The 144,179-nt window shown below is 46.8% G+C and overlaps 4 protein-coding genes across 9 annotated transcripts in view; 3 read left to right on the top strand and 1 right to left on the bottom strand.

Annotated features, from left to right (window-relative positions):
* Positions 1–10,355, top strand: part of FUS (FUS RNA binding protein) — an 11,252-nt gene extending 897 nt beyond the window's left edge. Inside the window, exons 2-15 of one of the 3 annotated variants that reach the window (XM_066576983.1) lie at positions 1,645–1,669; positions 4,095–4,252; positions 4,350–4,512; positions 4,608–4,876; positions 4,970–5,156; positions 6,305–6,339; positions 7,173–7,208; positions 7,293–7,399; positions 8,527–8,656; positions 8,733–8,834; positions 9,051–9,165; positions 9,247–9,344; positions 9,426–9,600; positions 10,129–10,355. In XM_066576983.1, the coding sequence (XP_066433080.1) occupies positions 1,645–1,669; positions 4,095–4,252; positions 4,350–4,512; positions 4,608–4,876; positions 4,970–5,156; positions 6,305–6,339; positions 7,173–7,208; positions 7,293–7,399; positions 8,527–8,656; positions 8,733–8,834; positions 9,051–9,165; positions 9,247–9,344; positions 9,426–9,600; positions 10,129–10,168 (1,640 nt within the window). In that variant the 3' untranslated portion in view covers positions 10,169–10,355. Of the gene's footprint in view, positions 1–1,644; positions 1,670–4,094; positions 4,253–4,349; positions 4,513–4,604; positions 4,877–4,969; positions 5,157–6,304; positions 6,340–7,172; positions 7,209–7,292; positions 7,400–8,526; positions 8,657–8,732; positions 8,835–9,050; positions 9,166–9,246; positions 9,345–9,425; positions 9,601–10,128 lie in introns of all 3 variants that reach the window. The other 2 variants (XM_066576984.1, XM_066576982.1) reach the window with 2 other exon arrangements.
* Positions 10,356–71,586: 61,231 nt separating this feature from the next.
* PRSS8 (serine protease 8) lies at positions 71,587–96,778 on the top strand. The gene is made up of 6 exons (XM_066576981.1): positions 71,587–71,874; positions 90,506–90,529; positions 91,403–91,547; positions 94,046–94,317; positions 94,398–94,564; positions 95,423–96,778. Exons 1-6 carry the CDS (start codon positions 71,835–71,837, stop codon positions 95,750–95,752), a joined length of 978 nt encoding a protein of 325 aa, XP_066433078.1. The 5' UTR covers positions 71,587–71,834; the 3' UTR covers positions 95,753–96,778.
* Positions 96,779–98,212: 1,434 nt separating this feature from the next.
* KAT8 (lysine acetyltransferase 8) lies at positions 98,213–117,212 on the bottom strand. Of its 2 annotated transcripts, none has more exons than XM_066576980.1 (11): positions 117,010–117,212; positions 112,700–112,930; positions 112,495–112,569; positions 112,232–112,407; positions 111,273–111,326; positions 111,018–111,182; positions 101,013–101,243; positions 100,837–100,930; positions 98,849–98,999; positions 98,618–98,772; positions 98,213–98,492 (listed from the first exon to the last, which is right to left on the bottom strand). In XM_066576980.1, exons 2-11 carry the CDS (start codon positions 112,923–112,925, stop codon positions 98,428–98,430), a joined length of 1,392 nt encoding a protein of 463 aa, XP_066433077.1. In that variant the 5' UTR covers positions 112,926–112,930; positions 117,010–117,212; the 3' UTR covers positions 98,213–98,427. The 2 variants fall into 2 exon arrangements, with proteins under 2 accessions (XP_066433077.1, XP_066433076.1); XM_066576979.1 differs by having other exon boundaries at positions 112,700–112,933; positions 117,010–117,211.
* Positions 117,213–117,348: 136 nt separating this feature from the next.
* LOC136577184 (nuclear factor 7, brain-like) lies at positions 117,349–137,616 on the top strand. 3 transcript variants are annotated; one of them, XM_066576975.1, is made up of 9 exons: positions 117,349–117,831; positions 126,956–127,030; positions 128,355–128,515; positions 132,431–132,886; positions 132,964–133,059; positions 133,174–133,407; positions 133,527–133,549; positions 133,654–133,784; positions 136,926–137,616. In XM_066576975.1, the coding sequence occupies exons 1-9, from the start codon at positions 117,621–117,623 to the stop codon at positions 137,462–137,464; spliced, it is 1,926 nt and encodes a 641-aa protein (XP_066433072.1). In that variant the 5' UTR covers positions 117,349–117,620; the 3' UTR covers positions 137,465–137,616. The 3 variants fall into 3 exon arrangements, with proteins under 3 accessions (XP_066433072.1, XP_066433074.1, XP_066433075.1); XM_066576977.1 differs by lacking the exon at positions 117,349–117,831 and adding an exon at positions 122,694–122,712 and having other exon boundaries at positions 126,960–127,030; XM_066576978.1 differs by lacking the exon at positions 117,349–117,831 and adding an exon at positions 124,219–124,226 and having other exon boundaries at positions 126,960–127,030.
* Positions 137,617–144,179: the final 6,563 nt, after the last annotated feature.

The following is a 144,179-nucleotide window of genomic DNA, read 5'->3' as shown; positions in this document are numbered from 1 at the left end:
TCACATCTGCGCGTGTGCAGGCGGCCCTACACCCCATTGTATCATATAGCGTTTTGGAAGGCTTCTAAACCCGCGGGGGGCTCTGTTCTGGCTGTGCGGGGGGGTCCGTTCTGGCTGTGCAGTGCGCCGGGCAGAAGTCATCCATGCCGGAACCAAGCGGACTCCATCCTGGCCCGTAGGACGCTTTCGCCCCTTTTGGGTCCGCTTATCTCCCAAAGCGGTCTGGTTGTGGTGAATGCACTGCGGCTACAATAACCATGGCGGCGCCATTACCAGATATACTCAGTTTATTGCTGTACTACTTTTATATCCCCTTCCCCCGTGCCAGCCTGGCCGTCCTGTCGCTGCGCGGGGGCGTTTGTTTTGCGCTCTCCTGTGGTTTGTATTGCTACTCTTTTGGATACATTAAACCTTCTGAGTGCTTCTTCTTATTTCCCCCGCCCCCGCACATACTGTTGAGGATCGCCTCTTCTGCACGCGAATGGAATCGAATTGCGATTTCCTCAAGTGGAGGACTAATGGCAGCATGTTAGTGCCGGTTACACACCCGCGGCTTACATTGAAATCAATGGAAGCCGTCTGATCCGCGGCCCCTCTACATTGCAGGAAGGTTGCAGATTGTCATCGCCTAGCAACGGTGCAGGAAAAACAAAAAAAATCTGTACTCATGTCTGACGGCGGCTCGCTGCAGCCATCCACAAGGCGGATGAAGGAAAGCGCGGCCGCCGTCAGGGCTGGATTCTGCTGCAGCCATCCACAAGGCGGATGAAGGAAAGCGCGGCCGCCGTCAGGGCTGGATTCTGCTGCTGCCATCCACAAGGCGGATGAAGGAAAGGGCTGGATTCTGCTGCGGGCTCCCACATGCAGAGTCCGCCCCACTTGTGTACAGGCGGTCCTGATGGCCTTTATTTTTATCCACTGTTTACCTTTCATTTATTTTTTTTCTTCCCATAGGGGACTTGAACTTATGATTGATCACACTGCAATACTTTAGTATTTATTGTCTTAAGTCCTGGCACAGGCCCATCTTAACAGGCTGAACTGCATGGCAGCCTCGGGGGCCTTCAGGAGACCGTTGGCTGCTAGGACCCCCAAACTCCAATCAGTGCATTTAAATGCCGGTGTTTATGGTGGGACTGGCTCCCGATCCGGGGTGTGTGTGGGGGTGGGACTGGCTCCCGATCCGGGGTGTGTGTGGGGGTGGGACTGGCTCCCGATCCGGGGTGTGTGTGGGGGTGGGACTGGCTCCCGATCCGGGGTGTGTGTGGGGGTGGGACTGGCTCCCGATCCGGGGTGTGTGTGGGGGTGGGACTGGCTCCCGATCCGGGGTGTGTGTGGGGGTGGGACTGGCTCCCGATCCGGGGTGTGTGTGGGGGTGGGACCGGCTCCCCATCCTGGTCACAAATTGTCACTCATATTATGCTTTGGTCCATGGGGGGCTCACAATTTAAATTAGTTCTGGATGTTGAAATTCTGTAGATGAACCCCCATAAGGAGCAAATGCCCAACCATGTGATGTGCAGTCAGTCCACATGCGCGGCGTCAGGTTTACTTGTAACTGGTTATGGGGTGCTGATGTGTTATAATGGACAGTGGCATTTTATCATTATCTCATCATTAATACTTTTTCTTTCATCTTTGCAGATTACACTCAACAAGCAACCCAAGGGTAAGATCTCCTGGGGCTGGACACGACTACCTGAGCTCTGACCACGCGCCTTCCCTCCAGTCCTTAAAGGGCCACTCTGGTGAAAACACACTTTTTGATTTCTGGTCCCCCTCATGCGATTGCTGGTCACACTCTGGAGGTCTCCTCTGTGTATTCCAGCCACTTCGCTGCAGTGTAGCCCCCCACTGTATGAAAGTGAAAAAAATCTCAGCCTCAAGATGGTGCCTGATAAGCATCAGTCTGTCAATCCCATGATGCATTAGCACAGCGCTGAGGCTATAACATTCTGCCTTTTGGTGGGGCAGTTTATTTTCACTACATATATTCAGCTAAATAAGCTACAGACCATAAGTATACAGTCAGTAGGATGAGCTGTGATCTCCTCTATTATACTTGTGTGATCATCAGTGACTGACAGAAGTGTCTGTAGCAGATCCATGTAACCGCATCACACCACCGGAGTGGCCCTTTAAAGACAACCCCTTTCTATATTCACTACAAGGCTCCATGGACACCATAAGGGGGATATACCACTGTAGCCCAACACATACCATTTTTAGCATGCTGGAAATATAGTAAAGGAATTGCTTGCTCTGCCATGGCAGCTGTATGTTTCCTGACTGCTTCTTCCTTTGAATACTTATTGTATTCATTTATATAGTGCTTCCCTATTCCATAGTGCTGTACACAAACTGTCATCACTTGCTCTTGTGGTCAACATTAATGGCACCCCTATATTAATACCATATAAAATGGCTCCTGAAATGGTGTTTAGTGACACTCGACTGTATAGACTCAATATGATACAAAACAGCACAAGACTCGTAACTGCAGGAGTAAGATACAACATTTACCCTGTTTCGCTGAAAATAAGACATAGCATGATTTTCCAGAAAATCAACATCAAAGCCCCCATGTCAAAATGTGCACCAATGGTGTGGAAAATCTGCAGCCTTTCTCCTACTTGTGAACATACTCTTGCAGGGTTTCTCTCCTGTAAAACGCAGGCAGCACTCTGCTAATTGCTGCTAGCACCAGGACTGCAGTTCAATCACTGATAGGTTTAAGTGCCGACCCCAATCAGTGGAGCTCTGCCTGCATTTTACAGGGGAGAAGTGTTACATGTGATGGCACATGATGTGGACTCCCCTGTCCCCCACCATGTCAGCGCTCACATCTGGAATTGGCCTATGAATGGTGGCTTTGATGTTTAAAAGGGCCAGTTTTATTCCATGATCCTTATTAACAACGGCAAAGACTTATGGCCCATTTAGGCCGCCTGCAGACGGGCGGGTCGGAACCGGCAGTGAGGATTCTCGCCGCGAGACCCGACCTGGGCACCTGCAGAGAGCGGCGCATACTTGCCTGATACTCGCTCCTGAGCATCATCGGGGCGAGTGGCTGTCATCATTTGTCCGACAGCTCGTTCTGTGTAAATGGGGCTTAAAGCTCTGCCTGACTAGACCAGAAGTGCAACGGTCACCAAGGACAAGTGGTCTAAACGGTCCAAGATTTCCCAAGTCCTCGGCATCCTGGCTTAACAGTGAAGAACCTCCCAGAACGTGGTGCAAAAAGGAAAACTGGCTGAAGAGCCCTATGATGGATGCATCAGAATGTGGAAGAGAAACAAAACCCAAGATGCAAAGAAGTTGAGCCCAAGTTCGGGGACCTCTGGAATGGTTTGAATCGGTACCATACGCTGCAAGGCTCTACGGATAAAGAACCTCGCTGCTTAGAGACACAACTATTGGATTTCACCAAAGCTTACACAGACCAGGCACAATCCTGAGAATGCTCTACGGACAGATGAAACTATAATACAGCTATTGGGCAGCGCAGACCAGCGTTATGTTTATAGAGGACGGAATGAGACCTCTGAAGAACAGCGCCCCCTACCTACAGTGAGACATGGAGGATCCATAATGTGGGCTGTTCTGCTGCCTCTGGAGAACGTATTACAGGAACAATTAAATCAAAACATTTTAGAATAAAATGTGTTCCCGGGTGTAAGAAACCTACAAAATGGTCAGACAGCAGAATAATGACCCAAAGCACATTTATAGGTATGCAAGAATGAGGGAGGACAACATGGACAGCTGGCAGCAAGGAGTCGCGATGTCACCAAAGAGCACGGCAAACATCCAGTGGAAGAAACTCGGATGGCTACAGAAACGTGGCGGTCCATCCCAGTATTGTGCAGAGACCTGTAATCCCGGCCAACTCCTGGAATAGGAGACCTTTTTATGCTAAATTGATCAGAGTAAATGCCGGCAGCGGCTGAACATCCAACTGTAGGTCATTCGTTCACAACACCACCATAGAGGTCAATGGGTTCTCTGCTTTATATTGTCTATAGGCCTTAAGGCTGCTGATTTTTGCTTGTTCTGTTTTTGCCAGTAATATTTTCATTTCTCCTCCTTTTTAGATACGGGGCGTACCCCTCCCAGCCGGCCCAGAGCTACTCCCAGCAAGGCAGTCAATCCTACAGCCAGCAGGGTTACGGCAGCTATGGCCAGTCGGCCGGTTCCTCTTCCTACGGTCAGGGCGGAGGCTACAGCTCATCCTATGGGCAGGAGCAAAGCTGTGAGTTTCTCATACTATCGCTTATAGTTATATCCTATCAGTTGTGTGGTTTTCTGCTTGTTTCTCAATATTTGACCTGTGGTTATTTTTCCTCCAGCTGGATACAGCTCTCAGTCGGCACCACAAGGATACGGGGCCGGTAACTACGGCAGCTCCCAAACCTCCCAGACTCCATATGGCGGCGGCCAGCAGCAGTCATCGACTCAGTCATCCTATTCTAGCTACCCCCAGCAGCCCCCTGCGAGCAGCAACTCTGGAAGGTGAGGGACAGCTCTGTCTAATGTGCCCTACTCAACTACTTCACGTCATCATACATTTGTGATTGCTAATACCCGTCATGTTCACTTTTTAGTAGTTATGGTAGCAACTCCCAGTCATCTTCCTACCAGCAACAGCAGGGAGGAAGCGGCTATGGCCAGCAGAGTGGCAGCAGTTACGGCAGCCAGCAGGGTGGCTATGGAGGAGGACAACAGTCAAGCTACGGAGGACAGCAGGGCGGTGGCGGCGGCGGCAGCAGCAGCAGCAGCAGTTATGGCGGTCAGCAGCAGAGTTCTTATGGACAGCAGTCAGGCTACAATGCTCCTCAGGGCTACAGCCAGCAGCAGTCTCAGTACAGTAGTGGATGTAAGCTGATAGGATTTCACTTTCTGCAGGGGTTAATCATTGGGTTTGCTGTTCTGATGAGGATGGTTTACATTTTTTATATATTCTTTTTAGCTGGTGGATACAACCAGGACTCTCCTTCCTTAGGTGGGGGTGGAAGCGGAGGCTACGGTGGCTCTGATCAGGGAGGCTTTGGTGGACCTGACGGTAGAGGCCGAGGGCGTGGAGGCTTCGGCGGGCGTGGAGGCTTTGATAGAGGCGGTAGAGGAGCCCGTGGCGGAAGAGGCGGTGGCGGCATGGGGTAGGTATCTGACCATGGGCAGTGTGCGTGGGCGGAGCATGGATGACTGGATGCTGATTGGCTGTCAGAGAGGTGTTAATGCATAGACAACGTATTAAGGGTTGTTATCACAGGAGTACTCGGATTTGTATACCGCTTGTGAACTAATTCCTAAGCGCTGACAACATCAGCTGTCAAGCAGTCATGGTGGAAAGGTGTAAATGTACCACAAAGGTCATGCTGAAACCTAAATGGTCAGTGCATGGTACAGGCAGGGTGACGAGCTCATGTGTTAACCATAACTCTACAACACAAATCAATAAAAAAAATGGTAAAAATGGGTTAAAAGGGAAAAAAAAACTGAACCGTGGAAGGTAATGCAACTAATGGATATAGTGGCTGTGTTAATACGATAAAACCTGGGTGTCCTATGGTGTAAGTGTTACATGTCATAGCGGTTAAATTTATAATTGATAAGACTTCTGGATTATTACTGGGTTCTCGAAAGTGCTTAAAAAAACTGGGATTAGAGCGTTGGTCAAAAGTCCGAACTGCACAATATTCTCCTCCAGTGTTCTAGTTCAGAAAGGTTTGTGTGTCTATGTCTACAGCCGAGGGGCTGGGTTTGTGTGATGGTGACGTGGGGGCACTGCCAATGGTGGGGTTAGGTGGGTGAGCTGGATGCTGGACGGGCAGCACGAGGTAAGTATGGAGGCGAAGACTGCTGCAGGGTTAGGAATACAACTGCCAAATCATGTTTGCTGTGTTGCTCTGCTTTAACAAATTCTGCATTTTATGTGCTACAGGTTTTCAAGGTGTCGTCAGCTTTCACACTAGCTTTATATCAGCACAGTATATATATGTAGCCTCTATGCGTAGCACTACAGAACTGTAGCTACCGGTGTTCACAAAACACTGACATAATGGTGAATTCTATGCAAACCTTGGTACAAAACCACAATGAGGTCTCATAGAGAAAAATGGTGTCTGCTGTGAGCTAAAGGTGGTCACTAGATGTAGAGTCGCAGAAAAGGCCGCAGAAGGCTTCATTCCTATAGAAACAAGACGCAAGTGTGTTAGTTGTACAGAGCGCGTGTACACCTAGACATTGTGTGTGACGGATCGGGAATCAGTACAAACCCTTCAATTTCTCCTAATTGTCTTCTCAGCGGTGGTGAACGGGGAGGATTCAGTAAATTTGGTGGTAAGTGAAAGAGTTGTAAAATCTCCAACACAAATTCTTGTTACTGTTCATTTTCTTTGGGATCATTCATGAGATCTGGGGTGGGCTTCATTCCACTGTTGGTGCCAGTGCACTCTTTACGTTCAGTCTATATTATACTTTTTTTATTTCTATTCTTTTGGTTTAGTGATAAACACGTTACAGGGGTAAATGTGTAATTGAAACCAACAGCAGAAAACACAGGGGTCTGGTTAATGTTTGGGTCAATGCATGTGCTAAGAGTCATGGGTCCATTAACCTTCTCAAACTGGTTAAAAAAAAAAGAAAAAAACAAGTGTAACGTGGAAAATGGTTTCATGCTAAGCGACCAAATCCATGGTGGTTAAAAATGACACAAATGACAGTGTGCTGATAACGCCGTGCATCTATGGATTATATAAAACCGAGGTAATGGAAAAAAATTATAAAATGGTTCAGTGGAAGTGTAAAAAAAAGTGTATAAAACATGAGGGTGTACTAGAAGCGTGTTCATTCATTACAGATCATGTCCAGAGGATCACATTGTGTGTTCATAGTGTGGATTATAAGTAGGGGTACAAGACTTTTGGGAGTTTGCTCTGCCTAAGTGTAAGATTGGTTTGTCTTTCTCCTCGAATAGCGGACCAGGGTCTCAAAGGCCCTAGGGTTTCCATAATGACCCGACTAGATCTGTGTGTAAAGTCCGTGTTGCCAAGCACTAAGAGTGGATAGTCTGAGCGTTCATACAGCTGTTTGTGTGTGGAGGGTGGGGAGCGTTGGCATGCATGTGCTGGTAGATCTGTAATATGTCCTGTTCTCTCTGCTCTTCTCCAAAGGACCACGTGAAGGCGGACCCCCCAGACATGACATGCGTGAGTACTTCTTGATACTATGTCTCCATTCGCTTTAACATTCATTTTGCACAGAAATGATTGCTAACAGCCTTGTTATTACAGCGGAGCAGGATAACTCTGACAACAACACCATCTTTGTGCAAGGCCTTGGTGAAAATGTGACGGTTGAGACGGTCGCTGACTACTTTAAGCAGATTGGAATAATTAAGGTGAGCGCAGCAGTGCCTAACGGTCCTTCACTGCCCCATAATCGGGTAAGAACATTCACCTGAATGTGTTGCCTGATTGGCGCTGTGTAAAAGTTCAAACGATCAGCCCATGAATGAGGAAAGCTTGTTAAGGCCTCATCTCCACGGCACAAGTGGATTTTTAATGCTTGCCAGCGATCACTGATGTAGTTTTTTTCCGTGCGGATCGTCTGCGCAGAAAAACACAAGCCCAAAGTGACTGCCTTTCCTCTCCTTCCCTGCTCGGTGTCCAAGCAACCAGAGGTATCTGCCTACAAACCTGCAATTGAATTGCAGATCACTCACTTCCATAGTGATCAATGGAGCCCATCTGCACGGAATGAGTGGTAAAATAAAGCATGCTGCGATTTCTTTCCCGCCCAAAGTACGCAAAACAAATCCGTATGCGGTTATAGCAGTGCAGGCGTTCCATGGTTTCCGAAGGGCGGTTTGAACTGCGGATCTTCTGCACGGGTGCCAAACAGGGTTTCCACAAATCAAATCTGTGGACATTGAGGCCTTATGCTCACTAGTCAGCTGTACAGCTGGGGTAACCAAGATGATGTGCAGCCAGCCCTCCAGTGACTAGTTTGAGGATGAGCAGTTGTATGAAGTATCATTTGTCCCTTAATAGTCTGAATTGACTTACCTGCTGCTATTACAAGCAGCGTCTCTACTGCAAAATGCTGGTGAAGCTCTGCTAATTGTGTCCAGTGTCAATTCAATCAATGAGTGGATGTGCCAGCCACAATTAGCAGAGGTCTGTCTGCACCTTGCAGCAAAGACACTGCATCTAACAGCAGCCTGGTAGACTAGCACCGATCTTGAAGACTCCTCGTTGACTGGTGAAAACACTGTAAAAGTACCATTATTCCTGAGGCGTGAGGGACTGTTTACGTCTCTATTAAAAATTATTTCCTTTGCAAGCAGAGACTATTTGATAAGATGTTTTTCTAGTGTCCCCTTTTAAGGCAATTCTATGTCCTGTCTGTCCTGTTTATAATGGCTGTATTTTAGGGGACTACAACAGAATATAGCTATCCTATAAAAACACACAATTCATGGAGGTTTCTCTTGGCTAGAGATAATCACACACACTTTCTAAACAGACAAACAAGAAGACCGGACAGCCCATGATCAACCTGTACACTGACCGAGAGACTGGCAAGCTGAAGGGAGAAGCGACAGTGTCCTTTGATGACCCGCCGTCTGCTAAGGCCGCCATTGATTGGTTTGACGGTGAGTGTTCTGCATGTAGTATCAGTGGGTCCTCCTCTGTGACCTGTGAGGTATTAAATCTGTGTTCTCTCTTCAGGAAAAGAGTTCTCTGGAAACCAGATCAAAGTCTCCTTTGCCACACGTAGAGCTGACTTCAACAGCCGTGGAGGTGGAAATGGCCGAGGTAGGGGACGTGGAGGTATGTAAATGCTGGCCTGTATAAGTGTATCTCAGAAATATAGGACTGTAAATGTTCTGAGTCTGAGCTTTCCCTTACATACAATTGGTGTAAACTTGAGGCTCTATGTGCTATAGTTTGGGGCACGGTTTACCCTTATAGTGGTTTTACAGGGGGGTTGTGTTTAAAAAAAAAAATCTAATGGCAAACTTGTACGATTTTTCTAATTTACTTCAGGACCGATGGGCCGTGGCGGATTTGGTGGCCCCAGTGGTAACAACAGTCGTGGGGGAGGTGGATATCCCAGTGGTGGTGGACAGCAGAGAGCTGGCGACTGGAAGTGTCCAAACCCGTAAGTTAGAAGAGCATTCACATGCTGCATGATGAATTGGTTGTAGAGCATTCTCTCATGGGACTTAACTTTTTGTTTTAGGACTTGTGAGAACATGAATTTCTCATGGAGAAACGAGTGCAATCAGTGTAAAGCGCCAAAGCCTGATGGACCCGGAGGGCCAGGCGGTGCTCACATGGGTGAGGAGTCTTAACCCTGTCCTGTAATGAAGTGCTGTCTTGTCTTCTGAGAACTTAACTTTAATGCTCTCTTGCCTTTAGGTGGAGGAGGAGGAGGAGGAGGTGGTGGTGGTGGTTTTGGTGAGGAGAGAAGGGGTGGAGGAGGCCGTGGTGGCTTTGATCGTGGTGGCTTCAGAGGGAGAGGTGGTGACAGAGGATTCCGGGGTGGTAGAGGTGGTGATCGTGGCGGTTATGGACCAGGCAAAATGGATTCCAGGTGAGTTGCCATTAAACATGGTCAAACCTGTGTTAAAGCCCTTTTTTCATGGGCTTGATTGGAGATGAATATTATCCTGATCTCTTGTAAAAGTGCAAACTATCTTCAGCTGATCGGCTTGTTTATGCAACCATAACAATGCTTGCTGGTTGGCTGCACATCTCCCTGGGTAAACGTGCAGCCGACCAAAAATGCCTTTAAGGACAAATGATCGTTCATTTCCGACAGGGGATCTTTTCCTTTGTGAACAGTATAAACAATTGCTGATTCGTGTACTTTGTCAGTTGGTGCTGATTTATTACAGCCTGACCCTTGTGTAGTGTAATAAGGTCCTAAGCAACTAGGCTCAAACACTAGAGATTTGCCCCTCTTCATACAACACTTCTACTAGGCATCACATGGCACAAGTAGTAGGAAACTGTATGATCTGTTAATCAGACCCTTGGTGTACTGGGGGGTAGTGCCCTACTCATTCTGTAAGTGATGGCTGTCCATTTTTTGCTTCTAATAACTGTTCTTGTGTTTCAGGGGTGACCACAGACAGGACAGACGTGACCGGCCATATTAGCTGTGACGAGCGCCATTTCTACAGTTGTACTGTTTTTTTATTTTCTATGTATGATGTATCCTATGGATTCCTGCAGAACTGTTCTAAATTTCTGTACACTTTGTATTACCTCTGCAGTGCACTGTGAATTTTATGTCTTTGTAAAGTCCTTGCCCATTAAACAGATGAACTTGTGTAAAACTTCTTACGTGCTGTGCCACATCTCCTCATTTCTGGGTCCGTGTTAAGGCCCATTTAGACGTAACTATTATCGCTCAAAATTCATTTGAACGATTTGCGCGATCGTTAAGCGTGCATGTGAAAAATCAGTTAGTGGTGGTTTAAGCTGACTTTTCAGTCGGCTTAAAACCTTGCTGGCTTCTCATCCTGTTTAAATGCCACCCGCACAGCGCTTCCCATAGGAGGTTGAAGCGTTGAGCGAGAAGCCTGTGAGCCGGCGGCAAGTCTTTAGTTTGAATGCTCTGCACAAGCGCTGAGGACCTTGGCAGAGATGGCGCTCATGCAGTCTTGGCAGAGATGGCGCTCATGCAGTCTTGGCAGAGATGGCGCTCATGCAGTCTTGGCAGAGATGGCGCTCATGCAGTCTTGGCAGAGATGGCGCTCATGCAGTCTTGGCAGAGATGGCGCTCATGCAGTCTTGGCAGAGATGGCGCTCATGCAGTCGTTTAAAAGACTGTCGTCCCGTGTGTGAAAGGGCCATTACTGATGACACATCGCTTTTAGTGCCAGGCTGCTCCCTCTGTAGCTAATGTAGATATACGTGGGGAATACTTGAGTATCAGTGTCGCGTCGTCACAAGCAGAAGCCATTGGAATTTGTTTATCGGCTTTGCAAATAAAAGTAGCAACAAGAAAACGGCCAAAAGGAATGGTTACAACTCCTCTCTCCTTCCTGACGGTTACTGTCCATTACTAGGTAGCATAAGGTTCTTCCTGTAGCCTAGTTGGGTTGTATGGGCAGTCCTGCTACTCCATAATGGCACATCAATACAATAAGTGCTGTAGCAAGGTTTGTAGTCTGCACAGTGTGAAGAGCATGGAGCAGATAACAGGACACGGGCTGTTACATGAGGAGAGCTGGACAGGACCGTAGAAGGGAATGGGCCAGCATCAGGAATGGTATCTGCCCCTTTGTGCAAGGAGCTAATAGGATCAGCACTTCAGAGCCCTACAAAATGACATCCAGTGAGCCTGGTCTGCGGATTCCGTGAGGGCCGGATGTCCTGTAATGGACCAGTGCTCAGTCATGCAACTTGATTGGCATTTGGCAGAGACCACCGTAACTGGTGAGTTTGCCATTGGCGTTCTGTTGTCTTTAGAAGTGAGGAGTAGATGGCAGATGCAAAAGTCTAAGGATGCCTTTTACACACTGAGATCTGATTGTGTGACTTTTTTTTTTTTTGTTCCCTTAAATCTTTTAGCGCGGTGTAGAAAAACTAGTTGCAAGGCGTGTGTACTAGGGCAGAGGTCATCCTGCAGTGTTCACATTCATTAGGGCTTGAACAATACATTAGTCAGGATGACATCGTTAATCCCTGCAACTATGCAGGTCAGCAGCACAAAACTGGTGCAGCAACATCTGAAGTGAGACGCTCGGGCCCACTCATCGCTTGTACTTGGCTGACATGTTACTGCAAGTGTTTGGATAGTGTAGCAGGAATTTCAAGTGGGGCTGATAACCTCTTGATCATCCGGGGCTTGGTTAAAGAGGTACCATATAATGTACAGGGTTAATCTGGTTAGAACAGGAGGGTTAGATATGGACCTTTGTGTAAATGGTCTGTAACTGCCAGAATGGCACCAATAAAGCTTGGAAGGCGGATGTATGTTCTGTGGGATTAACATCCTATAAACCTGCGGTTGTCTTGTGTATGCTGGGGCTGAACATGGAGGAGCAAGGAATCTATGGGGGTCAATCGGAGGTAAGAGCAGCTATGGGATAGCTCATTAAATGTTTAATAGGCTTTAGATAATGGTAACCCATAACTGCATGGCTCTGTGAAAGGGAGGCTGTCAAACACCAGTAGCTGGAATGTTACTGAGCTTCCCTAAAGCATGTGATACAATCTCTCATATGTAGTTATTGCACAAGTTAAGGTCCATTGGTTTGGATAGCACAACTTGTGATTGGATGCAAAATGAGCTAAAAGACAGTATTCAAGGCATCATTCAGAGGTTCTATCCAGACTGAACCAATGTAAGGGTTTCAGGGGTTTGTACTGCCATTACTGATCAACCTGCTTGAGTAGTGCAGAAGCATGCTTTGTCCATACTTGTAAATGGCACCGCACTGCATTGTTATAGATGCTGTAGGGGTGAAATGGCAAATGAGGGTCATTAAAGGGGTTGTCCCGTGCCAAAACGGGTTTTTTTTTCAACCCCCTCCCCGTTCAGCGCGAGACAACCCCGATGCAGGGGTTAAAAAAGATCACCGGACAGCGCTTACCTGAATCCCCGCGCTCCGGTGACTTCTTACTTACCCAGTGAAGATGGCCGCCGGCATCTTCTCCCTCCGTGGACCGCAGGGCTTCTGTGCGGTCCATTGCCGATTCCAGCCTCCTGATTGGCTGGAATCGGCACGTGATGGGGCGGAGCTACACGGAGCCCCATTGAGAAGATAAGAAGACCCGGACTGCGCAAGCGCGTCTAATTTGGCCATTAGACGGCGAAAATTAGACGGCAACCATGGAGACGGACGCCAGCAACGGAGCAGGTAAGTGAAAAACTTTTTATAACTTCTGTATGGCTCATAATTAATGCACAATGTACATTACAAAGTGCATTATTATGGCCATACAGAAGTGTATAGACCCACTTGCTGCCGCGGGACAACCCCTTTAAGTGAAAGGCATTTGAAGGGGGGCGTTAAACATGGATTATTTGGGTGGGTTGAGATGGAATGGGATATAACTACATTATGGCACTCAATGCTGGGCTGCTGCATCAAAAGGGAATGTAATAAGACGTGGCTTCTAGAAAGCATTGAGCGTGTCATCCAGTTTTGGACACCAGTACATAAAGCGATCAGCTGGCGTATACAAAAGGTGGTAGACTGTTTACCCTAGAGAAGGTAGATATGAAATCTCTATCTAAATATTCGTCACTACAAAAACTAATGCAGTGCATTTTTGTGGTGGACCCAATGGAGAATAGAGTCACGGTTTATGGGTAAAGGAAGTACAATTTTCGTTAACATTCAAAAGCATTCCTGTCCAAACCAGAGTTGTAGAAGCTGCACCAACAGGGTTTAGTAATGGAGTAAACTGGAGAGATTTAAAGGGTTTCATATCCTCTAAAATGCAGTATGTCTGTCCCTGCATACTAGGACACGTGGAAAATTAAAGCCCCTCTGAGCCTCATGTGTGGGTTTAAACTTCACATTTGTTGTGGAATCCACCCTGAAATCCTACACCCAAGTACAATGTTGGTGAATGGGGTCTTAACAAACCACTCGCTGCTGTAAGTAATCTGGCCACAGCTGCTTGGTATGCTGCCATTCCAAATAGAGAGATGTAACCATGTCTGTAGCGCCACCTTTTGGCAGCAATCCAGTAAGTCATTGTCTGACCTTTTCACATGCCTTGTAACAAGGGCTGTTAATATAAGCTGAATCCCTGAGTCATCTGCAGAAGGAAGAGCCATGGGCAGACAGACTGTTTAGGGGTTTTGCCCCTCATCAGTCTACAGTGGGTTGCTGGGTGAAACGCCTCTGATTGGGGTCAGGAGGGGTAAACTGGTGGTATTGTACCTTGACGCCACCAGAAGCTAGGGGTTTGACAGGGCTTGGACGGAGGAACGCCCCTGTTATGCCCCTAGCTCCCGATTGGCTGGCTTGAGAGGTCCTAGCAGCAGTGTCTATTGCTTTTTGCCACGGCTGCAGGGTTAGGGGTTCCTCTTCATGTGGGCCTTACATTATTAGCTGTAAATACTTCCATGTTACAGCGGTAACATGGAAGCATTAATAGTCTAAGCCTGACATGAAAATGAACTCCTAGCCCTGCAAAAATCTAGACAGACGCTGCTGTGCCCCCTTTCATGTTCCGCTCACTGTCCGATCCTGCGCCCACGGGAGTAATCCCCCTGCAGTGAGGGAGTGCCTTAGGTCCTTCGCTGCTTCATATCTGCTGCTGGCGCTCCCAGCGTTTCCAATGCACTTGGGGGACTTCAGGTGGCTGTGCGTCCCCTTCTGCTGCCTCTGCATGTGCTGCTGCTGTTGCCTACGGCGCCACCACCGCTCCCAGCCTGTGCAGTTATTCCCCGCTGCCTGTGGATGGTCTTGCACCTGCAGCGCTCAGTCTGGCCGCTATTCTCTGACAGCGCTGTATCAGGATCTCCTGGCGTGGCCACCACTTTGTGGGTAATTCTGCAACCCTTGAAATACAAGGGTTAAAACCCTCATTGGATCCCCAGCAATATACTTGGCAAAATCTGGATTTAGGTGGTGCTCTGACACCTACAGTCTTGCTGTGTGTTTTCCACTATGGGAAGCCCACAGCAGATACGCCATGTGTGAAGGCAGCCTTAATGATGACAATAAAGGACTGATGTCAGTAGGAGCACCCAAACCCTATAGTATTTACCCAGTGAGGTAATCCCATCATTCCACCCTGCACAGGATTCATATGACGGGAGCAGAGTCCACTCCATAAGCACAGTGGCTGTCAGGTGTCATTTAACAGCTGACACCCAGCTGCAACAGGCGTGATCGGAGAGAACTCCAATAGCTATGGCTGTCTGTAGTGTTGAGGGGACTTACTAATTTATTAAAATTTCCAGCGACCAGCCCACAAGGACATATACCCCTCTGTTGTCCTGCTGGTGAGCTGTAAGGAAACTGTACATAAATTTCATGTGTGAACATACCCTAGCGATCATCTGGCACGGCATTAGCGGATTGGCAAGTGTTTCCCACTGTTTTCGATGGGAAGTGTTGCATCCCACTTGCATGCACATCGCGGCTGTACGATGTGTTTTACTGTCCCATTGAAAGCAATAGGCGACGTGTTCTGAGGATCGCAAAAAGCTAGGACATGCCATCATTTCAGAGTGTGGGAAAATCTCGCTCATGTGTATGTTTACATTCAGAAGAATGGGGTTCATATTTGTGAGTTTCTCTGGCCGTCTGCAGCCGGGCTAAGAGGGATGCCTGGCCCTTCCCAATTTGTTTTTAATTTCCCAATCAGCTCCATGACAGCACCAAGTAAGATTAGCTTTCCCTGGTAGGAAAGAAAGCATACCAAGACATTTAAAACCCCCCTCCCTTCCTTCCTAAGTATTCTTCCAGTGCTGTGTGGAGGGACTGCTGAGGAGCAGAGAGGAGGCTTTTTTTTACAGCTGTACATGGAGGGATCGGGATGGCTGGTGTGTGACGACCCCTCTCTGCGGTCTGCTGTGCACTAAAGCAGCCCTCCCAGGCCAGCTTCCTTCTCACCACGGCCCCCCCCCCCCCCCCCGCGTGGGGCAGTCCTTCACCTTGTGCTCCTGTCCAGCCCGCCAGGTCTGCGCTTCCCGCTGATTGATGGTCGGCGCACGTGTGGGGGGCGGAGTTTACTGTCACATGAGGTGTCGTGATGCGGGGAGGCAAATTCAAATAAAAGGAGTCGAGAGAACTCCATAAAGTGGTGCTGAGCTCAAGAAAGGTGCATTGTGCTGCACTAAAGAGAACCTTCAGCACTCCCTATCTACATATGAGTGCTCCAGGACCTGAGAACCCTGTACAGGCTGGTACCTCCGGTGTTGTAAGTAGCCAGTGCAGCACCCTCACAAGAGTCAATGGTTTACTGCCTTATTATGTTTACTTAACAGGCGGATAAATCTGCAGCAGGGTCTGTTAAGGCGAAACCTTAAAAATGCGTTTCCTGCTGGAGAAGTTTAGCGCAGGATTACAACAAGATCCTATGTAAGATTCGCATTGCCCAGCTTGTAAAGGATGAATCAGCAGGGTTGTTGAATGACATTAAAATATTAGTGAGGAATGAGGTCCGTGCTGCTTTGGCTTCTCAGAGCGGCCCACTTTTTTCAAGGTCCCAGGCAGCAAGACAGTTATAGAGGCAAGGGGAAGTCGGGGCACCGGAGCTACCCCAAAGGGGGAAAAGGGAGAAATTTCCTCCTCAACCCCTGTCAGCCATATTTTCAGGGGCGTAAACAATGACACCATTCCAGTGGGGGCGAGACTACTGGCCTGTGCAGGAAGATGGGCCGTTTTAAGCAAGAATGCCTGGATTGCGGGGATCTTAAGAGTGGGTTACCAGCTAGAATGGACCTCTCAGCCCCCACAGGCCTTTTGACTTACCGAGCGTCAGGGGCCAAGATGCACACCCTTACTTCAGGGGATAAGAAATTTATTAAAACTCTAGGCAATTGTACCCGTACTACCAGATCAACAGGGGAAGGGTCATTATTCCCGCCTTTTCGTAGTAAAGAAGCCGAATGGAGATTCCAGACTTATTGTGAACCTAAAACCTCTGAACGGATATGTAAGGTACAGGAGGTTCAGCCGTCAAACTGAGCAGGAAAAAGCTCTTTTTACCCACTATAGTTCTTAAAGATGCATATTTCCATGTGCCCGTCCACCCTCAAAAAATGCAGTGATCTTGATAGCACCTCTGTGGTCCAAGAGAAGCTGGTTCTTGCCACTAAAGAGTTTAAGTATCAGCGACCCAATATCCTTTCCCGGTGAGACCTGCTAACCCAGGGGGCCCCTATGTTACCAGGGAGTAGGAACCCTGCATCTCAGGGCCTGGTTATTGAAAAGTCCCTCCTCCTAAAGAAGGGGTTTTCCCATAGAGTGGTAGACACCCTGTTGGCTACTAGAAAACAGACAACTAATAGGATTTATTCCAAGGTATGGAAAAAGTTCTCCTCCTGGTGTAGAGTGAGACAGCTTATAGGCTCATCTCCAGATACAAGTACGATACTAGAATTTTTACAGGATGGATTAGACTTGGGACTGTCACCTAGCACCTTTAAGGTGCAGGTCAAAACGCTTAGATGCCAGACTTTCAGAGATCAGCTAGTTTACGAGATTTTTGAGAGCAGAGATCTTCTGCTTAAAACCTAAAGGAAGGCAGAAGATCTTTATAGCGCTAATTTTATTCCACTGCTTGGGCACGTGAAGAGTCAGCTAAGATCATACGATGTCCCCTTTGTTTCTTGGTTTGGCAGAAAGAATATTATCAAATCTTACACCCTACCAATTATTCTTTACAAGATACGAATGCCTCCCATTCACCTCCCAAAAAGCTTCTTTAAGACCCTCCGCGCCACCTTTTCTGGCTTTGTTTGGAGGCAAAGGACACCAAGATTAGCATACAGTTTGATGATCAGGAGAGGATCTGAGGGCGGCATTGACCTTCCCAATCTATATGATTTCTACCAAGCCTCTCAATTGTGTTATTGGTCGGAATTGGCCCACTCCTCGAAAGACAAACTTCTCCGAGCTCTGGCGGAGGGCTGCGAGGGTGGCGCATTTATTGATGATCTCTGGCTTCCCTCGAGGAGCCATCTCAGAAGTAGAAACTTTAACCCTCTTCTTAGAGGCCCTTGTGGAGTCTGGGACGAGCTTACACAAAACTTTGCCCCCGACCCCTCGCCTATCCTCCCCTTCCGCTCCATCTGTAGGATGCTCGGTCATCCCTCAGACCCGGGCTCTGTTTCGGTTTGGAAGAGGTTCGAAGCAGTTACACTGTCCACCCTACAGTCTCAGGCCCACCTTACCCCAGATTCTATCGTTAAAACTCTGCTGCCTGTAGAAAATCTATCCTTTCTGCATAGAGCCCAGATTGTGGGAATTTTCAGAGAGTTCTTCAGATCGCACAAATCTACCAGACTCTTTGAGAAAGCACTCTCTGAGAATAAACCTAGTCTGAGGAAAATCTCCTTCATACGCAAAACTTCATCCCCCCCCCCCCCATGTCATACAAACCAGCATTTCTCACCTCATGGGAAAAGGAACTGGGTATCACGCTTTCTTCGAGTGACTCCAACCTAATTCTAAGCACCTCCTTTGGCTTATCCCCATGCATTCTCGCACAAGAATCGCATTATAAATTACAAGTCAGATGGTATTAAACTCCATAATGGCTATATGACCATAAACTTACCCCCCAGAACACTTGTTGGAGATGCAAAAACGATGTAGGCTCCTACCTACATATTTGGTGGATGTGCCCGATTCTGACACGCTTTTGGAGGAGGATAGAAAAAATCCTCCAAAAACTTCCCTGTCTCTATCTCTATCTCTTGAGGTGGCCCTCTTGTGGGGACCCACCAATTTCTTCCACCCTTTAAGGAATAAACTAATAGCTTTCCTTCTAGACGCTGCCAAAGCTATGATCCCCCGTTTCTAGCAACAAAGCTCATCACCAACGCTAAAACTATGGAAAGAAAGAGTCGACCTGCTTTATAACTTAGACGAACTTTACAGCTGGTCTAAAAATACACATGATAAATTTATTCAGGTCTGGGACCCCTGGCGGACTGTGAGACTCTCAGCAGATTGGGATTAGTGGGCGGTGGCCTTCATCCTAGCAGACACCCCAACCTCCCTCCGGTACCTTATCGTCCCTCCATATCTCCCCCCCCCCCCCCTCATCTCCTCTTCTCTTTAATTTTCTCCTCATTCTCTGCTCCTTCAATATCTTCTTTCCAAATTGTTCACATTTCTATACTAAGTGGGCTTTTTTCATATATACCAGAAGGTGTCTTTTCTTTTTTTAATGGAAAACCCCACCTGGATTATGTGCTTTACGTTTATGCTATCTACCGACCTGCGTCAAGGAGTGTCCTAGCTTAACATTACCCTGTATAGATGCTTCTTTGATCTCTCTCGGTCGTCGATTGCAGAGATGCTCTGTTTTGTCTTGTATCGTAAAAATCTCAATAAAACTGATTTTAAAAAAAAAGAAACCTAAAATACCCTGTTTGATTTCCCCTGGGGATCTGAACTTGGTATTTAGTTAATGTCAGGTCCTCCATTTGAGCCTATAGAGGACATTCCTATTAAATTCCTGACCTGGAAGACTGCGTTCTTGGTAGCCATCACCACAGCACGGAGAGATGTCAGATAGACCAGTTCCAAGAAATCTCAAGTCTCATTCCACAAGAGCAATGGCGTCTTCTTGGGCAGAACATGCTTCCACTTCCTTGGACCCAATATGCAGGGCCACAGTGTGGAAAAATCTGCACATATTAATTAGACATAACAGATTAGATGTACGGGCAAATGAGGACTTGGCCTTTGGGCATAAAGTCCTGGTGCACTAGGCCTGCCCTGAAATGGGTTTTCTCTGGTATTGCTCACCTGGTGCTGCCGTGGAGACGATCGGGAAAGGTAGATTAGCTTTACTGGTAATTCTGTTTTCGGGAAGTTTTCACGACAGCACCAGTATATCCCCCCCCCCCACCCCCACCCCAACCATTCAAGACTTTTTTTGGATTTTCCTTCTTTAGAGTTTCCCCTTCGATAGGGAGGATAGGTTTATTTTAGATATACAGTCCCACCCCTGACAGGTCTTTCATTATGAATACTGAGGAGGGTAGGAAGGGGAAGGGGAGCCTTTAAACTTGTCGGTATGCCTCCTGTCCTATCAGAGGAAGATAATCTCACCTGGTGCTGTCATGGAGATTTACCGGTGAGGCTAATCTACATTTCTGTCCTGTGTGAGCCAAGATAGATACTTTTGCTATTTGCTTATTGTTACGCTTCATTGGTAACTAATGACGTCGGTTGCAAAACTCACGAGATTTGTGTGTTGTGAGACTTAACCCCTTAGTGAACAAACCTGTTTGCACCTCAATGACCAGGCCAAATTTTGGAAATCTGACATTTCACTTTAACGCAGAATAATTTTGCAAATCCAAGTGATTCTGCCATTGTTTTACGCTACATATTGTACTTCATTTAGAATTTGTGTACCGTATATACTCGAGTATAAGCCGGGTTTTTCAGCACAAAAAAATCTGCTGAAAAAGACCCCATTGGCTTATACTCGAGTGAGGTAAAAAAAAAAAAAACTCAATACTTACCTATCAGCCGGCAGCCCCAAATCTTATTGCACTAGTTCTTCTGTTGTGGATCAAATGCTTGCGCAATCCACAATTTAAATCCGGTTGTGTAAGACCAGCCTAAGGGCTCTTTCACATGAGCGCATAAACAGCGCGTATTTTCGCCTGTTACCCATTTGGAGCGAACCTACTCGCCCACGCCCCTTTTTCGCCCGAGCGCCGCAATTTTCGAGTACTTCCGTACTCAGGCGAAAAGATTCGGGGGGCGCCGTGGGTGAGTGGGGGGTTGCAGCGGGGAGTGGGGGGGAGAAGGAGAGAGAGGGCTCCCCCCCACTCCCCGCTGCTACCCCCGCTCCGCCACGCCGCCCCCCCCCCGAATCTTTTCACCCGAGTACGGAAGTACTCGAAAATCGCGGTGCTCGATCGAGTAATTACTCGAAACGAGTATATTCGCTCATCTCTAGCGCTGAGTCTTCGCTGTAGCATTGCTAATAACATTGACTATGCACTTAGCTGTGCATTACGGGGCCGACCTCAGCAAAAGGGGTGGTGCATGAGGTCTCCATCTTTTCGCTCAAAATCACTTCACCCCGTTGTTTTCCTGTGTTCGTGTGTAAGAATATGGCACCACTAGAATTATTTCTGTGGTTGAAGGCATGCCCACTTAGTGGTCTACCAGCCACTGAAGTTCAATGTATGAAGAGCTGTGGCGTCCGGTTGCCCATGCTGTCCATGGAGTAGAGTGGAACGTTGCTGACCCAGAAAAGCGAGAAGACCTTGGTAAGTTTTGTGTACATTTTCCCCGCACATGTTATGCCATGTACTAAAGTGTGACCCCCTGGCATAAGTGACCTTGCCGATGTTGTTCAACAAAACTGTTTGCAACGATTGTAGAACAGCATGGCATGTCATGTATTTAGTAGGATAGCGGTGGTTTAATTCTTTATACAACCTTTGTGGGTGGTCAGCAGTTGCTCTAACTGCAAGCAGCATGTTTTGAGACAAGTTGTTTCTGTTACTTGTGTGCAGATTGGCGGTGTGACCCCGCTCCTTTTTTTTTCCCCCTCTAAGAAATTTTTTCTTCTCTGGGGGTTTCCCAAAAAATATCAAAAAGTAAATGGAAAGGTGCAGTTTCAGCCTGTGTGTTAGCAGACGGTGACCGGAATGTGCAAGCACGTTTTGGCAGCTCTTTAAGACCACCAGTTATTGGCCTGACTTTGGCAGACTTCATGCATATGCATTTCTTTTTGTATGGTGGATGGCCTTCTTGCCTGCAATAGTTTACACATGGAGCCAGGAGGGCATGTGTAAGTTGTAGTGTGATGTGGATGGGCCTCCCCCTTTTTCCCAAGAGGGTTCCGCCTGCAGTCATTCAGGCATTTGCCCCTTGGCATAACACCTGGGCACAGGGCAAAGATACTACCCATCACGCGCTGGTGCCCTATTTTAATTGTTTAGCTTTTCTGTGCTGGTCTTCATATTTTTTCCCCATTGAAACTTGTTTGCTTTTCTCCCCCTTTCCAGAACATCAACCAATGATCCACCTGTGCAGGAGGCTAGTGAGGTGGTTACCGCTTATTTGCCAAGACTCTACAGCAAGGTCTGTGGAAGATGCAGAGTAGGCAGGGGTAGAGGAGGGCATGGCTAAAGCTGCTCAGGTCCACTGGCAGCATAGGTAATCCTGCCAAGTTATTTTCACTGCACCCAGGTTGACCATGTTGTATTTTGGTTTCCTGCAAAACAGGGAGTCTTTAGACTGGGTGGTGCAGATATGCCACTCCTTTTGTTTAAACTTAGGGAAACTCCAGACCCATTTTGAGCTCAAGATGAAGGCGGCCATTCAGCCTCTGTGTAATGCAGTTTTGCAGCCAGAACCCAATGAAGAGTGCATCTGGCTGCTCAGGCACAGGAGCCTCAATGGTCGCGGGAGGAATATAGAATGGGGTAGCTGAAATCCCATTCCAACGGGGGGTGATGTTCAGAGTGGGTAAAGCAGCAGGTAGTTGCTCCAATATAGCCCTTTCTTAACCCCACTTTTCTCCTTGCAAGGTAATATAAATATGTCTGGGCACTTGGCAAGCTTCCCTGCCATTGAGGTGGCTGCAATAGCCATGCATTGATCCTCCTCTCCCTATAGCACCCCTGTCTCCCAGCCTGCTCCATCACCCCCCCCCCCTTCCTTTTTTACACAGGATGGTTTAAACAAGTATTGTCCAATCTATTGAGTTATTTCTCCCTAACTATAAAAAGTTGGGCGATTCATCATATAGTGCGCAAGACAATTTAATGGCTGCAGATTGAAAAGTCATGCAGGCTGTGGACTTGTATGCTCCATGCTGACGGCTGGCGGGGGTAATCAAAAACCTTGAACAGTCATGGGGGGACGGGCAATCTGTCAGGTGTTTGTAGGTATCCACTGGGTAGGGGGCAATAGCTTTAAAGTTGTACAAATAACCTAAAATGTCACAAAGCTCTTCTCCCGGATTGCATGCATTATGGTTGGGTAAACGACTCACCCCCGTCCTCCTTGATGTTCAGCAACATTCTAATCCAGACTGGGAGGACTACCCATTTCCCTCTTAGCTCCCCTTTATCTATGAAATAAAGGACACAACAACCTGCTGGCGTTTTACGTGGGTAGGCCACAGCTTTATTTAATTTCTCTTTTACTCCACTTTATACCCATCTTCCATGCCGCTTAACCGCTTTATAAAATGTAAAACTTTTAACGTAAAAACAACCAGGCGTAAGAAAGCCCCATGATGGGCCTGTACAGCCCTTCCATCCATTGCTGGCATGGAATAAAATTACCGCCTAACCCTAAGCTGTGACAACTTCCTAAACAACTTAACTTCCTCATAATAACTCTATCCCACCTCCCTTTCCTCACAGGGCGGGTGGGTGGGCGACTCCACTCTTCTTTCTCCTTCTGAGCACTGACTCCTCCTCTTCCTCTCTTCTCTTTCCTATCCCTCTAACACCTTCCCTTGGTCGCTTCCCTCCTCTCCATCTAGCTAGCCCCGCCTCCCAGTCCCCCACAGCTACGTTATACACTTTGCTGTTTTTCAGACTGGGAGGACTACCCATTTCCCTCTTAGCTCCCCTTTATCTATGAAATAAAGGACACAACAACCTGCTGGCGTTTTACGTGGGTAGGCCACAGCTTTATTTAATTTCTCTTTTACTCCACTTTATACCCATCTTCCATGCCGCTTAACCGCTTTATAAAATTTAAAACTTTTAACGTAAAAACAACCAGGCGTAAGAAAGCCCCATGATGGGCCTGTACAGCCCTTCCATCCATTGCTGGCATGGAATAAAATTACCGCCACCAAGGATGCAGCATATCCCTATGCTGCACTCCGCCCCCCACATGCCAGCCACAACGCCTCCTCTACCCCGTCCTGCAGTCCTGACAAAAACGTGTCGGTGCCAATATCACTAAGGTGAACACCGTCACCCCTAAACATGCCTATCTCTCTCTTTTCTAACTCCCAATGTCTAACTGACACCCCCCCAATTGACTGAACAAATTTAGACATCTTAAAATTAACGTTCCTCCTCGCTCTCTCTATAGCCTCCATATCCCTCGCGTCCCTCCAGAACCTTCTGGCCACAATATCTGACCAGACTATAATAACGTCGTTAAAGAATTTTTTAAAACGGTATAAATCCTCCTTCATCAACGTCAGTAATTCTCCCACTTTAACTTTCCCCAGATCATTTCCACCCGCGTGGATTACCAAGATCACTTTATCGGGTGACCGCCTGCTGATTTGCAGCACCTCTTGGAGCAGCCCGGTCCATTTCAAACCTCGTACGCCGTGCCATTGCACGCATACGTCTTTTTGTCCCAAATGGGGACCCACCGGCCTTGCTCTGGCCCTCTTTTCGGCCCAAAATATGTAGGAGTGTCCTACCACCCACACTGTCCAATTTGAACCTGTAAAACAAATCGAGAAAGAAAAAACAGGGGAAGACTGTCCCCAACATCAAACTCATAACCATTTCACAGTACTCTCAGATCCGGCCTTACATAGGACCGGTATGCCTCCGATTTCCACCTACCCACCCTTTTTACCTCCTCACTTCGCAACCCACAGGAAAACGCCGACGTGGCCGCCCCAATTCTAAACGAATGAGACCCAAAATCGTTTGGCGCCAAACCCAGGTTTTTTAAGCATGACCGCATTATCGCCGTGAACTGGTACCTTGTTACCGGAAATCCCGTTGCGTGCACCAATAGCGGGCCGCCACCACTGTGGCGTGCCATAACGTCTCTAACTAACTTTACTGGGCACCACTCTGTCCCCAGCGCACGAATCCGCAACCATTCTCCCGCTCCGTATATGTCCATTTTCGATTTTCTTATGCAAATCTTAATATCGTCGTCCCCGAGCGAAACATCCGAAAATTGCAGACCTCCCGGATTATTTTTACTCGTCGATACTAATTCGCCCAACCGCAGCGCTGCAAAAAAGGCTAAGGAAAATGTAGTTCTAAAAAGCGCCGTTTCTTCCGCGTTCGCACATACTGATCCCATTATCTTCATCATTGCGCAAAGCAGCTCGAAAGTGATCGGGCGTCTCCCATCCCGAGAAAACTTCTCTTTCTTCCAACCTTTCAGTATTTGCGTAAAAACAAAATCCTTTGTCACGTCCCGACTCCCGTGTAAGCGTAACAAAAATGCTATTGCCGAAACGTGTTTTCTCGCCGCATCTGCCAACGCTCCCCGCCCGCGCAGGTTCGCCAATGTGTCTAAAGTAACCGCTCTAGCCTGTTCCGTATCCGGAAAACCACCCCCGGCGACCTCAAACCATTGCTTCCAAATCGCATTGTAGCGCCGCCATGTGGCTTCGGATACCGACTTACGGACCAGATTCAGGAGCTCCTTTCTATTATTTGCCATAAGAAAGCAGGGCAACATACCCCCTCGACGTCCGCCGTCGGGTGAAGCTCCCTGAATTTCGACATCTGAAATCGAGAAAGAGCGTCAGCTTTGTTATTTAAATGTCCTGGTACATGGCTCGCTTTGAACTTTATGTTATGCTGTAGGCAATCCAAAATCAAATGGCGTAAAGCCGCCAACACCAATTTGCACGCTGAGGACTGTTTATTTACCGCTCTCACCACCGTCTGGTTATCCGACCAAAAACATATACTTCTATTAGCCAACACCGGGCCCCATAGTTCAATGGCGACCATGATGGGAAAAATTTCCAACAGAGCTATGTTTCTCGTCCATCCTCTCTCGACCCAGGCTTCCGGCCACATGGCGTTGCACCACCTGTTACCAAGAATCACACCAAAACCACAGGCTCCAGCTGCATCTGATACCAGTCCTAGCTCCTCACTGTCGACTTCTTCCCTTTGGCATATTACCTGCCCATTGAAAGTTTCGAGAAAAACCTTCCATATGTGCAGGTCCGCCTTCATTTCCTTTGTCACCCTGACAAAATGATGAGGCTCCTTTGCCCCTATCGTCGCCAAAGACAATCGCCTCGAAAAGGCGCGTCCCATAGGTATGACCCGACACGCGAAATTTAGCAGGCCCAGCAGCACTTGCATTTGATGCAGTGTAACTTTCCGTGATGTACCAACGGTCTCTACCATCTGCCGCAGCCGCGCAATCTTTTCCTCTGGTAGCCGAAACACCATATCCTTAGTATCGATCTCGATACCTAAGAACTCCAAAGCTGTCACTGGCCCTACTGTCTTTTCCGCGGACAGGGGAACGCCTGCTCTTTCCATCAGCCTCTGAAAAGATGCCAATAGAAAACCGCATACGCCTGACTCGGGGGGCCCTACGAACAAAAAATCGTCCAGATAGTGTAATACCGAAGGGATGCCCGTCTCGAATCGAAGTATCCAATCCAAAAATGAACTGAAAACCTCAAAATAATAGCACGAAATAGAGCATCCCATTGGCAAACACATGTCCACGAAATAGCACCCTTCCAATCTACACCCCAACAGATGAAAACAATCAGGGTGTACCGGAAGCAACCTGAAAGCTGATTCAATGTCCGCCTTTGCTAACATTGCGCCAGCTCCCGCCCGACGGACTAGATACACCGCCCGGTCGAAAGACGCATACGACACTGCCGCTTGCTCTTTCGAAATCCCGTCGTTGACCGAATCACCCGCCGGAAAAGATAAATGATGGATAAGCCGGAACTTGCCCGGTTCCTTCTTCGGGACCAGCCCCAAAGGTGAAACCCGCAAGTTCCCGAATGGGGGCTCCCGAAATGGGCCCGCCATCCGACCCAATTCTACCTCTTTCAGTAACTTCTCCATCACTAACTCTTTGTTTTCTCGAGCCGATTTTAGATTGTCGCAGAGCCTAAGGGAAAAAGTCGGGTTGTGCGGTATCCGGAAACCTTCCGTAAAACCTAACCTAATTAATCTTGCCTCCTGCGTCCTGTGGTACCGGACGAGCCACCGCTCCAGGTACCTGACGTTCACTGGGGTTCGCTCCTGCGCTGGGCACCCCTGGTGTAACTGCTGTCCTCTGTCGCCTAAAACACCGTACTGCGGAGTGTGCTCCTCCGCACACTGAGCACTCATGCCGAAACTTACACGATGCGTAGAATCGGCAATGACCTTCGTTGAAGGCCCAGCACGATCCGGAGGGTTTTGATGCCGCAGGTGCCTGCTGTCCACTGGCGCCTGCAGCGGTCCCCTGAAAAAACGGTTTTACCGGTTTTTGTGAAAGAATAAGCTGGATCCACACATCCGTTGCCTTCGTGGCCCAGCTTATGTTCCTCATTCCGGAAATACGACGACGAAAATCCTCGTCGTACCTCCACCACGCCGACCCTCCGTGCAGTTTATAAGCACTATGAATGGTGTTCATATACACCATTAGTTCAGGGCCCTTCTGTGGGCTATGTTGACAAGCTACGTGTGCCAACATTAAAAACGCCTGTAGCCAATTATCAAATGTTTTGGCTACTTTCGCTTTTTTGTCGGTCCCACGTTCCGAAAACCGTTCTTTGTCGACCGCAATATGTTCCACCGACAATAGTGACCATATGTCAACATATGTACCATTTTTAATTTTCTCCGTTACTTCTTCCGTCAAGCCCACCCCGAGCGGGGCTACCCCGCAGAAAAGTGTATCTGCGAACCTTAAGCCGTCACCAACCAGCTCTTCGCCCCTACGACTCGCCCCTTGCGAGCTCTCGGGTGCGTGAGCCAAACTTTTACCAACCTCATAACGATTTACCAGCGCTTTTAGCGCTCCCATAAACTCTTCATCACACAACTCTTCGCCCCTACGACTCGCCCCTTGCGAGCTCTCGGGTGCGTGAGCAAAACCTTTCTCAATTCCAGAACGATTTACCAGCGCTTTAAGCGCACCCATAAAATCTTCGTTATACTTATCACCTGATGTTACCGATACATCCCAAACATTTTTGTAGTGTGACTCACCCGCCTTGTTCCTCCCTGGTTCCGCCAAGAGGAAGCTCGGGCCGGGTGGCGTTGATACACGATCCCGCCTCTGGCCTGCGTGTCGTTCCGTGCCCAAATCATGGGTGACACCACGGCTCCTCTGGCTCTGCGCACTGAATGCCCTACCGGCCGAAGGTGCCATATTGTGTCTGCTACTGCGGGGAGCGTACCTATTATCTGCGGAAGAAGCCGGCGAGAGAGATGAAGTATCGCGTGAAGCCCGAGCGTCCCGCTCCCGGCCGCTGCGCCTATCGTAAACAACCGCCGCTCCTGCCCTTCTCTGTGTATCCATTAGAGGGGCCTTCCTTTTCCGACCCTCATTCTCTGGAGACGCTGACGAGCTCGTAGATACCCGCGCTCTTCTGCCTGCCCTAAACCGCTGCGCCCCTTTTTCGCTTCTGCGCCCCCCCACCCCTCCATACTTACCTTGCCCTGCTGCTTGCTCCTCCCTAGCGCGCCAACTAGCTCGCTCCCTTGACGAGCTGCCCGGTGAGCGCCCGCCTGTGTGCCGCTCGTGTCGGGCGCCCTGCCATCCACCTGCTGCCCCTGATGCCACTATTGCTTGTTGCTGCATAAAGCGCCCCCGCCCCTCCCCCCCCCCCTCCCCTCTCCAGGCGGAGGGGCTGCTGCCAACGCCCCAAGCCCCTTTCTCATGAAAACTATACTGCCTCCACTATCCCTACTCTCCCTTCTATTTATCCTCCTGACACCTCTCTTTGAAATCCGACCCCCCCCCCCCCTTCCCTCTCGCTACCCCCGCTAAGCTCTCCCTCCCCCCCGCTGCGCTCCTCCGGGCTGAACAGGGACTCGCTCCCGTAGCCCCTTGTGGCCTCCTTCCGAAGTGCAGGCCTCCCGCCGGTACTACTTCCGGCTCGCAGATCCCTCCGCCTGCTGAGGGAGACACGTGTCCCGCTCTCCCTCACCTCCGCCATGATCTCCTGCACCGCCACGGGATTCCCCTTGCCCGCGCAGGACTTACCCGACCTTGGCACCGCTCCGCCTCTCCCGGTGAGTAGACCTCCGCCTTCCGCTCCGCTCTCGTCCCCACTCCTACGCTCCCCAGGCCTGTAAGCCTCCGCCTGGCGCTGCGACCGCGCCGCTCCACTCCGGCTCGCTCCCGCTGCTCTTGGGCTGCTTCTGCCCCCTTTTTTCGTCGCTGGGCTGGGGCTTAATCTTGCCGGTGGTTGCCTCCGTCTTTGCGGCCTCCCACGAGGTTCCGTGCCGCCGCACTCCGCCGCTGGCTCCTCTTCCGGCCTCGCCTCCGGTAACGCCGCCGCCGCTGTTGCCGCCGACCGGTACTCTTCGGCCATCTTCACGAGCCACAGGGGACCCTGGCTGGCCACCGCTTCCCGAATTTGCTGCGTTAGGTGCTCCATCTTCAGACTTGCTGCAGACCTCTCCTGGTGCGACTCCACTCTTCTTTCTCCTTCTGAGCACTGACTCCTCCTCTTCCTCTCTTCTCTTTCCTATCCCTCTAACACCTTCCCTTGGTCGCTTCCCTCCTCTCCATCTAGCTAGCCCCGCCTCCCAGTCCCCCACAGCTACGTTATACACTTTGCTGTTTTTCAGAACAGATACTACACCTTCACCTGTGCATCGCGGCAAATAGAAAATGCCGATGCAATTGCAGCAAACAAGATCTGCCTGAGGCATTTCAAATCGCTTGGTCCCCAGCTACTGAACGTAGGCAGGAACCATGGAGATGTCACCAGGCTCAGGGTGCCGGGTCACTGGGATCATTAATGTCCTAACCCTATGGATAGTGGTGATAATGTACAACATTTTAAAAAGGGAAAAAAAATTAAAATTTCAGCTCCCCTCATGGAGTTGAGTGATGAGGGGTTATGGAAACACTTAGCAGGGAAGGACGGTCTTCCATGACCTTCTATGCATTTGTGTCCGCCATATTAAATTGTGGGCATGCCATGAGGGGTCAGTGCCCCGGCAAATTCAAAAAAAATAATCTGCTCCTGCCTACCATGTGTAGCCTGCAGCATAGAATTTGCAGCCATTGTAAGCAGTTCCCGGTAATGTTTGCACTGCTAAACAATGGATTATTTGACCCTTTAAATTGATTAGGCGGTACGTGCTAATGGTATTAAAAACGTTAAATGTAAGAATATAGTGTTTTTTCTGTACTCATTCTTCTAATCTGTGATTGTGAATTAATTAACTTTTCTAACTTCCCTGAATTTTTCAGCTTTCACCCAATCCTCTGTGAACGGTCCCGTTGCCACAATGGTGAAGGCATGGTCAAATTCACATTCTATGAGCTCCGAACTCTGAAACGTAGCCAAGAGCAAATACATTTCTGTGGGGTCTGTGATCGTCGTTACCAGGTCATGGGGTCATCGGTATTACATGCATAACGACAATCTGTGTACAATAATGAAAGAAATGTTCATTTCACTTCCGTCTTGAATCAAAGCTGTGAGAGGAGATGACATTACTGACAAAAGGCCTCTGCGGGTGTACCCCAAATGGGATCCCCAGCTGTGACGCATGTAGCCGTCGACCAAGCGGTGGCCATAGGCACAGAATGTATGTAGGGCCCAGGAGCAGTACAATGTTGTCAGCTGCTGTCTACAAAAGGTAGACCAGAGCTAGGTACAGTGATGGAGGGGCGGCTTGAAAAAAGGACCGTTAATCCTGATCATTGGCGATCTGATTACAGTTAAAAGCAGTTGACTTTATCCTCATTGTCAATTTTGCCGATGTTGTGCCTACAGACATAAAACTAGGGTCACTATGGATATGTTTTTGAACACAGAAGAAACGGGGGTCTCCATGGATTGGGGAAAATGAAGATGTGCAGATTTGCAATTATATATTTTTAACAGCTCTACATTTTATTTAGAATTGCAAAGTTGAAAAAGGGGTCAAATTATTCATGACTAAACCGCCTCGATACATTATGGGGTGCAGTTCATTTAATGTTGTCGTGAGTGCGCCAATGTTAGATTCTGACACCAATGCGGCTTTCAATCTGGTTTGGGTAAAGTGTTCCTCAAAGGGCTGTGCAGGTATGTAAACGGAGTACATCTGGGAGCTGAAAAGAAGTTACATTTTCGGAATGGACGATGAGAATATAGTCTAAACACATACTGTTATTATTTTTTTTTTGCATCTACATTGAATACTACATCTTATACATTAGTGTAAGTGAAGTTTTCACTACAAATTCCCCCAAATTTTTCATTTTTAATAAATAGTCAAAAATTCAACCCGACAATTTTGAGTAACCAAGTGGCATTGTAGAAGTGCTTTGACGAAAAAAAACAGACTGATAGACTTGGATATAGAAAACCGTTATGGAGTTAAGCCTATGTTCATGTGATACATGTCTGGATTCCTAAAAGGCCCTAGGCCACAATGGCGCAAGAAGGACTCCTCACTATTGGGTAAAGGCTTGTGCAGAGTTATAACACTGATAGCCCACCGTACTAATGAAGTCTGTGGAAAGGTAAGGAGGGTAATAACTATTCTTTTTAAGACACCCTTTAATTCATCACTAGCAAAATGAATGACCGTTTATTGCTGTACTGATGCATAACTTGTATTGTAACGTTATACTGTTCACTTGCTAACGACAGGCAAATCGTCAAAATGAGCTCTTGATTTTTTTTGCCACGGATACGCCTATTTATTGCCCGCTAACGAATGGCGTAAATGTTCGCTAGCTGTATGAAGGCCTAGGCGTGCGTTAGCTATGGCAGAGTGGAGGGGCGGGGAAAGGTGCGTCTGACGTCTGGGTGTAGGCCGCATCCATGCGCAGTCTTTCGGCCTGTATTCTCGTGCGACTACAGATTATAAATAAGGCGCCATTTTAGAACTTTCAATCATTTACAAACTACTTTTTAAACATGGCACGCAGGGCATCTCCACTAGGGCGGCGGGAAACTCGCCTGCTAGTACAGATTATGGATGACAGGCATTAAGGTGGGAGGCATGGGCCATACCTCCATCCACATCAACATAAAAGGAGCATTTTACGACAGGTGGTGCGGTCATTACAGCACCGTTATGGGACCGTCCACAGCATTCAACAACTACAGAAGCGATGGAGCGATCTGAAGGTGAACGATCAAGGTCATTTATGGGAGATCTGAAGGAGGATCAGGCTGGGGGAAAGAGGTAGGAGGCAGCGGGGGTTCCGGGGTGTGAGATTTTTTTAATTGGGAAGTGCTGTTCCAAGGACCACAAAATACCTAAAAAAAAGTACACTTTCCCTACATCTCCCTCACGCTTCTGCTGCATGCCAGTTGGCGACAAGTCAACACAATGCATTAAACCCACAATTTACATTGTAATTTCACCACACACACACACACACACACACACACTTTCCCCTGGCCCCCCAAAAATTGCACAATGTAACTTGACAATCGAATAGATTGCCAAATACCTTTTTGGAGGCAGAGTGATGAGACTGGATGCGCCGCTGTTACACAGATTTGGTTAGGTTGTTAAATCTCGTTTAAAATATTTTTAAAGGAATACCAGACATTGTACATAACCAAAAGAAGAGCGCATGCCTTTAAAAGGGTGGAACAGAAGTAGTGCTGGGGGGGTACATTGTTACATCCAGTCAAAGGGGGAAATAGGAAAAACACTTACTAATGTTTCTTTTTTTTCCCCCCACAGTGTTGGACGCTCTTCTCACCAGTGTGGGGCCGCAGTGGGCATTATCAGCAATCCAGGAGTGCACCGCACATGCTTTCCAGCTGCATAGTGCGGTAGATGGGCTCCTGGAGCGCCTCTCCAACCTCTGCAGTTGGATGGTTCAGCACTTCAAATCTCCCGTATGAATTTCATCATGCGGACGGTCCCTTCAGTAGCACCACCTGTTGCAGTTGCCGTTTTTTGAAATGTTGGCTGGCGGTGTGGCCCAGCCCCCCCATTTGGTCCAGCGCGTCCATAAATTTGCTTTTATAATAATAGTTTTAAAGAGCAGTTAATCGCTCTGCCATTAGTTATTAGAAATGTCTTATACATTTGTAAAACTGTCTTTTATTTGGGGGAGTCCACAAACTGGTTGGCACAATTTGCACGGGCGGATTTATCTTATACAATCCGTGTGCGCCCCCTGGGTGGGAGAGCAACAGTTTTTCCCGGCCATAGCGATGCATTAGCATTCACAGGTCATGTTAGTGATGCAAAAGTGTTGTTTGCCCAACGGGGTAATGATGCGCGAAGACACAAATAGCAGCATGCTACATGTTCTTTGGTACAGCGCTGGGGTGGCTTTCATAGAGGTCGCTGCAAGGCTCCCCAGCCGCAGCACTTCAGCAGTAGACATGACTGGGTTGCGAGATGAGTAAGAGAAAAAACATGTGATCACCTACCCGACTGCGTGCCAAGCACAGCGCCAACCTAGAAGAAAGAGCATCCAACCATGATGGAGGGGAGAGAAACAATGTCCACACTGGTGAGTTTAATGCATTTTTTGGCCTCAAGGATGCGACCTCAGGGTGCATTCACACGAGCGTGAGCGCAAGGCTCCCTGTCCACTGGCGATTGTTCATAGCGTTACCGGCGGCGACTATTCGCCCACGGGTAACGCAGTGAACACTTGTCAGAGGGTGGCTATGGAAAGCACAGCCGCAGCGCTCATGAGCGGATAATCATAGCGATTTTCCGGTCGCAGAATCTAAATGGCGTCATGCCGTAATTTGACGCGATTCTTCGTGGTGAGACGATCGGTCAGATAGGCTCACCGGGGAGAACTGACAACGGCACATCCTCCTCCCCTGCAGCGGAATATCGGTAACGATATTCTGTAACGGCCGTGTACACACAAAACCATTTGTCTATTGCAACCCTTGGGTCCCAATGGTGTGTTCACATGTCGATGTTTAAAATGCGTTCAAATGCATTAACCAGCAAAACATAGGACATGCGTGCACCATAGCTCCTTAGGTGCATGTCAGTATACACTGCTGCGAGCCCCACTTGTGACTAAACACTGTGACATTATTGCGCCGGTGTTCAGTGACAAGGGACAGTATGCATGGAGTTAATGATCCCCTGCCACAGCTGTCACACTTCTGATAGCTGTGGGAGAGGATGGCCATGTTTTTCTATTGGCTTAAATGGAACAAAGACAATTCACATCGATTGTACTGGTTTTGGGCATTTGATTTAACTACAAGGACTTCCCTGAAATAAATACCTGGTCTGTGTTAAAATTTCTCTGCTTGTTCTCTGACATTGTACTGTAGTACATTTAGCAGGTGGGGATTGCAATGCATCACCTGCTAAAAGGGCTGTATCAGATTTGTTTGAGCACTAAGCCAAGTACAGGCAGCACTCAGCCACCCATTGAATGACAACAGAGCATAGCCTGTATTTGGTTACAGCCCTTAGCCAATCACAGGCACTACTTGGCCATTCATGTACTTTAAGTAAATAATCAAGTGCAGCCTGTGATTGGTTGAGCGCTGTGACCATTCACAGACAGCGCTCAGCTGTCATTCAATTTTAGTTTCAGTGTTGCCTCGATTGGCTGCGTGCCCAGCTAATCAGATACAGGCCTTTTTCAAAGTGGGGAGCTAAAATCCCTGCCAGGTTTAATTACTGCACTAGGCTACTGGGGGCCAAGCTGATAAGTCAGTCACTCTAGAGTCACGCAAGTGCCAGACAGGTAAGTTTGTTTTTTTGTTTTACACAGAACAGGGATTCTTTTCAAGGCAAGGCCGATTTTTAAAGTCTTCCCCCCAAAAAGGACTACATTGGCTGTCTGAAGACCATTGCCTTCAATGAGGCCGCTGGCAGCAGGTCTGGCCTCAATGTAGGCATTGCGAGAACATCAGAATTCTCAGCCATAGTTGTAACAGCTTGGACAGCTGTGGCAGGACATTCCGCAGACATCCCCCTGGTCACTGAACTCTGTGACGGTGCTGTCACATTTTTCTTCGACAAGTGGACTACCCGTGGGGATTATTTTCACGTCAGGGGTGTTTTTTGTTTTTTTTTTAAACAAAGCAGGGATGATTTTTTGGGAACGGCTTCTCTTTCTAGCCCTTTACTGGAAAATCAATGCAGGGGTTGCCAACAGCCCATTGCTGTCAATGCGGACCCCGGCAGCAGCCGTGGCACCATGGAGAACGATGCAGCAGGCATCAGCTGTCACGTAGTTATGTGAACGTACATGGGTGTTTGCTTTTGTGAGAACCTATGTTCCCTCGTTTGTGTGACTGCACCCTTAAAACCGAAATCCAGTGCGGAATTCTAACGTGACTGCCTATGAACTGGAGCCTTTAGCAGAAAAAGGGGCCATGTTCTGGCCTGACTCTTCATTTGAGGATTGGGTTAACTAATTAGATTTTAAATAGCTTGTGGACGGGCAACATTCAGCAGGAGATTAGGCGTCTGCAAACCTACACGGCCGATCTAGTGCTAAAAGTGGCCATTTATGTGAATGCAGATTACTCTCTACACACACCAGAGGGTTACATTGTTGAGCACTCAATGTTTGCAGTAGGGCTTTGGGTCACAGAGGGTGCATTTCCTGCGTAATTCCCACTGTTTGTCTGCACCGATAATCCCAGGGAAATGCGGTGGTAAAAGCTCAGCTTCAAAACCCGCGCCATTTCGCCGAGGGGCTTGTAGTGGTTCGACCACTGGCATTCCACTGTGGCTTTGTCTATCCAGAGAGAGGAGCGAGATCACAGCAAAAATAAAAAAAAATTCATATTTCAACTACGCACCGCAGCGCCGGTTCTGCCTGGCTTTTCCATGATGGATTGGACGCCATGTGAGGACGAGATTTGTGCTAACTCTCAGCCACATGGCTGAATAATCCTGGGATTAGGGGCTGCAGACGGATTTGCCGCTGCGAAATTACATGCAAATTCCGCATTAAATCTGCCCCATGCGAACCCAGCCTTTTAAGATTATCAAGGCAATTTTGTACAGCTCTTGCAAGGGAACGGCCGTGCATTACTAACAATTCATGTTGCCATTTCAGGGACTGCTCTGCAGTAGACATGCTAAGGGTAGAGTTGAGCAAACCTACTCTGGCGAGCTTGATGCTCGTTCGAGTATTAGCGTACTCGATGGTGCTTGTTACTTGAACGAGCATCAATTCGTGTTCGACCCTGCCCCAGCTTTTGGCTCCTCCCCGCTGTGACGTGCCTGTTTTGGCCCCTCCCCGCCGCAACGCAGCGCGCATCATTTGAAAATTTTTGGTCTGGCAGGCAGGGGAAGGGGAAGAGAGAGAGAGAGAGAATCGAACCAAGAATTAAAAAAAAACAGGACCCGGCGTCCCACATACAAAAATGCTCGAGTCTCCTATTGTAGTCAATGGGGTTCGTTACTCGAGTAGAGCTCTCGAATTTTACGGAAAGCTCAACTCGAATAATGCGGGCCCGAACATTTGGGTGCTCGCTGGCTTTGGATTCCATCTGAAGGGGCCTGTTGCTATTGCAAGTCTGTTACTTATAAGAAAAATTGGGGGGGAAAATTCCATAGCAACAAGCTCATCAGCTTCCCTGAACATGTTCCCACTGCCAGGGAAACAGAACCATGCTTGCTCATTAAAAAAATTTGTGAATTTCTCATGCACTCGCAGACAAGAATCAGATTGCTGAACGTACAGCCTTCCTCACCCGCTCTTATGCCTGCAGAGTTGTGGGATGAGCATCCGCTACATTCTGAGGAGCATTGTTTAGTCATCAACAATAAAGCCTGTCCATGCATTCAATACAGCAGACACATCGTCCTTTGCCAGTCGAATGCAATTGTGCAAAATCTGCTGCCTACTGACAGGGTTTAAAAAGGTGTTTTCAACTAAATGCGGGTTATGTATGCAACGGAAATGGAAAAAAAACTCGAGGTATTCATTTCTCTACAAGCAAAGGGACGCATAAATTAATTAGACGGAGCAATTGCCTAATCCACCACAAAAAAACAAAACATTTTTTTGTGAGGACAACTTTCAAGTCCTTTTTTTTTATTAAAAAAAAACTTTTCACACCATTTGTATTGTGCAGTGTCATAATTTTAAAAAAAACACATCACAGTTGTCCTTGGCACTTGCAGTGATATACCATTATCCAATATCCATCTCTTAATTTTTGGGAAGTACTTTCTTACGGCACACTGATCACCAGTCTTACAGAAATTCTCATATTAGCGTTATTCCGTCACAGTGCTGGCCACACCTCTGCCCAAAGAGATACTAGGTGTGAGGCCATTCAACATTATTAACTGATCCGGGTTTGTCCGTACAGTCTCAGTAACATTTCTTGAAATGCCCCGTTTACAGGCACATCCAAACTGGTGGATGGCCCCACAAGTGCAACGCTATGCACCTGCCACTGTCTCCAATGTTGACCTGTATCAAAGTATTGGAGTGGCTTGCCACGCTGGCCTTCCTCCTATTTCCTGCAGCATTTGGGCTTCTACCGACTAGCGTTTTTTTAACGCTGCGATATCGCTGCCTTTTTAACCTTTTCCAATCCACTGTCTGACGTCTGAAGACATTCTGATTGAAGGCTGTACATCTCCAATGTCGGAAGACGTCCGGCAGGGTATTCTTTCTGTATATTACTGACCGCTCTTCTGTCGGGGGCCTCTCCAGCATGTCCCATACCGCAGTACTGGCTCTAGCCAGCAGATGGCGCCATTGTATAATCACAGAAAGAGAAAGACCCCTAGGAAACCCTGAATACAGAACTGGATTGCAAAGGGTTAAATGCAAATGTCAATTGTACTGTCTAACGTTAAAATCGCATTGCACAAAAATCGCAAACCAGAAACTTGTGATTTTTTTGTGGGATGCGATTTTACCATTAGAAAGTCCAATTGACATTTGCATAAATGAAACGCAGCGATATCACAGCGTTAAAATACCGCTAGTGGGTAGAAGCCCTACGGCAGAAATGGATGGAGACAGAGGCAATTTTGTAAAGAGTCACCGTGTCTGCACTCTTTTTTTTTTTTGCCAGTTCTTCAATCGCTGTGCAAAGCTGAAAAAAAAATGTATGTGTGACAAAAAGCGACAATCATGTGTCCTTTAGCATTGCTACACTATGTGATAGGGAACAGTCATTAACACTCGTTTTCGGGTCATTTACACTTAATTTTACATCACTACCTTTACACTTCTCGCCATATTTTCTCCCATTTTAAAACGCTGCTCGCGCGAATAAGCGAGCAAATGTCTACTACCTCTCCAGCGTAGCATTGAAACGTCCATGCAGGCGATAATGCATTGCCTCCGCCGTGCGAACGATTTTTATCTGTCGTAAACACGTGCCGTATAGGCAGACGTGGGAAATAGACCTTTTATTAAAAGGCGTGCAGTTTAGGGGTGTGGTCTGTTCGCAAAAGAGCCCGCACAAGAGTCCTGTCAGCGCTACTGTCCCTTGTGCCAGAATGAAATAACATGGCGCTAATACGAATTATCCCAGCAGTGGTGGCCAGAACAGCCCTATGGAACACCAGCGATAGGGGGTATAAAAACAAGCCCTTGAAAGAACAGCTGTGGCATTCAGTGGCCCGTGCTGTGCATGGAACAGAGTGGGCAACTGCGGGTTCACCAAAACAACTGGAACTGGGTGGGTTTGCAGTAGTACCTCTGTGAATTATTCTACAAATGTGTTCTGAAGCAACGTGTGACCTGTTAAGGCATGTAATGGGGGATTTGGGCTTTTTTTTTAATTAGCAAGCCTAGAATAGACGTAATAAAAGGTAGGTGGCTTCCTAATCACGCCTAGCATGACCTAGTTTCTCGCAATTGGAAATATGCAAGGGATCAATACGAGGCAAGAAGCCATACAAATATGGACACCTGCTTGGCTTCCTGGACGCATATATCTATATTACTGTCAAGCTCGGCCCTAACAATCAATCAGGTTAAATCAGGGAACCCAAATAACCAATCAGGTTGATTCAGACAACCCAAACAACCAATGAGGTCGCTGGAATTGCTCCATAGTACTGAGCTTGAGAGTAAGAGGCTAATATGCTTCCTGGACAGCCAGTTCGAGTTGCCTGCGTAAATAGCTTATTTGTGTGAGTTTCACATTTGCCATTCGACAATGCCTAGTACACAAGTCTTTTCCAACGTCCCTAGCCATTATTTAGTGTTGCTTTTATGCTTTTTCTCACCCTCCTCCAAAAATGATTGTGTAAAAACAACTTTTTTTCCCGTGAAACTGGACTACTCCCTGGGCTAATACTCCAAGTACCCTTCAGCCCCCCCCCCCCCCCCCTCCTTCCAAATTTTGGAGCTTTATTATCCTAGACAACAATGCCAAATTTTGTTTAAGCACCCTTTCCTAGTCTTTCACAACATGCTGGGTGATGTGGGTTGTTTAATCACATGCTATTGTGCTAGTTGTTTCTTCAGCTCAGGGTGTACCTCTCCTTCTCACGATTTTTTTAAGCCTTTGTTTAAACACTTGCCTCACTCTGTTGTAAAGCATAGAAAAATTTTAAATTGTCAACAGTATGCCAATTGACACACAAGAGAGCGTCTCGGCCCCGTTAGCAATCTATGGTCAATGATAGTTACCCACTGCCACTGCAGTAACAACAGTGGCAAAGGATTCCATCATCCCACAGCAGTTCCCATTATCGCTGAACAGTCTGCAAGTGCTGTCAACGTATTCACTGAGGAGAGGGCACACCACAGTGATGATTTTTGTAGTGGGACAAGGAATATAAGCTCTTCCCCGGAAAACATCCAAAAGGTGTCTTTGGAAATTTATTTACTCGCCTGTCCAACCACTGACGCTGACGGGGTAAGTTCCATATTGCTGCATCTCTCCCCGGCCCTGTACAGAACATCTTCCATGCAGCAGGGATTTTAAAACTCCCGCCAAAAAAAGCCTTGTGTCAGATTGGCTGGGCGGTCAGCCAATCACAGACAGTACCCAGACATTCAGTAAGTGACAGCTGAGCGCTGTCTGTGATTGGCCACAGTGCTGAACCAATCACAGGCATTGCATGGTACATCCATTGCATTCTGTGAATGGGCCAAATGGTGGCTGTGATTGACTGAGCACTGTGAGCAGTCACAGACAGCGCTCAGCTAGCAATTTTTGGAATGGCTGAGTGCTGTCTTTTATTGGCAGAGCGTAACAGGCAAAACACACACACATGCCATTTTATGGAGCAATAAAACCCTTTTTTTACTATCTTTACACCGTTGATGCTGCCGCCTCCTTGGATACCATTGCATTTATTTGGGGTTTGGTTCATGACCCCACAGGTGGCTTGGCATATACAGACTGGAACCTCTGCACTGAAGTGCATGTGTTAGGTGTGCTGCGGGATTTTCCTTTTTCTACAGGCAAAACACACACATCGCTTTCAGTCCATGGGGATTTTAATTCCCCAACAGCTGTAAAATGATGATTACAGAGCTGGGGAGACCAGCAGCAAAACTCACCGGAACTTGAAAGCGGTGGACAGGTGAGTATATAATTGTTTTAGATTTATAACAGAAGATACTGATTATTTCTAGGATTCCATTTGGAGAGGTGAGTATACATTGTTAATGTTTTACAACAGATAGAGATTATTTGTTAGGAAAAGTGTTGCAGCCGTCCTGAGGTTCCCACCTTGCTGTCAGGCCAAACCAGGGTTTAGTAGCATTCCTACCTCTCCTGGAGCTGAGAGGTGTGGTAGTGACAAGATTAATGTCAGTCAGCACCTGGAGTTAAGTAGCTCTGCTGCTATTTAAGCAGGGCTAACGGTTACTCCTGTGCTGGTCAATGATTCTCTGCAGTTCCTTGTTGGACAGCGACGGAGCAACACACTGTGGTGGAAGCTCTGCTGGATAAGCTAAGTTCTTTGCTGTTTTGTTTGGTTTTGTTCTCCTTTTGTTTTGCGCTAGGGCTCCCAGTTAGGGACTGGTCAGTGGCCCAGGTTCGAGTGTGGGCTCGCACTTTTCAGCGCGGTTAGTCTGCCGAGCAGGCAAGGTCCCCTCCCGGGTTGGGGGACGATAGGGAGAGCATTCCCCTTTAGTTTTTGTTTTCCTTTGTGCACAGTCATGCCTGTAATTTATGTTATTGTGGTTGCACGTTATTGAACGCAACAGAAAGCCTATTATTGTCAAGCCTTTCCCCAAAAACGATGATGGGTTTGCCTGCCTGCCTTTGCATCATGCCTTTCCTACACTAGACTAAATATTTTTATAACCATTTCACTTGAAAGTATGTGGAAAAGTTTAGAATTCAAATTGAAAATTAAAAAAAAAAAATAATTTTAAAAACTGCAGCACTTTAAAGTGCTTATAGGCTGCCATGAGGTAATAGTTTTTGGGCTAGTAAGCTGATAACGTTGAGCTCAGCAGTCAAGATGAAATGTGCTTGTAGGGGCATATTTCAGTCTGGCATCTTAGTTTTTTGTTTTTTTGAATGTTCACCCACAGCGGAGGAGAGCCAGGATTCTGCACCAGATGTTTCTCTACCAGGCCAAAGTACACAGGGGTGTCATGAGGTCCGTTCAACTGTGATGACCAGGACAGACTCTTTGACCAGCTCGCAAGAGGATGCTGTGGAGCGTGGGGTTGAGGACGAAGCAGGTAGCCCTGTACTGGGCCAGCAGCAGCCACAAACTAATAATGGAGGCAGTATCTTCCTGCACACAGGTTGATCAAGCCGTATTTGGCTTACTCAAGAGCAGGGAGCCATTAGACTGGGCGGCGTCTTACTGCCATTCACTGGAGGACCACTTTGGCAAAATACAACCAAGGTTTGTGCACAAGATGAAGGTGGCCATTGAGATGCTATTTGATACCGTCTCCAAGCCAGAACCCACTGAAGAGTGCTTCTGGCTACTAGTGCATTGGAGTCTCAATAGCCGCGGCAGGTTTGTTGAAAAGGGTAGTTATAATCCCATTCCAGTAACTGGTCCAGCACACGTACCCATTCCCAACCAACCATCCCCTACCCTAAGTCCTTTTTTTGAACCCCTATTTTCACCACAAAGGGATGTTGAAATGCATGTTGCGACATCCATAGTGCAAGTGACCAATGAGTCTCATAGCATTGCCCGCGCTTCCCCGTTAATCTCATGCATCCCTGCATCTCCAACTATACCTCCCTTAACCTCACCGAAAACTTCTTGCATCCTCCAGACCACCAGATTCCACACTCCACCGCAGGCCAGGACAGATTCAGCAAAGCGCTATCCACCCTCGCTACATCGGCACAAAAAATGTGTGCCCACCCCTCCAGTGGCAGCTGGGTATCAAGTGGCGCACGCGTCCACCTCACAGCAGACCATTTCAAGGCAGCCAACTGGGGATGAACCACACCTGAGTTTAGACCACAGTCAGATGCTTGCTTTCAGGAGGCAATCTGAATTTGCCAGGGTCCACAGATCTCTCCCCAGTAACATCAAGGTCCATACAATGCAACCAAAGTCACAGCATTTCGTATTTTCATGAACAGGTTCATAGTTCATATTTGTTGGTGCCACCACAAAACCCTTATTCCTTACCCACCACTGAAACCCTTCCACAAATAGAGAATTTGATGGGCTGTGGAGCACCTACACCCATGGCTTGCCTGAGGAGGCTACCAAATGCACGTTTCTCCCCCTACACGCAAGCGCATACCAGCCCAGCCATCGTCAAACAATGTCCAAGGTCAGTTGGGTTAGGGGGGTGGTGAATAATGTCCATTGAAATTCTTAGTTTATTCAGTTGTTTTTAGAAAACTTGAAACATTTTACAAAAAAAACTTTAGAAAAACTTTTCGCAGTTTAAACTTTTTAGTTGTTATTCTTAAAGAAAAGAGAAATTCTGTTCAGTAAATGTTGGTATTATAACTCTATGACTGGAACTTTTTTTCACAATTGTCCAATTTGCAGACCTATCACAACAGAATGTTCTCACTAACCAAGCCTTGCTGCAGGTGTCAAAGCCAATAACCCTTTATTAAACCGCTTAGTGACCTTGACTGTTTGCACCTTAATGACCAGACCGTATTTTGGTAATCTGACATCCGTGACTTTACTATGGAATAACAACGTAATAGTTTTGCATATCCTATTGTTATTTTTTTTCCACCACATATTTAACACCGTTTTAGTAGTAGAAGTAGGTTATGTTAAAAAGATTTTACGAAAAACGCAATATTTTGGAAAATTTTTAAAAACATATCACTTTAACATTTTCTAAGACAATATTTTAAATATATGCAAACTTAATGAACCAATTTTTACAACGTTTTTTTTTCAGTCCATCTGCTTGTCGACGCACATTTGGAAAACTAATGTTTATTTCTAACTCGTTTAGGACACGTGCAAATTTAATATTGAAATAACCCCTTAATGATGCGGCCCCTTTTTTTTCCATTTTCGTTTTTTCCTCCCCCCTTTAAAAAAATCGTAACTCCTTTATTTATTCATCGACGTCGCTGTATGAGGGCTTGTTTTTGGCGGGACGAGTTGTATTTTTCAATGGTGCTGTTTAAGTACCATATAATGTACTGAAAAACTTTTACAAAATTCTAATTGGAGTAAAATAAAAAAACCACATTCCGCCATCCTTCAGTGCGTTTTGTTCCTACGGCGCACAAACGGTAACAAAAACAACATGATAACTTTATTCTATGGGTCAGTATGATTGTTACGATACCAAACTTGTATAGTTTTTTTTGTACTGTACTACTCTTTACTCTTTTTTTTTTTCCAAAGACATTTAATTTTTTTAAATTATTTTCTGCGGTCATATTGTGCGCGCAATAACTTTTTATTTCTGATATTTATTATTTGACGTAGTTCAACGAGGGCTCATTTTTTTGCTGGATGTCCTATAGTTTCCGTTCGTACCAATTCGGAATACATATGACTTTTTGATCGCTTTTTATTGCGTTTTTCTGGGAGACAGGGTAACTGAAAAAGTGCATTTGTGGATTTTTTTTTTTGAGGACCTTCACCGTACGGGGTAAATAACGTGCTACTTTGATAGATCAGACTTTTACGGACGCGGCAATACCAAATATGTATTTTTATTTTTTATGATTTCGATTTTTAATTACAGATATGGCAAAAGGGGGTGATTTAAACTTTTATTACTTTTTTTTTTACTACAATTGAACTTTATTGATTTTTTTTTTTTTTACTTTTAAGCCCCCCTGGGGGACTATAACATGCGATGCTTTGATCGCTCCTGCAGTATGACGTAATGCTATTCCAACCGCCGAAAGAACTCTTTGACAGAACCAGTGAGCGCACCCTAAACAGGCGTGCCAGCCACATGTAGACAGTAAAAAAAATATTGTTATTTGTATTGCGCCAACTTAATCCGCAGCGCTTTCAGATATTTTTTTTAATTTATTTATTACCCCCACCAAGCTGGGTACTCATTTTACTGACGTCAGAAGGATGGAAGGCTGAGTCACCTTGAGCCAGCTACCTGAACCTTGCAGGGATTGAACTTGCAACCTTCAGGTCGTGAGCAAGAGCTTACACTCTGCGACACACGAGGCTCTAAGTAAGGAAGCTAACATCCATCTGTCTCCATCACAGGACACAAAAGCACTGATTGGTTAGAGGCATACTGCCCTCATATAGCAGGAGTGAGAGGCAGGGCTTACCATTAGTTTGTCATTATTGTTTACTTGTTTAACCCATTAGTGACCAGCCTTACATGTTTTCACGTCCTTAAAAAACACACTGGCCCTGTAGAATAAAGCCCCGGGGTTGGGGAGTGTGACAGCTCTCTGCTATCGGATACCAGAGGTAGAAGGTGGCAACAACGGGCCGAAAGTCTCGCAATTCATATTGTAGAGGCGAATAGTACTGCGAGTGTGAGGCGCAGAGGGCGCCGGTTTGGGGTTCAGCCACTTCTTTAGGAGCGACAATCTGCAGCTCATTTTCAAGCGCTGTATGAGGGATTACGGCGGAACCCTGAGCAGTTCTAGTGTGAGGGATTACAGCGGTACCCTGAACAGTTCTAGTGTGAGGGATTACAGCGGTACCCTGAGCAGTTCTCGTATGAGGGATTACGGCGGTACCCTGAGCAGTTCTCGTATGAGGGATTACGGCGGTACCCTGAGCAGTTCTCGTATGAGGGATTACGGCGGTACCCTGAACAGTTCTCATATGAGGGATTACGGCGGTACCCTGAGCAGTTCTCCTAATTTTGTCATCTAACACTGCTGCAATTTTACACTATTTTAGTGGAAGTTCGACCTGCACTTGCGTGAATAGACACGAACATGCGCGACTGTGTATCAGTAATAGAAAGGCTCTTGCTAGCCTTGCGGTAAGTGAATAAGGAAACGTTTGTTTGGGATACTTGTGTGTAGGATGTGTTCAGAGTAATTAAACCCTGAGGATAGTTTATTTGTATTTCACCTTTGGTTTTCCTGTTTGGTTTATTTTTACAGCATTGACCCCCTTTTCTTTTAGGGGGGTGGGCCCAGTGGGCCCAGCCCTTAGGCTCCAGATTGATGCATTTATCCCCTTTTACTGTACTGACGTGACTGATTACAGCTTGGCTGCATTGACTAAAGTTACCTTGTTAGAAACTCGTGCATCCCGTTGCAGATGCCCTTTGGCAAATGTTGTGCTTGCAATCCCACCTCATTTAGGGCTAATGCCCACGGCTGGATTTCTGACATGTTTAACGTGGTGGAAATCCGCGGTGTTGTCCTGCAGCAATTAGGTTCTATTGAACCAAATAGTTTAATGTTGACACTGTGAAATTTACTCTAGAAAAGACGGCTAAGGGGCGATCAAATAACCATGTATAAGTACATGAGGGGACAATACAAGGATCTCTCCCATGATCTGTTTATACCCAGGACTGTGACGGTAACAAGAGGGCATCCGCTACGTTTAGAGGAAAGCAGGTTTCATCACCAACATAGAAAGGGATTCTTTACTGTAAGAGCAGTTAGACTGTGGAACTCTCTGCCTGAGGAAGTGGTGATGGCAAAATCCATAGAGGAGTTTAAAAGGGGACTTAATGTCTTTCTAGAGAGGAAGGATTATACAGGATATAAATATTAGGTTAATTGTTAATCCGGGTATACAGGCAGGTGGGAACTATTAGGGGGATTAGTCTGATTGCCATTAGGGAGTCGGGAAGGAATTTTTCCCCCAAAAGGGCTAATTGGCTTCTGCTCTTGGGGTTTTTTGCCTTCCTCTGGATCAACACAGGAGGATAAACAGGCTGGACTAGATGGACATTGTCTTCATTCGGCCTAACGAACTATGTTACTATGTAAATTCCACCACGCCATTTCATTGTGTCAAAGGAAACGCAGCATGCTCTATTTGCCGCGGGAATAATTTCAGCCGTCTTCCATTGTAGTCAATGGAATCCGGTCATCACGCAATACTTCCCTTGTGAGCACAGTGGAATTATCACGTGAAAACACGTCTCTGCCCACCGAAGACTGCGTCATCGGGCAATGCCAGCGTGTCATGCGCTGTACACCAGCTCAACAGACGGAATTGACGCAGCGCATCTGAGAAGTAAGTATGAGGCTTTGGGGGGCTCCTTGGTGGACTCCTCTGCGATAATCCGCTGACGGAGTCTGCCAAGCCCGTGGGCATGAGGCCTTTCTTAACACATGTCTAACACTCCTGCAGGAGAAGCTGATGGAAATGTCTGTGCTAGTTTCCTGTTTGCACCAAATCTTGCAAAATGTGGAATGCGCCTTTGGTATACTTGCAAATAGGTGGCGCGTTTTACACTGTGCTATGCAGCTGGTGCCGGGAAATGTGTGCGCGGTAATTAGAGTTTGCGTAGTGTTGCATAATTTTTTTCAGCAGAATAACCCTGTTTGGAATGCAGGTGAAGCTCACCCTACAAATCTTCAAGGAGAACTTCTGGATGAGTCGAGGCTGCATGGTAGACCAGCTGAAATTTCTATGCGTTTCCTGCTGGCTTGATGAGTGCAATCCCATGGATAATAGCAACCAAGGAAATTTTTTTGAAAAAAAGATAGGAAGTTTAAAAAAGAACTGAAAATTAAGTTGCATCGCCCACCATGAATCATATCCATGAGGGGAGGTGAAATGAAGTACCTAAGGCCCACTGAATTATCTATGGACCTCACCACTGCTTCTATGCATGTGTCTGCCAACGAAATAGCAGACACATGCAAATTGCTGAGATTGTCAAGTAATCCAAAAATTTCTCTGCTGCTGTCCACCAAAAGCTGCCAAGGGCCTGCAGAATTCACTGGGGCCCAACGCCATGTGCTCCATGGTGACGTGATCGTCGTTTTCCATTAGAAATTAGTAGAAAATGGCGATCATGGCAAATTAGGAAAAAGTTAAAGTTTAACCTTGACTAACTTCACAATGGCTATATGTTTGAACACAGGACAAACTGGCAAAACATTAAATTGTGAACTTTTAATAAAACAAACCCATTTTTAATCTCTTCCCGCTCCAGGAGGTACATTTACGTCCTGGAGAGTCGGGGTATGTATGAAGAGAGGTCGCGGGGCGTAGTCTTGCGGTTGCATTCGTTTTATCAGAATATTGCAATTTTTTTTATATCATTAACCCTCTCTTTTCCTTCATTTTGCAGGAGATAGACCGCCTTCACACTCTAGTGCTCCATATGGACAAACTAGCTGATATACCCGGCTTCGCCCGAGTTAATTTGGTCCTGGTGTTTATCTGGTGTTCATACGGAAAAGCTTATGAAGTCGTGGTTACTTTAGAGATACTGAGGAAAAACATATGTTCACCATTTTGCATAGTTCTTTGCGGCACCCAGGAAATACCACGGGGAGGTAACCATGCGATGTTTCCTTCATATAAAATGACATCAGGAAGTGAGAGAATTAGATTACATATGTAAAATTTGGACACTAATTCTTTTGCGCTTAGAATTGAATAATCGAGTTGGGACCCATTAGCTTTTCCTATTTATGACATAATCAATGCTCGTGCCAAAATTTCCCGTTTCTATGACACCGGAAAGTGAAAAAATTACATTCCGCACGTAAAATTTTGACGCCAATTCTTTTGCGCTAGAATTGAATAATCGATTTGGGACCCATTAGCGTTTCCTATTTATGACATAATCAATGCTTGTGCCAAAATTCACGTTTCTATGACACCAGAAAGTGAAAAAATTACATTCCGCACGTAAAATTTTGACGCCAATTCTTTTGCGCTAGAATTTAATAATCGAGTTGGGACCCATTAGCTTTTCCTGTGTATGACATAATCAATGCTCGTGCCAAATTTCCCGTTTCTATGACACCGGAAAGTGTTAAAATAACATTCCGCACGTAAAATTTTGACGCCAATTCTTTTGCGCATAGAATTGAATAATGGAGTTGGGACCCATTAGCGTTTCCTATTTATGACATAATCAATGCTTGTGCCAAATTTCACGTTTCTATGACACCAGAAAGTGAAAAAATTACATTCCGTACGTAAAATTTGGACGCTAATTCTTTTGCGCATAAAATTGAATAATGGAGTTGGGACCCATTAGCTTTTCCTATTTATGACATAATCAATGCTCGTGCCAAATTTCCTGCTTCTATGACACCGGAAAGTGAAAAAATTACCTTCCGCACGTAAAATTTGGACGCTAATTCTTTTGCGCTAGAATTGAATAATGGAGTTGGGACCCATTAGCCTTTCCTATTTATGACATAATCAATGCTCCTGCCAAATTTCGAGTTTCTATGACACCGGAAAGTGAAAAAATTACATTCCGTACGTAAAATTTGGACGCTAATTCTTTTGTGCATAGAATTGAATAATCGAGTTGGGACCCGTTAGCTTTTCTTATTTATGACATAATCAATGCTCGTGCCAAACTTCCTGTTTCTATGACACCGGAAAGGGAAGAAATTACATTCCGCACGTAAAATTTTGACGCCAATTCTTTTGCGCATAGAATTGAATAATCGCGTTAGGACCCATTAACTTTTCCTATTTATGACATAATCAATGCTCGTGCCAAACTTCCTGTTTCTATGACACCGGAAAGTGAGAAAATTAGATTCCGTACGTAAAATTTGGACGCTAATTCTTTTGCGCATAGAATTGAATAATCGAGTTGGGACCCGTTAGCTTTTCCTATTTATGTCATAATCAATGCTCCTGCCAAATTTTAAGTTTCTAAGGCATTGGGAAGTGACAGATTTAGATTATGTACGACGCCAATTCTTTTGCGCTAGGATTGAATAATCGAGTTGGGACCCAATTACTTTTCCTATTTTGGAGATAATCTATGCTCGTGCCAAAATTCATGTTTCTACGATATCGGGAAGTTGGAGAACTTTTGGCGAGTCAGTCAGTGAGTCAGTGAGGGCTTTCGTCTTATATATATATATATATATATATATATATATATATATATATATATATATATATACTAGCTGATATACCCGGCTTCGCCCGAGTTAATTTGGTACTGGTGTTTATCTGGTGTTCACACGGAAAATCTTATGAAGTCGTGGTTACTTTAGAGATACTGAGGAAAAACATATGTTCACCATTTTGCATAGTTCTCTACGTTACCCAGGAAACACCACGTGGAGGTAACCATGCGATGTTTCCTTCATATAAAATGGCATCAGGAAGTGAGAGAATTAGATTACGTACATAAAATTTGGACACTAATTCTTTTGCGCTTAGAATTGAATAATCCAGTTGGGACCCATTAGCTTTTCCTATTTATGACATAATCAATGCTCGTGCCAAATTTCCCGTTTCTATGACACCGGAATGTGAGAAAATTAGATTCCGTACGTAAAATTTGGACGCTAATTCTTTTGCGCATAGAATTAAATAATGGAGTTGGGACCCATTAGCTTTTACTATTTATGACATAATCAATGCTTGTGCCAAATTTCCTGTTTCTATGACACTGGAAAGTGAAGAATTTACATTCCGCACGTAAAATTTCGACGCCAATTCTTTTGCGCTAGAATTGAATAATGGAGTTGGGACCTTTTAACTTTTCCTATTTATGACATAATCAATGCTCGTGCCAAATTTCATGTTTCTATGACAACGGAAAGTGAGAAAATTAGATTCCGTACGTAAAATTTGGATGCTAATTCTATTGCGCATAGAATTGAATAATAGAGTTGGGCCCCATTAGCTTTACCTATTTATGATATAATCAATGCTCGTGCCAAATTTCCTGTTTCTATGACACCGGAAAGTGAAGAAATTACATTCCGCACGTAAAATTTGGACGCTAATTCTTTTGCGCATAGAATTGAATAATCGAGTTGGGACCCATTAGCTTTTCGTTTTTATGACATAATCAATTCTCCTGCCAAATTTCACGTTTCTATGACATTGGGAAGTGAGAGATTTAGATTATGTACGTAAAATTTTGACGCCAATTCTTTTGCGCATAGAATTGAATAATCGAGTTGGGACCCATTAGCTTTTCCTATTTATGACATAATCAATGCTCCTGCCAAATTTCCCGTTTCTATGACATTGGGAAGTGAGTGATTTAGATTATGTACGTTAAATTTCGACGCCAATTCTTTTGCGCTAGAATTGAATAATCGAGTTGGGACCCAATTTCTTTTCCTATTTTGGAGATAATCTATGCTTGCGCCAAATTTCATGTTTCTACGACATCGGGAAGTTGGAGAACTTTTGGCGAGTCAGTGAGTGAGTCAGTGAGGGCTTTCAGCTTTATATATATATATAGATAAGGAGATTCCTCCCATGTATCCTGTACAAACCTGTCAAACACAATAGAACCCCCCTCTCCTGTTGGGACTCCTAGTCTTTCCTCTTCGGCCTCCTCCCCAAGTATCAGCTCTGTTTCGTCACACATGACAGGTCAGGGATCTCCACTGAGTGACAATGAATGGGATTGGAAGCCACATATTAACCCTTTGCAATCCAATTTTAGATTCAGGGTTTCCTAGGGGTTTTTCTCTTTCTGCCATTATACAAGAACGCCATCTGTTGGCCAGAGTCAGTACTGCAGTATTGTACATGCTGTAGAGGCCCCCGACAACATACCGGCCAGTAATATACAGTAAGAATACCCTGCCGGACGTCTTCTAACATCAGAAGCTGTACAGCCTTCAATTAGAATGTCTTTAGATGTCAGACAGTGGATTGGAAAGGGTTAAAGCTAAATGCCCATTAAATGTGAATTGGACTCGCTTAGAGATGAGCGAGCACCAAAATGCTCGGGAGCTCGTTACTCGAGACGAATTTTTCGCGATGCTCGAGGGTTCGTTTCGAGTAACGAACCCCATTGAAGTCAATGGGCAACCCAAGCATTTTTGTATATCGCCGATGCTCGCTAAGGTTTTCATTTGTGAAAATCGGGGCAATTCAAGAAAGTGATGGGAACGACACAGCAACGGATAGGGCAGGCGAGGGGCTACATGTTGGGCTGCATCTCAAGTTCCCAGGTCCCACTATTAAGCCACAATAGCAGCAAGAGTGGGCCCCCCCCCCCAACAACTTTTACATCTGAAAAGCCCTCATTAGCAATGCATACCTTAGCTAAGCACCACACTACCTCCAACAAAGCACAATCACTGCCTGCATGACACTCCGCTGCCACTTCTCCTGGGTTACATGCTGCCAAATTCTCCCCCCCCCCCCACGACCCAGTGTCCACAGCGCACACCAAACTGTCCCTGCCCAGCCTTCAGCTGCCCTCATGCCACGCCACCCTCATGTCTATTTATAAGTGCGTCTGCCACAGGAAAAGCAGGCACACACTGCAGAGGGTTGGCACGGTTAGGCAGCGACCCTCTTTAAAAGGGGCGGGGCGATAGCCCACAATGCTGTACAGAAGCAATGAGAAATCCAATCCTGTGCCACCTCCATCTGGAGCTGCATACGTGGGCATAGCAATGGGGAACCTATGTGCCACACACTATACATTCTGTCAAGGTGTCTGCATGCCCCAGTCAGACCGCGTTTTTTTATATATAGTCACAGGCAGGTACAACTCCGCAATGGGAATTCCGTGTGCACCCACAGCATGGGTGGCTCCCTGGAACCCACCGGCGGTACATAAATATATCCCATTGCAGTGCCCATCACAGCTGATGTAATGTCGTGCTTAATGCAGGTGGGCTTCGGCCCACACTGCATGCCCCAGTCAGACTGGGGTTCTTTAGAAGTGGAAACAGATGCATTTACAACTCCCTGTGGACCCACAGCATGGGTGGGTGCCAGGAAGCCACCGGCGGTACATAAATATATCCCATTGCATTGCCCAACACAGCTGAGGTAGTAATGTCATGTTTAATGCAGGTGGCCTTCGGCCCACACTGCATGCCCCAGTCAGACTGGGGTTCTTTAGAAGTGGACACATGTAGTTACAACTCCGTGTGGACCCACAGCATGGGTGGCTCCCTGGAACCCACCGGCGGTACATAAATGTATCCCATTGCAGTGCCCAACACAGCTGATGTAACGTCAAATGTAATGCAGGTGGGCTAAAAATTAATTTGATTACACTGTAGGCGAGGGCCCCCAAAAATTGGTGTACCAACAGTACTAATGTACCTCTGAAAAATTGCCCATGCCCAACCAAGAGGGCAGGTGAAACCCATTAATTGCTTTGGTTAATGTGGCTTAATTGGTAACTAGGCCTGGAGGCAGCCCAGTTAAAATAAAAATTGGTTGAGGTGAAAGTTTCAACGCTTTAATGAGCATTGAAACGTATAAAAATTGTTTAGAAAAATGATATGACTGAGCCTTGTGGGCCTAAGAAAAATTGCACGTTCGGCGTGATTATGTGAGGTTTCAGGAGGAGGAGCAGGAGGAGGAGGAGGAATATTATACACAGATAGATGAAGCAAAAAGGTCCCCATTTTGGATGGTGATAGAGAACGATGCTTCCATCCGCGGGTGCAGCCGACGTATTGCTTAGGTATCGCTGCTGTCCGCTGGTGGAGAAGAGAAGTCTGGGGAAATCCAGGCTTTGTTCATCTTGATGAGTGTAAGCCTGTCGGCACTGTCGGTTGACAGGTGGGTACGCTTATCCGTGATGATTCCCCCAGCCACACTAAACACACTCTCTGACAAGACGCTAGCCGCAGGACAAGCAAGCACCTCCAGGGCATACAGCGCGAGTTCAGGCCACGTGTCCAGCTTCAAGACCCAGTAGTTGTAGGGGGCAGAGGCGTCACCGAGGACGTTCGTGCGATCGGCTACGTACTCCCTCGCCATCCTTTTACAGTGCTCCCGCCGACTCAGCCTTGACTGGGGACCGGTGACAGTCTTGCTGGGGAGCCATAAAGCTGTCAAAGGCCTTAGAGAGTGTTCCCCTGCCTGCGCTGTACATACTGCCTGATCTCTGCGCCTCCCCTGCTACCTGGGCTGCGGAAATGCGCCTTCGGCCACTAGCGCTGTCGGATGGGAAGTTTACCATCAGTTTGTCCACCAGCGCCCTGTGGTATAGCATCATTCTCGAACCCCTTTCCTCTTCGGGAATGAGAGTGGAAAGGCTCTCCTTATACCGTGGGTCGAGCAGTGTGTACACCCAGTAATCCGTAGTGGCCAGAATGCGTGTAACGCGAGGGTCACGAGAAAGGCATCCTAACATGAAGTCAGCCATGTGTGCCAGGGTACCTGTACGCAACACATGGCTGTCCTCACTAGGAAGATCACTTTCAGGATCCTCCTCCTCCTCCGGCCATACACGCTGAAAGGATGACAGGCAAGCTGCGTCTGTACCCTCAGCAGTGGGCCAAGCTGTCTCTTCCCCCTCCTCCTCATGCTCCTCCCCCTCCTCCTCCTCCTCCTCCTCTGGCCATACACGCTGAAAGGATGACAGGCAAGCAGCATCTGTCCCCTCAGCAGTGGGCCAAGCTGTCTCTTCCCCCTCCTCCTCATGCTCCTCCCCCTCCTCCTCAACGCGCTGAGATATAGACATGAGGTTGCTCTGACTATCCAGCGACATACTGTCTTCCCCCGCCTCCGTTTCTGATTCCAAAGCGTCTGCCTTTATGCTTTGCAGGGAACTTCTCAAGAGGCATAGCAGAGGAATGGTGACGCTAATGATTGCAGCATCCCCGCTCACCATCTGGGTAGACTCCTCAAAGTTTCCAAGGACCTGGCAGATGGCTGCCAACCAGGCCCACTCTTCTGTAAATAATTGAGGAGGCTGACTCCCACTGCGCCGCCCATGTTGGAGTTGGTATTCCACTATAGCTCTACGCTGCTCATAGAGTCTGGCCAACATGTGGAGCGTAGAGTTCCACTGTGTGGGCACGTCGCACAGCAGTCGGTGCACTGGCAGATTAAACCGATGTTGCAGTGTCCGCAGGGTGGCAGCGTGCGTGTGGGATTTGCGGAAATGTGCGCAGAGCTGGCGCACCTTTCCGAGCAGGTATGACAAGTGGGGGTAGCTTTTCAGAAAGCGCTGAACCACCAAATTAAAGACATGGGCCAGGCATGGCACGTGCGTGAGGCTGCCGAGCTGCAGAGCCGCCACCAGGTTACGGCCGTTGTCACACACGACCATGCCCGGTTGGAGGCTCAGCGGCGCAAGCCAGCGGTCCGTCTGCTCTGTCAGACCCTGCAGCAGTTCGTGGGCCGTGTGGCTCCTCTCTCCTAAGCTGAGTAGTTTCAGCACGGCCTGCTGACGCTTGCCCACCGCTGTGCTGCCACGCCGCGTGACACCGACTGCTGGCGACGTGCTGCTGCTGCTGACACATCTTGATTGCGAGACAGAGGTTGCGTAGGAGGAGGAGGAGGGTGGTTTAGTGGAGGAAGCATACACCCCCGCAGATACCACCACCGAGCTGGGGCACGCAATTCTGGGGGTGGGTAGGACGTGAGCGGTCCCAGGCTCTGACTCTGTCCCAGCCTCCACTAAATTCACCCAATGTGCCGTCAGGGAGATATAGTGGCCCTGCCCGCCTGTGCTTGTCCACGTGTCCGTTAAGTGGACCTTGGCAGTAACCGCGTTGGTGAGTGCGCGTACAATGTTGCGGGAGACGTGGTTGTGCAGGCTTGGGACGGCACATCGGGAAAAGTAGTGCCGACTGGGAACCGAGTAGCGCGGGGCAGCCGCCGCCATCATGCTTTTGAAAGCCTCCGTTTCCACAAGCCTATACGGCAGCATCTCTAGGCTGATCCATTTTGCAATGTGCACGTTTACGCTTGAGCGTGCGGGTGCGTGGCGTCGTACTTGCACTTGCGCTCAAACAGTGGCGCTAGCGACGTCTGGACGCTACGCTGAGAGACATTGCTGGATGGGGCTGAGGACAGCGGAGGTGAGGGTGTGGGTGCAGGCCAGGAGACGGTAGTGCCTGTGTCCTCAGAGGGGGGTTGGATCTCAGTGGCAGGTTGGGGCACAGGGGGAGAGGCAGTGGTGCAAACCGGAGGCGGTGAACGGGCATCGTCCCACCTTGTGGGGTGCTTGGCCATCATATGCCTGCGCATGCTGGTGGTGGTGCCTCCCCAGCTGATCTTGGCGCGACAAAGGTTGCACACCACTGTTCGTCGGTCGTCAGGTGTCTCTGTGAAAAACTGCCACACCGTAGAGCACCTTGACCTCTGCAGGGTGGCATGGCGCGAGGGGGCGCTTTGGGAACCAGTTGGTGGATTATTCGGTCTGGCCCTGCCTCTACCCCTGGACACCGCACTGGCTCGGCCTGTGCCCACACCCTCACTTGGGCCTCCGCGTCCTCGCCCGCGTCCACGTCCTCTAGGCCTACCCCTACCCCTCAGCATGGTGTATTACCAGTAGTGCAGAAACAGAACGCTGTAATTAAATGTGCCGCTTATTGGCCTGTGCTTGGAGGCTGACTTCATTTACGGAACGCCAGGAAATAATTTGGCACACGCCTGCTGTAACACTTAGCTGGCTGCGTCTTTATTTGTAGAACTACTACACTCAGCACACACGGACCCAGAACACTGAGCAGCACAGTGACAGGCAGGCCAAATAGATTTTTTGCCCAATATTTTTTTGAAAAGGACCACTGCGTATATTCAATCAATATAATATATGTCTTCTGGCCCTGGAGTGTGTGACAGAACTGCAGAGTGTCGCACTGTTATTAACTGCAACAGAGCGGTGATTTCTGAGCCAGGAAATAATTTGGCGCACGCCTGCTGTAACACAGCTGCCTGCGTATTTATTTGTAGAACTACTACACCCAGCACACAAGGACCCAGAACACTGAGCAGCACAGTGACAGGCAGGCCAAATAGATTTTTTGCCCAATATTTTTTTGGAAAGGACCACTGCGTATATTCAATCAATAATATGTCTTCTGGCCCTGCCTACACAATTCTGTCCCTGGAGTATTACTGCAGGGCGCAATGCTCTGCACGGCCGATATACCAAAAAAGAAAAATGTGCAACACTGCAAAAAGCAGCCTCCACAGTACTGCACACGGTTAGATGTGGCCCTAAGAAGGACCGTTGGGGTTCTTGAAGCCTACAATAACTCCTAACACTCTCCCTGCCTAACCACCACTTCTGTCCCTGTAGTATTACTGCAGGGCGCAATGCTCTGCACGGCCGATATACCAAAAGAAAAAAAATGTGCAACACTGCAAAAAGCAGCCTCCACAGTACTGCACACGGTTAGATGTGGCCCTAAGAAGGACCGTTGGGGTCTTGAAGCCTACAATAACTCCTAACGCTCTCCCTGCCTCCACACTTCTGTCCCTGGAGTATTACTGCAGGGCGCAATGCTCTGCATGGCCAATATACCAAAAAAAAAAAAATGTGCAACACTGCAAAAAGCAGCCTCCACAGTACTGCACACGGTTAGATGTGGCCCTAAGAAGGACCGTTTGGGTTCTTGAAGCCTACACTAACTCCTAACGCTCTCCCTATAGCAGCTCCGGCACCAACAGCACTGTCCCCCAGCTATGTCACAACGCATCTGAGGCGAGCCACGGGAAGGGCCAATTTTTATACTCGGGTGACACCTGATCTCGCCAGCCACTCACTGCAGGGGGGTGGTATAGGGCTTGAACGTCGCAGGGGGAAGTTGTAATGCCTTCCCTGTCTTTCAATTGGCCAGAAAAGCACGCTAACGTCTCAGAGATGAAAGTGAAAGTAACCCGAACATCGCGTGGTACTCGTTACGAGTAACGAGCATCCCGAACACGCTAATACTCCAACGAGTATCAAGCTCGGATGAGTACGTTCGCTCATCTCTAGACTCGCTCTTTCAGCGTTTTGAAGCGTCTCATAGGCACATTGTAGGGCTCATGCAGAAGAAAGTTCAGCAAGGGACATAGATTAAACTGTGTTGTGGAGCCTCAGACTCACTTTATTGGAGGCTCATAGCCAAGTTATACAAGCGCAGTCCACCCGATTTGCTGGCACCTTGACCCACACTGATAACCTGGAGCATAGGCACCAGAGAAATAATCTCCACATACGGGGCCACACTGAGGAAATAGTAACCATCCAGCTAAAGACTTGGGCTCGATCCTTTTTTGGCTCATAGGCATACACAGTTCGCTGGGTCTCAAATCACCTGACCCGGAACACCCTGGGGATATCATATGTCGCATTCACTTTTTTTTTTAATGTTTTTATTAACCAAATCGGGGTACACATCCAACATTGCAATGGCATTACAGACATTATTAACAGTTTCACTGTCCAGAATCTGGACAGCGATATATCACAGTATCACATAAACCATCCATAACTGTCTGTTAGCAGACAAAAATAAGGATATCATCCTAACTTATATTTTCTATATTGTATAATTAAATAACAGAAGGAAAAAAAACAAAAGCAAAATCTAGACCTGTTATAACTGCAAATCATATATCGTCTCTTTTTTCTGTTTAATATTAACTGGCAGAACGAGTCTGTTTTCAAAAACTATTATTATTTCACCTATTTGTCTAAAACAGACTCTCGACCTATGCATTGGAGACCTACCAAAGAGTACGGAAGCCCCCCATGGCAACGCCACGATCACCTAAACACCCTAGACAGGGAAATCCCCCCAATGCCACCTGGTCCTGGAACCAGCAAGTATGGTGAAGACAATTTCTCAGTTGTTCTCTTACCCTCTGCAGCAGCAGCCGGATAAGGCTCCCCCAAGTTAAAAAGCGACATCTTAGCCCAATCCATTTGAAACAGAAATGCTAATTTGTCCAGGAACAGTTTAAATGGAGGGCCTGTTGTCTGTATCCACACCTGTAGAATAGCCTTTAGTCCCGCTGCCGCCACAAAATACAAGAGCTTGCGAACTCCTCTTGAACAACGATATACCTTAGGGTCCAGATACCTAAAAATCGCCCACATTGGGCCCCTGTGGACAGAGGTTTCTCAGGTGTGAGTTGGTATTCTATGAATATGGAAACAAACATGGTCAGTGGTAAGCTAGAGCCATAGACCCAAAATCAGCCCCCACTACATAGTCTTGATCAATTCTAATAAAGGCTTAGTTCAGTCAACTACTGACATTCTATATAGCTTCCGATCCTACTATCAAACTAGCGAGTGAGGAAGCCTCCGCTTTAGATACAGATTTTTTTGGAACAGATCCTTGAGGTAATTCAAGACCTAAAGATAGGAAAAAGTCCGGGACTGGGTGGCTTTACACCTAGATTTTAAAAAATACTAGCTTACCCGTCGCGGGTTGCTGCGAAGACAGACATACATACGTTTTTATATATCTAGATAACAACCAATCACAGCGCAGCTTTCATGTTACCTCAGTGGTATAATAAATAACAACCAATTGCAGCGCAGCTTACATTTTACCTCAGTGGTATAATAAATAACAACCAATCGCAGCGCAGCTTAGATGTTACCTCAGCTTTATATTATATAACAACCAATCACAGCGCAGTTTTCATGTTACCTCAGCAGTATAATATATTACAACCAATCACAGCGCAGCTTTCGTGTTACCTCAGCAGAAAGAGAAATAACAACCAATCACAGCGCAACTTTTATTCTGTCTCAGCAATATAAAAAATAGCAACCAATCACAGTGCAGCATTCATTTTACCTCAGCGGTATAATATATAGCAACCAATCACAGCACAGCTTTCATGCAACCTCCGTAGTATAAGAAGTAGCAACCAATCACAGCACAGCTTTCATGTTGCCTCAGCAGTATAATATATAGCAGCCAATCACAGCACAGCTTTTATGTTACCTCAGCAGTATAAGAAATAGCAACCAATGACAGCACAGCTTTCATTTTACCTCAGCATTCTCAATATCCAGCAATTGTCTTGCGAAACGTTGGGCGGATGCATCATTTTGTAGTTGAACACGCATCCCGTTGCTCGTAATGCCTTTTGCTTTCGTGCTTGAGATGGAAATTGAACGATCTTTGTCTGGGGGGCATAACTGTCGACGATGCTCGCACGCGCGCCACCTATCCTAGGGTAGTTGTACTATGCCAGTAATCTTCCCAGGAGTGTACTGAACAACTTCCCAAAGTTTCATGGCGATCGGATGAATGGTGTAGTAGCGCATACAGGACAGACAGACATACATTCATTTTTATATATATAGAGGACATCAGGAAGTGAGAGAATTAGATTCCGTACGTAAAATTTGGACGCTAATTCTTTGGCGCTTAGAATTGAATAATTGAGTTGGGGCCCATTAGCTTTTCCTATTTATGACATAATCAATGCTCGTGCCAAATTTCTTGTTTCTACGACATCGGGAAGTGAGAGAATTAGTGGCAATGATGGAAATCGAACGATCTACGTGGGGGGGGTGTAACTGTCGACACTCGCACGCGCGCCATTTATCATAGAATAGTTGTACTATGCCTATAATCTTCCCAGGAGTGTACTCAACAACTTCCCAAAGTTTCATGGCGATCGAATGAATGGTGTAGTAGCGCATAAAGGACAAACGGACAGACAGACACGCAGACATACATTCAATTTTATATATATATATAGATGTGGAGACCTATTGACTCCCCTCCTACTTAAGTCCTGTAATGCTGTCTATAGAAATTGTTCATTTCCATCCCAGGCAGTTCAGATCATAATAACAGTATTACACAAGTCGGGAAAAGATCCCTCGGCCCGTAGTAATTTCTTTACTTCACATTGATATGCAACTATTCTCAAAGATACTGGCATCCCATTTACAGCCTGTCATTCCATCCTTAATCCATAGAGAATAAAGTTGTATTTTTGTCAGGTCGCGAGGCTAGAGATAACACTATTAGGTCTGTGTCCCTTATTTTGTGGACTCACTGCTTTGGGAATCACCTGCGTCTGTTAGCGGTTGACGACGAAAAGGCGTTTGACAAGGTTCACTGAAGGTTCCTGGAGGCGATCCTACAACAGATTGGCTTGGGACCAAGGGTCCTGAATTGGATAATGGCTCTATATCATAATCCATCGGCATGGGTCCGGGTGTATAGAGCTTTATCTTCCCCCTCAAAAATAAAAATTGATACTACACAGGGCTGCCCCTTATCACCCTTTCTTTATGTCCTGGTAATGGAGTGTCTAGCAAGTGCCCTCAGAAAAAATCCAGATAGACGGGGTTTCGGGACGGAAATCTTTGAACATAAACTAGAATTGTTTACCATTGATCTCCTAATCTATATGACGAACCCCAGGATTGCTGTTCTGGCGATTTTACAGGATATTGAAACATTTAGCAGGGTTAGCAACTTCAAGGTTAACGTCCAGAAGTCTAAAATTCTTAATGTAACCATTCCGACAGCTGAGGTTTTAAGTCTCGTATAATCATTTACCATTCGGTGGCGGGATGACTGTATCAAATGCCTAGGCATTTACCTGGCAGCTAATCCAGATTAGCTATTTGAGTTGAACTTCAAGCCTGGGATTTCCACGCTTGAGACAGATTTGAAGAGGTGGCAACCTCTTACTCTCATGGTTTGGGAGAGTCAATGTCCTGAAAGTGGACTCTCTCCCTAAACTCGCCCTCTCAAATTGACTAGGATTTACATGTCTTGTATTCGTAAAATTGTAAAAGTGAGTTTACCAAACTTTTCCTCATACCACAAACCATGTACCATGTTTTCCTGAAAATAAGCCCTACACTGATTTTTGGCTATGTTGATCCAGAGTAAGGCAAAAAAAAAAAGAAAACAATGAGGTAGAAGACAATTTACCCTAAAGGAAAAAAAATCCTTCCTGACTCCAATCTGGCAATCGGAATAATCCCCGGATCAACAACCTTTTTCAAGTTCTTAATTATTATATCATATAAAATTGTATTGCTCAAGAAAGACATGCAGGCCCCTCTTGAACTCTTATCAAATTTGTCATGACCGCGTCCTTAGGCAGAGAGTTAATAATTAGAGATGAGCGAGCGTACTCGGAAAAGCACTACTCGCTCGAGTAATTTGCTTTATCCGAGTATCGCTGTGCTCGTCCCTGAAGATTCGGGTGCCGCTGCGGCTGACAGGTGAGTCGCAGCGGGGAGCAGGGGAGAGCGGGCGGGAGAGAGGGAGAGAAAGATCTCCCCTCCGTTCCTCCCCGCTCTCCCCTGCAGCTCCCCGCTCCGTGCCGGCACCCGAATCTTCAGGGACGAGCACAGCGATACTCGGATAAAGCAAATTACTCGAGCGAGTAGTGCTTTTCCGAGTACGCTCGCTCATCTCTATTAATAATCTTTATTTGTATAGCGCCAACATATTCCACAGCGCTTACAAAATGGGGGAATCTTTTTTGTTTCATAATGAGCCAAATATTTTCTATTGGTGGAATGTCTGAACTACAGGCGGACGATCTTCTGTGAAGCCCTGTTGTTGTGAAATATGCAAGGCCTTCCCTGAAAGAGACGTTGATGGGATGGAGCATATGCTGTTCTAAAACCTTATATACTGCTCAGCATTAAAAAATGCCTTTCAAGATGTGTAAGCTGCCCAAGCCATAGGCACTAATGCAACCCCATACCATCAGAGATCCAGGCCATGGTTTCCGAGAAGAATTTCTTTTTTTGATTCCTCTGACCACAGAACAGTTTTCCATTTTGCCTCAGTCAATTTTAAATGAGCTTTGGCCCAGAGAAGACGCCAGCATTTCTGGATTGTGTTGATACATGGCTGCTTCTTTGCATAATACATCTTTAACTTGCATTTGTGGATTGCATGGCGAACTGTGCTCGCAGACAATGATTTCTGGAAGTATTCCTGAGTCTATGCAGTGATTTGCATTACAGAATCATGCCTGTTTTTCATGCAGTGGCGCCTAAAGGGTTGGTGGATCTCAAGCATTCAACATTGATCGTCAGTATTGTCCCTTAGGCACATGAATTTCTCCAGATTCTCTTAATCTTTTTTTTTAACTCTTTTTTATTGACTTTTTCATCGTAGCAAAAGCATAGAGAAAAAAACAAAAACATTTCAACATTGTCATACAGTATATTTGATTTATATTCAAAGATATTGTCTGTGTCTCAAATGTATTGGTAAAACCTTTTCCAAACACATTCACATGTTGTCTCCATTACAGATTATAAGTATTCATGTGTGTGATATGATCACTACATGTGCTATCATCAAAATTAGATGAGTAAGGCCTCCCTCACACAGATATTTGCAGAAATGCTGCGTTTTTCGACGCAGAGTTTACTGCGGTTCCAGAACGGTTTCAGCGGCGCTGGCATGCATTATGCCAGTGTTTTTGTGGCGTTTTCAGCAGGCGAGCTCTGATTGTCTGTGATTGGTGCATCGAGCACCGGCTCTGATTGGTTCTCGGTGTTGGCTCAGCCAATCACAGCAATGTCTTGCTGGAGGTGGGGTTCTCACACCTAGCTCCCAGCAATAGATGATGTGTCAGTACATGGGAAGCCTGGAGCTGCGCCGGAGACCAGCGCGAGGGACCCTGACGGCACCTGAGTATTGTTTTTTTTCCCATCTAGTGTAGCTAGGGCTGATTTTCAGGGTAGGGTTTATATTTCAAGGCCCCCCCCCCCCATTTCCCCCTGGAAATCGGAGTGCGGTTAACGCTGCCAAAAATGCAGTACCCAGTTGTGCAGCGTTTTTAGCAGTGCTAGAAACACTGCCCATTAATTTCAATGGGTGACACACAGCTGAAAACGGCCAAAGATAGAACATGCATCGTTGTCAAAGCGCAGCGTTTTGACACGTGTGTGAACAGCCCCATTGAAATTAATGGGGACGTTGTACACGGTTTAGCACTATGCTGAAAAGGCAACACTAAACGTTGTATAAAAACATCTGTGTGAGAGAGGCCTTAGTGTAAATCATGTGAACACCATCTCTTCTGGGTGTTTGTATCGTATAAATCAATTGTCATTTCTATATGCCTATACCCGTGTATAATAACAAATGGAACTCATCAACAATTAAACCAAACATTTGGTTACATAAAAGGCGGAAATTACTGGTGTGTCTTCCCACGTCTTCCTTATTTTCAATACCTAATCAAGATTTACATTAGTTTGAACTCACAAGTTATCTATGGCGTATCTGTTTGTTATTTTTAGTCTCCGCAGGCGATTTCTCTTACTCTTTTGAGGATATTATGTGCTGTAGATGGTGAGATATTCAAAGTTTTCAGTTTTACATTTAGGAAATTTTTTCTGAAACTGTGCCACAACTTTTAGGTGTGATTTTTCACAGATTGGTGACCTCTGTCATTCTGAGAGACTCTGCCTCTCTAACACACTCTATTTATACAGTCATATGATTTAGTAGAACCCTCCAGCTGTTTTTCATTAGTTCCACTTATTTTTCAAGCCTTTTGTTAACCCTGTCCCAACTTTTGTGAGATATGTTGCTGCCATCAATTTCTAAATAAGGAGTTATTTTGTTTTTTTAGAATGAAGTGAAACAAATTTCTCCCTTTCACCCTCTGATATGTGTTCTATTGTAAATAAAATATGGTTATATGAGATGTCCAATCATGACCATCTTCTTTTCTTAATATTCATTTACATTTTACAGTGTCTAAACTTTTTTGGAATTGGGGTTAGAGATGAGCGAACGTATTCATTTAGGGCTATTTCGCAATCGAGCATCGCTTTTTTCGAGTAACTGCCTACTCGGGTGAAAAGATTCGGGGGGCGGCGTGGTGGAGCGGAGGGTAGCACTAGGGAACAGGGGGGAGCTCTCTCTCCCCCCCCCACTCCCCTCTGCAACCCCCTGCTCACCCCCGGCGTCCCACGAGTTTTTTCACCCGAGTAGGCAGTTACTCGAAAAAAGCGATGCTCGATTGCGCAATAGCCCTAAAAGAGTACTTTCGCTCATCTCTAATTGGGGTAGTAAAAGCTTAAAATCACATGAACATTGTCGCTTTTTAACGAGCCTTAAAAAAAAAAAATTAAAAAAAAAAAACTACAACAAAGAGTGTGAAAGAAGCTTTATTGAGATTCCATGACACTCTCTTTATCAGAAATACTACTCCCCTTTTTTCTTTCCTTTTGAGTCATAGGATTTTCGTTTGCAAACGCAGTGGGCTACGATTGGCGTGTGTGAATGGTTTTGGCATGCAAAATGTGTAAACAAATAAAAGCTCCTAAGGAAAAACCACATGAATGTTGTGACTTTTTTATGAGGCTTCATAAAACTACCTCCCTAAACAAATCCTAATAAAACCACGTGCCATAAAAAGACAAATCTAACCACACCATATTTTTCTACAGTGTGTCCAAGCCCCATAATCTACATTTTCACACTTCTTGTGCAGTATACGAATTTGTTTAAAACTGTTTAATTGATGATTTGCTTGAATTAGTCAGGGCTGTATCTGCTGTGCATTGCAGAGACTGCGTCAGGCTGCATTCCCACGAACGTATATCGGCTCGGTTTTCACACCGAGCCGATATACGTCGTCCTCATCTGCGGGGGGGGGGGGATGGAAGAGCCAGGAGCAGGAACTGAGCTCCCGCCTCCTCTCCGCCCCTCTGCACTATTTGCAATGGGGAGAGTCGGAACGGGGGTGGGGCTAATGCGCATAACTTAGCCCCGCCCCGTCCTGCCTCCTTTCATTGCAAATAGTGCAGAGGGGCGGAGAGGGGGTGGGAGCTCAGTTAATGCTCCTGGCTCTTCCATCCTCCCCCCCCCCCCCCCCCCCCTGCACATGAGGACAACGTATATCGGCTCGGCGTGAAAACCAAGCCGATATACGTTTGTGGGAATGCAGCCTCAATGAATAGATGAAGACATGTCGATGCACATGGGGGAGAGCCCGGCCCAGCTCAACAAGTAAACTGCCTATTGGACTATTTAAAACTAATTAGCATACTTCTATATTCAGGATCTTCATCAGCTGCTGTAGCTGAAAAGTCTTTAACGCCAAACAATAGTCGTGCATCTCATCGATGAAAACCCCAACCTAGCCACAGAGCACGACGAGAGAACAATTAGGGATTTTCCACTCTTAACTTATGACATTGGCCTCCAAAAAAACAATCTTCACAGACCAAAACACCCATAAACAGCCCTATGTAACCCCTAATCAGGTTGTCCAGGACTTACTATTGATGACCTGTTCTCAGGATAGGTTACCAATAGTTCATCTATAGGGTTCCCGCACTTGGGATCTCTGCCGATCAGCAGTTCGTTGGGCCCGCAGCCAGTGCTGGAAGCAGATAGCACTGTCCATATTGTGTTATTACTGCTGGCACAGCTTCCGTGGAATTCAATGGGAGCAGTGCCTGTAGTACCGAACCAAGTTGCTGAAATACAGACTACATTATCTGCTTCCAGCACTGTCCACACTGATAGCAGGCCTGGCATACTGCTGGTCAGCAGGAATGCTGAGCGATGGAACCACGTCAATCCACTATTGATGACCTATCCTGAGAATAGGTAGCGTTGCCACCAACCTGGACAGTAATTTACTCTAGAGGCCAGTGCCAGTATTTAATTTTTACTGGCCACATTAATGGCCGGTAAAAAATAATTACCTGGTGTGCACACCTCTGGCCAGACAGCAACCCCATCATCAACCGCTATAACTTATTCTGAAGTTCTGGTTGAGTCGCTGCTGCATCACTCAGAGAAGATCCTCACTTCTCTCCCCGGTGTCTGCGCCGTGTACAGTCCATGCAGGAAAGCAGATGCCAGGGGAAGGAGGGAGATCTGCTCTGGGCGCTGCAGTGATGTTTCGACTGGAGCTTCAGAGTGAGTTATAACACTTTGTTATGTGGTTGTAACCCAGTTGGAAGTTCAGGGGTGGGGAGGGCACATAGAGGAGGCACTATTACCGCTGGGGCCACTGAGAGGGTAGTCTATTACTACTGGGGCAAGTGAGAGAGGGCACTTTTACTGCTGGGGTGCCCGAGAGGAGGCACTATTACTAGTGAGGAGACTGAGAGGAGTCTTGGACATCCCATTTAATGTATGGCCACCTGAAGAGTAAATGGCAAGATGATCTCCACAAAGGATCTCCCATATGAAAGTTAATGATGCATATGTGCGCCAATGAGCACGTCATCAATAGCACTTCCATAGAAACTAAACAGCTATGTGAAAAATAACATCACTTTTACGCTTCCCCTCTTCGAGGTCCCAGTGGAAAAGGGCACACAACTTCCCTGCACTCATGACCCTAAGAGCCCTGTAGCACTTCTTGCCCCCTGCTTGGCTCTTTGGTACCCATTAAATGGCCCCCACCAGTTCAGCTATGCTATAATATGTTCATACTTTGATCTTACTGTCCTGGTGGTGAAATCAGAAAAAGCCAAACTGACTTGAGTATTAATTATCAATATCTAACGAATATTAACAAGGCAAATACCAAAGAAATGGAAATAATAGTGCCGGACCCCAAGGACGGTCCATTGTCCGGAGATCAGTGATGTCATCAGGTCACCTCCTCTTCCAAAAGTTCTCACACCTCAGGAATCTGCTCAGCAGCCAGGAGTTATGTAACCAGGTGTGGCAGTTTCTGGACTAAGATTCCTACTTTTGCAATTACATGAAAAAGTCATTTGAATATGATAGTGATACTACGACGGGGACTTGGGAGGGGCCCTGGGAACAGGCATCAGCAAGACAAACAACCAGCCTGGGACAAACCAGTGTCACAACATCTCCCAGCTTGTGCATGACTTATACTGCTGGGCTACACCATGCTCATACTTTACTACCTATGTGTCAGTCTACAGTTCAGACATTTCCTTCATGAACCAGGAAGCTCAGGATGAACAGTTTTATAGATGTGCGAGTGCAGCAGTGCATTGCAGGAGATAAAATGAACTCATGATGTGACATAACAACCTTGATGCGTAATGAGATGTGACTGCTGTGTGTTTGGTTATGTGGCACATGATAAACCCAATGACATCTCCGGCTGCCGGGTGACATACGTGGCCGGCATGTGGAGGACCAGGATAATATTACCACAAGGAGATTCGTGGCCGGATCCTGTTTCCCGCTGCTTTGTGTACCTTGCTTCTGCAGATTAGGTGTCACTTTGCTTTGTGATTGAGCCAAAGAACACAGAGGCCATTGTGAAGAGCCAAAGCTACACAGCCGCTCTGCGCCCAACAGAAACTTCGGCCTGTGATCCTTCACATCTACCGCAGATCCAGCGGCTCATGACCTTGAACGAGTCACTGATAACTTTGTTTTATTTGTGTATGTGCTAGTATTCTCCGTTATCAGCATTTTATTAGGGGCGCTGTTGCATTGGTGCCTATGGAGGGAGTTAGTGGCAAAGAAGTGTTACTACAAGTGACAGAAGTACTTGGGAACACCAATAAGGCTTGGTGGACATAAGTTTCATAAATGGTGGAAACCTCATTTTTAACCACAAGGCAAGTGTGACTATGGTATTCTTGTATCTTGTCGCCACTAGACGTGTGGGTGGTGACAAGATACAGGCTGCTTGACAGGCCAGCCACAACCCCCTCTCAGGTCCTGGCACTCACTAACAGTGCCTTACCTGGCGCTCCAGCGGCTCTCCTGGGGCAGACTCCCAACAGTGGGCTGTGGCCCTGGACAGTGAGGGATCGGCGGCGGCAGAGCGGCTTCCCCGGCAGCTCTGCACTGGCCAGCGGCGGACACTGAGGAAGCGGGGGACCTGTGGCGGCGCCAGCACAGCGCTGGGTGACAGTGAGTCAGGGAGGGAGGGGGACACAGAGGCTGTAGGGGAGCGTGGACACTGCAATTAAACTTTGGGGACAGCGCTGGATGACAGTGTGGCTGGCATGGAGGGTTAGGGTAATGGTTGGTTTCAGTGTTGGGGCTAATACTGAAACCAGCCCTAAGCGTAACCTTCCATCCCAGCATGAAGTCAATCCCCACGCTGCTAGGACCTTCAAGGCTTCACCCAATCGGAAGCTAGGGGTGTGACAGGGGCGTTCCTGCTGTCAAACCCCTATCTTCCGGTGGCATCAAGATACAATAATACCTGTGACTTTTCTGTGCATTATATAAGATAGCAATATTCACAAGAGGCAGCATATTCCATTTTAGTCAATGCTCTTGTTCAATGAGGCTTTTCCGCTAAAATAAGCTACAAAGCGTTGCTGCCATTCTCACAGTCTATTACCTAATAAAAATGTTATCTGCAGCAACCACTAGGAGGAGCTCCCTGAACAGATGTATACAGTCACTACTAGGGGGAGCTCACTACATACAGGTGTATATAGCTATCAGTTGGGGGAGCTCATTTATAGGGGCGTAAGTATAGGGGGTGCAGAGGGTGTGGTTGCACCTGTTCCCAGGAGCCCTAGGGGGCCCATAAAGTCTCTTCTCCCCAAATTGCAAACCAATACTATCAATGAAGCTTTATAGTTGGGGGCCCAGTTCCAGATTTTGCACTGGGGCCCGTCAGCTTCAAGTTATGCCTTTGATACAAATACATACATCCACTACTAGGGATAGCTCACTGTATACAAATATATACAGCCACTACTAGTGGGAGCTCACTACATACACGTATGTACAGCCACCACTAGCAGAAGTTGATAGATATATAAAGCCACTGCTACAGAGAGCAACCTGTATACAAATATATATAGCCACCCCTAGAAGGAGCTTACTACACACAAATTTATACATCCACTGCTAGAGGGACAGTCATCATAGTACTACTGTATGCAAATATAAAGATCCACCACTAGAGGTGCACTCGTGTATGTACACATATATACAGCCACCACTAGGGGAAACTTATTACATACAGCACTTCTATTCAAGTCAATAATAAATCTGTCTCCAGTGAGCTCCCCCTAGTGGTGGCTGCAGGCAGCAAATGTTTTATCATGTATTTGCAGGTTTGTGAAAGAAACCAGGGGTTTTACAGCTCGGTGTCATAAATCACACATTGCAGAAGTCGGAATTCCCTATGGAATACTCTTTGTCATCCGATGAATGCAGCATTTCCTGTTATTTTGCTCTGTGGAGAAAGAACATCTCATCCCGGTACAACTCTGAATGTGTCATGAGGCTAATTACACAGATGAACAAGTCCTTAAAGGGGCCTTATTTATAAAAACTAATGAAGAGCAGTGACAGATCTTCTCAGCCAATCAGAGGGTTTATAAACCCTACAGAATTATCACAGCTGGAACATGAGGATTACAGGGACCCATCATCTGGGGAGATTCAGATTCTGGAATGTGTGCAATCCCACCCTTCAACCCCTAGAAGGACACCATTGCATGCTAGCTCCGCCCTCCAGACTCCTTAACCTTCAAACTCTTCATGCAGCAAGGAAATGTCATGTGACTGAGACATCTTCACAGACGGAGAGGAGTCAAGGATTTCTTTCATTAATCTCAGGCGGAAGGACCTAAAACCGATTCAACTGATAACCGCATCATAATGGATGCAAAATCCAGGACTGCAAATTTTACGCATGTCATCATTCAAGAAGCTGACGGAATACCTGGAAGAAACGTGTGACGGCGACGTGTGAACGCGCCTAAATAATGGGGACAACGGTTATTACACATATTCTTAAAGCTGCAGCTTTTCGTAAAAACGACCTCAAGGTGTTTTTCGCTGCAGTTCTTCTGACTGTGAGAGCAGTTTCCGTCCGACCTTGTGACCCGTGGAACAGGCGACGCAGCAATGGAGGGATTTTATGGCTGTTTGGAATCTGAGAGGAATAATCCAAGAGTTAATAATAAACCTACAATAGAGTGAAACAAGCAAAGGAAACACTGCCGAGTCTTAACGGGGGCCGCAGGGACCTGCGGTGTGAACAGTGCGCCCCGCCGAGTGCCGGACAACGCAAACCTAAGGAGGAAACACAAAGCTCCAGGAATCAATAAGGAGGATGTCATTCACTCACCCAACTTTCCCAGTCACCTGAATGACATGGCAACTAGTGATGCATCCGCTGCTCCCATGTTACTGCATAACCAGGGAGGAGTTTGGGTGACAACCTGGTAAGAGCGACCATGTTGGATCTCATCCAGCTTTCCCAGAATGGCGAAGGACTCCGGGACATTCAGCAGGGATTCCCACGCTGCTTTCTGTCCCTTTATGGCGATTCTTTTATTATGCATTGGAGGGCAAGATAGGTCACTTTGTTTATTGACTCCCAACGACTCCTGGTTCAGCAGCCGCGGCTCTTTAGTCTGCAAACAGTGAAATTGCAGGTTATCTGTAAAACGTGACGAGCGAAACCGGATAAGAGGAGAAGAGAAAAACCCATTGTCTGAAGTGCGAGCATCCGGAGTAGTTATACGGGACGGCGGTCGCCTGTAATCGCTGTTTTTGAGCAATTACTTGGGCAACTATCAGCCCAAGAAAAAGTATCCTAAGGCCGGCTTCACGCGGGCGTAAGCGTATTTACACGGATCACAAGTGTCAATCAACGCAGTGTCTCTCTGTTGCGAAACACAGGCGGTGCTCCGCTGATTGCAGCTGGCACCTGGACATATCGTAGTGAGTGAATTTCCGAGTCCAAGTGCTGATGCAATATTCACTCCTCCGCTACAACGAACCTTCGGCGTTCATACACATGAACGCATGCGTATTTGCGCGAGCATAAGCGTAGCTTTTTAGGAACGAACTATGCTTTTTAGCGCGGTATATTTTGCTGTTCCGATTTAAAGGGCTAATTAATGTGTTCCAGACAGATGTGTTCCTTTCCAGCAGAATTACGCAAAGTATTATGCCCCTCCTTATGTATCACGCGTGCATATGCGTACCCCCATTGACTTCTTTAGGGGGCTGTGGTGCGCAAATATGCAGAAAAGTGGAGCATGCTGAGTTTTTTTTATGCGCAACTGAAATGCGTACAGAAATGTGAATGAACCAGTTGTCTGTGTTTCGCGCATGCGCATGTACTTCTGTGTGAATCTATTCCTACACTGACCAAAATCGCACTCGCCCACGTGAGTGCAGCCGCAGGCAACATCATTGATACTGTTCATCACAGTGAGCGGCACGTCCCGTTTACATGGAGAACGACCATTAAGGTGCCTTCACACTTGCGAATGCAATATTGCTGCGTTTTTTTAACGCAAATGTCAATGGGACTTTCTAATGCTAAAAACGCATAGCACAAAAATCGCAAAGCACAAACTTGTCGCACCAAATTTGGAGGCTACCTGCAGATTTTGCTGCAGCTCTGGCTGCGTCCTGTGGCATAAAGGTCCCTCAAGGGGTTGTCTGGGGTTAGAAAAACAGGGATGCTTTTTTTCCAAACATAGCGCCACCCTTGTCCATGGGGTTGTGTCTGGTATTGCAGCTCACCTCTAGTGAAGTGAATTGGAGCTGAGCTGCAATACCAGATACAACCTATGGACAGTGGTGGCGCTCTGTTTGGAAGAAAGCAGCCATGTTTTTCTTACCTGGACAACCTCTTTAATACAACTGTTCCTCCCCATACAGATGACATCCTGCACACATGGGGGAATCCTGCCAGCCAGCGAGTAATTATTCACCTGCATAAACTATACAAACAATCGATAAATGACCATTCACTTGTTTGTCAACTGATCGCTGCCATGTTTAGGATTGGAGCACTCGTACCCGATCATTGGTCTTTCTGTCCAGTATCAGCCTTGCCCACAGAGCTGATCATCAGCCTCCACTATATGGGCATGCATGATGAGCTCGGTGTATAGTGAGGCGGGTGGGGCCGGGGAGGAGCGCTCAGAACAGGTTGTTCAGCTTCTCAGGTGAAACTCCACTCAAACACCTGTTCACATACCAGAGGCAGCAGAGCTGACATCCCAGACTCACCTGCGCAGACCCTGGACATCGACCTTCACCTATTGGGATACCACTTACCGAGCCAGGGTGCCTGGATGTAAGCGGACCCTGCGCCCCTCCTGATTTGAGGACTTCCTTCACTGGATCCTTAGGAACAGTCTTGGGATACTTGGCAGCTGCAGCCCTTGTAGACAGGGGGTGGACTGTAGTGCAACTATGGAGCAGCGTCTCTGCCGCGTGATACTACTGCTGGGAGGTAAGTGGTGCGCGTCCGGCCCGACCGTAAGGGTCTATACTACCGGGTCTTGTCATTAGAGCCACAGCTGGGCTAGGACGTCTGATCCAGGGCACCGATGTACCCATTCTAGACTGCTATGGGACTGTCCAGGTCAATGATACATCGACCTTGTACTCCACCTGCTAAGGAGCAACAAAGGGAGGGAAACTCCAGAGGTTATAATATCCAGGGGCTAGATCTCTGTACATTATATATAACCAGCACTGTCTGATCCGTCCTGATAATAGCCAATGCGTAACAGGTTGGCATATAACACGAGAATGCTTGGTCTGGGTGCGAATGTGTGTAAGTGGGTAACTGGTTAGTGATAGAAGCAGAGGGGGGTTATAAATGGTACCTACTCTGATTGAGTCACCGTTATTAGCGAGGTACCACAGGGGGCAGTACTGGAGGGGTTACTAGTGGGGGTACCACAGGGGGAAGTATTGCAGGGCTGACTGTTATTAGTGGGGGGACTGCAGGGGACAGCATTGGAGGGCTGACTGTTACTAGTGGGGGGACCGCAGGGGACAGCATTGGAGGGCTGACTGTTACTAGTGGGGGGACCACAGGGGACAGCATTGGAGGGCTGACTGTTACTAGTGGGGGGACCACAGGGGACAGCACTGGGAGGGCTGACTGTTACTAGTGGGGGGACCACAGGGGACAGCACTGGGAGGGCTGACTGTTACTAGTGGGGGGACCGCAGGGGACAGCACTGGGAGGGCTGACTGTTACTAGTGGGGGGACCGCAGGGGACAGCACTGGGAGGGCTGACTGTTACTAGTGGGGGGACCACAGGGGACAGCACTGGGAGGGCTGACTGTTACTAGTGGGGGGACCGCAGGGGACAGCACTGGGAGGGCTGACTGTTACTAGTGGGGGGACCACAGGGGTCGGTTTTGGTCCATATTCTTTTTAACATATTAATCTGGTAGGATTGTGCAGTATAATATCAGTATTTGCAGATGATATAAAACTATGTAAAGAAATTAACATGAGAGGATGCAAGGAGATTGCAAAAGAATCTGGATAAGTTGGGAGGAGAAAAGTGACAACTGAGGTGTAACACTGATAAATGTGCGGTTCTGCACACGGGCAGGAAATCCATGTCACCATTACACACTAAATGGGAAACCACTGGGGACACCGACAGGGAGAAGGACTTGGGGGTTTTAGTAACTGTAAGCTTAACTGGAGCAACCAGTGTCAGGCAGCTGCTGCTAAAGCAAGTAGGATCATGGGGGGCATCAGAAGAGGTCTAGGGGCGCATGACAAGAACATTTGTTCTACAAGTCACTGGTCAGACCACACATGGAATATTGTGGACAGTCTTAGTCCTTGGTACTCAAGAAGGACATATCAGAGCTTGAGTGGGTACAAAGGCGGCAACTAAAGTAATAAACAGGATGGGCGGACTACAATACCCAGAGAGGTTTGCTAAATTGGGGTTATTTAGTTTAGAAAAAAGATGGCTGAGCGGCGACCTAATAACTATGTATAATATATTAAGGGTCAGTACAGGGATCTCTCCCATCTATTATACCCAGGACTGTGACTGTAAAAAGGGGGCGCTCTCTACACCTAGAGGAAAGAAGTTTTCTTCACTGACATAGAAGGGGGGCTGTTTACTGTAAGAGCAGTGAGACTAGGGAACTCTCTGCCTGAGGATGCGGTGATGGGGAACTCTATAAAAGAATATGAGGGGCCCAGATGTCTTTTCTTGAGCGTTATAATATTACATGTTATAATCACTAATAACTTCAGAAGGGTCGGGGATTATTCCGATTACCAGATTGGAGTCGGGAAGAAATCTTTCCTTAAATGGGGAAAATTGGCTTCTACCTCCATTGGCTGTTTTTTGTTTTTGTCTTGCTCTGCATCGACATTGGGGGTGGGGGGGGGGGGGGTGGAGGGGTTAATGGGCTGACCTGGATGGACATAGAGCTTTTTCAAGCCTAACATACTATGTTACAGTGGACATGTGTGCACTAAGCCTTATGCCTGAGTGCAGCTATGGAGTATAATAACTCAGGATCAGTACAGGAAAAGTAATGTATGTGCACAGTGACTCCACCAGCAGAATAGTGAGTACAGCTCTGGAGTATAATACAGGATGTAACTCGGGATCAGTACAAGATAAGCTCCTGGATTTCTCTGCACATCTCAATAAAGCCCCATTTACACGGGACGACTATCTATTACAGTGATTCCCAATCAGGAGGCTGCCAGGGGTGCTGCGGCTCTCTGGCTGGAAATCGTGTCGGAAGGCAGGGGTGTGACAGGGCTTCGATAGGAAGGCCCTGTCACACCCCTGCCTCCCGATTGGCTGTCATTAGGTGTGCTCAGCCGTGCCCCCTGCAGCTCAGTTACTTACCAGCCTGGTGCCAGCGTGTCCTCTTGCTGACGCGCATGGTCATCTCGTCGGTGATGTATTATGTTGCCACCGGAAGCTAAGGGTAGAGACATAATACAGCTTTGAGGAAAATTTAACGGCCCCAGCTTTTGATTGGCTGGGGGCATGCTCAATCCTGAGAGCCGGCGGCCGGAGCGCATATTAACTTATTCCACAGGACTTCTGCTCGATTCACAACCTGATTGGTTGTTTGGGTTTGCTGAATCACAATTCCAGCAACCTAATTGGTTGTTTAGGTTGGCTGATTCACAGTGATTGGTTGTTTGGATTGGCCGATTCACCAAACAACCAATCAGCTTGCGAATCGAGCAGGAGTCTTGTGGGAGCGGTGGATATCAGGTGGGCAGCAGGAGGATCAAGTGCACGGCGCCAGCGACACTGGCAGCGGTGGAGCACCAAGGGCAGCAGGCTGAGCGCTGGGGGTGAGTCAGACTAAGGGGAGTAGGCAGAGGGCTGGGGTCAGCGCTGTAGTGGTGACAGCAGCACACAAAGCCCCGGGGGTGCGTGACAGCTACACTTGCCAGCGCGTAGCTCACTGCAGACCTCGGCCAGCCAAGGGAGTCACACTGCATGGCTTTTTGCCTGCCCTGGAGGTAAACCTCCAGCCCAGGCAAAAAGCGTCAAGATACACCAGTACCTGTTATTACTGAGGAGAGGGGTAGTAATATTTTTGCTGTTGCTACTGGGGCTGCAATAGGGGGGCTGCTGTTACTATTGGGGTCACCTATTACTTCCTAGGGCCACAATAGGGGGCCGCTGTTACTGCTGGGGCCGCAATAGGGGTCACCTATTACTGCCGGGACCACAATAATTACTACCGGGGCCACCAATATAGGGGGTCGCTATTACTACTGCGGCCACCAACATGGGAGGGGGGAGTTGGGAGACACTATTACTACATGGGGCGTTCTAGTTATGGAATCTATAGTAGCTGTAGCAGCAAAGTGGATAAGATTGTGAAAATCATCCACACGATGTGGAAACGATCTGCACAAAACCCGTGTGGAAACTGACATGAGGTGCGGGATTTAATTCTGCAGCATGTTAACCTTAAATACAATGTATATCAGTAGCCCACTCAGCGCCTTTTTTTTTTTTCTTAATATAAGCAGCCCTGTCCTTTTTATAGGGATGGAGGTAAAAATTAAATGTTGTAATAAGCCACACCCTAGCCACGCCCTGACCACACTATGACCACGCCCCATAACCACACCCCCTTTTGGTAGGGGTGCTGCGCTGTAAACATTTTTTACCAAGGGTGCCCCAAGGCTAAAAAAGTTGGGAAACACTGATCCATCATATACCCGCGGGGGCATGGGGAACAACTCCTAACGATAATCATCTTGCTTAAAAGGGCCTTTAAATAAAGGTACTTTTTATGTGGACAGATGAATAATCGCTCGACAGGACAAATTCCGACAGTTATTGGTTGTAATCGCGGCCGGCGACTGGTTTGTGAGCCGCTCGCTGTTCTCCAGTTTAGTTTCAGCTTGCCTTACGATAAATGGTCGCTGGTCGATTAGACACTTGATGTAAAGTCACAGGAAGTATTCGAATTACTTGCAAGCAAATTTGCATGTAGATCACCCTCCCCACCCCCCACAAATGACATCTCCGCAAACAATCATTGCTCTGTGCAAGGACTGCTGTTCGTACGCCTCAATGACTTCTGGCGACTCTGAAGAGTTTCCGCTCCGCGTTCAGCTGCCGTGACTCTGTACATGTTGTCTTGGTGCGTCTCTAACCCGGAGCACATTGAGCCGCCCACAAACCGCGTACAGAGCTGCGATCAGAGCTCTAGCAGTGTCCAACGGTCGGGCCTTGTATCTCCCTACTGGCTCATATTTGATGGAAACACCGTATGCGCTTTTAGGCCCCCTGCACACGGGCGAAAATTCTGCGGCGGAATTTCCGCACATGGCCGCTGCCATAGGACTGCATTAGAAAACGCAAATCCTAGGCTGACGGCCGCGTGAAATCACACGCGGAAAACAAATGGCGGCGTGTTCTATTTCTCTGCGGATCTCGCAGAGGCCCGCACAGAAATGTCAGTGGTGTCGGGCCGGCTCCGCTCTGCGCAGCCAGCGCATAGCAGGAAACAGAAGACGCCGGGAGCGGGTGAGCCGCAGGTGTCTACAGCGGCACGGGTCCGCATCCCGCTGCGAGAATTCTTGCAGCAGGATCCAACCCAGCCGCCTTTTGGTGCATAAATGTGCAGGAAAATGGAAGATTCTGCTTTTTTTTTGTGCGTTTGGAATGCACAGGAAAAGTATGCGCATGTGAACGGACCATTGTTTTTCAATGGGTTCTATTCAATGCACTTTGCGCACGCAAATATGCCTGTGTGAAGTTGGCGTGCAACATCTGCATGTGCAGAAAATAGAGGCAATTGTTTTCAATGGGTTCAATCTCACTTTCGCTCTTGCACGTGCATGTCGCCTGCGCAAAAAAACCCAAGACGCAGCATGTGCTATTTTAGTGCACATTCGCATACCAAAGGCGTCATAGGTCTCTGCGCGATTGCACAATTTCTCAGGGAAATGAACACACGGGTCTAATTAGGCTAAATGGCCTTTTAACCTGGGGCACGATTGTGTCCAGTGCCTATGTGAACGGTTCCGGTCAGCGCGAAAAGTACAGTAAAATGTGCTGATATGCACACAATAGTGCAACATTTTTGCGCCGTGAACATCGACTATTGTGTGTTTTGCGTATACAGCCGTGGGAGGCTGTCTTAAGACTTTAAGGAGCAGCAAGAATTATGAATGCAGCTCTAGTTGTGACTACAGCAAAGCCCCTTTTACACGGGACGACTATTGGGCATTTTACTGCCCTCCCAGCGATGACCGTTCTTGTGCTTTTACACAGGAGGATCGTCGCTAGTGATTGGTGGCGGAGCGGCCGGGGATCATTCCAGCCCATCCACCTCGAGTTACTCATGGATAAGTGATGCAGCGGTGGGCCAGATCTGATCAACCATTTAGCGTTCATATGGCACAATCATCGTGCAAACCGCTAGATCTAATGAGCGATTTACGTAATTGTGCCGCGTTAAGGGCGCATGAAGCACGACGTTCACAGAGGTAGTGACACATGTGGACAGAACGGGCACAGAATCCTCGCCCGTGTGAATACACCCTGATCTGTTGTTGTGACGTTGGGTTCTCTGTCATACAAATAAGTTTGTTCTAAGTAATGACTGAGTCATGCGATTGCACAACTGCTGCCCTTCAAGGAGCTTCTAAGGAGCTTTGTTTAGGCTCTTACCTATAGCTTTATAGCAGATCAGATGCATACAGGGGGCGCCGCTGAGCTGCTGTATCTAAGCCTGTGTGATACACATGCCGGTGTTTTGGCCACACTTCGTCTGTGTGTTAGTTATACCCGTTTCTGAGAAAGCTGAGTGCTGGTTACTTTGGCTGCTGTTATAGCCCCTTGGGTTGGCTGCCAACTTTTTTAATGCTCAGACTGGCCAGCAGGTGAACACATGGATCTCCCGGTGGGCCCCGAGTCAGGAGTGGCCCCACAAGAGCAGCATATGGTAGAGTACACTCGCTGTAGTATATACAGATGGACAGCGTACCAGCTAGTCTACAAGTCCATATAATAAAGAGGCTGGGTCATTCCAGGACAGGTCACCCATGGGGTATCGCCCAACCATCTCTGATTTTTATGAAACTGCATGTTTGTTCATTGCTAGAATGTGTATTTAAAAAAAAAAAAAGCTCAATTTTCAGACCCTTCGGGGGGTCGGGGAGTCATTGTAATTTTTCAAAGGTCACTGAGAATCATAAGTTATGCTAATTCATCTCTCGGACACTATTGGGTGTAGGAAGATGTGCGTGGTGTGATCCTCCTCCTAGTAACATGCAGATTTATAATATTTTTAAAGAACAAAAAAAAATGTTTTTGGAACAGAGAGCCACTGCAGGAAAAAAAAAAGCTGAAAAAAGTGTGTATAATAATTTCATATATGTAATATATTCTTTGTAGTTTTAAGACTTTGGGGGGGATTGTGATGGGTAAGAGAATCCCCTTCTAAGAATAATGCTTGACCAATGAGCTCACAGGGTTGTGGGGTATACCAATGTAGATTAGAAAGAGGGGATCATCAGGTCTCAACCGAGGCCAGTATTGTGAGTAATTATTGCAAGGACCTGTTCAAACAGAACATACTGTGGAAGACAAAAGGGGGGAATGGGAAGGGTTAAGAGAGGATGGGTGAGGGAAGGGAAACGAGGGAGGGTGAGGGGAGATTACCAATGTAGATTAGTACTTGTACAGGGTGGTCTACATCCAGGTAGACGTGTATGTGTTCTACCACATTTTTCAGACTACAAGATGCCCCCAGGTTTAAGACAACAACAAATATAAAATATTTTTCCTATTAATTAATTATACTTCTATTAACCCCTTTAGGACCATGCATGGTAAATAATTCATCCTTTAATCATGTCCGATAGCAAAAATACGGTGTGCGATTAAAACATCTGTTCCTGCAATCAAGCAGAAGCAGGTCGGGTTGTTAGCTGTTGGTCACAGCAGAGAACCCAGAGGAGAAGGGAGAAGCTGTTTTTAACTGTTTCTACCTTCTCCTTTCCCGGGTATATAGCGCTCAATGGGTGCTATGTACTAAGAAGTGAAAGTGTTTCTTCCACTACGCAACCCACCGATCATGCGACCACTGAGCTCCCCCTGTTACAGTAGTGCTGCAGGGTCCTAGCAAACCCTGATCAGCTCTGTTAGTGATTATTGTGTTTTCCCCTATAACTAGAGATCTTATGGCTGCCCCAGCTACAGTGCAAAAGTGTGTAATTAAGAAAAAAAAATGTGACTGGCCCTCAGAGGTCTTGCATGATGTCAAGGGCGACATAGATGGTAAAAAAAAAAGTTACAAAAAGTTTGGTATCGTGTTAGCCAGTAGAGCAAAATGTGATGATTCTCAGCAAGAGAAACCAGGTAATCTTGTAGATATACCTTTTAATGGCTAACAAAAATACATGACGCTACAGTGAGCTTTCAGACCTACTTATGGCTCTTTCTCGGGCGTAATGAAATGGATCTGAAGAGATATACATATGTATACACACATACTTATGACAAGGCACAGACATGGATGTGATTAATTTGCACTTAAAAGAATACCACAACAGGATGAGCAGAGAAATAGATACTTAAATAGTCCACTGATAAAGATGTAAAGGTTTTGTTGTCCCTAAATTAGGGTTAGGGGGTCATCAGGTCAGAGTGTTATCTGTGCTATAGATTTCTCATACTTCTCATTCGCGCATGAATCCTCTTAATGAATTTATCCCTCTGTTGAAAGGGTCAAAAGTTATTATAAATTTTCACTCCCAAATTCTTCTATAGCTTTGTGACTTGAAATTGCTTTTTAATATGGTAATTTTCATGTGTTCTATGTTGTGTCGTGACTAGAAAAGTGCTCGGCCACAGGGAATCCTGTCCTTGTCTCTTTAATTGTTTGGCGATGAGATCTCATTCTCGCTTTCAGTTTTTGTCCTGTTTCTCCAACAAAAAGTCCCCTAACAGAACATTTACTGCACAGCATCAGGTACACAACATCGGACGTTGAACATGTAAATGTCCCAGGGATTTTATAGTCCTGCTGTGTATTGGGGGATTTGTATTCTGTCCGTGGTCCATACGTGTGAGCAGGTTTTACAGTTCCTTTTTGTGTGTCAGAGGGCAATGCACTCCTGACTATAAAGTTCCTCAAGTTAGGAGGTTGCCTGTAACACAGAAGCGGAGGGTCCGGGAATATGGTTTCAGACGGTCATCCTTGTGTAGGGTATGAAACTTTTTCAACGGGATTAAATGCTTTAAGATGATTCATGTGTGAATGGGAAGTATGAGAAATCTGTAACACAGGTAAGTCTGGCCTGGTGACCACCTAACACTAATTCATCAATTTATCATTGGACTATTTAAGTATGTTTTTACTTCTCTACTCATCTTGCTGTAGTATGCTTTTAGGTGCAAATTAATCACACCATGTCTGGGACTTGTCGTGTGTGTGTGTGTGTGTGTGTGTTGCCTCTTTGGATCTATTTCATTATGCTTGAGGAAGAATCCTGAGGGGTTTGAAACCTCCCTATAACATCATGTATCTTTGTTAGCCTTTAAAAGGTATCATATATACAAGATTACTTGGTTTCTCTTGCTGAGAACAATCACATTAAGTTAAAAAAAAAAAGTACAGAATAAAATTTAAAAAATGACCCAAAGCCAACGAAACAGTAGCCGTATGCGCCCTACAATCTGAAACCATACATATTCTACATCAAAACGTCTGAAACAAAATGAGGAACCCGCTCCCATACTTTATTTTAGCGTAAATATACTAATGAAGAAAAGTCAGTGCCACTCTTTTTTTTTTTTCTTCTTGAAATATATATTTTTAACTGTGTCAAGGGGAAAAAAATGCGGCAAAAAATAATTTCCCCATGACATCATGACAGCATACGCTGGAGGTTGCTCACCTGCTGACCTGAAGGGACAGGAAGAGGCAGAATATAAAAAGCACCTCCCCTCCACCAACACCAGTGTTTTTCCTGTCCCTTCAGGACAGCAGCGGCAGAACTCCAGCAACGCTGTCCCATGCCGGAGGAGGACTTACCGGCGAAGCGGCGGCGTGGAACTTTCGGGCAGCCCCGGCAAACCCAGTGGGAAGGACCCCATCTGGGAGCTTTCCGGGGACTGCGTGGGCCGGGGCCCAAGTACGGGTTGCCGGCACCACTGCGGCCGTCATTTCGGGCGGCGGCCGCCATCTCCGGTGGGCCGGGGTCCAAGTACGGGCTGCCGGCACCACTGCGGCCGTCATTACGGCGGCGGCCGCCATCTCCGGGTCCAGGGCCGACAGGAGCGCTCCAGGGGGCGTGGCTTCGGATACAGCGCGGTGACGTCAGACGCTCCGCAAAGGGGGCGTGGCCTGGCGCGGCCGGCGCCAAATTCAAAAATCTGCTGCCCCTGCATCAGCTGGTGGTGTTTCTCCACGCTAAGGAACGATCCTAAGCACAGGAAGCGTTCCTGCAAGGCGCAAGATGTCGACCAGAGAGGACCCAGAGACCCTCCTAACTGTAAGTGGTCCAGTGGACCAACCTACACCTGCACTACATACACTTCCCGACTAACAGAGTTTCCCTTGTCTTACAGGACAGGGATACTCAAAAACCGAGGGAGGCTAGACGCAGGAGTAAAAAATGTCCAGTATGTCTAACCAAACTTGACGACTCCTGCACCAAAACGTTATGCGCTACCTGCTCCGCGAAAATTATGTAGGAGGAAAAAACTTCCCTTATGGCCGAAATTCGGTCAGTTGTCCGAGAAGAAGTGCAGTCCTCCCTCTCAGACCTCCAACCTGGGCCTTCCGGGGTTACACGCAGGTCGGTTCCGGCGGTGTCTGAGTCTGACTCCGACATAGCGGAAAATGTGGATTTTGACGGGGAAGTGACGCAGGAGGACAAGAAATATCTTTTCTCTACCGCGGACATGGATCAACTGCTAAAAGCAGTACACAGGACCATGCAGGTGGAGGAAGATGTGCAGCAACCCCGCACAGTCCAGGAGGATATGTTCGCGGGGTTACTCCCGCAACAAAAATCTTCATTCCCCGTAAACGCCACACTCAAGCAGCTGATTCTAAATGAGTGGGAGAGCGTGGATCAGGCTCCGCTAATCCCCAGGGAATTTAAAGAACGCCTGTTATTTCCGGGAGATGAAGTGTCCTTTTTGGACGAGATACCTAAAGTCGATACTGCAATTGCCATGGTATCCAGAAAGTCCGGATTGCCCTTTGAGGATACGTCCCACTTAAAGGACCCGTTGGACCATAAGGTGGACACATCCATGCGTAAAGCCTGGTCTACTTCCGGTCTCATCATGAAAGCTAACATCGCGGCCACTTCCGTGGCTCGTTCCATGGCAATCTGGTTGGACCAATTCGCAGCCCTAGTGGACCAAAAAGCCCCTAGGGAGGAGTTCGCAAGCGGCATCCCTCTGCTGCGAATGGCAACAGGGTTCCTGGCAGATGCTTCGATGGAAACAGTCCGCCTCGGAGCCCGCATGGCAGCCCTATCGAACACCGCCAGAAGGGCAGTGTGGGTGAAAGAGTGGTCAGGGGACGCAGCGTCCAAAAATAGGCTATGTACCCTACCGTTCCGGGGCGGGCGTATATTCGGACCAGACCTGGATCGTCTGCTGGAGAAAGCAGCTGACAAGAGTCACGGACTGCCTGCCACCAGACCACCCAAGAGACCCTTCACCCCTCATCCCTCGTCTACGTACGCCGGGAAGGGAAAGACCGGAAGATGGTCTTATCCAAAGGGCGGAAGGGGTAAGACTTTAACTTTTGTCCCTCAGCCCATACTTTCGGGCCCGGTAGGGGGTAGACTGACTCGCTGTGCCAATAGCTGGCGTAGTATTACAACTAATGAGTGGGTACTGCACCTAGTGGCGGAGGGGTACAGGATCGAGCTACTATCCCGCCCCCCGGACAGGTTTATGATAACCCCAACCCAGTCTCCAGGCCTAGAACAGGCTCTGTTGGAGGGCGTACGGAACCTGCAGGGTCTCGGCGCAATTATCCCAGTCCCTAAGAAGGAACAGGGAAAAGGTTTCTATTCCCCCCTCTTTCTGGTTCCCAAACCAGACGGCTCCCACCGCACCATTATCAATTTAAAACAACTGAATAAATTCATTGAATATAGGAGATTCAAAATGGAAACCATTAGAACTGCAACTCCTTTAATTGCCAGGGATAACGTAATGGCTACAATAGACCTTAAAGATGCCTATTTTCATATCCCTATTTACGCCAACTCACAAAAATTTCTGAGGTTTGCGCTGAGGGTGGAGGGGGAAATCCGCCACTTCCAGTTCGTCTGCCTACCATTTGGAATCTCCTCGGCTCCGCGAATTTTTTCCAAGGTCATGATGGAAATGGTGGCCTTCTTACGAAATCAGGGTGTCATGATCATCCCCTACTTAGACGACTTCCTGTTGGTGGCAGATTCCCCGTCTACTCTGAGATCACACTTGGAGTCCACATTGCAATTATTTAAGGAGCTTGGCTGGATTGTTAACGAGTCAAAATCCAACATGGAGCCAGAAACCAGGAAGAAATTCCTGGGTGTCATCCTGGATTCCAGTCTACAAAATTCGTCCCTTCCTCCCCTAAGAAAACATCTTATCATAGAGGAATGTTCCAACCTATATAAAAAACATAGGGTAACGATAAGAGACGCAATGCGGATCCTGGGACTAATGACTTCGTGCATCGGCGTGGTCCCCTGGGCCCAATTCCACAGTCGCGGACTCCAGTCACTAATTCTCCAGAATTGGGACAAGTTGCAGGCTTCGCTTGATCAGACAATCCCTATTTCTGCGGAAGCCAGAGCTTCACTCCGTTGGTGGGTGTCGTCGGACAACCTGTCTCAGGCATCCGATTGGAATTTGGACCCGGCCGTAATAATCACGACCGATGCCAGCGCCAAAGGGTGGGGGGCCCACTTTGAAGGCGGTTATGTACAGGGGGCCTGGGACGTTCACGAGAAAGCTAGCTCATCGAACTTTAGGGAGCTTAAAGCTGTATGGAAATCCCTGCGTAGCCTGCAAACACGATTAGTGGCGAAACATGTGAGGATCTTCTCAGACAATATGACAACAGTATCACTCATTCGCCACCAGGGTACCACCAGGAATCCTCCACTACAACGACTGGCGGGGCGGATCCTTCAATGGGCGGAAGGCACAACAAAGTCCCTATCGGCCTTTCATATAAGAGGAGCCGAGAACTCAGCCGCGGACTTTTTAAGCAGAAGGAAAGTGGACCCAGGAGAGTGGGAACTCCATCCAGAGGTGTTCAGCCTTCTTGTGGAGAAGTGGGGGGTACCAGAAGTAGACCTCTTTGCGTCAAGCGCAAACACCAAATGCCGGCTTTTCTTTTCCAGAGGCGCAGAGAAGCAGGCCCTGGGCACGGACGCTCTCTCTCACCCCTGGGATTGGGACCTAGCGTATGCCTTTCCCCCTCTACCACTAATCCCGCTTCTGCTAAGGAAATTACTGCAGTCAACCCTAACATTAATTTTTGTAGCACCATATTGGCCCAAAAGACCGTGGTTCCCCCTCCTGAGATCCCTGTCAGTGGGAGAGCCCTTCCACCTTCCAACAAGACCGGACCTACTGTCGCAGGGCCCTCTTCTTTACCCGGAAGTTCACAAGTTCAGGCTTACGGCCTGGAGCTTGAGCGGGTAAAGTTCCTAGGAAAGGGTCTTTCCCCTAAGGTTATTTCCACCATTAGCGAGAGCCTTAAACCCTCGACACACAAAATCTACTCCAAAGTCTGGAAAAAATTTTCGGAGTGGTTAGGCCAGGACATCCAGCAGCTGGATCAGCCAGACGTCCGGAAAATCTTAGATTTTCTCCAGGCGGGCCTGGATAAAGGTTTGAGTCCGAATACGCTCAAAGTCCAAATTGCGGCCTTGGGGGCATTCTTCGATCTCGCGCTAGCGGAGCACAGGTGGATTAGGAGATTTCTTAGAGGGGCGAGCAGATTACATCCATTCACACGGGCCACGGCACCACCCTGGGATCTAACCATAGTCCTTCAGGCCTTATGCGACCCCCCCCCCATTTGAACCGATTACGGATCTATCCATCGCCTGGCTGACATACAAGGTAGCCCTGCTTGTGGCAGTTACGTCAGCCAGACGCGTGGGGGAAATCCAGGCCCTCTCACGAAGGGCCCCATATATGACTATCCACCCGGACAAAATAGTTTTTTCTTTAGACCCATCCTTCCAGCCTAAAGTATTGTCCGATTTCCACAGGGGCCAACCAATAGTTATTCCAGCCTTTTGCCAAAATTTCAAAAATGCAAAAGTACAAAAGCTCCATAATATAGACGTCAAAAGAGCGGTACTAGCGTACCTCGAGGCAACAGAAAGTTTCAGGAAGTCTGACAAACTTTTCGTTCAATTTCAGGGGCAGGCCAAAGGAAAGGCCGCTTCTAAAGATGCGATCGCCAGGTGGCTCAGGAGAGCCATCCAGGAGGCTTACAAGGCCAAGGGCATCCCCCCTCCAGAAGGATTGAAGGCCCACTCAACGAGAGCGGTGGCATCCTCTTGGGCGGAGAGAGCGCACGCATCGATTGAGCAAATCTGTAACGCAGCCACATGGACTTCAGGCCATACTTTCATCAAACATTATAGGCTGGACTTTAAATATAGTCAGGACGCATCCTTCGGTAGGAAGGTGCTCCAAGCCGTAATCCCTCCCTAAAAAGCCCATGCCACTTATTTGGTATTCCTCCAGCGTATGCTGTCATGATGTCATGGGGAAAACGGGAATTTTTTCTTACCGATAATTCCCTTTCTGGAAGACATCATGACAGCATACGGGCTTTTTTCCCCCCCTTACCAACATGGTTACCCTAGTTTGTCCAACACATGAGGTAATGTGTATGCTTTAACTTTGTTTTCTGAGGTGTGTGATGTCAATAAAAACACACCTTCTGGTTAAGTAACTGGTCACTGTGGTCATTTGGAACGCACTGGTGTTGGTGGAGGGGAGGTGCTTTTTATATTCTGCCTCTTCCTGTCCCTTCAGGTCAGCAGGTGAGCAACCTCCAGCGTATGCTGTCATGATGTCTTCCAGAAAGGGAATTATCGGTAAGAAAAAATTCCCGTTTTTGGTAGCTGAAGGAAGAAAAATAGGGCAGTAAAACCGCCACATGGGTAAAATCCCTAAAAAGTGTCTGGTACTTAATGTACAAAACAGCCTGGTTCTTAAGGGGTTAACTATTTGCATGTATGTTTGGCAGCACCTATTGGTATTAACTAGAGATAAGTGTGCATACTCACTAAGGACAATTGCTCGATTGAGCATTGTCCTTAGCGAGTCTCTCCCCGCTCGGCAGAGAAGGTTTGGGTGCCGGCGCGGGTGACAGGTGAGTTGCGGCAGTCAGCAGGGGGGAGGGAGAGAGATCTTCGCTCCCGAGCGGGCAGGTTTTCGCTAAGGGCAATGCTCAATCGAGCAATTGCCCTTAGCGAGTGTTCTTGCTCATCACTAGTACTAACTCCATCTCCACCAAAATGTATTGAAAATCAGTCGTGGGGAATGCGACTTTATGCCAATCAGCGCATACTACTCAACCAATACCAAGTAGGAATTTATACGAGTGAGGAGAACGTGCGACCCTGATGGCATTTAATCAGCGGCTCACAGATATTGAGAACGGACTGCATAAAAGGGGACATAGGGATTGGATGTTTAAAAAGCTTCACGTTGGCTTAGAGGCGCATCGCAAGCCGACCTCTTGGGTAAGGCGTCAAAAAAAAACAAAAAAAAAAACTTTGGGCAATCTTATCTCCCAGTGTCTTATCAGAAGGCATCTCCTGAGGTTCCACAGTAAGGTTTTATAATTGTGGCACTAACGCAGGGCTGTCAGACTTATGATCACCCAAGGCAGGTGACCGCTTCCCTTTAAATTGTGCACCACATCCATACGAGATACGCCGGTCGCACTAATCTGAAGCTGAGGATTACGACTGGTGAACATTTATCTTATATTGAGGAAAAGCCGGCTAGTATCCGGTGTAGAAAAGCATCCTGTTGAAATCCCGTGCGGTAATATTAGCAGTTTCCGCTTTTATGGCGTAGATAAAGCATTAAAACCTATTAGTGGTGGAAACTGGAGATCTCTATTGTTCAGAAATGAAGCCATTCGGATTTTTTAATTCGATGTCCGGTTCCCTGCAGGGATGATCCTTTCCAATCCACTGACTGACGTTTTAAGACATTTTAAGATAAGGCTGTACAGCTCCGATGTATGAAGACATCCGTCGGGGTTCTCTTACTGTATATTGCCAGCCTCTCTGCGGTCGGAGCCTATCCAATGTGTCACCTCGTGCAGTACTGGCTTTAACCAGCAGATAGCGCTGTTGTATAACGGCAGAAAAAGAGTAAGCCCCCTAGGAGAACCAGAATACAAATTTGGATTGGAAAGGGATGAACATACTGGAACATTTTAGTTTAGTTTTTAGTCAGTACCTGCAGCTGGGTCGCCAAGACCAGTTACTCAATCTGGGCTTGGCATATATACCCTGGACCGTCTGCAAAGGCACACAAACGGCAGATTTTTGAAGACGTTCACACGTTTTTGAGCGCTGGTGGGTACACGTAACAAACACCTAGGTTCGTGTGAAAGAGCCCTAAGGTGCACAGATACTATAACCACATTTACTGTCGCTAGAATGTGTCTTCTAGTCAGAAACCTGTTACATACAGATATTACACAAATATCAAACATTGCCCACAGTACCAGATTTATCACCCGCCAGTATAATAAATTATACATTATTCTATTGTCAGTAAGAGATCAAAAAATTTTTTTTCGCAAACTACAAAGAACGTTTTCTTGAAATTTTGCACTAATAAACTTGTGTGTGTGTGTGTGTGTATATATAATATAAATTTTTGAGTGTCTCAGCTCCCAAAAATTTTCATATTTTTCTTTGTTCCAATTGTACTTTACTGTGGATTGGAATTGGTGTTAAAAAACCTGTTCAATCTACATATTATCAGGAGGAGACTGACCCCGCGCACATCTTCCTACCCCAAATAGTGGAGGATGAATGATCAAAAATTCTAGTTTTCTGTGACCTTTGGGGAAAGCCCCCATTCCCCCTGTGTTTCTTGACCTCCTAACTCAATAGGTCTGTAAATTTTTAAAATATATTCTAGTACTGAACAAATGTGCAAAGTTCGGTAAAAATGTGAGGTGGTTTGGTGTTGCACCTTAAAGGGGTTGTCCCGCGCCGAAAAAGGTTTTTTTTGTTTTTTTTTTTTCAACAGCCCCCCCCGTTCGGCGCGAGACAACCCCGATGCAGGGGTTAAAAAAGAACACCGCACAGCGCTTACCTGAATCCCCGTGCTCCGGTGACTTCTTACTTACCTGCTGAAGATGGCCGCCGGGATCTTCTCCCTCGGTGGACCGCAGGGCTTCTGTGCGGTCCATTGCCGATTCCAGCCTCCTGATTGGCTGGAATCGGCACGTGACGGGGCGGAGCTACCAGGAGCCGGTCTCCGGCACGAGCGGCCCCATTCAGAAAACAAGAAGACCGGACTGCGCAAGCGCGTCTAATCCGGCGATTAGACGCTGAAAATTAGACGGCTCCATGGAGACGAGGACGCTAGCAACGGAACAGGTAAGTGAATAACTTCTGTATGGCTCATAATTAATGCACAATGTACATTACAAAGTGCATTAATATGGCCATACAGAAGTGTATAGACCCACTTGCTGCCGCGGGACAACCCCTTTAACCCATTCCAATCCAATGTCGGGCCTGCCCCGACATCATAATTTCCCTCCACAGCTCCGATGTCGGGGCAGGCCCGACACTGCAGTGCAGGAGTGCACCTGCACCCGATCATCAGACACATCGGGTGCAGATACACATCTGCACTGGTCCTCATCGAGTTTTTAACCCTTTCTGCCTTCTCCTTTACACATTACATAGCGCTCAATTAGCACTATGTAATGCATGGAGATTCCGGCCGTCGATCATGTGACCGCCGGTGTCACCTGGCCCCCAGTGGTCACATGAACGCCGAGCCAGGAGCCTGCACCGTGGGGGGGCCTGCTTACCTGTCCGGCGTCTTCCGCATTCTCACTTGTCTTCCGGCTCGGCGATCATGTGACCGCTGGGTGCCACCTGACCCCAGCGGTCACATGATCGCCGAGCCAGGAGGCAGAGGGAGAAAGCGGAAGACGCCAGATAGGTAAGCAGGCCCCCCCACAGTGCAGTGAGCACCTGCACCCTCCTGAACTCTGTCAGTTCAGGAGGGTGCAGGGAAATGTATTTTTTCTCATCCATCTCACCAGCTCCAATTTATTTGGAGCTGGGGAGAATGGATGAGAAAAAATAATTGGATTGGAAAGGGTTAAATTAGTGTTGTGGCGTGATTAGATGAATGGCACAAAACATGGTCTAAGAGGGGCGCATTATTGGGATGTGAGAAGCTGGATGGTCGTATCCATGAAATGTTCCCCACCAGCCGTTCTGACCAGACTGTTAGGAGGTGTTGGGACCAAGTTCTGTTTAAACTGTTTTATTGGTATTGGATAACATAGTCCTACAACGTATGGTGCAAAGATTTATCTCACTACCCACGAATACAACGCCCATATAGATTGTGCACAGCACCTCGGGTACCCATATATGATGAAATGTCAATCCAGTAATTGTCAGCTGTTTAGGGAGGAAACCCTTAAGGATCCCCCAGTTGCTCATATAACAGATATTAACACAATAGCAACTGCTATCTTATGTTTGTCAGTATAGCACAAAACATTTGGTAATCAATCTTGTAAAGGAAAAATGGAAGAGATAGGAGACTCAGAGAGGGGAAAAAAGGTGAAAGAAAAAGAATAAACCAAGTTATGGTACGCATTGGGCAGGTCCCAGGTCCTGGCGCCAGCAGACTCCTCTCTGCAGGCTGTGCGCACACGCTGTTCTCTGTGGCAGTGATGATGATTACAGGTGATGACAAGTTTCCTTTAAATTGTAATTAAAAATGTACCTTCAGGCATGTCCTGGTGATATGTCAAACTTTGATTTTTCAGGTGTTAAGATCCCCACTGATCACGAATACAAATGGTGAGAGGTTTTTATCCTATCGCTGTGCCCGTCTTGGCAGCCACCAGTAGTGGTGTTCGGACTCTGTAGACTCTCCATGGAGCCCGTACACCGCTAAGCAGTGGTGGAGACGGAAGAACAGGACCTGTGCTCTGATGAGTGCTTCTACCTGTTCGTTCTAGTGATCAGTGGGGGTCTTGGCTTCGCGTGTCGCTGTCGTGTCAAACGTGTAAACCTAATTTTGCAATGGGGGTTAAATAAGTTTGATTGCAACTGTACATGCGTTTAGGGGTCTAGGAAAGTTGGATGATGACCAATATGGTTGTCACTCGATTCCCCTACAGGAGTTCCATGCAATGATGCATATCGGGCATCTAAGAAAAGCTGGGTGCAGAGCAGCCGCAGTGGTTGTGCCCCAGCTTCACTAGCCCCCGGAATGACGCAGATGTGCCGTAGATGTTCTACCCCTTCTCCTTCCTTGTGTTCACGTTCCGCCAGATCTTATCATTGTAACCGTTTCTCTCTTCTCTTTCAGCCGTGCACTTGGCGTACAGTCAAAGTAAGTAACTCTTCGCTGTAATTATGCGATATACGAGATAATGACCCCCATAAATCATAGTCATCTGCAGCTTTACTGCTATGTAAAACAGAACTTCCAGGCACGGATAGGAGCCACAGCTGCTGCAGAATATCGTTTGTCGAAGGTTGTTTCTGGTCTCAAGTTCTGCTGCATTCTGATAGACTTTGGGTTTCAGTTTAAGAGCTCTGCTTGCTGGGATTGAATGAGAACATTCTTGATTACAGCCAGAGCTGATAAACCTGCCCTAACCTTCTTACAGCTGAGGATTTGTTCCTGTGCAGACAATCCTCTGTGAGATGAACACTTCAACAGCACAAGGCCTCATGTCCATGGGCACGCATGGATCCCCAGTGCAGAATCCCACAGCGTGGGATGCGTCCAGACGCGCCGCACGCATGCGCCATGCTTTTATTTATTTATTTTTGATCTCCTACTGTCCCGCGGATCCACAGCACAGCCACTGGGAAACCGCAGAAAATGAAGCATGCTGCAATTTTTATCTCGCTCATGCAATCCGCACACTGGGATAAAATGACATCCGCAGGTATTTAATTACCTCCGGCTGCCCAATGAATGTCTATGGGCATATTGAACTGCGGGCATATTGAATGATTGATGATCATCCGCAATTTTGCCCATAGATATGAGGCCCAAATCTCTCTCCTGGTCTGATGCTTTGTTACAGTGTATCAGTCTGGAGAATAGAGTGCACAGGCTCTAGTTACTGATGACGTTGTTTGTAGTGGACAACCCAATGCAAAAACCAGACTGCTGTTCGGGGTGTTGGCACAGTTTGGGGCAGGGTGCCTGTTTAGTGTGTGCATTTAACACATAACTTTAATTTTCCCGCAGTTGCCAATCGCATTGTTGGAGGACAGGACGGAGACATTGGGACTGCTCCGTGGCTGGTCAGCATACGGTATAATTTGATGCACGCTTGCGGAGGGTCCTTACTAACTGCCGAGTATGTCCTGACCGCCGCACACTGCGTCCCTCCGTAAGTGTATAATGTACTGGAGCCGGATACCTGCCGCCCTTCTTATAGCGCTAACCTAAGCACTCGTGCGACACTGACCCTGAGTTACATTTAAGGGCTCATTCACATGAGTGCAAATATACAGTGAATAGAACTCATTGATTTCATTAGGTTCAGTCACAACATGGTGAATTTTTCATGCGTCTTTCGGTCTCGTGAAAAAAAGCAACCTGTCCTATCTTGGTGCGTATGACACTCCATAATAGCCAATTACAATCCTTCACCCTAGCGCTTTTTTTGACTGAACCAGTTTTGCTAAAAACGGTGCAAAGCTCCTCGGTTCAAATCTCAAGGACAACATCAACTTTGAAAAATTCCATACAGATGTTACCCTTGGTCAGATTTGAACCTCCAACCCTGCAAGGCAGCAGTGCTAACAACTGAGCCACCATACTTGGGGTCCTAATGACTAAGAGCCCTTTTACACAGGCGATCGTCCTACATTCAGCAAGAATCTGAATTCTCCTTTAGTTTGAATGCAGCCCCAACTGATATACGAATGAGAATTCGTTTGCTTCTTGTTCGTCTTTCAGTTCCAGAAAACTGAATGTATCGGCCGTGTAAACAGGCAGTCCTTCATCTATGAACGACTGCCTGTTTACTGTGAATGTGGGCGGGTGGCTGGAACGATCTCTGGCCGGCTCCACCTCCAGTCACTGAGCATGATAGTTCCTGTGTAAAATCTCAGGAAGAACCATCACTGTGCTTGGCAGGTCATCTGTGTAAAAGGGCACTAAGCCAGCATGCTTGTTCCGCCTTCCTTCATGGTGGTTCAGTTGTTGGCACTGCTGCCTTGCCGTGCTGGCCACCACCACCTTATTGTAGATATACCCCTTCAGACTTCAATCTCGTCTAGAGGTGCATCCGCACTTCATTAGAGACTGTACAAAACTACTATGATTTGTACATTGCATCCCCCACAATGCAACACCGTGGTGAAAGCTCCTATTAACCAGTAGGAGTGAGTGGAGAAAATGATTTCCTCCTGCCGCTTATGTACACAGTGGAGTCACATTATTATGACCCCCTCCTACTTTCAATGTCGGCAGTGCATAGCCCATGAAGGAACAGAGGTTTGGTGGGTATATAAGGGGTGCGCTAGGCCGTTTGCTCACATATCACTTGTCACGGATAAATGGGGGGATACGGCGGAGTAGCTCACCACGAAGATGAACAGGAGGGCTACCAGACGGGTCTACAAGAATAGTTCAGCAAACCCTACGACGTATGGGGCTCCGAAGAAGATGGATGGTCGCTGCACCCATGTAACAAAGGTGCGTCGGAAGAAAAAGCTTCAATTTGCACAACCGTATTGGAATTGGACCACTGTTGATTGGTAAAGGGTGGCCTTCTCTGATGAGTCATGCTTTCTGCTTCATCAAACGGATGGACATTGGTGTATCATGCAATCATTGCTGGGAGAACACAAGCCGGTGGTGGCAGCATTATGGTCTAGGGAACTTTTCTGCGATATTCTCTGGGCCGCTCATCCATATGGAAGGCGCTCTGAACCAATATGGTAATGAATCCCTCCTTGAAGATCATGTACGCCCATACATGATGATTGTCTTCCTCGGGGCAGATGGGAACTTCCAGCAAGACAATGCGACACGTCACACGGCTAGAAATGTCCAACAGTAGATGAAAGACCACAACCGGGACTTCAAAGAATTTCCGTGGCCCCTTAATTCCCAGACCTGAACCCAATTGAGCATCTGTGGGACCACCTCAATCATGTTCGCTCTAATAATCCCCCCCCCCCCCCCAAATGCACCTTCTAGCAACTGTGTGATGTACAGTCAGCATGGCTCCAGATACCCGAGACCACCTAACAGCCAGTCTAGCTGCTGTCCGTACGGCACTTGCGGTCGCTCTAGACATTAGCTGGTGGCCCTAATAATGTGACTCCTTTCTGTATAATGGACCAAAACAAATGTTTAACCCTTTCTAATCCACTGTCTGATGTTTTAAGACATTCTGATTTAGGGCTGTACAGCTCCGATGTTGGAAGACGTCCGTCAGTGTTCTCTTACTAAATATTGCCAGCCTCTCTGCTGTTGGAGCCTATCCAACGTGTCACCTCATGCAGTACTGGCTTTAGCCAGCATATAGCGCCGTTGTATAACGGCAAAAAAAGAGTAAGCACCCTAGGAAAACCAGGTTACAAATTGGATTGGAAAGGGTTAAATTAATGGTTTTCATTTTTTTCCCCTCAAATTTCTGTTCTGTACTAATCCCTTGATTCTCCTTGTACGATTGGAGGGGCATTGGATAAAGGGGTGAGAGCTTGTTGAGGGGCAGAGTGGCTAATTTTAAGATATTTGCACATCGTGTCATGAGAAGCAAGGACTGCTACCAACTGTGACACTGTGCTCTTGGTTAGTGAAGGTTGTCAATGTAACAGATATCCAGCTGTTGTACGCTGGGCGCTGACTCTCATTTCTGTTGTGTTTTCCCAGAGACCATTCGACTAGTGATTATGATGTCCTTGCTGGGTCAACCTCTCTGGCCAATTCAGACAGCGGTGCTCAGTCAGTCCTGGTGGACCAGGTATTTCGGTACCCGGGGTACTCGGTAGACTCTCAGTCCGGGGATATCGCTGTGCTTAAACTGAAGAGCTTAGTGGCTTTTAGTGCCACTGTCCAGTCCATCCGCCTGCCAGACCCTAATGTCCAATTCCCGCCTGGTATGAGTTGCAAGATTGCTGGCTGGGGCCATATTCATTTCTCAGGTGAATGCCAGCACAGTATTGCTTCATCTCCTTCAAGAACGCATGGTGCAGGTTATTAAGGATGTTTCTTGTCTTTGTAGTTCCTCTTACAGGTGCCCAAAACCTCCAGATCGGGTCAGTGACAATCATCAGCAGAAAGACCTGTAACTGTCTGTATCACATCAACCCTGGGCCGCACACACTGTCGTCCATATCGCAAGACATGATGTGCGCCGGGTCAGTCGATGGATCGGTTGATGCCTGTCAGGTATGTGTGACCCTTGGCGTTCAGACGGTACCGATTAGCGCTGGTTTCTATCAAACTAAGGCCTGCTCACAAGGGCGGACTGGATTCTGCATGCGGGACCCCAGCAGCGGATTCCGTCTGAGTCCAGCCCGCGACCCTTCTTGAACTGTGTTGCATTAGTTTTTTTTCCTTGGATTTCCCTCGCCGTCGTTAAGCAATGACACGGGTACTTCGACGGAGGCTGTTCGCGGCAAAATAGACCATCCTGCAATTTTTTTTTTTCCTGCTCACGGAATACACAATTTGCATCAGTGAGTGTGAAGGGGGAAAAAATCTAAAGTTCATGCCTTTCAATGCCTGCATTTTGCCGCGGGTCATCAGCACTGACGCCGATCATGGATTCCACAATTGGAATCTGTATGAGACCCGCATCTCCCCCAAAAGGGTGACTGTGGATGGATAACAGCCAACTGTTCAACTTTTAGCACTGATGAAAACCATGTTTTGGCATATGTCTATGCGAAGTTGCAGGAGGTCGGCCAAATTTCTATCTGTGGGATAATAAAATATCGCATAATCCACATGGCTGCACAGGAACACTGGTTTCTCCAATAGAGCGCTTTGTCGGCCATTAATCATGCTCTGCAGTATAATTGTAGCACCTGGGCTGTTGTCACTGGAGGTCCCCCAAATGTAGAGAATATTACATTAAGGGGGAGGAATTAGCGCTGCTGACGAAGAAGATGCTAGGAGAGTAAAGCATGGAGGATGAATACATCATTAGTTATCTATCGTCCTGGAATGGAGCCCATTACTGCTTGTCACGCGACCTCTTATCTGTCGTTTTGCTTGCCTGCTCATCATTACGTTGTTTTTCAGGGTGACTCTGGAGGGCCGCTCTACTGCTACACAAACAGCAACTGGTACCAGGCCGGAGTGATCAGCTGGGGTGATGAGTGTGGAACACCAAACAGGCCAGGCGTCTACATGGCGATCCCTGCTTACGTTGACTGGATTAGAAGTGTTGTCCCAGGTGTTCAGGTGGACTATTTTACCGTGGACCAAACCCCACAGCCGGACAATGACAATGGCTGCGAAGCAGCGGATGGCCAGCTCTACGCCTACCCCAACAGTGCATCAATGGTTCTAATTACGCTGGGCATGCTGCCGCTGTACTGGCTGACCGCCTACTTTCTGACTGACCCCTAGACTGGCTTTTGAGATCTTCAATCCCCTCCCCCGGCATCCATTATCTCAATGTATGGCTGAATACAAACTATTTGACTGATGACTGGCGCTCATTCAACAGGTGCTGCCTGCAATAACCATATCTTCTAGCGGTTGATTTTGAACATCCATTTCTTAATAAATGATGTTCGCCGTTGTCTGATACCCGCCCCACTCTGGAGAAGGCAAGCTCTGGCCCTCTGCACCATCTACATCCTGTTATGTTGCTAAGGGGCATTTAGGAGTGAAGGATATGACAGCATTGCAGAGAGGCATGTTTGTAAGCCTGGAAGTCTGCTCCTCAGGGGTGGGGCTTGGCCTCCTTTTAAGGCGGCTCCTGTGATGTGTCTTGTACTGGTTGTAAATAAATGATTTTCATGGTGAATTAGGAAATCATTTATTCTTTCTACAAATCAGTATGAAGTTTTATTAGGGGTGGGAGGGCCTTTCCTGTGGATAGAAGATAAATGTCCAACTGTTCAGAACCCCCAGCCATCTGAAGACCGGTGCCCCCAAATGCCCTATAGTAGGGTGGCAGTGTGCATGCTGAAGCATCTGTCCACTTATTTTGATGGGATGGATGGATGGATGTAATCTGACTCATTTACAGGGTGCATTCAGGTGTGGCAAACTGGGGGCCCCAGCTGTTGGCCCTTCAGTGACTGAATCTTTATCCTCTATGCAGGGGATAGGATATTTTGAGTGAAAGTGGCTTTAAGCTGCATTCTGGGAGGACAGCTTCATCTCAGGAAGGAAGTACAGGTTTAAAAAAACTCATGCCATGTTTTTGAGAAAGCTAGTTACATGTTGACTGCCCCCACCTGATGGTGTTCCTTCAAAAAGGCTTTTTTTGTTTCTTTTCTGGTGCAGAAACAGCCCTGCCATCACTGGTGGCTCATAATGCCCTGTAAAATGTAGATTACCATATAACAAAATCTTCGCTGCTGAAATAAAATTTATCTGGGCACCATTTACTGTGCTGTTTAATAAATTTATTTTTAAAACCCTGATTGTCCCAGATCAATGTCTCTAGAAGCTTCTTCAGGGGAAAGAGTGGTCGGAGGGGAGGTACACTACAACTCCCACCATTGGCTGTCCTCTGGAAACTTGATTTCTTCACTAATATCTCAATGTTGTAGGAACTGCTTGTTAGCTTGGCGTTTAGCCAGGAAGCCCATAAGGAGAGTCCCAACATTAACTCTTCAGTGTATATACGGGTAGTACGGTATTAATAGATGGTGTTACAACAAACCCAGAGAAAATGGATCACGAATTCTTGACTGTTGCCCGCATTCATTGCGACAAGTAAAAGGAGCAGCTCAATCCGCAGGGGGAAAAAAACCCAAAACATTTCACTGTGGATTTTTAGCGTAGTTTCCATAGCATATGGTTTTTGCACACACCTTTTCACTTCGGTGGAGACATCTGCACCATTCATGTATTCTACTGCATGCTATAAAATTCTAGGCCATTGACAGAAACCGTTGGGTGGCTGCACATGGATTTATTCAATAAGGGTGTATTTACACTAGTTTCCCATGAGAGTTCACTCCGATGGCGATATGGATGAACTCGCACAGGAAAATAACCCATTTATTTCAATAAGGTATATTACATGAGGTTTTTTTTTGTTTGTTTTGTTTCCTCCCTGCTTGATTTTTGTGCGGGTGACGCACTTAATTTTTTATTATAGAAATGTGTATGCAGCAATTTGTGTTTTTTTTTTTTTGCAAAAACACATTGCAATCCCAATGTGATATTGCTCCAAGTCTCGCAGACAGATATCGAACTTGCAAGTGTAAATACGGCCTGACTAGGATTCCCCGCAAAACTCTAAGACTAGCCTCCGATATGCCGCAAATTAGTCAGATCCAGGTTGGAGTAATCAGAGCTGCATCTGTTAGGAAATTCTGTATGAATTAAGTGTCAGGTCCATCACTAATTTTTCCGTCATGGATCTTGCAGTTTAATGCCAGCCTCAGTTCTACTATGGAGTTTCATGCAGCTGATCCTGTCAATGGTGCAAACCTGTATGCAGCAGCCCAATACAGTTTCCACACCAAGAACCAACACGGCAATTTTTTTTTTTTTTTTCTACAACAAATTTCAAAATCCGCACTGTATGAACTTCGGTGTGGATCTTCATAACATGCAATAGAATACTAGAACGGTGCAAATTTGAGGTAGAGGCCATGGGCACAGTTCTGCCGCGTGAATGAGGTCTTCTAGTCCCCTAGCTCCTCTATGATCTACCAGCACAGCCCTCATATCAGCAGTCAGCATCCACAGAACATTACACTTTATCCTGATGTTTCATCCGGTGGATTTCGAGGTGTTGAGTGCATCAGCAAGGTATAGTCCTACACAGCAGGACTTCATCCACCCCCTAACCTCACCATCCTTTGCCCTGCGGGGAGCAATGCTTTCATGTCAGACCAATCATACAAAAAAAATAGTTTTATTATGTAAAACCTACCATCCATGAACAGAAATTAACTTCTGGCCCCTCTACATACAAGTCCATCCACAAGGGTCCCATGTCCAATTACTCTGCACCTCCACTGAGGAAGAACAGAACGTTCCTTCACACCGATGATATCCTCCAGATCATGAGAAACAGTCCGCACGCCCCACCATGATGTTCATCTTGCATTGCCTTATTTCTTGGATGCCTTTATTAGCTTGTGTTTTGGGGGAGCCCACTTCAGGTTCAGTGAATCCACTGCAGAGGAAAGGAGAATATATACACAATGCACTTTATACAGGCCTGATCAATGGCTATTATCTAGTTACAAATGTATGAGGTTCCAGCAGAGGGCGTAGTAACAACTGAGCACAAGATCCTACCTGTAATAGGGGGCTTCTTATACTGCGCACTCTTCAGGTGTTCCTCCACCAGTTTGGGGGTGACACAGATGACATGTTGCCCCTTCCAGTATTTTACCATGTTCAACGACTGCAGTGTGCCGATGATATCGTTCTGTGTGATACTCGTCATCCGACTGGAGGGGGAAGAACGACCATGAGGGTTACGAGTATACAGCAGGGGATGTGATGGGAGATAGCAGCCAGACTCACCTCAGGTCCTTGATGGAGAGTGTCCCTCGGAAGTCTCGGAGGATCTCCAGGAGCACCCAGGACCAGTAACTGCGGTAGCTCAGCTTCCCCAGGTCTGACAAAGGCTTCTCCGGCGAGCCCACTGTGTTCTCCAGTTTTGAGAGTTCATAACCTGAGTTACAGGACATAAGCATGTGATTGGGACTAGATGCCGTATAGCTCCTGGGAGATAAGGAAAGACTTCTCTTGCCGCCTGTCCCCGACACTCTATATATTGTCCAGGTATGAAGCTCTAACCCCTTAGGGACCAGCCTATTTTGCACTAAAACCATGCAATTATTATTTTTCTATTCATTCTTACATTCCAGGAGTCATACAAGCTTATTCCGAGCCCAGGTCACAGATTTCCATTAAAATCCAGGACACATGCAGTGCCATTTCAGCAGACTGATGCACCACATTAAAGGCAATGTGTTCCATCATAGACAGAGTCATGCCAGCAGAGGGTCTCATGTTGCTGGACTAAGGCCAATTTCAGACGAGTATTTTGGGCACTCTATACTACAGACTTGTTCCTGCCTTATGCCGGTGAGCCCCCCCCTACCTCTGTCAATAACTTTCAAGCTGTGGTTACTACTGACCGTGGCAGGTAAAGATTTAGGCAGTCAGAACTGGAAGTTACTCGGGTACCATGATTAGGGCCAAACTTATAACCTGAAACTTGAGAGCATGAGCATGGAACTAAAGTGTCCACAAGGAGGGGGCGGTGCTTTACAGCCTAAATGACCAGTTTATGTAACTTTAATGCTGCCGACCAACCCCCTCTGTAAACTGTTTAACAGCAGGAAAATCAGCACACCGCTGTCTATGTGTTGATAACATTCAGAGCTGCTGTACAGAGGTCTTATCACAAAAAGGTTCAGGATCTCCTCACTCTCTAGTCTGCACTGCAGGAGTTAAGGTCCCGCTCCTGCGGTCCTATACAAGACGAGAGAAGGAGAAGCTCCCAGACATGCAGGGATCCACCAGCCTTAAAGAAAAAGGCAGAAGGGGGATTGGAGTAGACCGTGTTGTAGCGTTTCTAGTATGTGAATGTATGCATTTGTGTCGGAGTAAATCTGCCTGTACATATACATGGCTGACATTGCATATGCCACTTTATGTAACTTTTCAGAATGTCCCTGATATCAGATTCTCAAAAGTATGATTAACATGTTTATTCACTACGCTATGCCATTAGGGCCCAGGATTCCATCTAAAAGACTGAAAATGCCATTAAAGTCTACAATTCCATTGGAGGATCCGTGTGAATGAGTCTAACGGAACCACAGATTTTAACAAGTGATTTTTAGTAGACTAAATGGTGGAGCCGACTACGCTGTTCTGCCTTCCAAAACTAAAAGGAAAATAGAAGCCACATCAAATGCTGCCTCCATTAGACTAATTAAAATCTAAGGTTCCATCTGGGGTTCTGTCTGAATGCAGCTTTCGTGATTCAGGTGAGACGGAAAGGCTTGGCCTACAGTGAGAACCTGGCCCTATATGGAGCAGAACATATAAATACAGCCTTGCCCGCTATGAAAACATGGCAGCCTAGGCCAAGGCAATTTGGTGAGCATCGTAAATAGTCATATGGCTGATCAGTAAGAGGTTCATCATTTCGACTCACCAGATCAGCAAAAGTAAAGCAGACCAACAAATGGAGTGAAAGAAAGCATCTAACGGCTAGTGCTTGTCTGGAACCAGCAAAGCCACTCAATGCTTTGTGTGAGGAATGGCAAGAGACGCTTTGTGTGCCCACCAGAAATAATACTAACACCAGACTACGACCCATAATCATGGCACCACTAGTTTTACACGGACATTTACAGTCCGGTTTCCACTTGATTTCATCCTACTTTGTAGAAGGTGACTCAGGTCGGAGCTTCTGGTTTAGACAATTCCCACTCCATTCTAGATGAGATAACACTCAAGAGCCCCTAGAAGCACTTAACTAAGGAGGCACTCACTGAAGGCGATGAGGAACTTCCCGTAGCCGCGCCGCTGGTATGGGGGTAGGGTCAGGATACAAGCCACGTTGTTCCCGTCTGGAGACTCTTTCTCCTGAAATTACATATTCCCTATCAGTTATTCCTGATGTCATAAGTCGGAGCAGAAGTTTTCAATTAATTTTTCCTGAAATCACCTTGGAGAAATACCCCACGATGTGCGCTCCTTGCCGGTCGACTTCTGTCAATATATAGAAGACGAATGGCTCCACATCAAAGTACAGCGTCTTGTGGTCCAGAAAGAGCTTGGCGAGGAGACAGAGGTTCTGGCAGTAGATTTTATGGTCCTTCCCATCCACCTCGTAGACGGAGATGTTGTTCTTTCTGTAGATCTCTTTCCCTGGAGGCTGCCGCCACTGACAGAGGCCCTGGAGAGGCACAAACAGAATGGAAGGTGGAAGGCTCATTTATTTTATACGTGTGAAGATCGGCATATCTTAAGACCTTTAGATGGAATGATCATTGTTCTAAAACATCGTTATAACTAGCAAAACTGAGTGGTCATCATTGGGTCTAGATGCAGCCAATGAAAAACAATAATTGTCCGCTTTTTTGCTTATGTTCTGAAGGCATAAAAACCATTGTTAACTCGTTCACTTATCGTTGGGTTTAACCCCTTCCAGCTCCAGGATGTACATTTACATCCCGGAGCGTCGGGGTATGAAGAGAGGTGGTGGGGCGACCTCTCTTCATACAGCGCGGGCATCAGCTGTTTACTACAGCTGACACCTGCGGGCAATAGCCACGATTGGCTGTTCGGCCGATCGCGGCTATTAACCCTTTAAATGCCGCTGTCAAACGATGTTTGGGGGTGCTGCACAGCCGCCCCGTGTTGAGATCGGGGGGAGCCCTGCAGGTGTCATGGCAGCCGGGGGCCTTCTGAAAGGCCCCAGGGCTGCCTTGAGAGACTGCCTATCAAGCCATCCCCGTGGGGTGGCTTGATAGGCTGCCTGTCAAATTGCAGTTTGACGTCATACTGCAGGAGAGATCAAAGCATTGCATATTGTTGTCCCCCAGGGGGACTTGAATGTAAAGTTAAAAAAAAAAAGATCAATAAAGGTTTTTTTAGTAAGTTTAAATCACCCCCTTTTGCCATTTTTATAATTTAAAAAATTTAAATAATAAAATAAAAATACATATTTGGTATCGCTGCGTCCGTAAAAGTTTGATCTATCAAAGTAGCACATTATTTATCCGACACGGTGAACGTCATCCGAAAAAATAAATAAAGAATGCCAGAAATGCACTTTTTCAGTCACCCCGTCTCCCAGAAAAAACACAATAAACAGCGATCAAAAAGTCGTATGTATTCCAAAATTAGTACTAAACGGAAACTTCAGGACATCCCGCAAAAAATGAACCATCGCTAAACTACGTCGGTGGAAAATTAAAAAAGTTATCGCGCGCACAGGATGACTGCAGAAAATAACTGAAAAAAATTAAGTCTTCGAAAAAAATACTATAGTAAAAAAAAAAATAATTTGATATTAGATAGATAGATAGATAGATAGACATACAGACAGACAGACAGACACACAACTTTGGTATGGTAGTAATTGTACCGACCCGTAGAATAAAGTCATGTCGTTTTTGTTGCAGTTTGTGCGCCGTAGAAACAAGACGCACTGAAACATGCCGGAATGTCGGGTTTTTTTCCATTTTACTCCACTTAGAATTTTTTAAAAGTTTTTCAGTACATTATATGGTACATTACAAAGCACCATTGAAAACTACAACTCGTCCCGCAAAAAACAACCTGCAGACAGCGACGTCAAGGGATAAATAAAAGGAGTTACGGTTTTTTTTAAAGGGGGGAGGAAAAAACGAAAATGGGAAGAAAAAAAGAAGGCCGCTTCATGAAGGGGTTAAACAGCGTTAGTTCAACCAGCGGCGGGAACGGGCGCCATTTCGGGGGCTCCAGGCTGGAGGAGACTTTCAGAGGTGATCTCGCCATCCTGAGAGCACCCCTGGAGCTGCAAACCGCACCGCTGACACCAGCAGAGCAGGAGCTGCAGAACGACACCTTCCGCGGGCCTCTAGCTGGAGTTACAGAATCGGGGCCTACCTCGTCGGGCGCATCCCCGGGCTAGAGTTGGGAGCACGGCCGACCGGAAGTGGAGGCCGGCCGCGGACGACTGCAGGGAGCTCCTACCGGGAGGCAGCTGAGGGGGAGGCACGGCTGCTGGAGAGAGAAGGCCAGCTGAGAAGGTGGTGGAGGCGCCGGAGGGGAGGTGAGAAAGCCCTGAATCTGCCTGCAGGCACTGTGAGGGCCGAGACTGCCACAGATTGAGGAGGGGGGGGGGGGGGGGGGGAGCTCCATCTGCACTGAGGGCCTCTGTCGGGAGTGCTGTCCAGGAGGCTCCTGAGGCCAGAGAGGGGGTCATCCTCTACTCCCAGGGACTGACATTTATTGTGAGCAGCAAGCCACACATATACAGCCTGCACAGCAGAGATGCAGCAGAGCTGGGACTGTTGAAAGCCTGTGCAGCTCACCAGACTCCACAGTACAACACTGGGGCATATTCTGTGGGCCAGAGAAAGAAGCACAAGCCCACATTTGCAGCCTTTACTTTGTTTCATGACCCACAGAATCTGCTTCACTTGCATTTACCCATTGACTCTTGACCTGCTCTCTACTGACACCTAGTGGTGGTGTGGCGCCAGTTCACTGATATTACTGCACTGCATCATGACTATTCCTCAACAGTTATGCACTAACCACTAAACTACATGTGAACTCCCCCTGCGATACATTACAAGCTCGAGCCGACGGATATCTCCAACTGTACCCCTCCGGCAAGATGGCACCCATTAAACAAAATAAAATAGCCAACAAGCTGCAACAGTATGCCCGACCCAGCGGCTCAGCGGACACCCGATCTAACGAGCCCTGCAGCCCACAAGGCACATCCCCTGCGGGGGCTGCCCCAGCTTCACCTCCTGTGTCCGGCCCGACTATTGCTGATGTGTTGAAAGCAATTACGGAGTCCCGCTCTGCCCTCACCGAGAAAATCGATGCCTTGCAATCAGACTTTAGTCTGCTGAGAGCGGATGTTCAAACGCTGTGGGAACGCACGACCGAGGTTGAGACCAGAGTATCTGACCTTGAGGATATCACTACACCGCTCTCGGACAGGGTGTAGACTTTAAGCTCCAGTTTTGCAGCACAGCAGAGAAAAATTGACGACATGGAGAACCGGTTGCGTCGGTGTAATCTCAGGTTCGTGGGACTGCCGGAGGGAGCAGAGGGCAAAAACCCCTGCGATTTCTTGGAATCGCTCCTCAAACAGACATACGGCCCAGATTCCCTTTCGCCTCTGCTCTGTGTGGAAAGAGCCCATCGTATTCCATCTAGGGTCCCGCCACCTGGAGGACCCCCTCGCACCTTCATAGCTAAGTTACTTAACTATAGGGACAGGGACAAAGTCTTGGCGCTCAACCGCATGAAAGATCCGCTGAAGGTCGGAGGGCAAACAGTCCGTATCTTCCCAGACTTCTCTTTGGAGGTGCAGCAGAGGCGGCAAAAGTTTGCAGAGGCAAAGAAGGCTCTGCGCGCTAAACAGCTTGTCTACGCCATGTTGTACCCTGCTAGGCTAAAAGTGATCAAGGACAATCGCTCCCATTTCTTCGAGAGTCCTGGAGATGTCCTAAATTGGCTCGAGCAAAATTGAATCCTGTTTGTGAGACATTACAAAATTGATGCCGTGGCTGGCCTACTCTTTCTTCTCTGTGGCAACAACTGAAGGAGATTCCTCTCCTCTTCCCTACCGCTCCCTGCCCTCTCTGGTTTCCTTTCCCCTTCTTTGCTTCCTTTCCCCCCTTTTCGCCTCCTCTCCCCTACCCACCTCCTTAGCCCTTTGGGCCAGCCACTTATGATAAAATCGTCTTTGGTATGTGATGTGGATTCTGTTAACTATGCTAATTTTTTTTTTTCCTCTGACTTTCCCGGCGGCCTGATAATGTTACTCTCTGTGGCCCTCCCTGGTGGACCCCAACTCGTGGCCAATGGCCTGGTGGGGGCTCCCCCCTCCTTGGGCAACCAGCCCACATATCAGTATCCCAGGTTATAGCCGGGTATATGCAAGCTGTGGAGATACAGCCCAATGACGCAATTGTGTCTCATGCTCTTTCGCAGGGGGACCATGTGACTATATTTGTTCTCTCAGTCCTCTCTGTTTTAAGTTTCTCTTTTAGTTCGCTGGGGCAGGCCTAATGCCCCTCATAAAGTTTGGTATTCGGGGATCCAAACCTGTCCTAAGTTTGGGGGGATGGGTAGGGTGGGAAGGGGTTTTTGTTATGGTTCATATATCTAAGATAACCACTTTACTTTATTGCACTTTTTTTTGGCGCGACTCTTCTTTCGGTGCTATGCGGGTGTCCTGTGCAAACAATGTCCAACTCTATGGCAATGGCTAGCATGCATCTTAAGCTGATCTCCTGGAATGTTAGGGGTTTGAATTCCAAATTTAAGAGAGCTCTAACTTTCAATTTTCTAAAAATCCATTCTCCCCACATCATACTACTTCAGGAGACACATCTACAGGGCTCAAAGATACTGGCTCTTAAGAGGGCCAATATAGGCGCTGCATACCACGCTACTTATTCCAACTATGCCAGGGGAGTCAGCATCCTGGTAACTAAAGCAGCCCAATTTGTATTCCGACAAATCCACATTGATCCTGGGGGTCGGTTTTTGATCCTTCAGGGAACCTTCCATAGCCGGCTCCTCACAATAATCAATATCTATCTGCCGCCCCCCGCTGATGTTAAAATCCTCTCTGATGTGATGGCCCAGGTGGTTTTGCTCGAACCTGCTCCAATAATATTTATGGGGGACTTCAATCTGATTTTGGACCCGGTGCGGGACCGGTTCACTCCAGCTGCCTCGGCATCAACCAGATTGCTGACATGGGCTGACTCCTACTTGCTACAGGAAATATGGCGCCTGCGACACCCGCATGACACTGCCTATTCATGTCATTCCCTAACACATAATGCTTTTTCCCGCATCGACCTGTGTTTTGGCTCCCCGGACTGTCTTCCTATGGTGCGGGATGTTTCCTATCTGCCCTGGGGCATATCGGACCATTCCCCACTCCAGCTGGTCCTTGACCTTGGTGTGGAGAGCTCTCGTCCCTTGTGGAGACTCAGCCCTCTATGGCTGGCGCAGGGAGAGGTACAGGAGTACACTGAGCAGGAAGCAGGGATGTACTGGGAGGTCAATGAGGGGACTGCTTCGGAGCTAACTGTGTGGGATGCCTTTAAGGCTTTTACTAGGGGGTCTTTCACATCCGCCATCGCTGAGTATAGAAGATCTCTGCAGGCTGCCCGATTGGACCTGGAACGCCGCCTTGTTGCGGCGGAGGCCAGACACATAGCACATCCTTCCCCAGAGGCCTACCTGGACTTAAATAACCTACGGCGGAAATACAGGTTACTGCTCACTGAATATACCAAAAAGAAGTTTCTTTACACTCGTCACCAGGTCTTTGACCAGGGAGATAAGAACGGTCATCTGTTGGCCTATTTGGCTAGGGAGGATCAGACATTGCCGCCAATCACGGAGGTGCGCGATGCTTCGGGGACCCTGGTGGATGATCCCAAACTGATCAATCTAACGTTTGCCCACTTCTATAGTAATCTTTATACCTCCAAACTTAGCTGCTCGGATGAACAGCTAATAGCTTACCTTGATGATATCCCCTTCCCAGCGCTGAGCCCAAGTAGTGCCACTTATTTGGATGGGGACTTGAGTATAGAGGAGGTAATGGACGCTATCAAGTCACTTCCCAATAGGAAATCGCCAGGGTTGGATGGACTCCCTGGGGAATGGTATAAAAAGAATGTGGATTTCCTAGCTCCCCGGCTTCTAATGCTATATAATTCTATTCTGCGAGATGGTGCCCTGCCGGACACCATGCGCAAGGCCATAATTGTCATGATTCCTAAAGCTGGAAAAGATCCTGTAGATTGTGGTTCCTATAGGCCCATCTCACTTCTTAACAACGACGTTAAAATTCTGGCAAAAATACTTGCGACGCGCATAAATTCCATTCTTAAAGAGATCATACACCCTGACCAATCTGGCTTCATGCCTGGCAAAAGTACAGACATGAATCTAAGGCGGCTTTTTGACCATCTGACATATGAACACTCTAACTGTGGGAAACGCACCCTGGTATTTATAGACCAGGCAAAGGCCTTCGACTCAGTAGAGTGGAGGTACTTGTGGGCAGTGATGCAACGGTTTGGATTTGGGCCAGTATTTATTAGATGGGTAAAGATCCTATATGACTCCCCAGTGGCCAGTATTAAAACCAATGTCCATATCTCGGCCCAGTTTCCCCTCAGTAGAGGCACACGACAGGGTTGCCCCTTGTCCCCTGCCCTGTTTGCCCTTGCTATAGAGCCACTTGCAATCCGGGTCCGGACCTCGCCGGTAATAAAAGGATTTAAATTTCACAACTATGAAGAGCGCATAGCACTATACGCTGATGACACCCTCCTCTTCCTCCAGGATCCGGAGTCTTCGCTTGACTCTGCACTCACCATTTTTGACATATTTGGCCTGCATTCTGGTATTCGGGTCAACTGGGACAAAACCCACTTAATTGCGATAGACTCTGCAGCGGCTGAGCTCCCTTTGCCCGCTCCACTGAGCTGGACAACTCAGACAACCTATTTAGGTATAAGAGTGTCAGTGAGGGTTTCTGCCTTCTCTGACCTTAACCTAGCTCCCCTCCTGAAATGGGCTGAGGGAATGGCAACACGATGGGCCTCTCTCCCGCTCACTCTGGTGGGCAGGGTCAATTTGATAAAGATGAAGCTGCTACCAAAAGTTTTGTACGTACTCCATAACTCCCCTGTCCTGGTCCCAATCAGATTCTTCGCTACGCTTCGTGGGATTGTACTGCGTATCCTGTGGAAAGCCTCCACCCCCAGGATTAAATTGGAGACCCTGTGCCTCCCGGTGAGCTGGGGAGGATTAGCCTTACCCCATTTTTACTATTACTACCTGGCTAGCCAGCTGGTGTATGCTGGGTGGTGGCTGACCTCATCGGATTACAATCCGGCGGTCAGGCTGGAGCGCAGGGTGGCGGACCCCACCCTGGGATTGAGGGGTCTGCTGATGCGTGGCCGCTCCTCTTCTATTGCCCCCTTACCTGCCCCCATGCTGGTAACACTTAAAATATGGCACAAGGCATTGCGGCTGACCCCTGTAGTGGAAGTCACAGGGTCCCCACATACTCCTTTGTGGGATAATCCACACTTGCCGCACCTGCAGCGCTTTACAGAGTCTGCATTCTGGAGAGCTCAGGGTATTAATGTACTATCTGACATAGTCACGGAGGGCGCCTTCTGCACCTTTCTTCAGCTGCAGATAGTCTACAACCTGCCTGAGCACTCCTATTTCAGATATTACCAGCTACGACATGTGATCAGGGCTCAGTTTCAGGGCCTGTCCATACCGCTGTCCCTGACTCGGCTGGAGGGATTTGCACAGATGTGCAACATGGTAAGACCATTGTCCAGCTTCTATGCCCACTTGGTGCAGTGTCTTGCCCCGTTAAGAGAGAGAGCCACCCAAAAATGGATCATCGACATTCCTGATCTGCTGGAGGGGGATGGTGAGGACATATTGGCGAGCTCTGGTCCTCCCTTGATTAGTGCTAGAGATAGGCTCATCCAGGTAAAGTTCCTACACCGGATATACTACACCCCATCTAGGCTACATGTAATGGGTCTACTCCCCTCGGCGACCTGCCCCCGATGTTTAATTGCCGACGGGACTATCATGCACATGTTTTGGGACTGCTGTGTCATGCGAGACTACTGGGGGGATGTCCTCATATTTATGGAGTCTCATCTGGGGGCCCCGAGGATCATGCACCCTGGGGTGTGCCTCTTTGGGCTTGTTGGGGACCTGCCAGTGGCAGCGGCAACCCGCACCTTATATAAGCTACTGTTTTTCTATGCTAAAAAGGTGATTTTGTTGAATTGGAAACACCCTGGTAGGCCGACCAGGAACGCATGGATCCAGGTGGTGAACTCTGTGCTTCCAATGTACAAACTGACTTATATGGCGAGAGGATGTCCTGAGAAGTTTGACAAGATTTGGGGGAGCTGGGTGAGCAGTCCTGCAACGGCAGTAGAGATGCCTGTCTAGATACTAGGAAGGGATAAAATAAGGTACACCCGCTTGAACCAATCTACTGTTTAGGCTAATCCTTTTTTTTTTTGAGTCGCGCAGGTTAGTTGTTTAAGGGATTAAGGGGGAGGGTTAAAATTCTTTCTGGGGGGGGGGGGGTGTTCTCTCTAATCTTTCTTATGTCCCTTTGTTTATTTTGTCCTGGGGGGTGGGGGTTCCTCCCGTTCTCTTTTTATTACCGTTCTCTCTCTCCTGATATTTTGGGACTCCGAGGCTTGGAGCCCTAACCTGGTTTGGATTTGTTTTATTATGAGTAGTTGATAAATAAAAGCAAAAATGAACAGCCAAATACTTTCTTATGAGAAATGCACACGAATATGCGAGACACACAGTGTTCTTACTTTTGTCTCCTTTTTTTTCTCAATTCTCATATACTGTGATGTATCAACAAGATGTGCATTCTCTTTGGTGTCCGCTGTTTTTGTATATGTATCTATTTTGGCTAAATAAATGTTCCTTTAAAAAAAAAAACAGCGTTAGTTCAGTCCCTCTCATTCACTTAGAGAACGAACGTGAACGACTGAACACTTTCTTGTTTGTACGACCCAACGATGCATCTACCTGTCTAAACAGGAGCCACCAGGGACGTCACTCAAATGAGAAATCGGCTCGTCTAAAAGGACCCTTTTTCATTATAGCTAATTACCAGATTTAGAATACTTAAAGGGGTTGTCTCGCGGCAGCAAGTGGGGTTATACACTTCTGTATGGCCATATTAATGCACTTTGTAATATACATCGTGCATTAAATATGAGCCATACAGAAGTTATTCACTTACCTGCTCCGTTGCTAGCGTCCCTGTCTCCATGGCTCCGTCTAATTTCGGGGTCTTCTTGCTTTTTTAGACGCGCTTGCACAGAAGGGTCTTCTCCCTTCTGGTCGGTCCGGGCATGAGCAGCGTTCTGGCCCCGCCCCCTTCTACGCGTCATCGCGTAGCTCCGCCTCGTCACGTGTGCCGATTCCAGCCAATCAGGAGGCTGGAATCGGCAATGGACCGCACAGAGCCCACGCTGCACCATGGGAGAAGACCCGCGGTGCATCGTGGGTGAAGATCCCGGCGGCCATCTTGGAGAAGGAAGAAGTAGGAAGAAGTCGCAGAGAGGGGATTCGGGTAAGTAATATTTTTTTTTCTATTTTAACATATCCCTTGGGTTTGTCCTGCGCCGAACGGGGGGCCTATGCAAAAACAAACAAAAAAAAAAAAAAAAAACCTTTCGGCGCAAGACAACCCCTTTATATGAAAATCCCTCTTGAAAGGCCTCGGCATCCTATTCAGCAAAGCAGCTGCTGGGCAAAAGTCGTATCGGACTGCACAGACACTACGGGGGCCGCTTCTCTTCAGTGGGCCATAGCCCAACACCATTATTGGTGGAGTTCTGGAGATGATACTATTGTAATTTGCCTTTTAGATCTCCGATAACTTTTCTTGCCTCTGCCCTTTTTCCATTGGGTCTTGGCCAGGAGTTGGCACACTGCAGAGAATCCATCCCCCGGAGCAAATAGCTGCCTTCAGCTTCTCATCATGCCCAATCCCAGCGCACTATGCCTCAAGCCCATCAGGTACAATATCTGCAGCATCTAAACAGCTGAAATACGGATTTCACCCAGCAGCTGCTTCGCTGAATAGGATGCGGCGGCCTTTCAAGAAGGATTTTCACGTGTCCTGAATGTGATAATTAAGTATAATCAAAACAGTGTCTTAAAATTGTTCCCTTACATTGACTTAAAAAGGAGTCTCTCACCGGAAAATCACCGCTGAACGACCCCAAAGGGTGCGCTGGTCAGAGGCCGTATCGTACCTCCTCTTTAGAGGCGTGCAGCCGCCAAGTAGCTTTAAGCGTTTACGTTTCCTGTTACCGTATGCAGATCAGCTGCAATGCGTCCACTTATCATGTGCAGGTTATGCAAGAAGAAAGGCATTGCTGTTTCTTACCAGATGGTAGCGATAACTCTTCTCGAACTTCATATACTTCAGACAATACTCGCACACCCACAGCTTTGGCTGCTTCCCATAATCCTCTGGGAATGGAGAGAAGTACCAAGCATCGATTTCATAGTTTCCAATGTGGATCTTGTCCACGTATTTAACCTTTGTGATCTGGAGATTAAAGGGTAAAAAAAAAAAGGCGTTAGAAAGAGAACAAAGGTGTAGTGAGGCATATACACCATGACCTGCGGCGTCACTCACCGCCTCGTGCTCCTTCTCCAGCGCCGCTGTGGTGGGATCCATCTCTGCATAAGTCTGGAAAAGATATGGAGACTGGGATTAGTAAAGACCCAACCTGGCAGACATGGCAGTGTGCAGAGAGTCATGTGACCAGCACCTAAGGGATCAATCACATGACCATGTTTTCGGAGCATTTAGGCGCGTGATACGTGGTGAAGAGTCAATGAAAGTAAATGGATTTTAATTGATCCATTCATATTAGCGTGCAACACTGCGTGTCGATACACGAGAAAAATATTGCAGCCTGCTTAATTTCTCTACGTAACACGCAGCGTGAGCTCTATTCTTCTCAGTGGGCAGCATGTGCAACGCTGTCCATACTCAATACATTGTGTAGGGGGGACGATACATACGCAACCCCACTACAAAAGAGAGGGAATTAAGAAAAAGACTGCGCCTGTGTGAGATATACGTGGCAATGCGTAGTGCACATCCTGCTGTGTGCGGCCGTGCCGGCATCACACAGACTGGTAAAATGCGATTGTGTGAATGAGCCCCACCAAGAATACCAAGGGAAATCCAGCCATCTTCAGTCAGCCGCACGCCTTCATGTTTACACGGAGAGATGAGCAAGAATTTTTTATGCTTGCGTAACTGGGCGATCAGACGACAGATGAGCCTTTGCCGGCTGATCATTTGCACTTTTACACGGCCTGATAATCGGACAAATGAAGGTCCAAGTAACGTTCTTACCCGGTCATCGGGCCGTGTAAAAGACTCCATAACGTCTTACATCTGCTCATCACTGTCCAACAATCGGGCAAAACAACACCTGAATGAACGTTTGTGCCCGATTACGGGACGGGAGACACGGGGCCGCCCCCGTTGTCACAATTATCACCCGTTTTAAATGTGAGGATGGTACATTTCAAATAACGCAAAACCACCAGAGTTTGGTTGCCCATTGATGAACACTTCACCTTCTGCACGTGGTTGATTTCATCGTGTTTCCTCTTCTGGTTTCGGGTGATTTTCCTCTCTGGCTGCTCGGACAGTTCATTCAAGTATTGATCGGTGTTCTTCTGAACTGCGTCCTTGGCAGTCTTGGTTAACGCAAGGCGATTTTTATCCACCCACTCGTCCAAACGCCGGTTAACTAGAGAGAAAGATGGGGGAGTAGAACAAAAGGTCCCATGGTGGTCCGGCACCCAAGAATACGATGGTGAAGCCTACGGATACTTACAGCCCACGTAGTGCACATAGAACTCTTCTCTTCCTTCCTGCTCATTCAGCCGCGACTGGATCACCTCTGCCGAGTCTGAAAGTGAGACGAGCGCCATTACAACACTTTATATAGACTAAGAGGTGGCAAGAAGCCTTCCTTCTCCCCTCAGGAACGTCTGCGCTCCACACTAGTACCCCATAACCATTATGGACGGTGGTCTTACGCCAGGTGTTGTCTGCCCTCCGGCACAGGTAAGTCTCTCCGATCTCCACCGTCACCTCCGGGTCTCTCCCTCCTGTGGGCGCAGTTTCTCCTCCGGACACAACCTCGTCGTCCTCCTCGTCTTTAATGCTTCCTTGCTCCAAGCCATCCTCGTGGGGTGGGTACGGATGGTGCTGGTTCTCCCCCGCCGGCACAGACTTGTGCTCCTCCGGAATGGAATCATCCATGGCTACTACTGAGAACATACAATACAGGCATGAACATGAATATACAGACCTGGTATATAATAGTAGCATACATACAGGTGTGCACAGGTCACCTGATGGCCGAACAGACAGTATCCCATAATGCACCGCTCTGCTGCATTGCATGGTGAAAGATGCAGTTTATTTTGCTCCTGCACCACAACACAGAATAGAAATAGTAGGAAAAACAGGGAGATTTCCTGTTCTGCAGCCTGGGAGAACTCTGAATGCTGCTCTGGGTGTGACTGGAGTACAAGACAATGCCCTCTAATTGTAATGTACATAGGATAAGAATAGGTCAGTAACATAAGATAAAGCTCCCCATGTGTACATGAGTTTCAGATTTCTGCCACAGCTTTGCAAACAATCGGCCGCGGAACCGCATGCAGATATAGTCCTTTTCAATGGATTTTTTGCATGCGGAATCCCTAATGTGGATTCTTCGCCATTTCCCTGATGGAATCCACATCAAGAAGTGACCTGCTACCTCCTTCCGCACAGATGTGAATCCATCCAGGCCATACAGACCACGCTGCGGACTCCCACTCGATGTGATGGGATGCAGATTAACCTTGTGTGACCCAACCGTATAGGAAGGCTGCGGGTGACACCGCTGCCCGCTTCCCCCACCGCTGACCGCTTCCCCCGGCAGTGTGCCGGTCATTACTGCAGGTTATAAGATCTGACGCCTGCTGGTTACTTGTATAGGCACAAGCTGAAGCTGAACAAGTAGAGCAGCAGTGTAAAGAATGGGGAAACGGGATGTACCATCCCCCATAAGGCTGGTACAAGAGGTAGAATTTAAGACTATCTTACACTCAAATACAGCAAAACTGGAGTCAGCGACTAGAACGGTGCCCCAGGGAGACTCACGGTGACGAAAGTGGATCATTACAGACAAAAAAAATTAATTAATTTTAAAAAAATCCCATCAGCACAGCCGATTCAGTGCAATGTGGCCAATGAGTATACTGGGCAGCAGAGACGATACATGTGCTCAGAGCTCCACCTAGAGGCAGCCTGGTTTATTACAGGCAGGTACTGAGCTATCAGGTTGGATGGCACAAACCTCGCCTTGGAGCATCTAAGTATGTAAAGGCCGGGCTCACACGAGCAGAATGTGATAGCGTATTCATCGTGCGATGTACATGTGTGTAACACGCGGTGAATGCAGTCAATGACATGACGTTGATTTGCACGGATCCATTCACACTCCTGCACGCGAGTTGGACTTTTTATTAGTACCATTTGTTGATCTGTGCAGCATTTTCATCACTTTCTATTCCGGTTTTTGTAGGGTGAGAGGCTAAATTAGCTATTTTTGCCACGTTTCATTTTTTTTCCATGCCGTGCACCCTGCAGACTAAATCATGGCCTACCTTCCCCCTCTGGGTCATTATGAACGCAGGGATGCCACATGTGTAATTTAGTAGCACGCTCGGACAAGAATGCAGTTACTGGAGAAGAGCGAGGATCACGCGAGTAACTGACTTATCCGAGCGTGCTCGCTCATCTTTAGCTACGACGCGCTGAGTGTCATAGCCTAATTCAGCTGGCAGATCCGAAGGCTATATTCAAGCCTCCGGGTGCCACAGAGACGCATCAGGACCCCCTGATCACATTGCAGGAGATCCGATGGTGACAGAGGAAGCCCCCTCACTCTGTCAGCACTTTACATGCTGCGGTCGCACAGACCGTGGCATGTAAAGGGTTAAACAGCAGCGATTGGAGGTTTTCTCTGTTCTCCGCTGTAGAAGCTGCTGCCCAGCTAGCCTCTGACAGCTGATCACCAGCTCTCCCTGCCACGGGGACCATCGGACAAGCCAATGGTCTCCATGGCAACATGTAAACAGTGCAGGAGTTCAAAAAAAGAAGCGGGTAGTTGTCAGCAGATCGGTTATATCTTCCCGCTTCTTTTTTTAAAGTCCTGCACTGGTTCTCTGTGGGACTGTGCAGGCGGTGTGTGTGCAGAACACGATGCCACCGCTTATAGCATTGTGCTCTGCAGCTCCCATAGTGAAACATTGCCTAGAAATCTTCCAGGCTATATCACTATGGGCAGTGGAACCACTCACGGAAAATTTCCAGGACTGCCACTGATGGGGTTAAAGGGGTCCTCCAGGAGGACAAATTAACAGATACGTGAGGCACATCCTAGGACGGCTGAAGGCATCTCTAAACCAGGAGGAAGGGAGCAGCGGGTTTCGCATATGCAGCAAGGATGGCTACCATTCTGTTGAACAACCCCTTTGACTCCTCTGCTACATACTTGCAGCTCTCCTCCGGCTCCTGTAATGCTGCCTCCTCTGCCCGTCCCTCCACCAAGAACCCAGTGCCCATCTATTCTCCGTCCCACACGTCGTATCATAAGGCTAGGGACATGGCAGCCTCGCAAATCCCCAAGTGACAACTGCAGATCTGTACGGCCCTGTGGACGATGCAGGATGAGCGCCAGCAGCCATGCCTGTCCCTCCCTGTAGGGGGCTGGAGCTTACACACTGCCTGCGACACACTGCGTGCTGCTGCGCAGGGTACAGGCCTCGCCTCTCCTGGGCCTCACAATACAGAATCACCTCCAGAAGTACAGCGCCTCATAGAGGTGATCTGTGGGGTCTGGAATCACGGGACACAAAGTTCAGACTCCGGACAACCATTTCTACAATCAAGATGGCAGATAAGAGTTGGATTTGGATCTTCAACTACATTGTGGCTTTCAGTCTCCGATTCCCTCAGAACTTCCAGAAATGGTATTCAGACAGAACCACAGATTTTAGGGAGCCAAATGGCGCCCCCCTCGGTCTCTACCGGACGTGGTTTCCATCCGTTTATGGCATTATAATGTGGGCAGGTGAGCGGCGCAGGGAATGGCGCGGTGTAAAGCGGATGTGTGTATAGGAGGGCGTTCACATCAGGTCTTAGCCAACGGGCGCATGTAGATTTATACAAGACGGCGTAGTGAAGCACAGCGGCCCCCGAGGACAGAGTGGTCAGACACAGGCCGGCGGCACACAGACAATTCGGATTCCACATAGGGGGTCCATGACGGAATCCGGCACTGACCCCGCCCGTCGGCCCTGCGCACCTCCTCTTTCTGTATTGTGGATGACCACGGACGCTCGGACCGCGGATGGGCTGAGGGTTGGATGGCTTCCATTCACTTCAATGGAAGCCGTTCCGCAGAAAAATAGAACACGCTGCGATTTTATATCTGCGCGTGAAAAATCGCGTTCGCTATCTGCTCATCTGAGCGCAAATGTTCTATGTTTTAGGTAGGTGCACAATACTGCGGACCGTCCGCGCCGCCGATAATCGGTTTAAGACTTTTTTTTCCCCAGGGGGGTGGGGAGTTAGAGAAGCACGGAGCACAAACGTGTAGCATGTGGGGGAAAAAACTGCACCAGTACGCCCGCCGTGTACCTTCTGTTAATTAGTCATTAAGATATAAAGCGTCACATCTCCGCATGTTTGATGGGTACGGGTTTTTTTTCTCAAATCATTAAAATAAGAAAAAAACTAAAACTTTTGATCCTTTACAAAACTTTGCTTAAAATAAAGACGGTCAAAGTCGGATGCGTTTTTACATAAACGCTCGGCGAACCGTACGGACACGTATGGCGATACGTGGAAAAGGGGTTCCCCAGTTCCTACTCTCCCTGCGCTATACTTATATGCAAGTAGTATACTCACCGCGGCGGTGGCGGACCGCCGGGGGTCTGACGTCCCGTAAACCTGTCACATGGGCATCTAATGCAGACCGCAGGTTTACAGGAAGTCACTGATGACATCACCGCCGGCCTCCCATTGACTGCAGCGGTCACACCGGGTAAAGGACCCCTGGCAGAAAACCGAAGCAGTGGCGAGCGGGGAAGTACATTATTTTATCTACTACATACCCCGTCCCCCCTCACCCCACTGCTGGGGGTCTCAGAAAACCCCTTTAGGCCTCTGTTCACATCTACGTTAGAGAATTCTATTACGGCGGTGGGTGGAGGGCATTCAGAAAACACACAGTACAGGCAATGGTGAGAGTTGTAGTCCTCTACCAGGGGGTAGACTCCTTCATTACCTCATCAATCACATGACCAGGGCATATGACGTCACTCCCCCCCAGTACTTCCGTCCCGGAGAGCAGCGGCTCCGCTCCCCAGCCTGCCCACACCGCGGGCCGCACAGCTTCTCGCAGACCACAATGCTTCTCCTCGGGGATAGAACTGCCACTACAGGTCCCTCACCCAAACATAGGCCACGATCAACTACCGGAAGTGCGTCACCGGTCACGTGGTAAGTGTTACACGCCAGGGCGTGGCGGCCATTTTTAAATGGGGCACATTTGCAGCGCATCTGCCGCCTGAAGGCAGCCATCTTTTTCCGAGCTAAGCTCCTCCCAAAGCTTTGTGTAGAAGCAGCGCATGTGCAGTCAGTCCTGGAGAGCGCTGATAGAGAAGGTGCTGCCTCACATCGCCGTTGTCTTTTGCTCGTCATCCTCCTTCCAGGCCCGGCCGGCGCTCTCGCCACGCGGTTTTCAGGTTCCCTCTTGCAAGTGAGGTGATAGGTTTCTAAGCTCCCCTCCAGCTTGTGAGGTGATAGTTTTCAGGCTCCCCTCCGCCGTGTGAGGTGATAGTTTCTAGGCCCCCGCCGCGCAGGTTCCCGCTCTCCCACGTCACGTGCTCCGCCGCTATGGCCTCTGTAGTGCAGTCCGAAAGCTCCTCAGAGATGGAGAAGAAAGACGTCCAGGCGGCCGGGGAGGAGGACAACAATCCCGAGGAGCCCATGGACGACGAGGACGAGAATGATGACGGGGGAGATGGCGACGACGGGGACGTGGAGGAAGATGTGGTCGTACAGATCGGAGCCACGTACTCCTGCAAGAGGCAGGACGGATCGTACCGTGAGTGCCCCTCCATGTATATACCGGCCTGTATACACCCCCTATATACCCCTCATATATATACACCCTTATCTATATATACCCCTCACCATATATAATAGAGGCAGGACGGATCGTACCGTGAGTGCTCCACCCCATGTATATACCGGCCTGTATACACCCCCTATATATACACCCATATCTATATATACCCCTCACCATATATAATAGAGGCAGGACGGATCGTACCGTGAGTGCTCCACCCCCATGTATATACCGGCCTGTATACACCCCCTATATACCCCTCATATATATACCCTTATCTATATATACCCCTCATATATATACACCCTTATCTATATATATCCTCTACATACATCCTCCCATATATACCCCTCACCATATATAATAGAGGCAGGACGGATCGTACCGTGAGTGCTCCTCCCCCATGTATATACCAGCCTGTATATACCCCTCATATATATACACCCTTATCTATATATACCCTCTACATACATCCACCTATATATACCCCTCACCATATATAATAGAGGCAGGACGGATCGTACCGTGAGTGCTCCACCCCCATGTATATACCGGCCTGTATACACCCCCTATATACCCCTCATATATATACACCCTTATCTATATATACCCCTCGTATATATACACCCATATCTATATATATCCTCTACATACATCCACCCATATATAATAGAGGCAGGACGGATCGTACCGTGAGTGCTCCACCCCCATGTATATACCGGCCTGTATACACCCCCTATATACCCCTCATATATATACACCCTTATCTATATATACCCCTCACCATATATAATAGAGGCAGGACGGATCATACCGTGAGTGCTCCACCCCCATGTATATACCGGCCTGTATACACCCCCTATATACCCCTCATATATATATACACCCTTATCTATATATATCCTCTACATACATCCACCCATATATACCCCTCACCATATATGAGGCAGGACGGATCATACCGTGAGTGCTCCACCCCCATGTATATACCGGCCTATATACACCCCCTATATACCCCTCATATATATATACACCCTTATCTATATATACCCCTCACCATATAGAATAGAGGCAGGACGGATCGTACCGTGAGTGCTCCACCCCATGTATATACCGGCCTGTATACACCCCCTATATACCCCTCATATATATATACACCCATATCTATATATATCCTCTACATACACCCACCCATATATACCCCTCACCATATATTAGAGGCAGGACGGATCGTACCGTGAGTGCTCCTCCCCATGTATATACCGGCCTGTATACACCCCCTATATACCCCTCATATATATATACACCCTTATCTATATATATCCTCTATATATACCCTTCACCATATATTATAGAGGCAGGACGGATCGTACCGTGAGTGCTCCACCCCCATGTATATACCGGCCTGTATACACCCCCTATATACCCCTCATATATATACACCCTTATCTATATATATCCTCTATACCCCTCACCATATATTATAGAGGCAGGACGGATCGTACCGTGAGTGCTCCACCCCCATGTATATACCGGCCTGTATACACCCCCTATATACCCCTCATATATATACACCCTTATCTATATATACCCCTCACCATATATAATAGAGGCAGGACGGATTGTACCATGAGTGCTCCACCCCCATGTATATACCGGCCTGTATACACCCCCTATATACCCCTCATATATATATACACCCTTATCTATATATACCCCTCACCATATATAATAGAGGCAGGACGGATCGTACCGTGAGTGCTGCACCCCCATGTATATACCGGCCTGTATACACCCCCTATATACCCCTCACCATATATTATAGAGGCAGGACAGATCGTACCGTGAGTGCTCCACCCCCATGTATATACTGTTCTGTATACACCCCCTATATACCCTTATCTATATATATCTACATACATCCTCCCATATATACCCCTCACCATATATAATAGAGGCAGGACGGATCGTACCGTGAGTGCTCCTCCCCCATGTATATACCGGCCTGTATACACCCCCTATATACCCCTCATATATAGACGCCCATATCTATATATATATATATATATATATATATATATATATATATCCTCTACATACATCCACCCATATATACCCCTCACCATATATAATAGAGGCAGGATGGATTGTACTGTGAGTGCTCCACCCCTATGCATATACCGGCCTGTATACACCCCCTATATACCCCTCATCTATAAACCCATATCTATATATATCCTCTACATACATCCACCCATATATACCCCTCACCATATATTATAGAGGCAGGACGGATCGTACCGTGAGTGCTCCACCCCCATGTATATACCGGCCTGTATACACCCCCTATATACCCCTCATATATATACACCCTTATCTATATATATCCTCTACATACACCCACCCATATATACCCCTCACCATATATTAGAGGCAGGACGGATCGTACTGTGAGTGCTCCACCCCCATGTATATACCAGCCTGTATACACCCCCTATATACCCCTCATCTATATACCCTTATCTATATATACCCCTCATATATATACACCCTTATCTATATATACCCCATACCATATATAATAGAGGCAGGACGGATCGTACCGTGAGTGCTCCTCCCCATGTATATACCCCTCATATATATACACCCATATCTATATATATCCTCTACATACATCCACCCATATATACCCCTCACCATATATAATAGAGGCAGGACGGATCGTACCGTGAGTGCTCCACCCCCATGTATATACCGGCCTGTATACACCCCCTATATACCCCTCATATATATACACCCTTATCTATATATACCCCTCACCATATATAATAGAGGCAGGACGGATCGTACCATGAGTGCTCCACCCCCATGTATATACCGGCCTGTATACACCCCCTATATACCCCTCATATATATACACCCTTATCTATATATACCCCTCACCATATATAATAGAGGCAGGACGGATCGTACCGTGAGTGCTCCACCCCCATGTATATACCGGCCTGTATACACCCCCTATATACCCCTCACCATATATTATAGAGGCAGGACAGATCGTACCGTGAGTGCTCCACCTCCATGTATATACTGTTCTGTATACGCCCCCTATATACCCTTATCTATATATATATATATATATCCATCCACCCATATATACACCTCACCATATATAAGAGGCAGGACAGATCGTACCGTGAGTGCTCCACCCCCATGTATATACCGGCCTGTATACACCCCCTATATACCCCATATATATATATATATACACACCCTTATCTATATATATATCCTCTACATACACCCACCCATATATACCCCTCACCATATATAATAGAGGCAGGACGGATCGTACCGTGAGTGCTCCACCCCCATGTATATACCGGCCTGTATACACCCCCTATATACCCCTCATATATATATACACCCTTATCTATATATATCCTCTACATACACCCACCCATATATACCCCTCACCATATATAATAGAGGCAGGACGGATCGTACCGTGAGTGCTCCACCCCCATGTATATACCGGCCTGTATACACCCCCTATATACCCCTCATATATATACACCCTTATCTATATATACCCCTCACCATATATAATAGAGGCAGGACGGATTGTACCATGAGTGCTCCACCCCCATGTATATACCGGCCTGTATACACCCCCTATATACCCCTCATATATATATACACCCTTATCTATATATACCCCTCACCATATATAATAGAGGCAGGACGGATCGTACCGTGAGTGCTGCACCCCCATGTATATACCGGCCTGTATACACCCCCTATATACCCCTCACCATATATTATAGAGGCAGGACAGATCGTACCGTGAGTGCTCCACCCCCATGTATATACTGTTCTGTATACACCCCCTATATACCCTTATCTATATATATCTACATACATCCTCCCATATATACCCCTCACCATATATAATAGAGGCAGGACGGATCGTACCGTGAGTGCTCCTCCCCCATGTATATACCGGCCTGTATACACCCCCTATATACCCCTCATATATAGACGCCCATATCTATATATATATATATATATATATATATATATATATATATCCTCTACATACATCCACCCATATATACCCCTCACCATATATAATAGAGGCAGGATGGATTGTACTGTGAGTGCTCCACCCCTATGCATATACCGGCCTGTATACACCCCCTATATACCCCTCATCTATAAACCCATATCTATATATATCCTCTACATACATCCACCCATATATACCCCTCACCATATATTATAGAGGCAGGACGGATCGTACCGTGAGTGCTCCACCCCCATGTATATACCGGCCTGTATACACCCCCTATATACCCCTCATATATATACACCCTTATCTATATATATCCTCTACATACACCCACCCATATATACCCCTCACCATATATTAGAGGCAGGACGGATCGTACTGTGAGTGCTCCACCCCCATGTATATACCAGCCTGTATACACCCCCTATATACCCCTCATCTATATACCCTTATCTATATATACCCCTCATATATATACACCCTTATCTATATATACCCCATACCATATATAATAGAGGCAGGACGGATCGTACCGTGAGTGCTCCTCCCCATGTATATACCCCTCATATATATACACCCATATCTATATATATCCTCTACATACATCCACCCATATATACCCCTCACCATATATAATAGAGGCAGGACGGATCGTACCGTGAGTGCTCCACCCCCATGTATATACCGGCCTGTATACACCCCCTATATACCCCTCATATATATACACCCTTATCTATATATACCCCTCACCATATATAATAGAGGCAGGACGGATCGTACCATGAGTGCTCCACCCCCATGTATATACCGGCCTGTATACACCCCCTATATACCCCTCATATATATACACCCTTATCTATATATACCCCTCACCATATATAATAGAGGCAGGACGGATCGTACCGTGAGTGCTCCACCCCCATGTATATACCGGCCTGTATACACCCCCTATATACCCCTCACCATATATTATAGAGGCAGGACAGATCGTACCGTGAGTGCTCCACCTCCATGTATATACTGTTCTGTATACGCCCCCTATATACCCTTATCTATATATATATATATATATATCCATCCACCCATATATACACCTCACCATATATAAGAGGCAGGACAGATCGTACCGTGAGTGCTCCACCCCCATGTATATACCGGCCTGTATACACCCCCTATATACCCCATATATATATATATACACACCCTTATCTATATATATATCCTCTACATACACCCACCCATATATACCCCTCACCATATATAATAGAGGCAGGACGGATCGTACCGTGAGTGCTCCACCCCCATGTATATACCGGCCTGTATACACCCCCTATATACCCCTCATATATATATACACCCTTATCTATATATATCCTCTACATACACCCACCCATATATACCCCTCACCATATATAATAGAGGCAGGACGGATCGTACCGTGAGTGCTCCACCCCCATGTATATACCGGCCTGTATACACCCCCTATATACCCCTCATATATATATATATATATATATATATATATATATATATATATATATATATATATACACCCTTATCTATATATATCCTCTACATACACCCACCCATATATACCCCTCACCATATATTAGAGGCAGGACGGATCGTACTGTGAGTGCTCCACCCCCATGTATATACTAGCCTGTATACACCCCCTATATACCCTTATCTATATATACCCCTCACCATATATTAGAGGCTGGACGGATTGTACCGTGAGTGCTCCACCCCCATGTATATACCGGCCTGTATACACCCCCTATATACCCCTCATATATATACACCCTTATCTATATATACCCCATACCTTATATAATAGAGGCAGGACGGATCGTACCGTGAATGCTCCTCCCCATGTATATACCGGCCTGTATATACCCCTCATATATATACACCCATATCTATATATATATCCTCTACATACATCCACCCATATATACCCCTCACCATATATTATAGAGGCAGGACGGATCGTACCCTGAGTGCTCCGCCCTCATGTATATACTGGCCTGTATACACCCCCTATATACCCCTCATATATATACACCCTTATCTATATATATCCTCTACATACACCCACCCATATATACCCCTCACCATATATAATAGAGGCAGGACGGATCGTACCGTGAGTGCTCCACCCCCATGTATACACCTGTATACACCCCCTATATACCCCTCATATATATACGCCCATATCTATATATATCCTCTACATACACCCACCCATATATACCCCTCACCATATATAATAGAGGCAGGATGGATCGTACCATGAGTGCTCCTCCCCCATGTATATACCGTCCTATATACCCTTCATATATATACACACCCTCTACATCTACCCATATATACCCCTCACCATATATAATAGAGGCAGGATGGATCGTACCCTGAATGCTCTTTCCCCATGTATATACTGGCCTGTATACCGTAGGTAGGTAGATAGATCTTCTCCACATACATCCCCCATATATACCCCTCACCATATATAATAGAGGCAGGATGGATAGTACCGTGAGTTCTCCTCCCCATGTATATACCGTTTTATATATATTCTACACTCTACATCCACCCATATATAACCCATACCATATATAATAGAGGCAGTACATGTAGTACCGTGAGTGCTCCACCATGTATTTACCGTCCTATACACACACATATATCTCCTCCACATACATCCACTCATATATACCCCTCACCATATGTAATAGATCGTACTGTGAGTGCGCCTCCCCATGTATATACCCCTCCTTCATATATATACCCTCCCCTCTCTCCCCGTATATACCCTCTTATATACACAGTCCACATACCTCTCACCATGTATACAGGTGAGATGGACCATACCATGAATGCTCCTCCCGATATATATTTTATATTTATTCTCTATCTCTATATCCCCTGACCATGTATACAGGTGAGATATACCATGAGTGCTAATTCCCTATATATGTTCCCCCTTATGTACCCTGCACATACACCTGACCATATATACAACCCCTGTGTATAGTCTCTATATACTCCTCACATGTATGCTATAAGCGGAACAGATGGTACCGTGAGTGTTCACCCCTCACCATATATAGTCATTATATTCCTCACTATATAATATATATATATACATACACACACACACACTCCCTATCCCTCACCATGTATACAGTCCGTATACACCTCAGATGTATACTATTGGTGGAACAGATGGTACTGTGAGTGTTCGCCCCTCGCCATATATGCAGTCCATATACACCTCACATGTATACTAGAGTTGGAACTGTCTGTTTCTATGAGTGCTTATCACCAATGTGTATACCCCTCACCATATGCGCCGCCCCTTCCCCTACCAATATACAACCCTGTGTATAAACTCTATATACTTCTCACATGTATACTAGAGGAGAAACAGATGGTACCGTGAGTGTTTGTTTATGTATATACCTCTCACTCTATATATCTATATCACACCTCCCGCATGTATACTAGAGGCGGAATGCACTGAACCAGGAATGCTCATCCCCCTACGTATACTCCCTCTTTTATATACACCTCACATATGTACTAGCGTTGGGACGGACCATACTGCGAGTGCTCGTCTATGTATAAATTCCCTTATGTAGACAGCTAGATACATTATATACTAGAGGGAAACAGACTTACCATGAGTGCGTATCCCCTATGTATACTCTCCCTTATATATAGCTCACTGTATATACCACCCATGTGTAAACACTATATACAGCTCACAATACATACCCCATACACGTCTTACATGTATACTAAAGGCAGGACGGAGCATTCTGCGAGTGCTCATCACCTATGTATATGCACACATCTATCATGTATACTGGAGGTTGGATGGACAGTACAGTGAGTGGTCATCCCCTATGAATACACCCTATATATATTAACCTATGTATACATTCTATATACTCCTCACCATATATATACCGTTACATCATGTGATATACATCTTGCATGTATACTAGAGGCGGGATGGGCCGTACTGTGAGTGCGCATTCCTTATGTATACACCCTGTATATACTGTGAGTAGTCATCTTGTATGTATACACTCCCATCATATATACAAGAGGCAGGATGTATCGTACCATGCGTTCTCATCCTCCTATGTATACATGGCTTTCTATACACCTCACCTTGTATACATTTATATAACCCGTATACACCTCACAGCATATACATGACGCAGGATGGGTCGTACTGTGAGTGATCATCTATGTATATACATCTCACCTTGCATCCATCCCATTATATATACCTCAGGATGGATCCTATTGAGAGTAGTCATACCCTATGTGTACACCCCTTTATATACTCCTTATACATGTCACACTAAATAAATTCCCATATGCACAAGAGACAAGCTGAGTAGTTGCTGTGTGTACTGCCCCTCCATATATACATCGGTGTACACTCTGTATTCCACCTGCGCTGTGTGCAGATTTATACTGTTTGAATGTCAGTAAGGCCCCATACAACGGGGGAGGGGGGTTCCACATCTGCGCTGGGATTCTGCTTTCCTGTTCTGTAAGGGAAGCAGAGAGGGGAATCCTCATGGCCGAGTGGTTACGTCTCTGGATACAACCAAACGCAGCCAGCTGGGCCCGGCTGACTATAATGGGATCTGCCTGCTTTTGCAGTGCTTTGCCCCCCACCACCCGATATTTTCAGCCAGATCTGTAACCCCCCCCCCCCAGGTGGTTTCACACCTGCCTTGGGGCTCAGTTCAGGGTTTCTCTATGACCAGTTTGTGGAGGATGTAAAACTGAAATGGGACTTCAAAAAATCTGAATGCTTTCAGTCGGCTTCAGTTTTTTTTTGACTGGAAAAAAGCCCTAGTCTGCTGCGTCCCTCTTCCAGTATGCTTCCGCTAGTGTGAGTGCGGCCTTGGAAACAGGACTGATGAGAATCCTCCACCTGTTGTGTTATAATTTGGCAGCTCACAAATCTTTTGTCACTTAAACACTTTCTTTCTTCAACAGATGATGCAGAAATCTTGAAGACCAGAATGAACAAGCAGGCCGGGAGGGAGGAGTTCTATGTTCATTACGATGGTTGTAAGTAATCGCTCGGGGGAGGGGATGGATGCACATCATGCTCTGTGTATTCTCTTGCAGTGTGAGCTGGGAGCTGTGTGAATGAGGGGAACAGCTCTCTTATTTACAGGGCGCCGTACTCTTGGGTGTGTCTAATCCATGTTCTGGAGCGTCGCATCAGTCCTCTAAATCAAACATTAAAGCTTTTGGATTGTGTCTTTAACACAAGTTGATCTCCAGTTGGCCCTTTTGAGCCGGTGACGGGCGTGATCCGCACGTGGTTTTTTTTATTTCTTTTTTCCTTCCCCTTTTGGTCCAGTGCTTTCAGTCTGAATAGTCCATATTGCTGGGCACTGGACTACACTTCTACTCCACGTGTTTCGTGCCTTTTGGATCCCTCTCTCTGTTCTTCTCTGGTCTTAAGTTTCCTTCTTGCCGAAGGTAGCTTCATCGTTAAGTACTTCCATAAGAAGCAAGAACTCCTACGGAGGAAAAGGAGAGTACATGACTTCACAAATGAGCAATTATTGAAGATTTTCTTGGACAATCAAATGTCTTGCAAAGCAAAAGGCTAACCCTGGGGAACGTTCCATCATAAGCTATAAATGAAGCAGCAGGTGAGGTGCTGGTTTCATCTCTGCCTAGTATTCCCCCTGCTGCTCTTCATGCATTGCACTGCCTGCTGCATCTGCTTTATTTTTACTCATGCTTGCTATCGTTACCATTGCAAAGCCTGAGCAAAATGAAAACCAATTGGGAAAGCTAAATATTTTTTTTTTCTTTACCTTTGACCCTGGCAGACTGTTGTGTCAATGGCATGGGCACACACCGACTAGAGTGGATGCCCTGCAATGCTTTCTTCCTTCTGTGGCACAGCAGGGCAGAGTCTACCCCTCCCATTATCTGATCTTGGTAGGGGGTCTTCCAACAGGGTTTGTTTAGACAGCTTTTATGGTCTTACAATGTCTTTGTTCATCTTCACATTCTGCAAACTCTTCTCATGTGGTAGGTGGCTGGTTTTAAGCCTCCACATGTTCTTTTGAGCTAGCCGCTCCCTGGTTGCTCTCCATCTTTCACGTTTTTTGGTTCTTATCCTTGATGAATCGTGTTTTCCCCACCCTCTTCTTGATTTGTGAAGACAATTCTTAAGCAATTGGTCAGGGTTTTGTTTCTCCTCAATTGCTCAGTATGTGCAGTTTTGCAGCACTTGGGGGCAATTATACTGCAGGTGCCAAGAAGTTCCACCCTATAAGCCTTGGTAAGTTATCACTTGGTCAGGAGCCCACAATCCTCCCCACTTGTTATACTATTAAATTACGTTGTAAGTTCAATTTTCCGTCCACAGTGAATCGACGACAAAATGAGTGGGTTGACAAAACACGGTTGGTGATTCCCAAACCAGTGAAGGAGGAGGCTGAAGTGGCAAACGGTACCAATTCGGACATCGCGGAAAATGGAAAGGCTCCTCTGAAACGGAAAAACGAGGACGAGGATCATGAATCGAAGGTAACACGAGCATCAATCCTGTCGGTCTACTCGGCCAGTGCTCGCCACTACAATGGAATGGTCTGTAATAAGTCTACTTGTTTGTCGCCCTTCACATAAATAAACTGTTTAAATCCTCTTTGCTTTAATACGGAGATCGAACATAACAGCGTTTGTCATCTATTTATTTATTTTTATTTTTTTTACATGGCGATGGCTGTTTTGGACCTTTCAAACCCATGTTATTTTGTACCTTCTGAGGCATCTGAGAAATAGAATTGCATGACCAAACATGCACTATTGCATTTTTTTTCTACTGGTTTTGCAGTGCCAATCTGCTGGGGCCCACAATCATTAGAATGAAGCAGCTGCGTTATATAGAAGGAATTCTATTACACACAATGCCAGTCTTCCATGGTGCGGTCTATATAGAACTGCAATGTGGGCTCCATTCAAGTGAATAGGGTTTTGGTGCAATACCACTGCTTGACTGGAAGTGGTGCTATGCAGCAGAAAATACAGAAGGTGCCTTTTATTGTCATGATCATTCTGGAGTCTCACCCACCAATTTGTAACTGATGACATATCCTAGTGACATGCCATCACCAACTCGTGTGGGAGGAAACTTTTAATACTGCAACTTCATTTTTTTTATTTAGTTTTATCTTTCTTAAACTAGTTCCATTGGGATACACCCATCTGTACTCCCTATTAGTGAGTATGGACTTAATGCAGGGGCTCCTCTGCTTGAGGGTGCTTAGCGGAGAACAGCTCTAGTTTACCATCTATAACGCAGTCACCCATTTATTTATTTTGAATGTGCACCATGTAATGCCACATTCTTCCACAATGGCTAATTATATATATTTTTATTCAGGTGGAAAAATCATTGTTCTTGGCAGGGGATTTGCTGCCAAAAGCAATGGATGTGGGCAAATGATTGTTTGCCCCCATAGGGTCTGAATTGACGCGTGTGAAGGCCAGGAAAAACACGTCCTGATCTTGTTACATGGCTCAAATTTAGTAGTGAGAACAACCTTTTAGCCTTGGACATCGGGTTACTATCCTTATCGTAATGTACATATGCAGATGTTGCAGAGCTTTTTGTCATCTAACACTCAGGTGTTGCATTAATTGTTGCTTTCAGTAGCTCCATATGCTATTACAATGTAATAGGCTAATCTGCAATTGGTATAAAATCACAAAAACAAATTGACTTCTTTAAGTGGTGCTAATTGACAAACTGACCTCTGCAATCTCCTTTCTTTTACAGTTCTGATCATACTATCCAGCTTATGAATGACACTTGTCCAGTTTTTGTGTAGTTTTATGGAGTTAAACTCTTATGGCCATGTAAAATGGAAGCTAATCAACTGACAAACGAGCAAATGCTGGTTCGTCAGCACATCTCTCACGTTAGAGATGTACAGGCCAGCCTATGGAGACTAATGATGGTACTCACGATCGTTTATCCCCATAAGCTGATTCTTAGTGCCAATTGGAGCTTGTTGCATTGGCCTTGTTCACATAGGGTTTTTTTTTTAAATTTCTCTTTTGCAGTTTCTGCACCGAAACTCATGCCAGAATTGGCTGCAATTTAGCATCGCCAACAGGAATCTGCCATTGTTCAAAAAAAAGATTAAAAATCCACACCCTATGAACTGTCAATTCTTGATGTAGTTCTTATATGTGGTTTTGCTTTGTTGAATTGGTCTAAATCCAAATGGGGAGTGGATCTGCAGCTGAGCCGTGCTTTTCCGCTGCAAATTTTACTTGTGTGAACGACGCCTTAAAACAACAATGCGCTCATTGTTTGTAGGCCACGTGCACATGCAGCGGACAAGTTGTTTTTCATGCACTATCCGCACCCAAAATACAGGGCTTTGTGCAACCCCTTTCATAAGTGCTATCTGCTGCGAATGTCTTCCATTGTTTAAGTTACTTTTACACTTGCAGATAATCTGAGCAGAGTGCTGACCACAATGAACAAGAAGCTCAGCGCTGCTTGATGACCACATGGGCAGATGTGCAGTATGGGAATACATGGTCGTACCTATACAGCTCACTTGTCTGCTACACATCTCCCTGTTTACATGGACATGTGCAGCCAACCAGCAAGCATTTGTACTCTTGCAGCAACCCTAAAAGCCGACTGATCATTTGCCCTTTTACACGGCCCAATGGTTGGGCAAACTAATGTTCAGGTGAATGTTCTTGCCTGATTATTGGGTCGTGTTAAAGGCCCTTTAAAGCATTAAATCTGCATGCACGGTGTAGATTTTGAAACTGATTTTGTTTCTGCAGTGAAAACCATCTGCTACATGTGCACATGGCTTTACAGGGAGTCGCTTTGTGTTTCTTTGGAACAAAATGGGGTTGGAAGTGATGGCCATAGCAGCCAATCAGATGGCTGCATTAGGCCCTTGTAATGGTCATCATTTCCAGCTGCCAACGAACGACCTAATGACTTATTAGTGGTCCTGTACTGTGTTCTGCCTCTGCCTAGTTTCTTCTGCGTGCGACAATCACCTTTGGTTACAGCCTTTGCACAGTTATGGTGAGTTTCAAGCAGAAAATACTGGTCTGTGGGGGACTTAAATCATGTTATATACAGTCCCTTCAGTGATGTCATTGACATTTCCTACTGGCTGTATAGTTCTTGAGGACACTGGCTGCCATGTTTTCTTTTTTTTTTTTTTTCTTCAGCTTTAACAAATACGGACAAATGTGATTCTTCCCAGAAGAGTCTTACTTTCATGTGATTGGCGTTTCCACTCCTAATTGAATCCTCCTCAAATCTTTACTTCAGATAACGGTGCAGCCAGTGTTGGATGCCTCCTTCTGTCACACCGCTGACCTGCTCTTTTCGACTTGTGCTGCGCACTAAGGCAAATGGCAAGCATAGTTGCGCTTACCAGAGGTCATGAGGGTGTGATGATCAGCTCACGTGAGGGCTCCCCTTACGTGCTGCTCTTCAAATAAATCTATCCTGGCAGATCTATTTACTTATGCCAGTTTTCTGGAAAATACTGCGGCGTTTAGCTCACAAGGTGTGTTTACCGAACCCATGTTTTCTTTAGTTTTTCCCATCAGACATCAGAAAATATGAACGCGCCTAATTCTGCTTATTCAGCCTGTTCAATGTGTCTTATTGGGATAAATGTAGGTAACAGAGCATTGAAGTCAGAAAAATCTTCTGTTAGCTACTGCAAAGAACAGCTGTCATTTGATTTCATTTGGGGGTTAATTTTAAGTGTTTTTTTTCCCATCCTAATTTCATGGCTTGGTGGATATGAGCGATTACCAGACATTACAGGCGTCGCCTCGCGCAGCCTCCACATTTGTCCATGCTGAAAGTTTCTGTAAACTGCATATCCCGACTTCTTTGTAGTGGGTCGCCTCTTGAATATCGTGCCTGGGTTTTCTTCATACTTCCGGTACTGTGTATATAATGTCCATTGTGTTCCATTATAAACTTTTGCTTTCCTTAAATTCAAGCTTGGGATGTTTGACCAGTTCCTCATTTAGTTTCTTTCACTGTTGTCTTGGATACACGCAGTTTCTGACTTTTTTTTCCCTTTTCTTTTTTTCCCATTAAAACCATTTGTTTTGCAATGATTGTCATGTCCGCACAGGAGGGCTACAGCAGCCATTGCTGTTCAAGACAGCTGCTGATCCAACAATGGGATGTAATGTTGCTGTGTGATAACTTAAATTCTGTTTGTGCAGTGCAAGTCCCGATATTTGGATGCCCTCTACAAACCATGTTGTTTCAGGCACCATTAGTCGGAAGAGTGAGTTGGAAGAAATATTGTAATGAACGTTACGTTTTTATTCTTCCCAGCAGGAGGACATTATCTCTTTTTGTCTTGTGTGTTTTTTCAGTCTCTCAGAAGGAATTGACCACTGACTCTAAAATATTGTCTGTTCTTCTAGAAAGCAAAGATTGAAATTGCTCCATCAGGCAATTCAGTGATGGCATCTGGGGAATTTGCTGAAGAATTTACCTGTCTTCTGTGCAGCGAGCTATTCAAGGATCCGGTCATGGTGGAATGCGGCCATAACTTCTGCCGTAACTGCATTGACAAGGCCTGGGATGGCCAGGAATCCTTTACCTGCCCTGACTGTAAGGAAGTCATCACTGAGAAGAGGTATACCACCAACAGAGCCCTGGCTAACCTGGTGAAGAAGTCTGTCAGTGCCACTTCTGTCTCGACTCCAGCTAAAGCTACTGAGAAACCGAAGCCTGCGGAGAACTGTCCTGAGCACGATGAGAGACTGAAGCTCTACTGTAAAGACGATGGGACACTAAGCTGCGTCATCTGCAGGGACTCCCTCAAACACGCAAGTCACAACTTCCTGCCCATCCTGGATGCAGTGGGAGTGTACAAGGTAAGTTGGGAGAAGACACGCCTCTGTTTCTAATGGCTGCAGATCTTAAATCTTAACTTTCATTATGTCACCTCTAGACCGAGCTGTCGGCCATTGTGGCTCCACTAGAAGAGGCCCTCAAGGTTACTGAACATCTGACCAGCCAACAGAGCGAGAAAGTTGAGCAGCACAAGGTGAGCGACCATTCCCTGTAATCCTTAGCCGATGTATAATTACTAACAGGCTAATTAATTTGTATTCATGTCTAGTGACTAGATGACATTTGAGTAACCCTGTCTTCCCTACAGACCAATGTATCTGAATTCAAGCAGCATGTTGTGTCAGAGTTTGAGAAGCTGCATACTTTTCTGAAGGAGCGTGAGGAGAAGCTTCTGGAGCAGCTCCAGGAACAAGGAGAAAACTTGCTGAAAGAGATGGAGACCAACATGGTCCAGCTGCAGGAGAACCAGGATAACATTAAGGAGACCATCACTATGGCCAACGAGAGGACGAATGATACTGATTCCATCTCTTTCCTGACAGTAAGTGCTACTGCTTGCAGTCCTGTAATCTCTGCTTGGGATTTATGGTGCTGACAACTTATCTCCTAGTTTTTTATTACCTAACTGCTACCTTTTTTTTTTTCCTTCCCTGCTTGCAGGACATCAAGTCTTTCATTGAAAAGTAAGTTTGTTTTTTTTTTTGTTTGTTTTTTTTTAAGAATTGTAATAATTGCAGTATTTGTAGGCAGTAGACAATGCTTCACCAACACTATATATTCTTTTCAGGTGCCAGATGCAGCAAAAAGAGGTGATGTCTTCTGGAAACAGCCTGCTCTCTAAAGATCTGTGTCAAGGAACGTTTAGAGGGCCCATTCAGTATTCAGTCTGGAAGCAGATGAAATCTTTTATCGTTCCAAGTAAGTACTAACACACAGCAGTATGTGCCAGTTTATTGCACCAAATCACTCGTATAAGAAACCACAAGTAATTTTGCTGCACTCACTACGGAGTCAGCTCCTCCTAAACATAGGCCGGTGTCACTCGAGCGAATTTGAATTACGGATTACGCAATTGTCGTCCATGCGTATTATACGCAGTGATAAGCAGGCATTGATTTGTCAGTTGTCACCCACAGTTGCTGGTAGGTATTGCGTATTATGTGAGCATAAGAAGAATCGCAGGATGCTCTATTTTTACCGTGAATTCCACACATATGAGCTCCATTGATCTCTATGGATGCATTCTATCCGCAATGCCTATGCAATTACATTGCGTATGGACTGTGGAACAAATGTAAGTTTCTAGATCAGATAACAAATGGTATAAAGAAAGCAGAACAGTCTGGGAAGCAACACACCAATCCAGACTATCTGCAACCTAGCTTATTCTTCTCTTCCACAAGAATGTGTTTTTTTTGGGGGGGGGGGGGGGTTAAATGATGGTTTTAAGGAAAGTAGTATAAAACAAGCCAAGAGAGCAATATCCTGTTCTGAAGGCTCTTGGAGCATCTGTCACCACGACAGCACAAGAGAAACTCGCCTGAGCGATAGAAGGGTTTTTCCAGGGGGTTAGGCAACTTTCTGATGTCCTTGTCTGCTTGCGTTTGTTCTTCTGCGTGGACAATATGCTGTCCTATATGTGCAACTGTGCAGAAACCGCACATATGTGACCACGTGGAATTGGTTTCTGCGATTACTTACAGATTATCCACTCCAGATATCCGCATACAGAATCCGACCTGCTCATGTGAGCTCAGCCATATTGGCATAAGTCCTTAGCATTTTGTAGATCAGTAATGTACATATTTATTGCTAGGTAATTTCCTATACAAGCTAAACAAACTCCACAACTTTTAACTGTATGTAAACATCTTGCTGGTTCTCTGCTCTAGAGTGCTCATGGGGCTTGAAAGGAATATCAACTTGTTACTTATGTTGAAAAATGCTACAGTTAGCATCTCCCCAACAGTAGCTAGTTACAGGGATTGTATATTCACCTGCACATCCTATTGACTTGGAATTTAAAGTGTACTTGGAAAGTCCCCTGAAAAACTGATGACATATTCCTCTAGTGCATTAGCAGTCATTTTTTAAACATTGTACCCTTTTGACAACTAATTCCACAGAACTGCAGAGTGAGAGTTTAAAATTGTATATGGAAAAACAGGAACCATTAACATTGACTAAATTACTTCAAAACTGATAGTGAGAGAACATCCTGTCCATGACTGCTTACAGACTACGAGGGAGGGTAGAAGCTGTTCACCTAGTGGTAACAGTAGGGTTACTGCACGTTGTAGCTCTCCTGAAAAGGGGTTAAGGTTGTTTTTTGTTTTTTTTTATTTATTTTCTTCTTTGAAACTTTCCAAGGTGCTGGAGTTTCGTGTTTTGGGGTAGCAAATCCCAGAGTATAAGTTACACGGAGAAATCTTGTAAATGATTGTGTGAAGAGCAGATTAGAGAAGAGAAGGAGATCTGGGAGGATCAGAGGTTGCGTGTGGGGAGGTATATGGATATTAAGCCAAATCTCTATAGAGGCTTTATATAGGAGATTACATTGGGGACATATCAGATAAGGTCAGATGTATGTGGTGGACTGAATATTGCATGTTAGGGGGAGGTATCAGATATATGGAAGGGGCAGGTTGTGTATGGACTTGTGTCACTATCAGATATCAAATTGTATTCTCTGGACAATGGACAGCTGATGAAGAGATTGACAGAGGCTGTAACGGGCAGAGGTAGATTGGTTGGACAGCAGCGTTGAAGGTTAATTGGCACAAGAAAACTCGATGGGAGTCTGCAGTAGCCCAGATGGGAGATGAAGGCATGTACCAACATTTTCGTTGTCTTGGAGTTTAAACAAGATTGTATGTGAGGTTTTCTGAGTTGGAGATGTCAGGGGCTTGTATGTGTGATTTGAGGAAGAGGGTGGCCTCAACTGTTAAGCTAAGACAGCAGATTTGTAGGACTGGGAAAAGTATGGAGCCATTGGTTGTGATTTTCATCTGATGGGGATGTTGAATGAGATGGGGGTAAAGAGGAGTTTCAGCAAGCGGGAAGAGATGGGAGAATATGGCATTTTCTAACTATAACTTAACTTGTATCCTTTATCACCAGTTTCCCCTTTGCATGCTTCTTCTCTAATTCTCAGTCTTCCCAGAGTAGTAGTGGCGCACTGTCCTAAGTAGTGGCGCACTGTCCTAAGTAGTGGCGCACTGTCCTAAGTAGTGGCGCACTGTCCTAAGTAGTGGCGCACTGTCCTAAGTAGTGGCGCACTGTCCTAAGTAGTGGCGCACTGTCCTAAGTAGTGGCGCACTGTCCTAAGTAGTGGCGCACTGTCCTAAGTAGTGGCGCACTGTCCTAAGTAGTGGCGCACTGTCCTAAGTAGTGGCGCACTGTCCTAAGTAGTGGCGCACTGTCCTAAGTAGTGGCGCACTGTCCTAAGTAGTGGCGCACTGTCCTAAGTAGTGGCGCACTGTCCTAAGTAGTGGCGCACTGTCCTAAGTAGTGGCGCACTGTCCTAAGTAGTGGCGCACTGTCCTAAGTAGTGGCGCACTGTCCTAAGTAGTGGCGCACTGTCCTAAGTAGTGGCGCACTGTCCTAAGTAGTGGCGCACTGTCCTAAGTAGTGGCGCACTGTCCTAAGTAGTGGCGCACTGTCCTAAGTAGTGGCGCACTGTCCTAAGTAGTGGCGCACTGTCCTAAGTAGTGGCGCACTGTCCTGAGCAGTGTATATTTGATTTCAGTTAGCTGTGGGGGCAATAAACTCTTATTAGCTGCAATGGCATCTGGGTGTCTCCTTGTTTCCTTCCAGCAGTTCTGTCCTCCACCACCCTCCTCTCCATACACCTCTATGGCCATCAGCAAGCAGGGACCTTCACTTAGAGACCCTGTTACTAGACCAACTCAACATGACAAAAAGCAGTTGGCAACCGATTAGGAGACCTCTAGTGGCCAGTATTTAGAGGGACAAAAGCTAGCATTTTAGATGGCTATTTGCACTTTTTAAGTATATGTATGATGAAAACTATTAAACATTTCTTATTTCTTTGTCCAGATCTGACTAAAATGCTGCTTGATCCTGTTACTGCGCATCCCAACCTAGTGCTGTCCGATAATATGACCAGTGTTAAATATGGAGACACTAAGCTCCCACTGCCTGACAATCCCAAACGCTTCAGCCAGTGCATTCTAGTCCTGGGGTCTCAGGGCTTTGATTCAGGCCGCCATTACTGGGAGGTGGATGTGGGAGACAAGACCGCCTGGGATGTTGGTATGGCCAGCGAGTCCAGCAATCGCAAGGGTAAAATCAAGCTGAACCCCAAGAACGGCTACTGGGCCATCTGGCTGAGGAATGGTAACGCCTACAAGGCTCTAGAGTCTCCTTCCAAGACCTTGATCCTGAACGCCAAGCCGAAGAAGATCGGAGTGTACATAGATTACGAAGGAGGTCAGATCTCCTTCTACAACGCTGATGACATGTCTGCTATCTACACCTTCAATGCCACATTCACTGAGAAGCTGTATCCTTACCTGTCCCCATTCCTGCATGACTCCGGGCTTAATGCTCAGCCCCTGCGTTTTGTTCATGACTAATACCACTGCTTCTTTTATGTTTGTTTTTTGCCTGTTATGCCAGGAAATACTGTGATAATGTTGACGTTTAGAATTTTTGCTTAGTTCACAATCTTGATTTTTGCAATCTGATTTTTATTTTAAATGGAAATAAAATGTGTTAAGAACTAGAATGTTGTAAGTGTTTTAGTCCAGTAAAGAATTAATATGGTCCCGTTGCGCCAGCCAGAGTTATCTGAGCAACACTAATCGGAGACTACACACATATAAAGGGCTATGCTGTAAGTATTCCCTGCAGTTGCATAATAAAGTGAACTTGTTGATATTTCCTGGATTTCTGCATTGATAACGAATGTAGGATTGCATCCAAGTCACAGTTGTAGACAAGAAAAATGTAATAGACCATTGAACTGTTTGTCTTCTGTTGAGCACACTAATTACATCCACAGTGCAGGTGGGGGGGAACCTATGTGTGAAAGCTCATTCCCACGGCTGTATGCCTAAAATGCAGACTCACTATTTCCCGCTGTGGGAGCCGGCTATCGTTGAGTGTAACGTACGCTGTCATGAGCAATGTGACTGGTAATCTTTTTTTTTTTTTTTTTTTTTTTTAAATCCCGCTGCTGTCTCTTTGCAGCATTGCGTATGTACAGTGTTTAATACACAACCCATAGAGAACAATAAGGCTATACGCACATAATACGTAGTGTATTAAATGCAATGTATATAGGCCAATGTGAATGAATCTACGTACTTTTCATTGAATCTATTCACCGTATTACATGTGTAATGCACTGACATTATGCATGTGGGAATGAGTTCTTAAGGTGCCCATGCATGATGCAAAACTAAGTGGCACTTGGAGTTGCCAGTTAAAACGGATAAGTTCAAATGCCATCAAACATCTGCAATATGTACAGGTGGGTCCCCTAACACAAAGGTTCTCCCCTAACCCCACCACTCCATACGTTGTGGCTGATTATTCACCACAAACTGTGTACAACTGTTTTAAAAGTTTTTTTTTTAATGCAAGTCACACTTAATACACACAATGGTATCAATGAAGAAATTGTGTAATAGCAAAGGGTTTGCTTTTCTTGAAGCTATATTATCTTTTTGAGAAAATCTATGATTCAACAACCCTCAGGACTAGTGCAGTGACTGATTACCCAGTCTTAGAATTTTCTGGTTGTCCATAGATACGTATTGCCACTAATTTGGGCACCAACTCACGATGGCCTTTGTTAAAACATTAAAGCTGGGAGGGGTGGGGCCTGGATGTCAGCAGGAGCAGATGTTGGAAACTGCTCCTGCCAAAGACCTCTAAAAGTGAAGGCAAAAACAAGTAAGGGCGTACGAAGGTGTAGGAGAAGAAAGGAGGATGTCAAAGAGGAAGCCGACAAAAGAAGGTCTGCGGCGCCTGACAGAATTCTTCCTGGTGCGAGGAGAGCGGAGGACATGTCGTTGCAGGCATTGATCAGCTGAAGCTGCCTGGGGCAGTGGGCTGTGGGGATTCCCTGCAACATGAGGGGTAAGCAGGCTTCCTCAGTCCCTTCGTTTTCTGAGCAGGAGGAGCTCTGCTGGAAGAAGCAGAGGGGGTGGGAGAAGTAGCAGAGAGCTGGCAGGCTGGTGAAAGTAATAAAGGTACTGTGAGCTGTCAGTCTTAATGATGAAATAACCACATAACAGGAAGGGATAAAGAGCCTGGGAGCAGAGAGATTAATAGAGAAGAAAGATGAGCGAGAAACTTTAGGTCCTCAGAGCCCCATAAGCAAGATGGCACCCACAGCACCACAAGGAGAGGAAGCCTAAGAGGGGAAACAATGAGGGAAACTTGGACACCCCAGTACTTTGTACACAAAGTGCATCCAGGAATGCAGAGGATGGGGAAAAAGCATTCCATGCAGCTAGGAACAGGAATACAATGTATGCAGAAAGCTCCAGATGTGAGGAGGAAAAAGATATGAGACCCAGCAAAAGTAAGTGACCCAATACGTAAAATCAGCTGCACAGATGAGGCAGCATCAGTGTTTTATAAGAGAAATGACCCTAGCACTGAATATCGCTCTCAGTTCACTTACAAAGCGAACTGAAAGCTGTGCATGCATCTATAAATTCTTCCAGAAAGATTTGGGAGACAGAATTAACCACCTATAAAATGGGTGAACAAACAGGCTCTCATAATGACCTGATTATCACTACAAGCAAGTGGAAGAACTTGAGGCAGTTAAAAGTAAAATGGCTGACCTTGAAGATAGAAATGGGGGAAAAACAAAAAAGATCCTGCGCTCAGGGTGACCTCTAATGGAAACACTTGCACTGTGACCATGCAAATTATCTAATGTGGTTTGATCTTGTTTTGTATATTAAACATCTCTTTACGTTACCAATGCTGGTTTGTCAACCTCCTTCTAGGACACATCAAACCACATTAGATAATTTGCATGGGCCCGTGTGTTTCCATTAGAAGTCACTGAGGGCAGGATCTTTTTTTTTTTTCTCCCCCATTTCTATTTTGACTGGGGGCCCCAGCCATCCAGTTCTTCATTCCATGCAAGCTCTCACTTGATGTTTCCTTGATGGGACAGGGTCTCCTCTATTTACACCAACTCCATTGCTTTACATAGCTTTACTATCCCTTACCATAAAGCACTATAGGTCCTTTTGGCCATCCAGAGGAGCTGTCCAAATCACTACACCTTTTTCCTGACCTTGAAGATAGGCATTACTGCAACATTAAAATTGGAGGTATAGCAGAAATGGTGAAACCTGCAGAGCTCAGAGATTACATGCGAAACTTAATTAAAACCCTGCTTCCTGACACCTCACTAGAGGAACGCATTGTGGATAGAATACTCAGGTGGCAGAGACACAAAATGATTGCAGAAAGCCTTCCTAGGGATGTGATGGCACGTATACACTACTACCACACAAAGGAAAAGCTGGTGTTCGCGGCTAGAAGACCAAAAGCTCTCCTGCACTCCTATGAAAACATACAGCTCTTTACAGACCTATTGAAAGCAACTATGTTGGCAAGGAAAAAATCTGTGCAAATCACCAATGTCCTGTGCAAACAAGATACCATATAAGTGGGGATTCCCACATAAACTGAGTGTCCAAAGGCAGGAGCAACCAAGTTATCTCAAACGAAGGGTTTAAGATTATCCAAAGTTGGGGATTAGAAGGCTGCAGACGACAGAGCCCGACCTGTATAACTCAGGTAGACCCCGCACAAGCTCCTAAGAGCCAGCAAATTTGCAACTCATTCCAGCAAAACAAAATAAAGTTCACAAGCACAAACTTCAGAATGACAAGAAAGAGGTCCCCATTTGAAAATGGCTGAAACGCCCCACCCCCCAAAAAAGCTCACCTCACAAAGAGCAGTTAATGTGCTCAGGTGAGAAGTTGGTGCGAAGGTGGTTATCCTCCCAAAAATTCCTTTTCCACATATCTAACCCCCTGTCTTCTACCAAACTTTAATAACTGAATAAAACCTCTCCAGAGCTCGAGAATAATCACAAAATATAGAAGAATATTTTTTTAAAATTCTCCATGGCCTTTAATTTCACAAGGAAGTAGAGAAGTAGGAAATCTAGCACTATTATAGAAATCTACCTTAAGTATAAATCTACTCTCAAACTCGCCATACAAAAGATCGGCTCTATGAAAGGAAGCGATGACAGCCAAATCGGCATTGATATGTGTCCAGGAAATGCATTTTAATAATAATCTTTATTTGTATAGCGCCAACATATTCCGCAGCGCTTACAAAGACTGGGAAAACAGAAAGACAAAAGTACAAAGATTACAGAACCACGGTTACATATAGTAATCAGTTGATAGAAACAATAGGGGTGAGGGTCCTGCTCCAACAAACTTACATACTACAAGCAATGGATTGATACAGAAGGTAAAGGGGCTAGAGATGTGCACCGTATGGCGAGGTGGAGTGTGAGAGAAACACAGACAATGGTCAGACATTTAGCCGTGGGAGGACAGAATCGGTATGACTGCAGGGGCAGTTGGTGGCTGGCAAGGATTGCAGTCAGTAGGTCAGGGAACATGTTATCAGGTGGCATACGGAGGGGTTTGTTTAGGGAATGCGGTATGCCTCCCTGAAGAGGTGTGTTTTTAGAGCACGCCTGAAGTTTTTTGAGTCTTGGATTGCCCGGGTAGCCTTTGTTAGTGCGTTCTAGAGGACTGGTGCTGCTCTGGAGAAGTCTTGGAGGCGGAAATGAGAAGTTCGAATTAGAGGGGTGCACAGTTTAGTTTCGTTAGCAAAGCGGAGAGCCCGAGCTGGATGATGGATTGAGATGAGGGAGACAATATAGGGTGGTGCTGCGCTGTGGAGGGCTTTGTGGATGAATGTAGTGAGTTGAAAATGGAATTCTGTATTTAACGGACAGCCAGTGCAGGGACTGGCACAGGGCAGAGGTGTCCGAGTAGCGGCTGGACAGGAAGATGAGCCTGGCTGCTGCATTCAGGATGGATTGGAGAGGGTAGAGTCTAGTGCAGGGGAGACCGATCAGCAACGAGTTGCAATAATCAAGCTGAGAGTGGATGAGGGCAACAATAAGCGTTTTTAGCGTGTCCACGGTGAGGAGAGAGCGGATTCTTGCGATGTTCTTGAGGTGCAGCTGACATGTTTGGGCTAAAGATTGGATGTAGGGGTTAAAGGAGAGATCGGAGTTGAATATGACCCCAAGGCAGTGGGCATGCTGTCTGGGAGTTATGGTGGCGCCACACACTGAGATGGAGATGTCAGGATGAGGTCGGTTAGTGGAGGGTGGAAATACCAGTAAGTCAGTTTTAGAGAGGTTTAGTTTTTGGTAGAGAGAGGAAATAGTGTTAGAGACAGCGGACACACAGTGATGTTTTGGAGGAAAGGTGCAGAGATGTCACGGGAAGAGGTGTATAACTGGGTGTTGTCAGCATAGACGTGGTATTGGAGGCCAAATCTCCTGATGGTTTGTCCAATAGGGGCTGTGTAGATACAGAAAAGGAGGGGCCCGAAGACCGAGCCCTGGGGCATCCCAACAGCAAGGGAAGGAGGAGGAGAGGTAGAGCTAGCAAAGGATGCTAGAATGAGCAGTCAGATAAGTAGGAGGAGAACCAGAAGAGAGCAGTGTCCTTTAGGCCGATGGAGCGAAGCATACTGAGGAGGAGTTTGTGGTCAACAGTGTCAAATGCTGCGGAAAGATCGAGGAGGATCAGTAGGGAGTAATCGCCTTCCGATTTTTCTGTCCGTAGGTTGTTGGATACCCTGGTAGCCTTCTTTTAAAAAGAACTGTAGTCCCAAATTCTCACATTCCCAATATTCCATAATTTACATGGCAAGCACGGATAAGAAGAAAGCGGGTGTTCTGGTGGCTATAAGAAATTCAGAGGACTTCCAGATAATAGACATGGTGGCAGATATTTTGTCCTGGTCTGTAAAATCAATGGGCTGATAGGGAAGTGGATTCTAGTAGCCGGAGCAGGATGTCTGAGCCCTCGCTGTCTCTGTGGTTAGACAAAGAGGAACTGTATGACTCGTTTAAATGCCTTGACGCACAATCCAGAGAATACTCATCTAGCCCCACTACCAGCCTGACCACCACCAGCATGCGCAGGCATATGATAGCTAAGCACCTAACGAGGTGGAACGAAGGCCATTCACGAAGGCCTGCGGGTCACAGCACTGCCTCTTCCCCTGTGTCACATGCTGACCCTGAGATGCAATCCCCCTCCCAGGACGCAGGCAAGAGCATTTTCTTTTCTTGCACCCACCCCTTCACCTGCACGGTCCTCCACTGTCTCCACCAATGTGTCCTAGCGCAGCGTTCAGCTGGCCATAACACAAGCATTAGAGCGCAAGCGCAAATATGCGGCCACCCACCCGCATGCACTATCGCTAAACGTGCATATCGCCAAACTGCTGAGCCTGGAGATGCTGCCATATAGGATGGTAGAAACTGAGGGTTTCCGCAACCTCATGGCGGAGGCCATCCGTCGCTACTCTGTCCCCAGTCGCCACTATTTTTCCCACTGTGCCATTCCCGCCCTACACCAGCACGTGTCACAGAATATCAACCGTGCCCTCACCAACGCGGTTACTGCGAAGGTCCACTTAACCACTGACACGTGGACAAGTGCTGGCGGGCAGGGACACTACATCTCCCTGATGTCACATTAGCTTAACCTGGTGGAGGCTGGGACCGAGTCTGACCCTGGGTCTGCTCACGTGCTACCCACACCGAGGATTGTGGGTTCCACCTCGGTCACGGTTTCTCCGGCTTATTATGCCACCTCCTCCAAACCCCCCCCCCCTCCTCCTCCACCTCTAAATTACCATCTGTGAGCACGTCGCCTTCAGTCGGTAGCTTGAGGCGCTGCAGCACTGGCATGGGCAAGCGTCATCAGGCTGTGCTGAAACTCCTGAGCTTAGGTCACAAGAGGCACACTGCCCAAGAGCTGTTACAGGGTTTGACGGAGCAGACAGATCTGTGGCTTTCGCTGCTGAAGCTCCAACCAGGCATGGTCGTGTGTGACAATGGAAGTAACCTGGTGCCACTCTGCAGCTTGGCAGACTAACACACGTGCCATGCCTGGCCCATGTGTTCAATCTGGTGGTTCAGCGCTTTTTTAAAAACTACCCTAATTTGTCTGAACTGCTCAGCAAGGTGTCACGTGTGCGCACATTTCAGAAAGTCCACCACAGATACTGCCACCCTCAGGAAACTGCAACATTGCTTTG

The sequence above is a fragment of the Eleutherodactylus coqui genome, chromosome 8 (genome assembly GCF_035609145.1).
Source record: "Eleutherodactylus coqui strain aEleCoq1 chromosome 8, aEleCoq1.hap1, whole genome shotgun sequence".
Classification (NCBI taxonomy): domain Eukaryota; kingdom Metazoa; phylum Chordata; class Amphibia; order Anura; family Eleutherodactylidae; genus Eleutherodactylus; species Eleutherodactylus coqui.
This window is presented reverse-complemented; position numbering and strand designations above follow the sequence as displayed.

Bases quoted from the DNA above. Each gene is read 5' to 3' on its own strand.
- KAT8 (XM_066576980.1), bottom strand. From the start codon at position 112,925: ATGGATGATTCCATTCCGGAGGAGCACAAGTCTGTGCCGGCGGGGGAG. The intron at 111,327-112,231 runs GTGAAGTGTTCA...TATCTTTTCCAG, and splicing joins AAATCAACCACGTGCAGAAG to ACTTATGCAGAGATGGATCC. The intron at 100,931-101,012 runs GTGATTTCAGGA...ATGTAATTTCAG, and splicing joins TCGTGGGGTATTTCTCCAAG to GAGAAAGAGTCTCCAGACGG.
- LOC136577184 (XM_066576975.1), top strand. From the start codon at position 117,621: ATGGCCTCTGTAGTGCAGTCCGAAAGCTCCTCAGAGATGGAGAAGAAA. The intron at 133,060-133,173 runs GTGAGCGACCAT...TCTTCCCTACAG, and splicing joins AGAAAGTTGAGCAGCACAAG to ACCAATGTATCTGAATTCAA. The intron at 133,408-133,526 runs GTAAGTGCTACT...CCCTGCTTGCAG, and splicing joins ATTCCATCTCTTTCCTGACA to GACATCAAGTCTTTCATTGA.
- PRSS8 (XM_066576981.1), top strand. From the start codon at position 71,835: ATGGAGCAGCGTCTCTGCCGCGTGATACTACTGCTGGGAG. The intron at 90,530-91,402 runs GTAAGTAACTCT...ATTTTCCCGCAG, and splicing joins GCACTTGGCGTACAGTCAAA to TTGCCAATCGCATTGTTGGA. The intron at 94,565-95,422 runs GTATGTGTGACC...GTTGTTTTTCAG, and splicing joins GATCGGTTGATGCCTGTCAG to GGTGACTCTGGAGGGCCGCT.